Source organism: Prionailurus bengalensis, chromosome A1, assembly GCF_016509475.1.
Source record: "Prionailurus bengalensis isolate Pbe53 chromosome A1, Fcat_Pben_1.1_paternal_pri, whole genome shotgun sequence".
Lineage (NCBI taxonomy): Eukaryota > Metazoa > Chordata > Mammalia > Carnivora > Felidae > Prionailurus > Prionailurus bengalensis.
The window spans coordinates 207,594,794-207,715,332 of record NC_057343.1 but is presented as its reverse complement, the minus strand read 5'-3'; the positions used below and the strand labels follow the sequence as shown (position 1 = coordinate 207,715,332).

At 38.8% G+C, this 120,539-nt stretch overlaps 4 protein-coding genes and 1 non-coding gene across 12 annotated transcripts in view; 1 reads left to right on the top strand and 4 right to left on the bottom strand.

The window, feature by feature from the left end:
- Positions 1-2,753: 2,753 nt before the first annotated feature.
- On the bottom strand, positions 2,754-43,731 carry TTC33 (tetratricopeptide repeat domain 33). 3 transcript variants are annotated; one of them, XM_043599415.1, is made up of 6 exons: positions 43,492-43,731; positions 41,676-41,741; positions 38,537-38,758; positions 10,396-10,477; positions 8,812-8,943; positions 2,754-4,756 (listed from the first exon to the last, which is right to left on the bottom strand). In XM_043599415.1, exons 3-6 carry the CDS (start codon positions 38,755-38,757, stop codon positions 4,403-4,405), a joined length of 789 nt encoding a protein of 262 aa, XP_043455350.1. In that variant the 5' UTR covers position 38,758; positions 41,676-41,741; positions 43,492-43,731; the 3' UTR covers positions 2,754-4,402. The 3 variants fall into 3 exon arrangements, with proteins under 3 accessions (XP_043455350.1, XP_043455333.1, XP_043455341.1); XM_043599398.1 differs by having other exon boundaries at positions 41,672-41,741; positions 43,492-43,724; XM_043599406.1 differs by lacking the exon at positions 41,676-41,741 and having other exon boundaries at positions 43,492-43,725.
- Positions 43,732-46,893: 3,162 nt separating this feature from the next.
- Positions 46,894-83,727, bottom strand: PRKAA1 (protein kinase AMP-activated catalytic subunit alpha 1). Of its 6 annotated transcripts, none has more exons than XM_043599377.1 (11): positions 83,557-83,666; positions 82,006-82,137; positions 66,369-66,510; positions 64,666-64,759; positions 64,188-64,232; positions 60,624-60,768; positions 58,308-58,395; positions 56,491-56,715; positions 54,680-55,166; positions 54,441-54,567; positions 46,894-49,820 (listed from the first exon to the last, which is right to left on the bottom strand). In XM_043599377.1, exons 4-11 carry the CDS (start codon positions 64,723-64,725, stop codon positions 49,576-49,578), a joined length of 1,422 nt encoding a protein of 473 aa, XP_043455312.1. In that variant the 5' UTR covers positions 64,726-64,759; positions 66,369-66,510; positions 82,006-82,137; positions 83,557-83,666; the 3' UTR covers positions 46,894-49,575. The 6 variants fall into 6 exon arrangements, with proteins under 6 accessions (XP_043455312.1, XP_043455306.1, XP_043455295.1 ...); XM_043599371.1 differs by having other exon boundaries at positions 82,014-82,137; XM_043599360.1 differs by lacking the exon at positions 82,006-82,137 and having other exon boundaries at positions 83,557-83,710.
- Positions 83,728-106,633: 22,906 nt separating this feature from the next.
- Positions 106,634-109,375, bottom strand: RPL37 (ribosomal protein L37). Its single transcript, XM_043599351.1, has 4 exons — positions 109,162-109,375; positions 108,401-108,536; positions 108,074-108,158; positions 106,634-106,751 (listed from the first exon to the last, which is right to left on the bottom strand). Exons 1-4 carry the CDS (start codon positions 109,162-109,164, stop codon positions 106,682-106,684), a joined length of 294 nt encoding a protein of 97 aa, XP_043455286.1. The 5' UTR covers positions 109,165-109,375; the 3' UTR covers positions 106,634-106,681.
- On the bottom strand, positions 106,833-106,912 carry LOC122496824. The gene has a single exon (XR_006300957.1). It is a non-coding gene; the product is annotated as a small nucleolar RNA SNORD72 (small nucleolar RNA).
- A 4,255-nt stretch (positions 109,376-113,630) lies between the features above and the next one.
- CARD6 (caspase recruitment domain family member 6) overlaps positions 113,631-120,539 on the top strand; it is an 11,382-nt gene continuing 4,473 nt past the window's right edge. Inside the window, 2 exon segments of the mRNA XM_043599339.1 lie at positions 113,631-113,994; positions 115,090-115,647. Of these exon segments, the coding sequence (XP_043455274.1) occupies positions 113,712-113,994; positions 115,090-115,647 (841 nt within the window). The 5' untranslated portion in view covers positions 113,631-113,711.

Below are 120,539 nucleotides of genomic sequence, written 5' to 3'. Positions count from 1 at the left end.
TTTGGCTCAGATCATGATCTCACAGTTCCATGAGATTAAGCCCCGTGTCAGGCTCCTCGAAGATAGCACAGAACCTGCTTTGGATTCTCTCTCTCCCTCTCTCTGCCCCTCCTCTGATTGCTCTCCCTCTCTAAAAATAAATAAATAACCTTAAAAAAAAGACTAAACAAATTTATTTCTAAAAAAAATGAAATATAATTTTCATTAATTTTTGTTGGAGTTTGAGGAAATCATAAAATAATACCTTTTGTCCCCTCCTGTCTTCTGAGCCACTTGAGAGACCAAGTCAGGCAAATGGAGATTCAGTATGTCAGATTAATTGCAGAAAGATCTAGGTTAAAGGATGTAATTTAGGTTTGTGCCGAAAATGGCCACCTAATAGCTAACCCAGAATTAGACAGACCTGCTCACCAAGGCATGGGCAATCCTACACAACCACAGAGCAGAGAGCCTTCACTGCAAAGTTTACATGTCTGGCAAGAGAACACAACATAGGCTCCACAAACATGATAAATCCCAAAAAAGGGGTTTGCGTGTCCAGTTTTTTTTATCCCAAACGCTCTTTCCCAGGGAGACGGGAGGGATAAGGGAAGGGAGCAATTGCTTGCTTAATGGATGTCCAAAGAAGCAGTGTGAAAGGAGGCTACCTCTGCCCTCTGACTTCCCCACAAAGGGGAGATCAACATTTCTCCACCTTGGCACACACAGCAAGTTCACATACAACACTCACAAAGGCACAATTCATGGTACACCAGCCACAAGGCTATCCAGGGCTACCCCTTCCCTTCCATTCAAGGGGGCATATTCAATTGCAAATGACTAAAGTGACATATTTCAGGGGTGCCTGGGTGGCTCAGTCGGTTAAGCGTCCGACTTCGGCTCAGGTCATGATCTCGTGGTTCATGAGTTCAAGCCCCATGTCGGGCTCTGTGCCGACAGCTCAGAGTCTGGAGCCTGCTTCAAATTCTATGTCTCCCTCTCTCTCTGCCCCTTCCCTGTTCACACTCTCTCTCTTTCTCAAAAATAAATAAACATTAAAAAAATTTTTGGGGGGCGCCTGGGTGGCGCAGTCGGTTAAGCGTCCGACTTCGGCCAGGTCACGATCTCGCGGTCCAGGAGTTCGAGCCCCGCGTCGGGCTCGGGCTGATGGCTCAGAGCCTGGAGCCTGTTTCCGATTCTGTGTCTCCCTCTCTCTGACCCTCCCCCGTTCATGCTCTGTCTCTCTCTGTCCCAAAAATAAATAAACGCTGAAAAAAAAAATTTTTTTTTAAGTGACATTTCATTTTAATTTACTTTGATAATGAGTAAATCACAAATTTCTGTATTTTATTACTGGTATTAAAAAAAAAAAAAACCCTTACTTTCTCCATCCTAAAATGTCATCAGTTACAAAGTACACACCACAGGCTCGATAAAAATCTCTCAGAAAAAAACACATCTAATATACCCATTGATTTAAAGATAATTATGGAACTATGGTTCTTGTGTCAACTCATAACTCATTTAGATACACATATGTCATGAAATCAGAGCTCAGAATGGCTGGTCCAGAGTCAAATTAGAAAGGTGTGTGTGTGTATATATATATATATATATATATATATATATATATAGTGTGTGTGTGTGTTTTCAGGCTTTGTGAAAAAGCCTCTATACACACACATACAAACTTTTCTTACTGCTGGGAACGGTAGTGACAAGCTTTTGATGTCATTACATAAAACATAATTTCCAAACTGAAGAGGCTATCCTGGTCAGTTATAAGCATGAAAACTCTTAGCTTTCTCAGACAAAGCTTCTTTAGTTAAGTCTTCATTATAGTTTTACCAAGTAACATCAATTTAAAAGTCTTTATGCTAAGACTACTACCATAAAATTTTGCACCGAGGTCCCAATTACAGATCTGGGTTCTGTGATTTATACCTTGCATGATTTTTCAACATGTATGTAGTATTTATTAGCACATTTAGGATAAATACTCTATAATCTAAAATCCTGTCATCTACAGAATAATATATGGATTCTCAAATTATCAGGCATGACCTGGATGTGTGGTGTTCTGACTAATGAGTATCTACGCCATACAATTTTCAAACAAGAATAATATAAATTATGTTCAATACAGTGTTTAGTGTTATTTCAGAAGGTATATTAAACATCTTAAATTACATCACTGTAGCATCAACTATTTTTCTTTCAGACTCAAAAGTATTTGTTAGTGAAGTTAACAGGTTTAGCAAATGTCTGTAGATCACTATTCACATCTTTACAAAATGATATATGCATTTTTCTCCTCATGCATAGAAGATACTAGCTGAGAATCTTTTGGAGCATGGATAAATGAGCTGCCTTCCCTCTCCATAATACAGAAAAAACACTAGGTTCTGTTAACAGAATTTAGTGGCTACATGCCTTCCATCCTGGGTCTTGCCTCTTTTGGGGCTGAGGCATAGATTTTATGCCAAGAACAATCCCACCTGTTATGCCAAGAACTGATAACCATCTGTCCTATAATACCAAAAGTAGTGACTTCTCACTTTCTGATAAAGATTACAAAGTTCTCCTACCTTCCTAAAATCAGAAGAAACTGAGGTTAAATATCTCCATACTAATTCAAGTTCTTCATAGAAATAGCTAACATTTACTGAGTACTTCCTATGCAAGATACAAGGTGCCTTACATATTTTATTTTCACATAAGAAATAAATTAAATAAATCAAATTTTTCAAAAGCTAACAACACAGAGGCAAATCTTTAAAGTGCAGAAAAAAACTATTTATTCACAAATTACACGATAAACAAAAACCCACTACTCAAAACCACATACCAAATGGTGAATGCTCACTTCTGTATATACTCAAGTATCTACCCTGTGAGAATATCCTTTATTAAACAAAATAAAATGTAACTAATATTTGTGTTTTTCAATTACTCTAAAACTAACCTAACCACAGCTAACCTTCTGATGTAACTTTGAGGGAAAATATAACACTCTGAAAAAAAAAAAGAGGTAAGCATTCCGCTAAAGGAAACATTTTTTAAATCATCTCAGAAAAATGTAGACCATTACTTACATGCTCCAACAGGTTAAGGTAAGATTCTTTAAAACAGCTTACTTTCATCTCTGACAAGGAAAAAATTAATTTTACAGCAAAAATAGCTTCCTGAGTGTCAGAAGTAACAGGACCCAGTAGTTCTATATAATTGTACTATAATATATGTAGTATAAAAATAACTCATATTAGCAATGACAGTATTGATTTGTGAATGCGATCGTGGCCTTTCAACGAAATATTTCTTTAAATATATTCTTCTCTACTCATGGGATTGTACTGTTAAGTCATGTTTCAGTTCCTATGTATGTCATGCCCAAGATATATACATTCACTGACACTCATAAACATCCCTAATTTTTTAGAAAGACATAATTTAGCTATTTAAAATTGTAATTTAATTGAGTAGTTCCAAAAAAGTTATCTAGAAGAAGAATTCCAAACCGTCAGCTGGAACGTTAAAAGCAAAAGGTAAGTTTTTTTCAGAGTTTTTAAGCTTTTAAAAATAAGGAGAAGAAAATACTACTTTTGACTGGGCCAGTGCAGCAGTACAATTTGATATGACACATCTATAAAAGCATTTTTCAAAAATGCACATCTTAAACATGACTCCCTTGTGGTAAGGAATACTCTATCTACTTCTACAACTAAAACAATAAAACCATCATTGTGACATTGATCAGTATTTCACATATCTAATACTGAAGAAGGCAACTACCATTGTTGTAATAATTTTGAAGTCAAAATATAAGCACAAATCAGAATGAAGAGAAAGTCCAGAAAATGTTTAGAATGTACACATTTGCATGCATTTTCAGCCAAACTTTCAAAGATGCCAAAAATAACCAAATGACAACTTTGAATCAAAATAAATGTCAAAAAATATTTGACCTTTGGGAGACTTCCTCTAATGCAACCAGAAAAACAGAAGAGTGAATAGTAACAGGAGTATTAGGAGGGAAAGAAATCACCAACTTCCTTTACCGTGAAACAAAAGCCAACGAGTCTACATTTTAATAACACTGGCCATCAAGTTATTCACTATTAGAGAATTCACTTTTCAAGTTGTGTCTTTAAAACGCATTCACTTACATTTTTGGATTATTTTTTTAAGTTTATTAGTCAAACCCCACTGTACTCACAATTCTAATCTTAAGAAGTTTAAATCGTAACTTATCAAAGCACAGCCCAAACACTATACAATGATTCTACCATTTAGTTTTTATATGCCTCATCTGCAAAACTCATTTTACAAACAGGAGTTTTATTCTGTCTCTCCACAGTAGATGTCCCTAGGCCTCAAACTTTAAGAGCAATCAAAAAGCCAGATTCAAAGGGTTCCTGCTACTTTATCGGGCTTTGATAAAAACAGAGCCATCTGGTGGTGTAGCACCATCTTCCTTCTCAGTGACCGTCTCTACAGTCCCAGAGGCCGAAACAATAACCATTGTCTTATTTGCTGAAACTGTCTTCTGTTTCTCCGCAATTGCTGCACAAACAGCAACAATCTCATCACTTTCAAAGTCATAGTCGGGGATTGACTTTGGTGAGAAATGTGTCATTTCCGCTGACGCGTCACACTTCTTAATCTTCTGTGCTACCTTCTGCTGCTCCTGGAGGGTTCTTGCCCAAGAAAGGTCTTCTTTCCATATTTCAGGGTTCATTGGATAGATGTGAAGGGCTACCTGAAAACTTCGAATTGCCTAAGGGAGATAAAAAAAAAAAATCAGAGTTTTTCCTTTGCTTTATTTTAAAAAATGAGTGGATTTAATAGAATCCATAATATCTCCATCTATATCTTTTTTTACTATATATGTATATATATGATATAATATATAATATATATTAATATGTATATATATATGTATGTATGTATGTAAGATATATACATATGTATATCTGTTTAAAAAACATATTAGAATGCAAGGATAGACATTTAGGCTGTACCCTTAATACTGCATGATGATTATGATGAAAAAAAAAGTTAAAGAAGTGTGAAAGAAAGTGACTGACACATCACTGCTGAGGAGTAAAAGTCCACTGAAGTACAATTAAGGATATGGTTTAAGACAGAGCAAATGCATTGTTCAGCTTCTGCAGACTAGCAAATATAAGAATCTAGGGATTTCTTGACTAAACCACGATCAGGAAGGTACCAAGAATGCCTACCTCTGAAGCCAAGAGCTTAGCTCCGCATAATGTTAACATGTATTGACTGTCACAAGAGACAAAGGATATTAAAGAATGATAAAAGGGTCAATTGGCCCAGAATATATAACAATTATAAATATGTATGCATCCCAACATCAGAACACCTAAATATATAAAGTAAACACTGACAGAAGTGAAGGGAGAAATAGCAAATAAAGTAATAGCAGGAGACTGCAATACCCAAATCCCAGTAATGAATACAGACAGCATCCGGAAGGAAGATCAATACGGGAACAGAGAGCCTGAACAACACTATAGATCAAAGGGACTGAACAGACATATACAAAACATTCCACCCAACAGCACCAGAATACGCACTGTTCTCAAGGACAAACAACATTTTCTAGGAAAGATCACATGATAAGTGGATAGCATCACATGTTAGGTCACAAAACAAGTCTTCTTAACAAATTTAAGGTGACTAAGATCATACCAACTATGTCATCTTTTCTTCTTTTTGAGAGAGTGAGTGAGTACAGGAGAGTGAGTGGGGGAGGGGCAGAGAGACAGAGGGAGAGAAACTTAAGCAGGCTTCACGCTCAGCTTGGAGCCTGACTCGGGGCTTGATCTTACGACCCTGAGATCGTGACCTGAGCTGAAATCAAGAGTCAGACGCTTAACCAACTGAGCCACCCAGGAGCCCCGTTTTCTGATGACAACAGAATAAAACTAGAAATCAACAGAAGAAAAACTGGGAAATTCACAAACAAGTAGAAACTACACAACACAATCTTGAACAACCAATGGGTCAAAGAAATCAAAAGGGAGTAACATCTTGAGACCAATGAGAATGAAAATATAACACATTAACATTTATGGGATAGAGCAAAAGTAGAACTAAAAGGGAATTTTATAGAGATAATTGCCTGCATTAAAAAAGAAGAAAGATGGGACACTTTGGTGGTTCAATTGGATAAGCGTCTGACTTCAGCTCAGGTCATGGTCTCAAGGTTCGTGGGTTTAGGCCCTATATCAGGCTCTGTGCTGAGAGTTCAGAGTCTGGAGCTTGCTTCAGATTCTGTGTCTCCCTCTTTCTCTGCCCCTCCCCTGCTTTCTCTTTCTCTCTCTCAAAAATAAATAAATAAAAACATTAAAAAAATTTAAAAAAAGATCTCGATTGGTAAGTTAAATTTACACTTCAATTAGAAAATGAAGAACAAACTAAGTCATAATCATTTTCCAACAGCCAACTTTTGTTTTGTTTTGTTTTTAATTTTTTTAACATTTATTTATTATTGAGGGACAGAGAGAGACAGAGCATGAGCAGGGGAGGGGCAGAGAGAGAGGGAGACACAGAATCTGAAGCAGGTTCCAGGCTCTGAGCTGTCAGCACAGAGCCCGACATGGGGCTCGAACTCACAGACCAGGAGACCTGAGCCAAAGTTGGACGCTTAACCGACTGAGCCACCCAGGCGTGTTTTGTTTTTTAGTTTCAAGTTATTTAAATTCCAGTTAGTTAACATAGAGTGTAATATTAGTTTCAGGTGAAGAACTTAGTGACTGATAACTTCCAATACTCAACTCTATGTAAAAACCTAAATAATTACTATTGGGGCTATCCCCAACTATGGACTTTTAACTTACTACCTGATCTATTTATGTAAGTATTTTCTTGTGTTTTTGTCCAAATATATACATATATAGGAAGAATGGTTAGATGTTACAGTTTTTAGCATGTTTTCAATATATTTCTCATAGTGACCCTTCCTCTATGACATTTTAAGTATAGTCATTTTTTTCTTACCATTCCAGTCTTTCAAAAGAATCTCTTAAGTTGACATAAAAATTACACTCCGATTTTTCCAAGTAGAGCTCTAAAAAATTACATTAACTAAGGGAAAAAAAAATAACACTTTTAATCCCTCTAAGAATTTCACAATTTTAATCGGCAGAACCATATCAACAGGAAAAAAAAATAAGAGTTGAACAACTGGTTCCCTTATTCAAAACAATTTAAAATATTAAGCAATTTTACTTTTACCGACTGGTTGAAAGTATCTCTACTGTGTCACCTGCAAGAGTTTCTTTCTCCATTGGGCAGTCTTTGCTAAACATTACATCCTAGAGATTTTTTTCCACATTACCATAGACACTTAACAAGCAAAAGTGATAATGCTTTGTAAGTTTTTAAATAAAGGAGAAATGCGGGGAAAGTATTGTGTAATAAGCTTCATTTGTTTTCCTGTTAACCTATAGAAAACAAAATACCATGAATTTCTTTTCTCCAACTCTGGTATGATTTAAGTCTTCAGGTTAAAAAAAAAAAAAAACAGGAAAATGGACTTCGGTTAAACTGGTTTCCATCAGTGTGAACCTCATTTTGGATTATCATATTTAAGTTACTTGAAACCAATTATTCTCTCATCAAAATTCCATATCTATGATTTCTGAGAATTTGACACTTTTTGGTAAATAGAAATAATATTTACAAGAGTACCAGAAAAACCTAAGTTATCTATAACTTACTAAAGCCATTGTTAGTAAAGTTAAATTCAGGTTTTACCAGTAATTTCCTTAGCCTTTAAAGAAACCATTTTTAATTTTTTATTTGTTGTTTTACTTCTACCTGTAAAAGGCAAATAAAGCCTTGAAACAATCTTAGTTAATGACAAACAAAATCTGCCAGTACTAGATTAGATTTGCAAACACTCTTTAGGAAGTCAGCTGCCAGGTATATGTAGCCCTGCCAAAACAAAAACAAAAACAGGATAATTGTCTTAACCACCTCTCATCTATTTAGCCTGTGCTTCCTACAAGTTATGGTCCAGACAAGTTGAGAAATGCATTACGTACCAATTAATAACAAAACAACACAATAAGTCTTCCACTTTCATAAGCTTCTATCCTGCCCCGTTTTCCCCTCACTAAGCCTGACAACTTTTCCGTCTAAATATTTATCATCATTACTCTCCCATACTCTACTTTCTTCCTTCCCTTACATAATCTATTAGGGGTTTTGTCTCCATGTGCTACTGGCATCACTTTATAAGTGGAGACCTTAATGTTGCAAAATGTTGCTTATATGTATTTCAGTAAGGTTTACCAAATGCCATTTTTAAAAAATTTTCATGATGTCTAATACCTGAAAAAATATTCTGACTCTAATATAATTGATGTTTAAAATGGAAAAGATGGGGGTGCCTGGGTGGCTCAGTTGGTTAGATGTCCGACTTCAGCCCAGGTCACGATCTCGCGGTCCGTGAGTTCGAGGCCCGCATCGGGCTCTGGGCTGATGGCTCAGAGCCTGGAGCCTGCTTTGGATTCTGTGTCTCCCTCTCTCTCTTCCCCTCCCCTGTTCATGCTCTGTCTCTCTCAGTCTCAAAAATAAATAAACGTTAAAAAATAAAAAATAAATAAAAAAATAAAATAAAATGGAAAAGATGTTCAGTAATAACTTTTATCTGTGTTTATGGATTAATACCTTTAACAGGTAATTTGCTATTTACTCTCTGCATAGACATGATAAATAGCTATTTACTTTTTGGTTCAGCTAATCAAAAACACAACAAAACAAAATTTCATCATTATAATAATCTGACTTCATTACCAGGACTATCTCTCCTAATCCAAGCTGAGCACGTCCCAAAGTTTGCCAAGACTCCCATGAATGTGGGTTTCTCTGCACGGCCATTTCAGCTGCATGTACTGCAGGGAACATTTCATGAAGAGACATTAGGACCTATAACCAAAAAGAAGAAATAAAACCTGTCAGCAGTTTTCATAAACTAGCAAACTACTAATGAATAACCATATGCAAACAAATCTTTTCATTAAAAAAAAAAATATTTTTAGTCTGGTAAATATAGTACTTCAGTGGTTTTGACCCACTCCTCTGCCCATCAGGGTCAGGAACAAATATTCTTCTTCCTATTCCTAAAATAACTATGAAAATGTAAAACATCTCCTTTTCAGTCACTGAACCCTGTTGTCCATCTGGTCAAAATAAGGTGGTCATACTCTAGCCATGGTGGCTCAGAGCTATTTGAACTCTTAATTCCACTTCTGATTGTTCTATTTACGATGTGGTTTTCAGGAGATCCCAGGTCTCATTGTTAAATGAGACAAATTTAAATTTGTTCAACCACCACCCTATAAACATCTTCCTGCTACAAAAATCATTTAAACATTCCACAGGCCTCCCCACAACTGGGTTCTCCAAACCATGCAAAGCAGAAAAATAGGGAGTTCTAGAACCTTCCACTTCAATCTATGGGAAAAGGCTAGATTTTATCTATCATTTTGGGGACCATTCACATTTCATAAGATTTGTAACACAACTGTCATTATCAGGTTCCAAGTTAAACAATCTATTTCATACAGTTCACCACAAATACTGCCTTTAATATATATCTAGTCAAGACTGAAAATTAAAGACTTAACCAAATGAAGGTCCTCACAGCACTTCATCCAGTGGGCATAATTTATTTGGGGTTTTCTTGGCTGATCTAAAATCAAAGTTGATAAAGAATGTGCCCTACGTTTGAAATCATTACCTGAAAGATACCTGTAAGGTGTGTAGATCAAGGCTGAAGCACGACTACTCCCTGCCAAAAATATGTTTGATGCTCTATTAGAGACTTTTTACATCTTTTGGATAACTTAATCCAGTTGCTCAGAGATTTTCTTTACAGACTTTCCCACAAAATATTAGAAATGTATTTTTAAAATTCAAATGTTATTTTTAAAAATAAATTGAGTCTATTCTGACCTTTTGCTAAGGACTAGGCCATTTTTAGAGACATATCATCCGGAGTCCAATCCACCCTCATTCTGAAGAAATGAAGTTATTGGTCAGTCCACTATAATTAATTTTCAAGGAAAACAAACACATTTCATTTATTTAAGAAATCACCAGTGACTTCCTAAAAGATAGCCATCTGTTCATATCTTACCATAGGCTGAAATAAGTTAACTTCATTGTGAAAAGAAATGAATTTCTAATGTTGTGCAAGAGGCAGAGCAATAAACATGGTGACATGTTTTCTATAAAGGAAATATTGAAAAACATTTAAAAAGACATATTTGAGAAAGAAAATGGAAAGAAATGCTATTTTGGTTCATTTCTATTCACCAAACAAATATAAACATAGTACAATTTCATAATGGAAGTGAAATTCTTCATAATCATTACCTGTGATTTCATCTCGTACAGGGTAGCATCATCTGGGGTTAACTGCAGTGCTTCGTCCCATTTTTGAATCGCCTCTCGATACCTGTGGTTGTGAAGTTACATTAGTATCTTATCTTCACTAAATCCTTGAGAGTACATGACCAGATGTTAAAATCAGGTACTAAGGAATAACTGTATATCAAGAAATAGCTCTATTCAAGAACTGATGACAATAATAACAATGGTACAAAAGCAAGAAAATTAAGAGATAAAGGAAAGGGTGGCAAAAGAAAAAAAGACAAACATAAATTAAATAAAAGGTATCTTAGAAATCTTTTTCCAATTTTATTTTCTGGGCTGAGAAATCACCACCAAAATTTCCCTCTTTTTCATCAACCTCAACGTGCAAATGTTGTCATGCATGTTAGATGTATTGCAAAGGACGTTAATGAGGAATTTATAATCCAGTTGTAATCCTGGGCTTGGCTGAGCAATCTAGGCACAGAACAATTTAAGAAGTTGTCTGGTAATTGCGTAAGGATTCTTCAGATTTAAGCTTCCTTGTCCGTAAATTCCAGGAACTCGGGGACTAGTAACGCACGGCAAGCTTATAACAAAAGGGGTCAAATGAATGATAAACAGTACAGAGATGGTGGTTTCCACCACCACCTTTTCACCGACATTCTCCTAGTCAGGTTTCTCCTGTGAGCTCCAAAGCTGTGTGGTCAACTCACATCTCCACAAAGATGTGCCACAGACACCTCAGGCTCCCTCTGCCCAAAGCTGGTCTTAGCACGCCACCTGCCAAATCTGTGGAAGCACCGCAGCACTTCCTTTTGTAAATAAAATGAAGGCACTACTGAGTCCTTCGTGTTATCCAAAGCAGTCATTCTCACGGCATCCTTCACAAGTGATTAACTCTTGTATCCTTGAATACTGTAGGAGGAGAAAGTTCTATTTACCAGAATATTTTCCATTATGAGCTGAAACTTTCTATCTTGTACCTTTCCCCCAGTGCTACTAATTCTGCTTTCTAGTACTAAACAGAAAATATATAATCCACTAGTTTTAATTCTTGGCTACATACAGAATGATCTAGGGAGATTCTGGAGGGGAAGAAATACACAACACGACACACACACACACACACACACACACACACACACACCACACACACACACACACACACACACACACCACAGCTGGCCCCTGCCTCAATCAACTAAAACAGATATTCTCAGAATAGGACCCAGGCATCTATATTTTTTAAACCAGGTAATGCTAATAAACACCAAGGTTGTGAACCATGGAAAATATCTTTCATAGCGTAGTAAGCCCTATCCATGTGCTGCCTTCTCTTGAATCACTCATTATTACCTGTTTTCCAGACCCTTATTTCCTCTGTATGTGTTCTTCTCCACAATTTCCTACTGGATGTGTGAAGGTCCAAACCAAACATAACAACCAAAATATGGGCTAATATGCACTGATTATTATTTAAACAGAGGGCGGTGAAATAAAGAAATAAAGGCAAAATTTGATAGAAAATACAAAGGTGAAGAACATAAAAAAGTACGTTCTGTTTTCACCTTGCTATAGAGTTCCTTTACTAGTAGTACAAACGGACAACGTCACATCCAGGGGTCTTACGCCAGCCTGACAAATGACAAATGGGCTACCGACACCTTAAAATAAGTTTGCCACTGGGGCACCTGGGTGGCGCAGTCGGTTAAACGTCCGACTTCAGCCAGGTCACGATCTCGCGGTCCGTGAGTTCGAGCCCCGCGTCGGGCTCTGGGCTGATGGCTCAGAGCCTGGAGCCTGTTTCCGATTCTGTGTCTCCCTCTCTCTCTGCCCCTCCCCCGTTCATGCTCTTTCTCTCTCTGTCCCAAAAATAAATAAACGTTGAAAAAAAAATAAGTTTGCCACAGAGCCAACTCCATGGCCAGCAGCAGGGGTGAGGGTGGACATGATGGGAGTGTGCTTTACAAAGCCTGCCTTAGCTGCCATGATAGGTTGTAGCAGTGGCTACTGCTATTTTGTAGTAGCCGGCTATATATAACTATAAGCTGAAGATTCATCCCACAGGGAACCTGGGTCGCTCAGTCAGGTAAGTGTTCAACTCCTGATACTGGCTCAGGTCACCACCTTGTGGTGGTGAGATTGAGCGCCACGTTGGGCTCTGTGCTGAACATGGAGCCTGCTTGGGATTCTCTCTCTTCCTCTCTGCCCCTCCCCCACTCAGCTTTCTTTCTCTCACTCAAAATAAATAAATAAACTTTAAAAAATTAAAACAGAAAAAGATTCACCCCACAAAAGCTGGTAGTCTTTGTTTCCAAGCAAACCAAATGTGAACATGCAGAGGGGCTATCACAACTACTGCCTGGACCATGGTTAGTATCTTCTTCAGGGGCTCTTGCTGAGCACTGAAGAAATACCTGTTTGAAAACTGTTGAACTCTGGGTGAAAGACTACTGGAAGTTTAGGAACAGTGTGGCCATTATTCACCTCATTTTTATGATCTGCTGCCCCAATGGTCTATGTTTCTCTCTGCCTCTGCCTGCATCGCAATATTGTGTCACAAATCAAACCTCTGAGAGCTCCGTTAATTGAGAATTATTTCTTTATTAAGGATTTTCCCAAATTCAAGCATGTATCTAGAGCCAGGGTCCCCAAAGTTGAAACAGGCAGTGTCACTGGCTGCTGTTTGTCAATGCTCTTCCTTCATCTCACTCTGAGATCCCTCTGGAGTGCCCATACGTCTCTGCTTTCCACATATTCGGACACTTCTGCACGGTGTCAGGCTATGCCTGTAAGCGTGGCCGGCACAGGTGTTAAATGGCTGCCACATGACTTTCCTATAAACTCTGTGCTCAGCAGGTGATGGACACGGGTTGGTTAAACAGCAGTGTCCCACTGCTGCCTCCTAGTTACCCTGAATGGGAATCCGAGACTCACAGATATTTTTAGATAATTCATACGTTAATGTTAGCTTAGAAACTGCCCACTGAACTTCAAAGTAAGGCATTTAATGTATCTTTTCAGGTACCATTAAAATTTCTTATTTATGAATTCTCCTCTTACTAAAACACCATCAACTATCAGAATTAATTAACTAGCTGCTTCTGTAGGGTTACCACCTATCAGATCACACTGCTTGGATTCATGTGCTAACCTCTCAAGGATGCCGTTCTTATAGTCCTTCCTTTCCCAGCCCCCCAGATAAAGTAGCCTCCTTTAAGCAAAACATACTTTTAAAAAAGAATGATGGCAGAGAAGAGATGCATGGGCCTCACCTGGTACTCAAGCTAGGAAAGGAGAAGATGAAAAGGGATCTACAAAGAAAAAATGAGAAAGTCTGAACTTCACTGGTGGACTCTTAAGGGGATAAAAACAACAGCTTGTGGATAAGAGAGAAAGGGAAGGAGGAGGAAGGCATGATCCCAGAGGACCTCTTCCTTCTTTGATCCGCACACGCACATCTAGTATGGTGGCCCGGGACTCCAAACCTATGCTGGCAACTAAACATGTGGTTGGTTCACAAAAAGCATTTGATTTTTTTTTTTTTTAACACAAAATGTTCTTAAATCTGGCCTTCCTTATATTCTATACCTGAGTAAATGACGACAGTTTTGACATAATTGTTTTGATAGAAAAAATTGCTTCCCAAACACACGAATAGAGAAGAACCAGAAAGGAAACTGCACACGCGTGTGCACACACACACACACGCGCACACACACACAGAAATTAAAGACACTCATAATTTCACCAAAAGATGACAACCATAGTTAACATTTTTATTGTATATTCTTCCAAGTGTTTAACATATATCATACATATGAAACATTATTTTGTCTTTAAATTATCAAATGCTTCTCTCTATAGCATAATGCTTAGTAACTGATTACTACTATTTCAATGCAAAATTAATTCAAATAAATCCTCTACTGTTAGACATTACACTTAAAAAGCTGCTAAGAGTAAATCTTAAATGTTCTTACCACAAAAAAAAAAAAAAAAGGAATTATATGAGATAACAGATGTGTCAACTAATCTTTTACTGTGGTAATTATTTTGCAATATATATGTTCATGAAATAATCACATTCTCCACTTGAAACTTATACATCAATTATATCTCAATAAAACTGGAAAAAATTACCCTTTGGCCATTACAATGATCTTTTGGAAGGAAGTGGGCCAGGAATAATTATTGAAGAAAATTGTATTTTGGAGATCAAATATAATACACATGTTATGTTTGATGTAAAACTGACTGGAAATGAGATCACCTTAGAAGGAAGGTTAGTCTAACTTAAGATAGCATTCTCATTGATTTCCTTTAATTAACAAAAAAGCCAATGAGGGAAGAAATAAACACTATATTTCCTTGTCTGTACTACTCCCCTTCCAATTTTCTATTGATACGACCCGCCAGCTTTACAGGAAACATAACTTCAGTTCCCAGTTGGTTTGGTTCTTTTTTTTTAATTTTTTTTTTTTCAACGTTTATTTATTTTTGGGACAGAGAGAGACAGAGCACGAACGGGGGAGGGGCAGAGAGAGAAGGAGACACAGAATCGGAAACAGGCTCCAAGCCATCAGCCCAGAGCCTGACGCGGGGCTCCAACTCCGGGACCGCGAGATCGTGACCTGGCTGAAGTCGGACGCCCAACCGACTGCGCCAAAAACTAGCCATCTTTATGCTAATCAAAAATTCAAATGGCACTAATACTCTTTGATAAGATTATGTACACCTAAAATACAAATCATATTTAAGCTGTTCAATCCTCAAAAACTAGCTTACCTGTTTAACAACTAGAATGATACTTTTAAAATATTTACTTTAGGTCTTACAGAAAAGGGGGAAAATCCTTACAATGAAACACAAATAAGCAGCCCTCTCTGTCCTCCTCAATCTAGCCTTCAAAACGCATGCACATAAACGGATACACTTAGAAGCTCCACTTCAAATGAACAATGACTTTCAATTTGCACTGTGTAAACAATAAAAGAACATGTACATGAACACTATTCTCAAAACCTCTGTGAGGGACAAAGACAACTTTTTTCTCTCAAAAACTTACAAATAAAAATTACAAACCTCTAAACAAAGGCCAGTAAGGAAATGTTCTTTACAGTGGGAAAAATCAGCTCATGTGCACATGCCCCCTTAAAACCCATCTGTTACTTACTTGGTTAACAATATACTCCAAGAAAAAAGGGGAGGGCTTGGGAGGGGGGAAAATGCCTTTTTAAATGCACATCCTGTTTGACCCAGCAATTCCATTTCTATAAATCTTTCTTTCGAGCTGACCTGGATGTATGCACACTTCTATCTCTGAAAGGCCAGTCACTATATCATTCATAAAAATTAAAGATGAAAACATCCTTCTCAAAAAAGAGATGGCAAGATACATTTTAATACATCATGCAATGAAATACAAATACCCCATCATATCCAAATCTTTCTGGTTTGGTTTCTGGTTTTAGATAGAGTCTAGTTTTAGAGTCTGGTTTTAGAGTCTGGATGGTTAAGGGATAGTATATGGTCTTTTTTTTTCTTAAAGCCAGTTCTATACAAAATAATCTCTAAGATATAAGTAAAAAAGGCAAGGGAGAGAATGGTGTATATATTTAGAATATCAACATTTATGATGTTTTAAAAGATAAATACATACACATGCTTATAAATCTAAAGATTATCTTTGGCAAGATATCAAAGAACTGGTAACTGGTTTCCTGTGGGAAAGTGAATTAAGAGACCAGAGGACAGGAGTAAGGGCAAGATTTAGTCTTCATTGTATAGCCTTTGTTGCTATTGCATTTGCTTTTTTTTTAAATCATGTACATATGTTACTGTCTTTTTCTTTTCATTAAAAATTATACAAATACATTAAACAAACCATGGATTGGTTAAGTTCATACAGAGAGAGAGTAAATGAGAAAGAGAAAAGATACCAGGGCTCAAGTTTTCAAAATTCAGAGGTCAAGCAGAGAAGGAAGGGCTAGCAAAGATGACTGAGAAGTTGAGAAAGAAAGGAAGAAATTCAGGAGTGTGTGTGATTTCAAAGAAACCAAAGAGAAGCCTGTCACAGAGAGAGTGCTGGGTTGTACCTAAGAGAGATGCAGCAACATGTCAATCATTGGTGACACTGACCAAACAGCATTCCTGGAAGGGCAGGAGTGGACACCAGACCGCTGAGCAAAGTGGGAGTAAGAAGTAGGAACAACAAATGCTGGCAACTCATTGGGGAAGTCTGTGAATACCAAAAAGGGAAATGAAAAGATAACTAACTAGGAATATAAAATCCAGAGAAGGTTGACATAGATCTCTAACACATGTCCAGACTGGACTTATCATCATCTCCCACTCCAGACTTACTCTATGCTTGCAACTATGGCTTAGAGAACAGCACCACCGAGTCACTGAGACAGAATCCCGGAGTTAGCCTTGACTACTCTTGCCCTGCCCTAGGTTACATGAGTCGTCAATTCTCTAATTCATCCTTTAACTCACTGTCACTGCTCCTATTTAGTGTAAGTCCTCAGCCTTCCTTGCTGGGATTATCAAAAATTCAAGTAATGATTTTTAAAAATTTTTTCAATGTTTATTTATTTGTGAGACAGAGCAAGAGCAAGGGAAGGACAGAGAGAGGGAGACACAGAATCCAAAGTAGGCCCAAACTCACAAGCTGTGAGATCATGACCTGAGCCCAAGTCAGTCGGACGCTTAACTGACTGAGCCACCCAGGCGCCCCAAGTAATGACTTTCGTCGGCCTCCTTTCGGCTGGAACACTGTTCGGCCTGTTCTTCAGCTAATTCCAATGTGTCTTTCCTGACTCTTGCCCTGATGCCCTCTCCTCCCAAAAATCATCTCAAATACTCTTTAATGCTTCTATTTCCCCATTTAGTTAAATGCCCTTCTTTTAGATCATCCAAAGAACTCTCTAAATAGTCCTCTTTACTACATATCGAAACAGTTTCTGTGTATCACCCACAAAAGGTGTTTATTTAATATTTTCTTTGTGGCATCCACGCTTAACAAAATCACCAAATACATTTTCAGTGAGTAAAAAAAAAAATATATATATATATATATAAAATTAATATGCTAGACTAATTTGGGTGAGGAGAGTAGAATATAAAATAACAAATGTCAAATGATGTTGAATATAATTTTATCTTTGCCAAATCAGAAAGACTTTTAAAAAATTTTTTTAGAAAGACTTCCAGACTTTACACAGCTTTAAATTTTAATTTAAAATTTAAGGGGCGCCTGGGTGGCGCAGTCGGTTGAGCGTCCGACTTCAGCCAGGTCACGATCTCGCGGTCCGTGAGTTCGAGCCCCACGTCGGGCTCTGGGCTGATGGCTGAGCCTGGAGCCTGTTTCCGATTCTGTGTCTCCCTCTCTCTCTGCCCCTCCCCCATTCATGCTCTGTCTCTCTCTGTCCCAAAAATAAACAAACGTTGAAAAAAAATTTAAAAAAAAAAATAAAATTTAATTCCATTAGATTTTTGATAAAAAGAAAAGCTGCATACATTAAAATGTAATGTAACTCATTAGCTGTCTTCCAGATATAGTTGATTCTCATTCTTGTAGTTATGTTCTATAAAGCTGCTGTAAAGACTGAATTAGTGAATACTGAATCATGGCTCATAGGGGAATACAGGGTTAAGTTTCTGCAAGCCTCTGGTCATATTTGTATCAACTGACTAATATATAGCCTTGTTTTATGTGCTCCTGTTTAAAGACATCTTATTTAATAAATATTGCTGATTCATTAACATTGATCTCACAGCCCACAGCACTGTAACTCATGCCTGGACGAAGCTTACTGGACAAAGCTTAATGAATGAACACATGTAGTTTCTCTGTAAGGCACATCACAGCCTTCTTGTCTTTAGGAACACTAGACAGCACTTCTGAACTATACTTCGGAGGCGTTTTAAACAGCAAAATCACCAACAAAGGGCACAAAAATGTGGAAAATATAACACTAGACAGACCCCAAAAAGGGACACTTGTTTATACAGTGTGAGAGCTGAAACAAGAAGGCAGAGCACCTGCCGTGTTGGACTCAGCTGGGAATACACACAGGAGGCACTCAGATTCTTCTCAGCTCTGCCGATGTCCACTAACAACTGTGAAAGCACCGTGAGCACTGATTTGGGGGTTACCAATATATTTGTGAGTGGGTAAACTCATAAATGAGGAAGCCATGAATGAGGTTTCACTGTATTTAAGAAGAAATGTTATAGCATTTTTTCTATGTCAAATAAAATATAGCTACAAAGGAGTATCACTTTCACTAATATCATGACAGATTTCTAATTGATTTCTATCAATTTTACATCCTTATGTGGAAACATCAAAATAAATTTAAAAGCTATTTCCATACAGCTACATTTTTATCAAATCCCTAGTGAATATTAAGATTCCTCATTATTATAGATTATCATTAAATAATTTTATTTCCTCCTTAAAACCTATGTCATCAAGAACTTTAAAGTTTTCACCTTATTTTATATTGTGTTTCTAATAATATTTACAGTAATTGTGCCCCATGGGCACCTGGGTGAGTCAGTCCAGTTAAGCATGACTTTGGCTCAGGTCATGATCTCATGGTTTGTGAGTTCAAGGCTCCCATGGGGGGTGGGGGGGGCGGACCGAACAGACCCACTTTGGATACTCTGTCTCCCATTCTCTCTGGCCCTCCCCCACTCATCTCCCCCTCAAAAATAAATAAACATTTAAAAAATAATAATAATTGTACCCCAAAATGATAGAAATAACTTCTCTGGCTGAATTTATATTTTCATATTGGAAGTGGTTTTCTTTTGTTCAGGATATATTTGAAATTAAAAGTTTAGTTTGCTTCCTTGATTTTATAAACACTTTCATATAGACGTTATAATGATACAGAAAGTAGTTTTAGACAGGTTTAATTTGAGTGAAAGTTGTGTGATTTCCAATGTAGGTAAATCAGGTTCCAACTTTTAGACAATGATAAATTTTCTGAATTAAACAAAAAAAATTCCTCAAGTTATTTTGAGGTTTTTCTGTCTAGAATTTGGAGTAGCATTCTGAAGAAAGCAAGGACAAAATAATGTGTAGCTAATACAACGAACATTCTAATAAGGAACCTAATTTCCATAGCTCAGAAAGAAAGAAAAAAGAATCTGCAAGAGGCAATAAAAGAGAAAAAACATAATTATTGCATATCTTCTCAAGACATACATATTTAGTGAAAGGAGGGCTGGATTGGAAAGAAGTGCTGAGATAATGCTCAGAGTAGAGTTCCTGGGTGGTTTTATTAGGCAAGGGAAAGATATAAATATACTTTAAATTCCAAACTGCTCCGAGTTTTAGTCACTATCACTTATTAAAATTACGTGGACTCAGGATTAGGCTGAATCATAAAGCCCACTTTCAGTAATAATTTAAACTATTTACTTACATAAAAGAACAAACACATCTTAAAAGTTTTTAATTTTTTATTATAGACAAGAACAAACAATTCAGAGCAGATCAACTGCCTCTGGAAACAGTAGGAAGGAGCTCTGAAATTACATAAAGATGTATGCACACTGAATAAAGGTCATTTTCCAAAGCAAATTAAAACAATGATGTCAACTTCTACGTGGTACAGGATGTTCCCTAGTTGTTCCTGTATTGAAAGCAATTGCCCTGGTCTACTCGTTGCCATACTAGACAATGAGTTTTCTGAAACAAGTAAAAAGTCACAATTTTAACCTCCCAATTTCTACTTCAGATATAGAGATCATTTAAAATTATTCTCTCTGTCCCAAAAATAAATAAACGTTGAAAAAAAATTTTAAATTATTTTATCACCTAGGGGTGCCTGGGTGGCTCAGTCCATTAAACATCTGGCTCTCAAATTTGGCTCAAGTCAGGATCTTGCAGTTCGTGAGATGGGAGCCCCAGGTCAGGCTCTGCACTGTTGGTGTGGAGCCTGCTTGCGATTCTCTCTCTCTTCCTCTCACTCTGCCCCTCCCTCTCCCTCTCTCTCTCTCTCTCTCCCTCTCTCCCTCTCAAAACAATTAAATAAATTTAAAAAATAAAATAAAATTATTTACCCCCAGATTATTCACTCATTGAGCATACACACAAATGTCATAAAGTAATATTCACTAGAGGGGCACTTGGGTGGCTCAGTCAGTTAAACATCTGACTTCAGCTCAGGTCATGATCTCACAGTTTGAGAGTTCGAGCCCCACATCAGGCTCTGCGCTGACAGCTCAGAACCTGGAGCCTGCTTCGGATTCTGTGTGTGTGTGTGTGTGTGTGTGTGTGTGTGTGTCTCTGTCCCTCCCCCTCTTGTGCTCTCTCTCTCTCTCTCTCTCTCTCTCTCTAAAAAAAGTAAATAAATAAACAAATAAATTTCACTAGAAATTAATTCCAGTATCATGGAATAATTTGATCAAATTAAAACACGTAAATAAATGGGAAGGACTACAATAAGTGCCTTATTTTAATGATAAATATATGATAAAATCACGAAGTCTGCAAAAGGCAAAACAATAAATAGGACTCCCTTCCCCTAGCTAAACCAAATCACCCTGCCTTCCTGCGTCCTCAGACAGGCTCACTGTGACCCCCTGTTTACATTTACTTCTGTGTTTGTTTAAAAGCTCTATGCAGGGGTGCTTGGGTGGCTCAGTCGGTTAAGCATCCGACTTCGGCTCAGGTCACGATCTCACGGTTCGTGGGTTCGAGCCCCGCATCAGGCTCTGTGCTGACAGCTCAGAGCCTGGAGCCTGTTTCAGATTCTGTGTCTCCTTCTCTCTCTGCCCCTCCCCCACTCATGCTCTGTCTTCCTCTGTCTCAAAAATAAATAAACATTAAAAAAAATTAAAAAAAAAAATAAAAGCTCTATGCAGACCAAGGTAAATGCAGCTAACACAATAGGACCTAACATATATCAATAATTTCTAAAGGAATAAGGCAGACACAAGTGGTCTACAGTCTTTGTGGGGTAAAGGAGGACAATATGGCCTGAACCAGAAAATAGTTGCCACTGCCTAAGCCAAAGTTAAAAAATTTTTTTTTCAACGTTATTTATTTTTGGGACAGAGAGAGAGCATGAACGGGGGAGGGGCTGAGAGAGAGGGAGACACAGAATCGGAAACAGGCTCCAGGCTCTGAGCCATCAGCCCAGAGCCCGACGCGGGGCTCGAACTCACGGACCGTGAAATCGTGACCTGGCTGAAGTCGGACGCTTAACCGACTGCGCCACGCAGGCGCCCCACCAAAGTTTTAAATACCACAGCTAAAGACGTAGTCTTAAGACTCCTAGTGTATTTCAGTATATTTGGATAACCTAGCAATAAAAATAAAGAATGCTTTTGTCCTCAAAAAGATACACTATCTGAAAAAAGAGAATCCTAATCATTACTCCAGACTTTCTAGTCCATAAGATAAAAATCCTAAATAAAGAATTAATAAATTAAATCCAGCAACTTATTAAAAAGTATGAAGTCCACATGACCATGTAGAAAATACCTCAGAGAAGCATTAGAGAAACTTTCATATGTAACTGATAATGGAGGGAAAAAGGTATATGACACTCAACAATACTTAATACCCATTTTGACTATTTATAACTATGTCACCTAAAGAGAAAGTGTACTTCTTTATGGGTGATTTCAAGCCTAATCTCTAAATATTTCCAAATGTTATTACAGACACAACATGAAAAACTTTGGAAATTTGCTATGTTCTTCTGTCTCTGAAAAATTGATTCACTCCTTCATAATAATCCTCTTACTCATAATATTCTAAGAAATGTAGTAGTAGCAAATTCTGTAGGACTTGATACTAGTGAATATATTTCTTCCAGTATTAGCTTATCAGTCCAATCTGTTTTCTATGACGCCCCATCCCCACCTTTGCTCCCTGCTGGCTGCACATTCGCCCATTCCCTACCCACGTATCATGTTCCTGTTCATGTGGGCTGAGCAGTACACAAACATAAGCACATCTAGGATTTCATTCCTCCTCCTCTTCACTTATTCAAAGGCTCTCTCTCTCCAAGACCAAATTAAAATTCTGTTTATCATGAAGACCATGAGTACCACTTACATGATCACAGAGTAACACTTCTATTCCCATAGTATTTGTTTTACAAAGTACTTTCTGTACAATCACTTAACAAACAACTATTCTCACGAAAAGTTCATTCACTTCGTGCTCATACGATTGGCATTGCTTGTTCTCATTTTACTGATGAGGAAACAAAGGTAGAGAGCAGCTACAGGACAAATGGTATTAACCCTGGAAAAGCCATGATCTGAAGCTAGTTCAATTACAAGACTAATACTTTTCCAACTACCCCATTGTCTTCCATTGAATTTTTCTAATTCTTCCATGCATTTTTATCTTCTCTTCACTAATGAGTTCAGGGACCAAAAGGTAGATTCACTTGTATCTACAACACCCAGAACATGGCCAGGCACACAGAAGGTGCTAATATCCCAGATTCTATCTACCTCATTTGTCTTACCTTCTCCAAAAGAAGTCTTGAAAGACAGCAAAGAAAAGCATGAAAGACATGAAAAGAGGAGACAAGAGCTAGTATGATGAAAATACCTCAGAAAAAAAAATGGAAAGAAATACAAACAAATTTTACCTTACAACAAAAGCAGGAAATACTTTAATTCTTACTTTGTTCCATGTTACCACTCCAGATACAGAAATCACAAGAAATCCCAAGACAAGGGAAATGGGAATATGGGTGGAAAGAACCAAGAGATTAAAATTCTAGGTAGAGGGGCACCTGGGTGGCTCAGTCGATTAAGTGTCCAACTTTGGCTCAAGTCATGATCTTGCAGTTCATGAGCTCAAGCCCCACATCAGGCTCTGTGTTGACAGATCAGAGCCTAGAGCCTGCTTCATATTCTGTTACCCTCTCTCTCTGCCCCTCCTCTGCTCACGCTGTCTCTCTCTCTCTCAAAAATAAATAAACATTAGGTTTTTGTTTTTAATTCTAGGTAGAGGACTTTAAAGCCCCGGGCTGTGTGAGGTTTCAGGAGTCTTTGTGGCTTTTGAGGAAGCAGCTGGTCCAGAGACCAAGGTCAGCACAGCAAAGGTCCATGAGTATTTTAGGTTTTGTGGACCATATAGTCTCCTTCACAGCTGCTCAATTCTGCTGTAGCACAAAAATCAGCCACAGAACGTCATCATACACATCATCATCTTACACAAATGTGCATGTCTGCATCCAATAAAACTTTATAAAAACAGGCTGTGGTTTGCCAACCCCTGCACTACTTGGTCCAACCACTGTTTCTGTCACATTTATCAAATATCCTTTTTACTTTCAGCCCTATTTTCTGCCTAACTCAACCAGGAACATTCATCACCCCAAGGTAGGCATTTATATCAATTTATGGAGGCATTTTTGGTTGTCACTGGAGGCCTAGTGACAAGGGTTCAGGGATGTTAACATCTGGCAAGGCAGAGGGCCACCCTGACCGACAAACACCAAACGCCTGTCATGCCCAAAATGCCAACAGCACTACTGCTGAGAAACAGGGTGGCTTACACCACCCCCGCCCTCCAACCCCAAAGCTGCTTACATTATCACAAAGTACAAAGTAAACTAAGAAGTTCGAAGTGATCATTGACCATCACTAGTTCTGTTTCCTCTTTTCATTAGGCAGCATGTTGACACAGACACACATATAAACATATACATGTGCAAAAACAGGCACACAGATTTGAGGGGGGAAATGTCCACTGCACCCCCCCAAACCATGCTGCTTTTATTTTGAAGCCATTGGCATTGGCGGCAGCAGAGGCACAGCTAAGTGAAAAGTGCTTTCTGCCCACAAAACATGCAAAAGTTTAAAGGAACACGTGAGCTGTTTTCCACTGGCTAGAGAGAAGCAGCAACCGGTGGGCACTTACTTCACTATCATAAGCTTACTGAATTCCCTCTCCGCCCTCATTTTTCATTTCTCTCTTTGACAGACGTCCCCTGGCCTACAAATAAAGGGTGGCACCGCCCAGGTCCTCCATTTGGAGATCGCAGGAAGCCTGGCACGTAATAACACCGATGGTCTCTTATGGCTCCTACAGCATATCTCTTAATTCAACTTCAGTTTGGAACGCACCGAACAGACACAGCCCAGCTGCGGCTGTCGGATAGGAAGCATTAAAAGATAAAAACTTGGTTTAAAGTCACTATGGTTAATAAATGACCAGAGTCTGACTTGGCCAGTTTAAAGACAACCTTGACAGTGTGCTGGGGAACCAGCCAAGGCAGGAAGCAACTAGAATGGCTGCAAGGCCTGCGTAGGGGCAGGGTGAGACAATACCCTATGCTGAGTGAGGTAAGGAACAGCTGGTGAGCAAGCCAAATAAATTAGCACACTCATTTATCAGACAGAAATGTCAAAGTGTTTAACTACTTTGCTCCCAATTAGATTTCCAATTTATGACAGCTTCAGGTTTAATGAGCTCTATAGTCATCAGCTTATTCATTTAATAAACATTTATTAAACATCTACTCTGGCCCAGGTAGTATTCTGGGTACTGAGGCTGTAGCACTCAACAAGATATAAAATGACCCTACCATTTTTCTAGATGTTACATTCTAGAATGTTCACAGGCAGGAAGAAGGCAGGGAAAAACAACAAGCCTAACTTAAAATATGGTAAGTGTGATTAAAAAAAAAAAAAAAAAAAAAAACAAGCGGGGTGGGGGGAGGGATGTGAAAGGGAGGTCACTGGATGGCTACTCTGAACATGTGGTCAGAAAAAGTCTCTCTAGGAAGGCATCTGAGCTGCGATCTGACTAACCAAAAGTGGTCAGCTAATTGAAGATCTGGAGAAAGTTCACTCCAGACAAAGGAAGAGCCCAAGCCAAGAGAGGGCCAAACACCCCAAGTTTTGAGGAAATGAAAGGAAACCGGCATGGCTATGGAGGAGGAGGAAGGGCAATGGGAGGTGTAGACCCAAAGCCCCGGCTCTAACTGTACGTGTGATGAGGAATCTGCAGAGTTTTTGTGCAACAAACATACAGACTTGCTTTACATCTTGAAAAAATCAGTGAGGCCCAGAGAGAGTGGTCTGTAGGGGTGTAAGAAGGAGCACAGGGAGAGCAGTTAGGAGACTACTTGAATGATGCAGGTAAGAGATGACAGGGGATTAGATTAGGAGGACAGCCACGAAAACAGAGGAGAGGATAAAAAAGATTTAAAATATGTTTAAAAAATAAAGTCACTCTAACTTGGACTGGATATGAAGAGTAAAAAAAAAAGAAAGGAAATCCAGGATGATGTCTTAGCTTGAGTTCCCAGGGAAATAGAGCCCGGGGGCCTAAGCTTCTACTTTGTGGGGGTAGGATCCCAGGGAAGCAAGAGTGAGGGGAAAAAGAAGTGAGGCCGGAAGGAGGGAGAATAAATACAAGGCATCTGCTAGGCTGGCAACAGCTTAAAAAACAAACAGATGACTGCTAATCTTGTAGAACTTCTTCAGAAGCCTGTATAAAACCTGTGTGCCTTGGAAACTGTCCAGTGAGGGGAAGAAGGGAAAAGAATTTATCTGCAGGCTCCCTCCCATACCCTGTTTCCCATCCGTCAAATTCTACCCCACAGAGTCGTAACCTGGTCCCGTCTGAGCATCTACAGGTCCAAGCTGGCCAGTGTCAAGGTGTGATGGATGGTCTTTGATTGTCAGTTAGCACCATGAACGGGGGCTGTTGGTCTGTAACAACAGCAGCCGCCGCCCAGGCTTTATGGCCGTAAGAACAGCATGAAGGGCAGGGAGCTGGAGGTGACTGGGGTTGATTAGCTCTGTAATGGCACATGCACAGCAGAGTTGACCCCTGGCTTCTGGGCATAAGTAACTGGGTAAACAGTGATGCCTTTTACTGACATGGGGAAGACTAAAAAAGACCAGATATTTGTGTGTGTGTGTGTGTGTGTGTGTGTGTGTGTGTGTGTGTGTGTGTAGCGGGGGGCGGGGGGAGGGGGGTCAGGGAATCAAGACCTCTGCTTAGGACATGTTAAGTTTCAGATACTAATTAGATATCCAAGTGGGTATAAAGTAAGCACTGGAGATTTAAGAGTCTGGAATTCAGGTGGGAAGACAGCACTGCAGACGTATTTGGCAGTCATCAGTATAGAGATGGCATACTGAAAGCAGGAGACTATATAAGTTTAAGAAGGGAAAAAATGGACATAGAAAAGAGAAGTACTTTCTAAATACTGTGGCCCACCAATATTTAGAAAATGAAGACAAGAAAACAGGAAGCAAAGAAGATTAAGAAGTGGGCAGTGAAACAAAAGAAAAACCATCAGTGTGATGTTCTGTAGATGAGAGAGCAGTGTATTTAGGAAGACAGTGGTGAACTATGCTGAACGATGAGAGGCACGGTAATAAATGAGAACAGAGACATGATGACTGGATTTGACAACATGAAGGTCATATAACCTTTACAAGAGTGGCTTCAGGGGACCAGTGGGAACAGAAACCTGACTGGAATGGACCCAGAGGATGATTCATCAAGAAACGGAGTTTGTGGCTCAGTGGGTTGAGCGACCGACTTCAGCTCAGGTCATGATCTCACAGCTTGTGAGTTCGAGCCCCGCATCGGGCTCTGTGCTGACAGCTCGGAGACTGGAGCCTGCTTCCGATTCTGTGTCTCCCTCTCTCTCTGCCCCTAACCCACTCTCATTCTGTCTCTGTCTCTCTCAAAAATAAACATAAAAAAAAGAATGGAGTTTATGGTGAAAGGGGAGCAAAGAAATGGTAGGAGTCAAGGAAAGCTTTTTAAATGGTTGTTATCAGGGTATGTTTGTATACCAGTGAGAAGAAACCAAAGAGAGGAACAGATGACATTAAAATGAAGATCAGTCATTAGATTCATGCGGATGCCAGTAAAATGCTTATCATAAGGCCAGATCGCCCTCATGTTCGTTTTGGTAGGTATACTTTTCTAGACAAGAGACAAAATTCATGGTAAATTCTAATGATATATCTGCTTCACACACGTACACACTAATTCCCACAGAGAAAAATCGAACTTAGCTACATAATCAAATATCACCATCTAGTGGCTGAAACCTTAAAAGCCAACATTTCAAAGTTGGGACTCAACCTGCGACTCTTGAAAAGGTGCATATCCCAGTTAGTAACAATTCTAGAAAATGACATCTGAACAAAATAACTCATAAAAAGTCTTAATATTACATGAAATGTGCCAATCACATATAAAATCCTAAAATACAATATCTGAAATACATTTATTGAATGTTTCCTAGATGCTAGGTGCCATGTTAATCTCCTTTACATTAACTTGCCTTTTAATCCCCCAAATAGTCTATGAGAGAAGGCTCACCATTTTACATATGAGGAAATTAATACTTAAAAAGTTAATAATCTGCCAAAGGTTATATAGATAGAAATGATAAAGCTAGGATCTGAAGGGAGGTAAAATGACTTCAAACTCCACACTCTTAAACCACTATACTCACAATACTGTCTCTGTTAAGCGTCAAAATTACTTACTGGTTAGATAGAAGAATACACCAGATTTTGGTTACAAAGAATCATAAACACTGTAAGGTAGAACTTCAGATCTTAAAACCCACTCTATTGCAAACTGAAGTCTTCCAAGAGTAGTTACAGTTAGTTACTAATGAAGTAAACTGACAGCAGGAGGTTCTGTAATGCTAAAGAACTGTGCTGCCTTTGAAGGAAGGGTGACATTAACATACTTGGATTGTGCTACATTTCACTGTTCAACAACCCTTTAAGTGCTAAATAAATGAGAAAATATCAAGAGTAAAAAAGACGAAGGAAGGACGGACCAGAGAAAGGGAATCACAAGGAAGCAAAAGTTTGTATCCTAGGAAGTAGAAATAGCTTCCTCTTGTCATTCAACCTCTAGGGGTTCCTCCAGAGGCACTCCTACTTCTCCACCACTCTAATGATTAGTACTCATGCCAAGTTCAAGCTCTTCCACATTTTGATGTACTTAATCCATGTCATCATTTTACAAAAAATCCAACCTAAAAACGGCGACTTGATTTTTTACAACCTTTAAGATGGTAACTTGAGGAGGAGGGATTCCAACCCAAGAACTGGGAATATACACAACTGTGAAATTCCCCTCCCCACTTCCAGATTAAGACTGGGGACTTCTGCCACTGCTTCCAGAGCACAGGAGGTAACTAAGAAGGCCAACAGGGTGATAAAATGGTGATAAAATGATCGAGACCCCCAAATACACAATATCCAGAGTCAGAGTCTGCTTGAAATTGAAATCATTGTATCAATTAACTTGCAAAATAACAGCAACTACAGAACAAAAATGTATCCTGAACATAGAGATAAATGAAACAAATAAAGAATTATTTCACATTTATCAAGCACTCAAGGCTGATTTTTTTAATCAAATTTACTGGAGTATAATTTAGATGACAAAACATGTACCCATTCTAAGCATACTCTTCGAGTTTTTACTAATGTGTATACTTATGTAAATACCACAACCATCATAACAAAGAACACAAAAGTTCCCTATGCCCTTTCACAGTCAACCCACCCCAATTTCTGGTTCCAGACAACCACTGATATTCTGTCACTATAGATTATATTTGTCTTTAGAAATGTACATAGATGGAATCAGAGAGTATGCCCTCCCCCTGACTTCTTTCTCTGAACATACTGATTTTTTGGATGCATTAATCGTTCCTTTTCATCACTCAATAGGATTGTCACAATAGATTAGATGTGTCTTTAAAGAGATGTACACAGATGAAATTAGATAGTGTGCACTCTTTCCGATTTCATTCTCTGAGCATAGTAGTTCTGGATGCATCAATCATTCCTTTTCATTACTCCATAGGATACTACTGGATGGATACACAAAAAGTTGTTTATGCATTTACCTGTTGATGGACATTTTGACTGTTTCCATTTCATGAACACTAGGAATAAAACTACTAGGAACATTGTTAGATAAGCCTTTGAGTGAATATATGTTTTCCTTTCTCCTGAATAAATATCTAGGAAGGAGCAGACTGCTGGATTGTATGGAAAAGTGTATGTTTAACTTCACAAAACAGCCAGACTGTTTTCCAAAGTAGTGAAACTATTTCACATTTTCATACGCAATATATGAAACTTTGAGTTGCTCCACATCCTTGCTTGATATTGCCAGTCTTTTCAATTTTACCATTCCAGTGGTTATGTACTAGTATGCTGTGATTTGAATGTGAAGTTTTCTGGTGACTAATCATGCTGAGCAGCTTTTCATGTGCTTACTGGCTATTCATCTATCTTCTTTTGTAGAGCTTCAGGTCAAATTTTGTATCCACTCTTTAACTGGATAGTGTCCTACCAGTGAGTTGTGAGAGTGCCTTACATAGCCTAGGAAAACGTCTTATGTCAGATATATGTATTATAAATATTTTCTTGCAGTCTGTGGCCTGACTTTCCATTTCCTTAATTATGCCTTTTGATAACCAGAAGCTTTAACTTTGATCAATTCACTGCATAAATGCGAGTCATTTCTGTATTTTATATTCTTTATGATCTGCAGATGTCCATTCTTACACTAAAACTATACAGGTACAGCATTCAAGAATGTGGTGATGACAGTTCGTGAGAGTGAGTCCTGTGCTATTAGCACAGAGCCGGCTTGGGATTCTCTCTCTCTCTGCCCCTCCCCCACTCTCTCTCTCTCAAAATAAATAAGCTTTAAAAAAAGTGAATCTTCTAAAAACAAAAATAAAATAAAAAACATGGTGACAAAATAAAGTAGCGTAAGTTCTCTAAGTCTTTTTTATTATGTAAAATTGTTTTGGCCAGTCTAGATTCTTCACGTTTCCACATAAATCTTAGCATAAGCTTGTCAATTACTACAAAATCAAGATTGCTAGGGTTTTGATGGGAACTGCATCGAGTTTACAGCTCAATTTGGGGAGAACTAACATCTTTTTTTTTTTTTTTTTAATGCTTATTTCTTTTTGAGAGAGACAGAGACAGAATGAGAGTGGGTTAGGGGCAGAGAGAGAGGGAGACACAGAATCCAAAGCAGGCTCCAGGCTCTGAGCTGTCAGCACAGAGCCCAACACGGGGCTCGAACTCACAAGCCGTGAGATCATGACCTGAGCCGAAGTCGGATGCTCAACCGGCAGAGCCACCCAGGCGCCCCGGGGAGAACTAACATCTTAACAGAACGTCATCTTCTGATTCATGAACTGGGTATATATATATATGTGTGTGTATATGTGTATGTATAAATATATACATATATGTGTATATATGTGTATAAATATGTACATCTCTATGTGTGTGTGTAAATAGATGCATGTATGTGTGTATAAATATATACATGTGTGTATATGTGTATGGAATAAATATACATATACAATACAAATATGTATAGATATACATGTATATATTTATCTCAGTTCCTTGAATTTTTCTTACCGATGTTCCATAGTTTACCATGTACAGTTCTTATACATATTTTGTTGAATTTTTTTCTAATAATTTTGTTTGGGGATGGTACTGTAAATGGTACTTTTTAAAAATTTCACTTTCCAATGTTTCATTTTATCTCCACCCTTGGCTTATGACCTTCTTCCTATTATTTTTCGTGGTTGCTCTAGAGTTTAGGTTCAAATAACACTATACTACTTCACATATACTATAAGAGCCTAGTAGCAATATAATTCCTTTTACCTCTGCCTGCTCAATTACTACTGTTGTCATGTATTTACTTCTGCACGTAATAAATCTCTAATATGTTGCCAGTTTATTTATTTTTTTAAATTTTATTTTTGTAAATTTACATCCAAATTAGTTAGCATATAGGGCAACACTGATTTCAGGAGTAGATTCCTTAGTGCCCCTTACCCATTTAGCCCATCCCCCCTCCCACTACCCCTCCCGTGACCCTCAGTTTGTTCTCCATATTTATGAGTCTCTTCTGTTTTGTCCCCCTCCCTGTTTTTATATTCTTTTTGTTTCTCTTCCCTTATGTTCATCTGTTTTGTCTCTTAAAGTCCTCATATGGGTGGAGTCATATGATATTTGTCTTTCTCTGACTAATTTTGCTTAGCATAATACCCTCCAGTTCCATCCACGTAGTTGCAAATGGCAAGATTTCATTCTTTTTTTTGATTGCCGAGTAATACTCCATTGTGTATATATATATATATATATATATATATATATATATATATATACCACATCTTCTTTATCCATTCATCCATTGATGGACATTTGGGATCTTTCCATACTTTGGCTATTGTTGATAGTGCTGCTATAAACATGGGGGTGCATGTGTCCCTTCGAAAGAGCACAGCTGTATCCCTTAGATAAACTCCTAGTAATGCAATCACTGGGTCGTAGGGTAGTTCTAATTTTAGTTTTTTGAGGAACATGTTGCTAGTTTTTTAAAATCAATTATCCTTTAAAAGAATTCTAAAACTTAAAAAGTCTTCGTACTTACCCATGTTTATTTATCATTTCTAGCACCCATTATTCTTCTGTTTAAAAAATTTTTTTAATGTTTATTTATTTTTGAGAGAGACAGAGACAGAATGTGAGCACGAGAGGGGCAGAGAGAAAGGGAGACAGAATCTGGAGCAGGCTCCAGCTCTGAGCAAGCTGTCAACACAGAGTCTGACACAGGGCTTGAACTCACAAACCTCAAGATCATGACCTGAGCTGAAGTTGGACGCTTAACCAACTGAGCCACCCAGGTGCCCCCTTATTGTTCTGTTTAGATAAAAATTTCATTTCATACCATTTTCTTCCCCCTGAAGAGTTTCTTTTAATATTTTTTGAAGCGTAGGCTTACTGGCAATGAGTTACTTCAGCTTTTGTTTGATAAAGTTACTTTGCCTTATTTTAATTTTTTTAAGTTTATTTATTTTGAGAGAGAGGGAGAGAGTGCAAGGGAGGGGCCAAGAGAGAGGGAGAGAGAATCCCTGTTGTCAGGCTCCATGCTGTCAGTGCAGAGCCCTGCGCGGAGCTCAATCTCACAAACCGTGAGATCATGACCTGAGCTGAAATCACGAGCTGGACGCTTAACTGACTGAGCTGCCCAGGCGCATTTGCCTTTATTTTTGAAAGATATTTTTTGTGGCATATGTAATTCTAAGCCGATAATTTTATTTTCTTTCAGAACCTTAAAAATGTCATCCTATTACCTTAACTAGACCTTCACCTCCACTGCTACACTTTGAAATCCACAGCCACATCTGCAGCAAGGATGTTTCCCATGGGCTGTTCCCCGCATTGACTGAGAATAGCAGGTGACAGTAAGATGGGCCCATTCGCTGGAGGCCATGGGACTTCCCTTATGGATGACCTGGACTTGGAAGAGTACCCAAGGTCTTGCCTAAGATGCTTCCACTCCAATATCCTTCTTTTTCTCTTTCACTCCGGGTCAGACACCGTGGTCTGATGGCTCTCCCAAATAACCCAGCTCCCTTCCCATTTTCTTTCATTCACAGGTTTCCACTAATAAAATCTTTGCATACTTAATCTGCTCTTGGCATCTGCTTGTCAAAGGACTCAACTAGCACAGCTGTTAATACCATTAAGTGTATTTTTACTTTGGATACTGTATCTTTCACCTCTAGATGTGCCATTTGTTTATCTTTCATTTCACTCCTGATGAGGTTCATGTTTCCTTTTAAGTATTTGAACAGTTATATTACCACTGTAAAGTCTTCATCTGCTATTTCCATCATCTATCTCATTTCTGAATCTGTTTCTGTCAGTTGGTTTTTCTCCTGTTTACAAGTCAATTTTCTCCTCCTCAGCATGTCTAGTAATTTTTCACCAAATGCTAGCTATTTGTAAATGTTATGCAGCTGACTGGAAATTTTTGACTACTCTGGCAGGCATTTAAATAACTTCTATAGGAGTTGAAACCTTTCAAAACCTGTTTTTGAGCTCTGCTAGGGAAGGTCTATCATACCCCTCCCTCCAGGGATAGTATAGTTGTTCTAGTATGGCGTTCTAGTATAGTTGTTCTAGTATGGCGTATCTCCTTTGGGGACTTTAGTGAATGTCACCGGTGACCACCAAAGACTCTCCACTCTGTGGATGAAGCTTGAATGTCTCTCTGCTCTGTATGAACTCTGGAATGATTCAGCTTACAACTCCCCGGTCAGTTTGCTGGACTTGTGGAATTTCCCCCATAGCTGAATGGCTTAACGTTCAACAAATACAGGGGACCTCGTACAGATTTCTAGAGCACTTCCTCTGAGGAGCCCCCTCTCCTCTGGTACTCTGCTCCACAACTTCTAGCTGCCTCAGCCTCTCTAAAACCCCATCTCCAGCTCCAGACACTAGGATCCATCTGGTTTCCTAGAGGATGATATAATAGGGAGAAGTGTGGGTTATGAGGAAAGAAATGAGACTCAGAAAAGAGCAATGATCCTCAAGTACCATATTCTCATGCAAGAGGAGGGTAGGAAACTTCTAATCCCAAAGGCCCTTTGGGGCTGGGATATGAAATAAAAAATAAAATACTGTGTTCTAATTTGGAGTTTAAAAATGTACATTCCTATAGCCTGGGTGGCTTAGTCCTTAAGCATCTAACTTGATTTCAGTTCAGATCATGATCTCAAAGTTTGTGAAATTGAGCCCCACATCAGGCTCTACGCTGACAGGGATTGGATTCTCTCTCCCTCCTCTCTCTGCCCCTCTCCCTGCTCATGCACATGCTCCCTCTCTCAAAATAAATAAATATTTTTTTACAAATGTATATTCCTATAGATACAATTAAACAAATGGTAGTTAACCCACAAAACACCTATTTGGCCACAATATAGCAAATAAAATGTAGTTTTATAAATATTTAACATATATTGACTGGGGGTCTGGTAGGTGCCACAAATTGTTCTAAGTGCTGAAGATATTATAGAAAAGTCACACAAAGCCCCTACTGTCCTGGAACTCACATTCCTACAGAAGAGAAACAGATAACATATGAGCAAATAGCTAACTAAGTGTATAAGGTAACTTCAAAAAGGGAGAAATGCTAACAAAAAAGGTTCGTGTAATTAAAGACCAAGGGGACCTGGGGTACTACTTCCAACTGGATGCCCAGAGAGGGGCTCACAGAGATGAAAACATGTGCGCAGAGATCAGAAGGACAAGAAGACAGACGTCAGAAAACAGAAGACAAGAGCTTTTCAGACAGAGGTGTCAGGAGACAAAGCTGTATCAGAACTGTGTTCAAAAACCCAAGGAAGGCTGGTGTGACTAAAATGTAGTAAAAATGAGAATGCTTAAAGATTAAGTTGATTCAAAGACAGGGACTGGGGGGGTTGTGGTTATTGTTGTTTAATTTAGCTTCACTGTCCCTCCTTATTTTTTTTTATTCCTCATATTACTTAAATGAAGTTTAACATTATCTTATGTATGCTTTTTATCTCAGATATTTTTAAAGTATTATTTTTATTTAGTTTTGGCATAGAGTAGCCAAACCATTCAATTCCACTAGATTCTTTTTATTCTGTTTAGTTCTCTCCTAAGCTGTGTATGTATACTCCAAAACAAATGCTAACCAGCAAAAAACTTAATCATCTCACCGTGTTCTCCATTCAAAATAAAGCATCCAACCCAGCTGATTTTGGTGAAATGACTCAATGTTTTGACATGCAGGCAGAAAACAAGAGTTATTTTGTTTATCTACACAGTGGATAGCTCTCCTCTACCACAGGAAATTCACAGGGACTCCCATGGCAATAACTGAATAGCTTTTCCCTTCTGCACTAGTGTGGTCTAGAGAAAAAGGCAAAAACAAAGTTAATGAACTTTTAACAGGCATTTACAGGAATTTCTAAAGATGTTTTATGGATGTTCTGCAAATGATTTCATAAATGTGGAAAATTTATAGTTGGTTTCTTCTGACTAAGACAGAATGGTCAATCTTGCAAAGTTCTACAAAAGAAAAAGTTTTTATGGCTAAAATACCACAAATGAGAATTCACAAAGTAACACTAGACTGTTAAGCTGTTAATTGTCCTTGACTGTTATTTATTTTCTATCTCATTTCCAATTTGAGGTGCTAACATACTATAGTTTAGGCACCTTTTGATATCTTATATTAAAATATAGTAATAAAAGACTACTCCAAGAATCTAAAATAAAAACAGACCTAGACACTAAAATGCTGCTTCCTCAACTCTGACTCATTCATGACAAAAATGATTAACAAGGGGGTGCCTGGGTGGCTCAGTCGGTTAAGCATCCGACTTCGGCTCAGGTCACGATCTCGCAGTACGTGAGTTCGAGCCCCACAGCGGACTCTGTGCTGGCAGCTAGGAGCCTGGAACCTACTTCAGATTCTGTGTCTCCCTCTCTCTCTGCCCCTCCCCTGCTCATGTTCTGTCTCTCTCACTCTCAAAAATGAATAGATGTTAAAAAATATTTTTTTTTCAACGTTTTTATTTATTTTGGGGACAGAGAGAGACAGAGCATGAACGGGGGAGGGGCAGAGAGAGAGGGAGACACAGAATCGGAAACAGGCTCCAGGCTCTGAGCCATCAGCCCAGAGCCCGACGCGGGGCTCGAGCTCACGGACCGCGAGATCGTGACCTGGCTGAAGTCGGACGCCTAACCGACTGCGCCACACAGGCGCCCCCCAAAAAATATTTTTAAAAAAATGATTAACAAGGAATCTTATAACCACCCTGACAAAATTTAATTAAGAAAGAAGAAAAAAAGAGCAAAGAAAAGAAATTTGCTTTTTGCTCAGTACTACTTCTTTTAATTTCTCAAATTCTTCTTTATCACATGGAAGATACCAAAGGCACACAGACCTGACTTTAGATCTCTGGATGATCTGAAGAATATGCCGTCCTAAACAAAGACCTATTCAGATACTACTGCTGACCATACATCTTCTCAAAATCATATCCATAGTGCAAATAAAACAACAGTCCTCATGCTGATTAATTCTCTTAATACGATGTATTTCCTTCACTAAGGATAAATGTTTCAAAATTTTATAAAAATACGACTTTCAGCAGATATTAAACACAGCAAACTGACTGACACAGGCATGATGTCTTTCAAACAGCCGCATTGCTAACAACCTGCTATTATTTATCTCCCAATATGATGCAATAGAAAGCACAAACATAACTCTTAAGTATTCTTGCCAAAAAGGTTACTCAGAATCTAAATCAAACCTCCACACCTCAGTTTACAAGAAACATGTGAGAAAGAGAAACAAGTTAAATGACATCCATAAAGGAATAATCAAATAGAAAATTGGTCTAGACTTCAAAAAGTCATTATCATGGGGGATACAGTAGAGGACCTACATAAACACTAAAGAGATATAATCACCAAATGAAACGTATGAACTCTGATTGGATCCTGGTTTTTAAAAAATATTGTAAAAGACGTTTCAGTGAAAATTAGAAAAAACTAAATATGGGCTGCATATTAGTTTATAGGAATGTTAACATTCATAGAGTTAACAGTTATTGTGTTTAATAAAAGAATTTCCTTATTCTTTCTTGAAGTAGTCTCCATTCCCAATGTGGGGCTTGAACTCATGACCAAGATCAAGATAAAGAGCAACATGCTCCACCAAGGGAGCCAGCCAGGAGCCCCAAGCATATCTTTATTCTTATAAGAAGCATGCTAAATTAGGAGAGAGGTGTCATTATGTTTACAACTTATTTTCAAATAGATCACCAAAAAAACTGGAAATATACAACTATGTATGTCAGTGTGTGCATATTTACGTACAGAAAGATAACTAAAGCAATTATTGGAAATTTTGAGTCTAGATAAGAGGAAATACAGGGGGGGGGTTGAGCTTCTTTCGACTCTAATACAGAACTGAAATTTCAAAAAATAAAAATGTTGTGGGGCACCTGGGTGGCACAGTTGGTTAAGCGTCCAACTCTTGATCTCAATTCAAGTCATGATCTCACAGTTTGTGAGTTCAAGTCCTGCATCAGGTTCTGTGCTGATGGCGAGGAACCTGCTTGGGATTCTGTCTCTCCTCTCTGTCCCTCCCCTGCCTGTGCATGCACACATGCTCTCTCTCATTCTAACTAACTAACTAAATAACTAACTAAATAAATAAATAAATAAATTCTAACTAACTAACTAAATAAATAAACTTAAAAAAACACTAATAAATAAATAAATAAACTAATAAATAAATAAAATTCTAACTAACTAACTAAATAAATAAACTTAAAAAAAAAAAAAAAGTCCTTTCCTGCCTCTAGGTTATAAAGCTACCCTTCTATATTTTCTTTCGTTAACTGTGTAAGTTTTACATTTCACATTGAGATTTTCTATCTCTCTGGAGTCCATCTTTGTATGTGGTATTAGATACATTTTTTATATATATTTTGTTTTCTTATGTATTTTATTTTCCTACAAATAGAATTGTGTTTTCCCATATATAAACTTCTAGCGTTTTCTACACAATCTACTAACCAATGGGTCCTCTCCCCACTGATTTGTGAAAGAATGATTTTTGGTCCCACTGAAAGACCTAAGCAGAGGCAGGGGAAAAGGAATAAGAGAATAGGAAAAAGAGGAAAGGGAAAAAAGGGAAAAAGAGGAAAGGGAAAAAAGGAAAAAAGAAAAGGGTAAAGGGTAAACAGAAGAGTGTAAGAGCTTAGCTGAGGATAGGGCTGAGGATAAATGAAACTACTGTCAAATTCCTGTGCACCAACCATATTTACTGAAGTATATAAAAGCCAATGGCAAAGGATAACTGAACATCTATTTAAAAAAACAAAAAAGTACATGTCCTCAAAACCCTTCAAGAAACATCTAATATATCTGGTATATAATAACACAAAGAGAAAGATTCCAGAAATTAAACTATCTCCTATCAAGCAATAATTTGCATTACATTTCATTTAGCATATACCCTTATTTAGACAGAACAAAAATGATGGCAAAAGCAGACATTACAAGTATCTTGAAGACTCTTCTACAAACTTTCAGATTCCATGGGAATGCTGAAATACGTCTTTAAAACTTATTTATTTGATGAATTTAGCACCTAGATCAGATTTTTAAAACATAAATTTATAGAATTCATAACTCTTCATCTCATTACTGGCAGTCAGAAATGTAAACTGTTCTCCGTAAGAAAACTCCAAAAACATACCTTTTATTTTCAACCAAACTGGCTCCTTCATCCTTCAGCTGCTTACTTTTCTCAACACAGCCCTCGAGGAGACTTTCTTTCCTGCGTTTAACCGCATGAAGCCAGTTCCCTTCTTCATTCTCAACTACATCCTTCTCATCAGCAGCTTCAGCTTCAAATTGCTGTGAAGTGACCTTTGAGACCTTCTCCCCAATTCTTCTCTTCCATCCAAAGGAAGCCATTCTGGAAAATTACAAACAAACAAACAACTTTAAAATTCAAATTTGGCCTTTAGAGAAGTATTACAAATGATAGGTGAAGACAGATAAGAGAATCAGACTGTCACCAGTTTTTTTGTTGTTGTTTTGGTTTGTTTTTGTTTTTTGTTTTTTGTTTTTTTTTAATTTTTTTTTTCAACGTTTATTTATTTTTGGGACAGAGAGAGACAGAGCATGAACAAGGGAGGGGCAGGGAGAGAGGGAGACACAGAATCGGAAACAGGCTCCAGGCTCTGAGCCATCAGCCCAGAGCCTGACGCGGGGCTTGAACTCACGGACTGCGAGATCGTGACCTGGCTGAAGTTGGACGCTTAACCGACTGCGCCACCCAGGCGCCCCATGGTTTGTTTTGTTTTGAGAGAGCACACATGCAGGGGACGGGGAAAGGGAGAAAGAGAATTCCAAGCAGGCAGGATTCGATCTCATACCTTGATCTCACAACTGACTGTGAGATCCTGACCTGAGCTGAAATCAAAAGTCAAACACTTGGGGAGCCTGGGTGGCTCAGTCAGCTATGCGTCCAACTTGGGCTCAGGTCAGGATTTCACCATTCATGAGTTCGAACCCGTCATTGGGCTCTCTGCTATTAGTTCAGAGCCCACTCTGGATCCTCTATCGCCCTCTCTCTCTGCCCCTCTCCTGCTCACACTCGCTCTCTCTCAAAAAGAAAAATAAAACATTAAAAGAAAAAAAAGAGTCAGATGCTTAACTGTCACCACTTTTTAAACTCTTAATTAAATAATGGATCAAGGCAATAATCAACAAAGGGTGCTAACATCACAAAGGAACACAACTGGTCAGTAAGTATCTCCTGTTGGAAGTGGCATACTACCCATGAAGTATCCTTGCCAAAAATTAATCCTGAATCAGATCAAGTCTAACAAATTCTACCAGTTTATAGAAAATACGGAATGCAGATGAGTGTGTTAAATAACATGCCAGAGATGCAGACAGCAAATAACAAAAACTAAAAAATAAAACTGGTTTCTTCAGGAAATAAACTTCCAGGAAAGCAGAGAGAGAGAGAGAGAGACAGAGAGACAGAGAGACAGAGAGACAGAGAGACAGAGAGAGAGAGAGACAGAGAAAGATGGAGGTAAAAAGAGACTTCAAAGATTTAATAACCAAATATAATGCATGGGTTTTGTTTAGCTCTGGATTCAAGCAAGCCAATTGGGAGGAAACATTTAGGAAATAATAGGGAAAATCGGAACACTGATTTGATACTTGATGGTATTAAAAAATTACTGCTATTTTTTAAGGTCTGATAATAGTACTGTAATTATGTTTATAACAAAAAGATAAGCATTCTTGCTATAAACATAATTACAGTACTATTATCTTTTAGGAATGTATACTAAAATATTTCACATGGAATCCTATGATATCTAGAAATTGTTTCAAAGTGATCACCAGAGGGGGCAGGGTACAACACAGGAGAAATACAGATGAAAACATTGCTCTGAGTTGGTAATAGATACAGTTAGGTGATATGCACATAGGATTCCTTGCACTTTCCTCTCTCATACACGTTTGAAATTTTTCACAGTAAAAAGTTTTAAGAGTCAAACTTGGTATATAACTTAATTCACAGAACTATTGGGTAAATCTAAAAAAATAACAAATGTTAGGGGCACCTGGATGGCTCAGTCAGTTGAGCACCTGACTTTAGCTCAGGTCATGATCTCAGTTCGTGGGTTCGAGCCCCACTCTGGGCCCTGTGCTGATAGCTCAGAACCTAGAGCCTGCTTCAGATTGTGTCTCCCTCTCTCTCTGCCTCTTCCCCTCTGGCCCTCTGGCCCTCTCTCTCTCAAAAATAAATAAAACATTAAAAAAAATTTTTAAATAACAAATGTTAAACTGTTTTGTATATCAGCAATGATACACAAATGTAAAGGATAAGAAAGGACAATTGATGGAACAAAATTAAAGAAAACCATAAAAGCATTCAACAAGTATTTATTTACAGAAGGAATTTATGATGAGATCCAAGAACTCTTACTAATTATATGGATGAGCTTAAAGATACTGAGAAACTCCTGGAAAGGCATATAAATTTCTGTTATGTCTGTGTGTTTTCTGGAGAAGAGTGTCTAAACTTTCATTCCATTCTCAAGGGACTCCATAACTCCAAAGAGATTATGATCAACTGAGTAATCAACCAGGGGGATAAAGAAAAGCAATGAAGCAGATGTTTTTATAAAATTATCAAATAATGGGCATTCGAGGAGTAAAGGAAGAAGAGAAACGAAATAATGAATAAGTTCTACCAGGTGTCAAGGTCTTCATCACTGAGGCACATGGCTGAAATGAAATATAAGTAATCAATAGAAGGGAGGGGACAAAAAAGTAAAGGTGACTATGAGGTTATTCACATGGAAAGGCCTAAGATAATGGCAGAACTTGTAGGGATGAGAAGATTATAGGTCATGTGCCTAAGTTTCTAATGAATACAAGGAAGTCTCAATAAATTATTGCGATCAAGAAATGCACAAGCAGATATGGGTGAACCACATATTCTCCCCTGGAGCAGGGATTATTTAAAAAACAAAAAACAAAAAACAACCCAGAGTAGTAATGTATTATAAGCTATACTAGGAAATCAGGATAATGCCAGACTCTCTACCCAGACCCGTTATAATAGAGAAGAATGAGTTTCCTATGTTTGAAGATGACTATAAGTAACTTAGGGGAAGAACCAAGAAATGGCTGAAAATGAAGTGTGGTTACTATGGAAAAGAAGGCCAGAGGCACAAAATGAAAACAATGTCAGAAAATAAATCATTAGGAAGGTCTCATAAGACATCAGGATATCAAGAAGAACTCTTGTATTTATGACTGTCCCTAAAAGTGACAAGAATGAGGATGACTACATTACCTGCCTTCAAGTTTCCAAATGAACTCTGTTCCTAAAGCAGCAATGTGAGGAACCAGGTACTGTGGGAACGCTGTTAACAGAGGAAAGTCTGGTGTATTCATTAACGTCAAATTACATTAGAAATCATCAGTCAGGTCTATATATTATTGGAAGCAGGGTTTAAGGTGGCGAGGAAAGGAAAAAGGAACAGAGAGACCCAAATATATTTTTTTAAAAATTAATGGGTAATCAGACTCCCATTACCATCCCCTATCTCCAACCTGAACCATTGTTCTAAATGTCAAAGACAGGTATAGGCTAAGTCCCCAGATGGTGGTTCTCAAGCATGTGTGAAAAGCCATGCACAGCACTGCCTCAGGTGTGTCTGCCATTTTCCTCCACAAATGCTTTAAGCTCTTCTAGAGACCAGAGGCTGTGGAGATCAGGAGAGAATGAGGTTACAGGGTATAAAAGGCCTGATGACTGCTAGTAACTGACAAGTTTAGCCTTGAAGAGAGTGAAAAAAATACATTCCTCTCGGACAAGAGTTCATACTGAGTGAAAAGTACAGACAAGTTCAGGGGTAGAGGGAAAAGACAATGAAGGATTTCATACCCCAAGCTTCAAATTTCCCAGAGAAATAGATGGCTAGTCATTGGCTCCAAGTAAAGGGAAAAGAAACAGATCTGAGTACTTGAGAAGAAAAGTTCTGAGTCACTAGAGAGAATGGGAAGATAGGAAAATCAACAATAAGGGATGAATAAAGATACCAAACAGTATCAAGGGCCACTGAGGTTAAAATCCACTGAATCTGTTACCAAGGGCCATTAGCACAGTTTTGTATTTTCTTCAACTGTCTGGAGACAAGGGTATAGTCAATCCACTCCAGGATAAGTGCTATTGGAGAGTAAACAAAAAAGGATACTATGACTTCAGTGGAGACTCTTGAGGCTTCCTGGAGGGGAGGCTGACAGGTTTTCAAAAATAAAAGTCGGGTTAGTCCTAGGACACATGCAAAACAGTTTCTATCCTGAAAAACTTAATACTCAGGTATTAAGGTATCTTAATTAGTACTAGTTTGCTGTTCCTCTAAGGATATCTGAACATGAAATTAAAGCTTCTTATAAATAAGGTTTTCCTGAATCTATAGTTAGATGCACAAGGCGCCAACATCTTAGCCTTCACGTTTTTTCACCCGGATAAGAAACCATATGGGTAAACCATAATCACAGAGGTTTCACGTTAAACTCATGAAACATAAATTCATTTCACATAGAATCATAGTTAATGAATGCCATGAAACTCTAAACAACAATGTTGTGTTCTAAATTCTTTTGCTGGTTCAATGATCTCTACAGTAGGCATTCAGTTACTGTTGTCGGCTGGACAGTTTATCCAACCACAAACCGAGAATGCCTGTCTTCACTGCATAGGAGGAGGCAGCACCTAAGGCGAGAAACCACTAGATGAACACCATTAGGAAATCAAAGCAGGATCCTTCGGGTATCGGGATGTATTCAGAGGCGAGAGATTCAAGAAGCAATTTACCCGAAAATGTCACCGCGCGAGAGAAACTTGTATTACTAAGTTCCTCTCGTTTCCAAAACAATAAAGATATGCGAAGCTCATAAAGGCTGCCCTGGACGTCCCCCGCGAGTCCACCAGGCCGCCAGCAGCTGCAGACACGCTCAACCAGAGGTGGGAAGCAAGCTCGGTTCCGCTCCTCCCACCGTTAAGGGAAGGTCAAAGCCGCACCCGCCGCCGTGGAAACGCGGAAGCCGCTCCTGCCTTGGTGTAAGGGAGGGCCCGACCCCTAGAAATGCTCGTCCCTAAAGACCAACCTTAGCGTCCCGGCCCTGCCGCACCTCCGTCGCGTCTCAACTCCGACTTCTGAAGGTCCTTTCTCCCCTAACCACAAGACCCACCAGCCTCGTTTTCCTCCTCTTCCTGGGCTTCCACCACGGTCAGCGTACCCTCAGTTACCTAATGACCACTCCCCTGGTCCCGTGTTTACATTGTGCTTGCCCTTTGCCGACCGGAAGCGGAAACTAACATGCCCGACCTCCTACCTGCCTGCCTTTGATGCCAGGTCTCTCAAGAAACTGGCCTGGCCGACCCGAGGCGTCGGAACCGCTCAGGGAAGCGGGTAGGGAAGAGGCGACTCTCAAAGCCCTTAAGGTCGGCCAGTCCCTTTCCCGGGACCACAAATCCCAGAAGTCGCTGCGGTAGCCTCCACCCCCATTATCCTCTGGGATCTGTAGTCCGGGCCACCCGGACCCGGAGCGCCCTCTAGCAGCAGTCGGGGGCGTCAGGCGCGCGGACGACGGCAGTGCCGGAGCGCGGGAAACTGCGGCTGCGCAGGTTGAGGTGCGCGCAGTCAAAATCAGGCCCCGTGAGACTGCGGGACTCGTTCAGTCGCGAGGTAAAACAAACGGGGGTAGGGGAGAAGGACTTGGACGGGAATTCATAGCATTAAAATGGGATCCTGCCTTAAAGGAGTTTACAGTCCAGCTGAGAGGCCAGCCTAGACGCAAAGGACTAAGGGAAAACTCCATTGAAAAAGGGTTCAGGGGAACAGATGAAGCAGATCAAGGAGGCCCTTGGTTCAACTGTACGCTTCACGTCGGAAAACATAAGTAAATTGGGACCAGAAGAATTAAAACCTAAACGTAGGTGTAGTTTATGTCTTGAAAGTAATTAAGTGGGGAAACGTAACCCAGGAGACTGTTTAGGAAATTGAAAAGATGGTTAATTTATCGACGTGGCTATCTTGTGCAAGGGAAGACCAATTTTGTAGACCATGCCTTTTCAACCTCAGCGTTGTTTGTCAAACTGCATAATCTTTGTTGGAGAAATGGAGTCTCCTGTGCCCCGAAGGGTGTTTAGCAGCATCTCTGGAATCTACCCACTCGATGCCGTTAGCATCCACTACCACCACCATTTTACCTCCAGTTGTGACCAATCAAAAACGTCTCCAGTCATTGCCCAATGTTCCTGGAAGAAAAATTGTTCACCCGCCCCTGCCGCATTGAGAACTGCTCTTGGACAACAACGATTCTCCAAGGTGATCCTCAGACCCCTGAGGGTTGCCAAGGCTTCTTCAAACTATTTTTATGCTCATAGGAAGACCTCGCTGGCCTTTTTCACCATGTTAACTTTGCACTGATAATGGAAAAGCAGTGATGGGTAAAACTGCTGACAGCTCAGCTGGTATCAAGCCAATGATACCAAACTGTGCTAGTTGTCCTTGCAGTTTCACCACCACACTCATACTACCAAAAACACAAAACAAAACCACTCAAGAATGTCCTTTAGGAAGCGGTAAAAATCATTAAAATGACCCTGGAGTAGTTTTTAATCTGTATCACAAAACGGGAAGTACTCATTAAGTACTTTTGCCGTGTATTGAAGTATGATGTCACCAGTGAAAGCAATTGTGAGATCGCATTATAAACTGAGGTATACACTTTTGTCGTGTGGAATGCAACTCTTATTTAGAAAACAGCCAGCAGTCCAGCTGGTTATTCAGGATTGGGTATGTGACAGGCCTTATGAAAATGAACAAAAGGAGCCTGTTACTTCAGGAAAACAATGGACAGTGTTGCCAATTATACTGTCATATCATAGAAGTATTATCATTTGGAGTATACAACTACTGACATTAATTATAAAAGATACAAAGGTAGTAGAATGTTTCTTAAGAAGGGTAGAGGTTTACATGACTGTTCACTGCAAACCTAAATCAGTGACAATTCATCAAGTCAAATATTTATGATTTGCACACTTTTCTGTAATACTTCTTTAAGCCTTTATAACACGTGTCTCTCGGACAAGACATTCAGCAGGATTTATGCCTTTATAGTCACATTCTTAGTGCTTGGTTCATAGTAGCTATATGAGGGGATATAATTTGTAGAGTGACTAATTAAGCGGTGCTTAAAGCTGTACTCCTTTCTAGGGGTCTTTCCTAAATCTCCCAAATAACTTTACTCTGATAAAGGCTACCTCCAACACTGAGTTTTCACACTTGACCCACCACTTCCCTACTTACTTTGTCCTATGAACTTGATGTACTTATTAATTTATTTAATACATTTCTCAGGCTATTTATTGACAATATGATCTTCCAAGTTGCTAGAAATCCTCTAAATTTATCATACTTAGCATTTATTGGCATTCACAATAAGTAGAACAGTCTATTTGCCTACAATAGAACATTTCAATAAATATTGATTTTTCAAACAAGAGCATTTATTGTACAGTTTTATACAGTCAGGGTAAATAAATATCTAGAGCAATTTATAAGTTCCCTAAAGAACAATCTTATGTGCTATTCATAGCATTCTTTAGTACTGTTTTCTTTTGTTACAATTATCAAACTATTTTAACGATTTGGAATGCCAACAATCTGGCACAAGGCCTAACAGTGCCATACGGGATATAAGATTTCATTACAGTTCAATTCTAACAGTAGTGGAATTCTAACCAAATCTAATGTTAGCAACCAAGGAAAACTGGTAACCACTTTGGCTTTTATTGTATATATCTTAATATTTTGTTCAGGTGGTTAACTTTTACATGAAATCAAAACTCAGTAATTTAGTTGACACAAAAATCACACGTCTGAGTGTTAACATTTGTTTAAGCACTATGTTTTATATTTAGGCACACTGTCAAAAAGGTGCACACATGGTCAGCTAGGAGTAAGTGCTTTTTATTTAATTTTTCCGGAAGTTAAAAATTTAAGCACACTGTAACAGGAAAAATTATGTTTTTATCATCCACTTTCTAAATCAAAGTATTTTAAATTATATACCTAAATATACCCCGGTTGAAACATATGCAAACACATCTCAGAAATACTGTACCACAAAGATTGATTTCTACCCCATTACCAATTTATAGTTATGTTGTATGTGGAATTTCATTCATCTTGTCAGGAGAATTCACAATGAAAATAAGACTTCTGCTGTGTATGGAGGAGATGGACAAGAATTAAGAGGAAAAGATTTAAACAGCACACCATTTGTTTTTCATTCCAAGGATGCCAGTCCAAGCATAGATGCATGGAGTCCTACATCTAGCCACAGTCCACCAAGCATTCATTCAGTGTGAATGGTAAAACTACAAGGTCAAAAAGCAGGGATTGGAGGGGGGATGGGGAAGGTGAAAGCACAGGACTTTTTATATAAAATCATTTAAAACTCTGAAAAACTACAAAAGCATCTCAAGAGAAAATATAATCAAAGTAAAAGCAATGGAATTTATTTCAGTGAAATTATTTTAAATTAGATATATTAAGCTCCCATATCCCCCAACCTGGTAGAAAATTTCCTCTTAGTGAGAAATCATTTATTTTAATGGCAAAATTTTTACATATCAGTAAAATCTGTTATATTTAAAACTATGTATACAGTACATTTCTGGCAAAAACCTTATACATCTTTCAGTTGTCAAGACAAAGTAAAAATATGGTTGCATAAATCACAAAAAATATAAATTGCTGAAAAGATAATAAAAAAAGATTAAAAATCATTTGCATTGACTCCCTTACATCTTCAGTTAGTAAGAATTTGCAAACTACAATAAATTTTTGAAAATTCTGATGCAACCTCGACACATTCAACCAAAAGTTGTCATTTCAAATATCCCAGCTTAAAAAAGAATCTGCTGCAATAATCTGTGCGTTTATCATACTATTTGTACAAGTGCAATATTTAAATATCTTCAAAATAAAACTCAGTAACTAAAAGGAATCACAATAACTTAACAAGCAGCAAAGTTTACAAAATTAACAATTTTTAGAAGGTCCTATTTAATTGGTTCCTCCTTTCAATCCCCCCCCCACCGCCCCACCACCTCCCCACAACAGCTTATAGAGACATTCTGACAATGTCTTAGTTCTATGTACAAATCTGTAACTTTTCAAAAATACAGTCTTCTGTTCTTAACATCAGGAACATAATGCTGCATTTAGAGACCCTACATTAAATCAATATCCCAAAAATGCAGGGCCACATACAAGTTATACAGTTTTGAACTTAGTATTTAAGTTGCACTCCTATTATTTTATACAGCTTTCAGATTCTAAGTTGAATAGATAAGTCCTGGACATAAGCAAGATTTTTCTTTTGAATTCACTGCATGTTTCTAGGGGTACTGGAACCAAATCTACAACTATAGTTAACTGTGCAAGCTATCAAGACACTTGAGTATATTACTGTCTGGTTACAAAGGTGTTCACTGTATTTGCCAAAAATAGTCCTATAATACAAAAGTATTAAATGAGAAATAAGATAGCTCTTCTGCAATGGAAAAATGATTGATACCAAAGAAAATCAATACCTTGAAGTTAAAATAGTATAAGGCAATTATGGGTGATATAGTACTTTTTATTTTTTATTAGCATACACAGGACACCAATTTTAACTGAAGTGCCTTTAAATCTTCATTTACAACTATTATGGAATGCTACTAGGAAAAAGGAAGGATCAAGGAAAAGAAAGTATAGAGATCTTACAAAGATTAATTAAGCATCTTTAGGCAGTTCCCATAATGCTTTTTAAAAAATGATTAAAATCTAAAACAAATGTGACCATTTAGAAGCACTAACTGATTCGTTCCATTATTTTATTGAAGTAATAATGTCATACCTGGCAATGTCTAAATTTTCACTGAATCCTGGTTTGAAATAGCCAGCTATAAAAGAAATTTGAAAGACAACTGGGGAAACCTAAATATGCATGATTAGATGACTTTAGGGAATTACTAATCTGATAATAGTATTATGTGTTTTTAGGAAAATGTTATTTTTTTTAGGAGATGCTTGAAATGTTGAGGGTGATAAGTATGTCAGCAACATCCAAATGGTTCAAGGAGAAAAAAACATATATATCTATATACACGTACATATATACACTATGTCTATATACATACATAGATATAAAGCAAATGTGGCAAAATGTTAACCAGTGTTGAATCTAAGTGGTAGATACACATGTGATCACCCTATAGCCTTTCTATTTTTGTTTTTAAAAATGGTCACGATAAAATTTGGGAGAAAAGGTCTTATCTGAGCATTTAAATGGTAGGAAATATTCTGTGTGCTAAATCAATTTAAAAGATACATAATTGAATGACTAGAAATTTTTGTATACATTCAATACTGACGGACATGAGCAGCGGAATTTGTGAGATTGACAAAAACATGATTTATTTATAGCATATGCAACTCAGCTCTTGTGACAAAAAGAGAAATTTATGTACAGAATATAGTGAGACAAATTTTAAGATTTAACTTAGTGCCTAGAGTATCTGAATATATAAGTTCTGTGTGTTTTTGGATTTATCAAGCTAAAGAAAAAATTTTAGTTATGTCTAATTTAATCTTTGATATGCTTACCGTATACTAAAGAATATTAAGGGAAGAGATATGGAAGAGTTGTCCAGCCTGTCACTACTAGAAAATACCTGCTATGTAAGAAGTTCAGGATCCCCCCAAAACAAATCACCTATAAAGGTCGCTGGGGATTCTAGGCAAATATTTATTGAATAAATTTATGAAGCAATTATAGAACATATCAACTTGTAATAATACATGAAGGCCTTTATGGTAAATTAATATTCTACAAAGCCCTGTATACATTAAATATAAAACAGCCAAAAATCAAGTGAGCCTGAGAGACCTATAATTCATTGTGAAAATTACATTATGCTATATGCCTACTGAACAATGAACAAAATTATCTTAATTCATTTTTGCACATTAGGCTTTTAACTATTAATCATGTTCCAATTCCTGTGCAAATTGCATTCCAAAAGGCCAATCCTCAGTTATAATTATAACTTGATTATAAATGGAAGCATTTGGCTATGATTTTTTATGCATGCTTATTGCTATCAAAGAAATAAGCAAAGTTTTAGGTTTACTGTGCAAGAATTTTAATTAGATTCGCACACATTTCAAAAAATTCTATCGTGTGACTTCCAGGTCTTGGAGTTAAGTCAACAGGAGAAGAGTCAAGTGAGGTCACAGATGAGGTAAGTGAAGCTTCTGAGGATTTTCCTTGAGCATCAGCATCTGAATCATTCCTTTGGCAAGATCGATAGTTGCTAACTGATCCTGATCTCTGTGGAGTAGCAGTCCCTGATTTGGCTTCAGTAATTTCATCTGGGTAAAAAAAAAATTCAATTTATTATAATCCATTACACCCCATAATTTTTATTCTTTTAAGTTTTGTTTATTTTGAGAGAGAGAGAGAGAGCGCGTGCAAGCATGAGGGAGGGGAGGAAGGGCAGAGAGAGAGGGAGAGAGAATCCCAAGCAGGCCCCATGCTGCCAGTGCAGACACAGCCCAACACAGGGCTCAATCTCACAAACCGTGAGATCATGACCTGAGCAGAAATCAAGAGTTGGATGCTTAACCGACTGATCCACCCAGGTGCGCTTCCAGCCCCCAACAAAAGTTGAATAGTATTTAATTTGCTTCTTTGAGTGAGACCACTGACCACCTATCAAGAGCAAGTTTATTTTGAAAACTTTCTAAAATAGAAGTGATGAATCTGTGTTAAACCATTTGTCTTCTTTACATACAGTACATATTCTCCTCATGCCTAATCAACATTGGGTATAGCACATAGCTACTCATCAGTATGTAGCTACTCATCAGACTTACACTCCAAAATTAATAGCCCAATAAACTAATAACATGGGGCTCAATAAACATCCTTCCCTAACAATAAAAATTCATTTCTCTATATTAAAATCATAGCAGGGGCGCCTGGGTGGCGCAGTCGGTTAAGCATCCGACTTCAGCCAGGTCACGATCTCGCGGTCCGTGAGTTCGAGCCCTGCGTCAGGCTCTGGGCTGATGGCTCAGAGCCTGGAGCCTGTTTCCGATTCTGTGTCTCCCTCTCTCTCTGACCCTCCCCCGTTCATGCTCTGTCTCTCTCTGTCCCAAAAATAAATAAACATTGAAAAAAAAATTTATATTAAAATCATAGAATAAATGCACTTAAAATTTGGGAGAAATCTTGGAAATCACCTCATCCAATGCTTCATTCTATTGATAAAGAAAATATAACCTTCAAAAAGTGTAGTGACTTGCCATAGGTAATAAAGAGGTAAATCTAGAACCTCCTTTGCCTGTCATCTCACTGCTTTTCACTCTCCCACTTTCTCTTTGTATATAAGATCTCATGAAATGATTCCAATGAACAAATTAAGGAAAAACTAGAGTTGAAAATACAGTACACAAAAACAGTAAATGTTCATTCAACTGGCAAACCCAGGGGCTAATAAACCTAAGGTTATAAATTTGAGGCCAGTACATTACCGCTGAAACCTGTGCCTTTCTGACACTAAGTAGGTACTATTCTTTTGTTTATGAAAAAGACAAAAAATTTATAGGTAAATCTAATAATTCCATAGGATCTTAGATAAACAAAAGTGGTAACAGATCTTAATGGATATGGCCAATGAAGAACTGCTAAAAACTTGTACTTAATTAAAGGCTCTGTTTATGAGAAAACATTTATATATACAGTTATACTCTTGAAATGCTAGGATAGAGTATTTACTTGATATTATGAGTCAAGTGTGCTCTGTCAGGCTTTTTAATAGATAGTGTTAAATTCGTTTTGAGAGCGTATGCATATGGGAAATCTGAATTATAAAAATTTCAAACCATGTTATAGTATCGTATCATTTACTAGAAGTCTATTATAGTTTACTCATACAAACATTGGCATAAAGATATTTTTCCCATTTAAAAATAAAAATAAAGTAATCCCTATCAAAATAGCACACTACTGTTCACTGAACTAGAACAAACAATCCTAAAATTTGTATGGAACCACAAAAGACCCCACGTAGCCAATTAGTCCTGAAAAAGAAAACCAAAGCTGGAAACATCACAATTCTGGACTTCAAGCTATATTACAAAGCTATAATCTTCAAGACAGTGTGGTATTGGCACAAGATCATTGGAACAGAATAGAGAACCCAGAAATGGACCCACAAACATATAGCCAACTAATCTTTGACAAAGCAGGAAAGAATATCCAATGGAAAAAAGACAGTCTCTTCAGCAAATGGTGTTGGGAAAACTGGACAGCAACATGCAGAAGAATGAGCCTGAACCACTTTCTTACACCATACACAAAAATAAACTCAAAATGGATGAAAGACCTAAACATAAGACAGGAAGCTATCAAAATACTGGAGAAAACAGGCAACAACCTCTTTGACCTGAGCCACAACAACTTCTTACTTAACCTGTCTCCCAAAGCAAGGGAAACAAAAGCAAAAATGAACTACCGAGACCTCATCGAGATAAAAAGCTTCTGCATTGCAAAGGAAATAATCAACAAAACTAAAAGGCAGCTGATGGAATGGGAGAAGACATTTGCAAATGACATATCAGATAAAGGGTTAGTATCCAAAATCTATAAGGAACTTATCAAACTCAACGCCAAAAAAACAAATAATCCAGTGAAGAAATGGGCAAAAGACATGAATAGACACTTTTCCAAAGAAGACATCCAGATGGCTAGCAGACACATAAAAAGATGCTCAACATCACTCATCATCAGAAAAATACAAATCAAAAACAACAATAAGATACCATCTCACACCTGTCAGAATGGTTAAAATTAACAACTCAGGAAGCAACAGATGTTGACGAGGATGCAGAGAAAAGGGAACCCTTTTGCACTGCTGGTGGGAATGCAAACTGATGCAGCCACTCAGGAAAACAGTATGCAAGTGCCTCAAAAAACAGAACTACCCTATGACCCAGCAATTGCACTACTAGGTACTTATGCAAGGGATACAAGAGTGCTGATTCGAAGGGGCACATGCACCCCAAAGTTTATAGCACCACTCTTGGCTATAGCCAAAGTATGGAAAGTGCCCAATGTCCACTGACTGATGAATAGATAAAGAAGATGTGGGGTGTGAGTGTATATGTACACACACACACACACACACACACACACACACACACACACACACTGGAATATTACTTGGCATTCAAAAAGGATGAAATCTTGCCATTTGCAACAATGTGGATGGAACTAGAATGTATTATGCTAAGCGAAGTAAGTCAGAGAAAGACAAATATATGATTGTGTTCATATGTGGAATTTAAGACAAAACAGAAGAACATAAGGGAAGGGAAGCAAAAATAATATAAAAACAGAAAAAGAGACCAACCATAAGAGACTCTTAAATGCAGAAAACAAACAGAGGGTTGGTGGTGGGGTGTTAGGTGGGGGGGAGGGCTAAAAACGGGTGAGAGGCATTAAGGAAGACATTTCGGATGAGCACTGGGTGCTCATGTTATATGTAAGTGATAAATCACTAAATCCTATTCCTGGAATAATTATTACACTGTATGTTAACTAACTTGGATTTAAATTTAATAAACAAACAAACAACAATAACAAAAATGTCTGCTTTCTGCAATTAATAATTTACCTCAACTTAATCAATATAAATAGTTAAGATATTCTGGCAAACTATACATAATGGTAATCAGAGATATATTTTCTAAGTATAGGTTTTCACTTTCAAACTATTGAAACAGTAAACCAATACTTATCATAATTTAATGTTTCTTTAAAAATATTCAAGGAGGTACTTTTAAGATTTTATACTGAAGTAAATCATTATTTTGATGACCAATTAAAATACACCTAACTTAAAAAGTCTGAATATTTCAATTTGATCATCAGGCTGTCTCTGATTATTTATGACTGTAGGTAAATACAAATGCACAGCAATCTAAAATTGAGGTTAACAATGTCACTTTTTTTTTTTTTTAACGTTTTTATTTATTTTTGGGACAGAGAGAGACAGAGCATGAACGGGGGAGGGGCAGAGAGAGAGGGAGACACAGAATTGGAAACAGGCTCCAGGCTCCGAGCCATCAGCCCAGAGCCTGATGCGGGGCTCGAACTCACGGACCGTGAGATCGTGACCTGGCTGAAGTCAGACGCTTAACCGACTGCGCCACCCAGGCGCCCCAACAATGTCACTTTTAACGAATTATGATCATTATCTTGAACATTATCTTTAGTCCCAGGAATCCCTATATCATGCTTTCATACAAAAGTGGTCTATTATTTAAGAACACTTTATTAAGAGATAAAATTGGAATCATGTAACTCACAAAACTAATACAGGATGCATACCTCTGATATGTCTCTAGTGTCAGGCTGGGAGCAAAAGGCTGGATGAGAGGAGAAAACTATCCATTAGGTCCCTTACCTATCCAAAACATTTCTCTCTCAGTCCCCTGTAAGAAACCTTACTTGACAAATGATTTCTTGTCCTATGAGCTACTAATCAAATCTATTCACACTGCCTTATCAATCAACTCTAAAAGGTAATAACTGTACTCTAATTCTTAAATGAAAAAAAAAATTTATTAAATATCAGATATAAAAAAATTTAATAAAAAGTTAACATTTATTTCTAAATAAAACATTTTATCTTACCAAAATGAACCACACCAAAAAACAGAAATGTGGCAGAAACTATCATTTTAGGATCGGACTGCATCTGGCTTTAAGGTAATCATAAAAGGACAATACACTGTAAGATTACAGCAAACCTAAGATTCACAAATGCTGACATCACAGAGGCACCAAATCTCACATTTAATGTTCTTTTGCTATTGAATTACTAGGAACAGTTCAAAAAGCTTCAAAAGAATCAAAGACTAAAAAGCCAAGTTAGTTAACAAGGTCTAGTTTGTCAACTAAGTTGTTTTGTGGAAGGTACATACCATCAATACTACGGAAATCCAGTAAGTACGTTCTACTATCCACTTGGTATAACTGTAGACTCATTTTGGAGTATGTACTTGTTACAGGATTCTTCCTTCGAACACGCAAATAATATGGGTTTACAACCTAGTGTGTGTTATGGACAAAAAGAAAGTCAAAAGCAGTTCTTCTATAAAACATTTTATAGACTACAGGTTTAGCAAATGTGCTTAAAGTCAGAATGCCCTTTCTTTTTTACCTTCCATTCGTAATCCAGTTGTTTAATTGCTCTACAAACTTCTGCCATGATATCATTCGGTCGACTTTGACTTCTAATTCCCAAATGCCATTTTGCTTTCCTTACACCTTGGTGTTTTGATTTCTGTGGGTTTAATTCATCGAGGGTGTGGCGTGCCCTTGGCGTTTCAGCAACCAAGAATGGTACTCTTTCAGGATGGGGCCGAGTCAAATGATGATCATCGAGAAAAGAATCAGGTGGGCTTGTTGCCAAGTAAAAATCTTTGGCCTCATTCATTATCCTCCTGTTATCTATTATGAGGTGATAGGCAACTGCCAACGGGTCCTGGTGATTTCTATTATAAAGGCAGCTGAGAACCTCCTCTTCTGAGCATTCAAATTTTTCACACACTTCTTTTAAGGCTTCATCATCAATCATGGTTGAACTATATGATGGATCCTCAGGAAAGAGATATTTTGGAAGATCTTGTTTAAACCATTCATGCTCCCTGAGACAAAGTTAGGAGGTGAGACTGTAAGTAACAGTTTGGGGGATTTAGGATATGAATTCATTTCTATTTATACACATAGGGTATTTTCATTTTTTTTAAACTGAGGCTTTCTTCTGGCTCACATTTCACTGTATATATTGGGGGAAATGCTCCAACCTCCCTCAGATTTTAAGAGGGAAAAAGCAGTGCTGCACTAACTGGAAAAGAAATGTCTTCACTTTTATTTAAAGTTTTGGCACAAATGACAATGACAAACAAATGACCAAGACCAGCTTATTTCCAGTTCAGAGAAAAGAATATATTCTGTGGCTTCATTATTATAATATTCTTGATACAATGTTAGGTGAAAAAAACAACAAAAACAGACAACTATCATTCACTGAATGCTTACTCTGTGGTAGATTTTAGGCTAAATACTTCATATACATTATCTCACCTTATAAAACAACTCTATGAAGATAACAACTCTTCAAATATAAAAGAATATGTTTGACCTAAACTATGTCAAAAACTGCTAAAACTAAAAACATCATGAAAGGAAAACACTCAAAAGAACAACGATTATCTTCTGGGTGATGGAATTAAAGATCATTTTCTGGTGGGGTTTTTTTTGTTTTGGTTTTGGTTTTTTTTTGTTTTGTTTTTGGTGTTTTCTAAGTCTTCTAATTGTCACATATTGCATTTAAATTGGAAAAAAAAACATGTAAAACACAAATGAAAGCACCTTTCACTTAGATATTTTAAATTTTAAAGAATGATTTATCCTTTTCCATTGGTGGTAAAAGCATGCCCTTCCATATGAAACTTACAAATCAGTAATTCCACATGTGATTCAATGTATAGTACCCAAAAAACAAAAGCATGTCATTGATTAAATTAAAAATTCCTCATTACTTGAGATGAACAAAAGGAAAAAAGGGAGTAATTTATGAGATAGAACTCAAATGGCAACACACAAATTTACTCCTACTAAAAAGCATTAATCCTAATGAGAATGCATAAAAGTCAAATATGAAGCATACAACAGAAAATCTTAAAGAGCCACTACAAAATTTAACATCCCATCAGGGTCTATTTTTATTTTCTTTCAAAAGAAAGACGTGTAAGTGAAAAGTAAAAGCCCTCCCTCCTACTAATCTTCCTTCCCTAAGGTAACCAGTTTACTGTGTATTTTTAAATACAAAAACAAATGTGCCTATACACTGTATTTTTTAACATACAAATGACATGACATTATACATACTGTCCTGCAACTCTTTCTTTCACTTAATTTAAATCATTGAAGCTATTAGATCTGATAATCTCCAAGTTGCATTATTACCTGATATCTTTGATTGTGGCCCTCTTCATGGGATCCACCTGTAGCATATGTTTCAAAAGGCTAATCACAGATGGATTTAAATACTGAGGGGTATAAAAGATCCCATCACATATCTTCTTAAAAAGAGTTGGCACATGATCATCATCAAACGGAAGGGTTCCACATAATAAAGCATAGAGAATAACCCCACTGCTCCATATGTCTACCTCTGGACCTGCATACAATCTGTAACAGGAAATACCAATTGGATTAAATAATCATTAGTAACTTGAGAGTTAATTAATCAAAAGTTTTAAATATGGATACTTTATAAAGAATTATTAGAGTATGGTTTCTATAGTCATTGCTTTACACTATACAGAAAGATTCTATATAATTCTATCATCATTATCTTTGAAAACAAAAGTTAAGAATTTTTAGGTTAGACTATAGCTAAAAAATTCTGTTCTTACTCCTTTACTTTGTTCCTCATGATATCAATTAAGAATGTTCTTTAGTGATGAACCCTAAACCCACTCTCCCCCCAAAACCCAAGGCTTCCTACCAAGGTAAAAGGGGCCTGAGGCTGTGAAAGAAAGCCAAGCTGACTGGTTCACAAAGAAGATCCTAAACTGGTATTTACAATACACTGTAGCCAACTGACTTAACTACTGCAGACTGTTAGCACAAAGTCTGGCTTTGGGGAAAGGATGTCTGTAAACTGATCAAATAAACTGTTGAACTAATCCATAAATAGTGCTTTGAATACAAGTTCCCACTCATCCAGGGCTCACAGAAAGACCTTTCCAAACTGGAAAATTAGACTTCAGAAATGGCCCATGCATATATGCATATTTACATTTCTTTCTTTTATTTTTTTTTAATTAACATTGCCCCCATAATTGTTTTTTCCCAAAAGAATTTAGATGGCACAAATGAAATAATTTAAAAACATTCTTTGAACATTAAGCTGATCAAAAAAAATAATGATGAAGCTTGATAAATCTAAAATTAGATACTTCTGCCTTAATCATAGCCATGACTTTACCCAAATATAATTTCTCTGAGCAGGCCAGGCAAGCAAGGTTATGAAAACAGAGAGAAAATACTATACTATTTCTGCATTCTGAATTAGGATATGACACATTCAAACAGAGAAACATGGTTTGAGTGAAACGTTATTAAAAGGTAATTATAAAGACTAGTAACAAACCTAGCCATCTGTTTTCAATTTCAGTAGTACAGTGAAAAACAATTACTCTTTAAAAATTAAATTTTCCTGTCATCTAATCTATTCAAAAAGCTGCACTGTATAAAGATCCTCATGTTCTCAATGCTGGTGGTCAATAAATTGAGAGATTAGAATTCTTATAATACTGCAGTCTCCAGAAAATAAATGAAGTCTAAAGATTTTATCATACTTCAGTCCAATCCCCCAATCACCTTATCATAAAACAAAAAGCTACTACAAAATGTCTTCTATCTGAAAAATTAAAGAGGTACACATTATACTTTTAACCCTTCATCTAAGTAAACCATTTCTAAATAGTAGGTATTCCTGTATTATGCAAGTTTTTAATGTCTGACCTACCTTTAAAACTTGCTAGTTTTAAACCTTCAATTTCTTCCACCAGGGGGAAAAAAGAATTCTCTTCTATAAATGGAATCCTTAATTCTTATGTTTTATCCCTAAAATATAACACTTTCTGGATAAGAAAAGAATAAGCCCTAAATGTCTTTCCTTTCACTACAATTTAATATGACACCACAGACAGACAAAATCTAGGAAAAAAAAGATAATTACAAATGTATTAGTGTGGGAGGGTGTCAAATACTACCTTCCTGAAATTACTTCTGGTGCAGCGTAGTTGGGTGAGCCACAGCTTGTTCTTAAAAATTCACCATCTGACATCATGTTTGAAAGACCTGAAAATGTACAAAAAATCAACTATTCAAGATTTCCCAAGGAAATAAAAACAAAACTCCATTAAACAATAAAATTGGGTTTGCACTAAAGTGATAAATCATCACTATATTCTTTGCTTAAACAAATTCCTAGTCTTTACTGTTCCCAAATATTTTGTCATTATGCCCTAAAATTTGTAATCTATTTCAGCATTTAAGGTTAGTGCATTATTTGGGGGCAGCTTAGTGGCTCAGTCACTTAAGTATCCAACTCTTGATTTTGGCTCAGGTCATAATCTCACAGTGAGATCCAGCCCCGAGCTGGGCTCTGTGCTGGCAGCTAGGAGCCTGCTTGGGATTCTCTGTCTCCCTCTCTCTGCCCCTCCTCTGGCTTGTTCTTTCTCGCTCTCTCCCTCCCTCTCCCTCTTCCTCTCCCTCTCTCTTTCCCCCCAACGTGTCCTCAAAAATAAACAAACATTAAGAAAATTAAGTTAGTGCACTCCTGGAAGTTAATGAGTATATATTAAGCTATCTGTTGTTCTGTTTATTAGAATAAACTCAGCATGTTTAAATTTATTAATAAATTACTAGAAAAAATGTAGATGAGTAGAAAAATTAAAATTCAAAGATTCTATGACCCTGTTCTGCTTCTTTAAAAAACAAAACAGTAACTCTGAATATCAAAGCTCCCTCCCGCATAGTTTTACTCCAGAAAGAAACCTCTGCCTTCTCAAAAATGTACTAGATAAAAATAATCATGAAAGGAGTGCCTGGCTGGCTCAGTTGCCAGCATGCAGCTCTTGATCTCAGGGTTGTGAGTTTGAGCCCCATGTTGGGTATAGAGATTACTTAAAAATAAAATCTTAAAATAATGACAATTAAGGAATAAGGAAGTCAAATAATTTAGTCAGTTACAACAACAACAATAGCAAATCAGTAGCTCAGAGTTGACTGGCACTGCTTAGTGAATCTCTATAGATTAAAATACATATATTCAAATCTGAGAAAAATACTTATGAAATCACCTCTGATTAGAACTTAAGCTAAACAAAATTGAGTTGCAGAGATTAATTTTTCTTAAATTTAATAAAATAATATCAATGGCAATTTATATAGAACATAAAAGGAAAATAAATTCATTTTTGACAATGTTCTTCCCAAGGTGAAATTATGCTTTTCTATCATGTAAAATATTTTACTAGTTTTTTAAAAAATAATTCTGTTCATGGGGCACCTGGGTGGCTCAGTCGGTTAGACATCTGACTCTTGATTTCAGTCCAGGTCATGATCTTACAGTGGCATGATCAAGAGCGCCGGGGGCGCCTGGGTGGCGCAGTCGGTTAAGCGTCCGACTTCAGCCAGGTCACGATCTCGCGGTCTGTGAGTTCGAGTCCCGCGTCAGGCTCTGGGCTGATGGCTCGGAGCCTGGAGCCTGTTTCCGATTCTGTGTCTCCCTCTCTCTCTGCCCCTCCCCCATTCATGCTCTGTCTCTCTCTGTCCCAAAAATAAATAAACGTTGAAAAAAAAAAAAAAGAGCGCCGGGCTCCAAGCTGAGCATGCAGCCTGCTTAAGATTCTCGCTCTCCCTCTGCCTCTCCCCAACTTGAGTGCGTGCACTCTCTCTCTCCAAATAAAGAAATAAACTTCTTAAAAATAAATGAATGAATGATTTTGTTCATACAGTTTACCTTCTGGCTTTCAGAGTTTGTATAACTCCATTCAGTCTCTTTCCTCTGGCTCCATACTTGATCAAAAGAACATACTGGAGGGGAACCTAGGTGGTTTAATCAGTTAAGCATGACTCTGGATTTGGGTTCAGGTCATGAGTTCAAGCCTCAGGGCAGGCTCTGCACTGGCATCTCAGAGCCTGCTTATAATTCATTTTCATTCTCTCCCTCTCTCTCTCTGCCCCCCACCCCCCACTTATGCTCTCTCTCAAAATAAACTTTAAGAAAAAAAAAGAACTGGAAATAAAGTTGCTAACTTCTCCTTCACAAATAATAGTCTCTATTCAAATGATGTCTCTAATGCTGCCAACTTATTTACCTATTGTCCTAAAACTAAATTTTAAAGACAAAGTTAAGAAGAGAATTTGTCACTTCTTCTCCTTTCTGTATGCTCATAGGCAAAATGGTGATGATACACTATTTTGGGATACTTAGTCCATTGCATAGAAGTAAAACTTATCTGAAGAATGCTTTGATGTTCATTAAACATAATGAATATTCGAAACTATAAAAATCTCCTTACCAAAATCAGCTATCTTTGCATTCATGTGTGCATCAAGCAGGACATTTTCAGGTTTCAAATCTCTATGGACCACCATATGCCTGTGACAGTAATCCACACCAGAAAGGATCTGTTGAAACAGACGCCGACTTTCTTTTTCATCCAGCTACGAAAAGTAGAGAGGCATTTTAAAGGTGTGCTTTTCAGAAGAAATTTTTCTATCTACAACTCTCCAACCTATAAAACCATCAAAACGCATGAAACCTTCCAAATGAAACTCATCCTGAGATACTTTTGCAATGGGGAGATGGGTACAATCAGCACAAAGCCAAAATGCTAAGAGGATCTTGGAACTCAACTTTCTGTTACCACTCTTGTGACTACATTGCTTTCCCCTGTATTTCATGAGCTATTTCAAATAGTTTCAACTTCTCCTTGAAACTAGATATGTTTTCTCCTATACACTGGAAACATTTAATCCTTCATTCCTTTAACAAATATTTATTGAACATCTTTAGTGTGCCAAGTAGTTCTAGGCACTCAAGATACAGCAATGAATAAAACAAAGGCTCTTAATCTAGTTGATGAAAATAGACAATAAAGAAATAAAGAGACCATCAAGGAGTATTTTAAGAAAAATAAAGCAGAATAAGGGCACAGAATTATATTGGGGTGGGTGATACTATTTTAGACTATATGAGGAAGTAACATTCAAGACTGTTAATGAATTAGCAAGCAATCAAGTTATATGTCCTGAAATAAAGACTTTTTAGTTTTAACAAAAGAAAAACCTTAATTCATTTGTTTTATAAAATATAAAAACATGTATCTTTAGTCTGTTTTCTGAAAAAATTATCTTATGCAGGAACTAACATTTTAAAAAATATTCTTTAAGAACTTCCATTTATCCATTTATCCATATTGTCTTGTTTTAGGATTTTTTTCCCCAAAGCTATAACCATTATTTGGATGAGCCTGTACCCATGAAGTCATATTTAATAAATAGCCTATTAATTCTCTATAATATGCAATTTTCTAACAGAGGTCACAAATTAGCATTCTAAAGCCAGGCTTCTACACTTTAAATGGCATGGACAATCTGGGAGAAAAGGTGAACTAGTAATTTCTTTTGAAAGCAAAATTAAAACTAATGAAGTACAATGAAGTACAATGAAGTACACCCTTCCTCTAGAGAAAATAACCTGCTAATAATCTAACACATTTATTTCTAGAAGAAATGTAGGTTCACTTTTTTTAACACAACTTTATTTATATTAAATATACTAAATAAAAAAAAGAATGTGTTCTAAATGTGAAATAAAACTTAGTTGATTAAACAAAATATAACAGGTAAATTAACTAAACAGACTACAAAAATGAAAATTATACCATATTAACAATAAATACAGTACAAAAGATGAAAAAGGAGAAGTCTCCAAAGGAAAGTTAGAAAAGTTAAAGCATATTTGCAGTTAAACATGGTAGACTGAATCTTTTGTCTCCACACCTTGAAACATCACTAAAAGGACATTAGCATAAAAAGACGAAAAGAGCAAGAAAAGTGACAACAGTAAAATCAGAAGGAGTCACCAAGCTATAGAGTGGATGAACGATGAAGACTTGACCAAACAGAGAAAGCAGAAACCTTAAGCCTGCAGGGTGGAAACCAATAATAAACTAGCCTGCACACAGAACTCTGGAAAAGCTTAGAAATTAGAAAATTCGTGAAGGGAGAAATGAGAGGTGGACCGAAAGCAGGACAATTGGTTGAAGTTTTAAATTCACCCCTACGGGGGAATAAGACCCATGATTTGCTCTTGAGTAAGACCAAACCAGCTCTGTTCTCAAGGACACCAAGGCAGGGATGAGGCGCCCGAAGGAAAACACAGGGATTAAGTGAAAGTCAACATACTAACTACTGAGACTTGCAGGCCTCTTCCCAATTCAGCTCTCAGAGAACTGCAAGCTAAGCTAATACCCTCAAGGAAATTGAAACATTGCTTCCAGAGCAACCCTCTGATCTAAGGAAAACTATTTGAAATTACTGGTATTTGGTGCACCCTAACAAAATGGACAGATCCCTACCTATTCCACCTATGGGAAGGCTCACCAATCATTAAGTTCCTCCTACATGAGCTTGGCATTTAGTACCTCACTCAAATATAAGTGGACAACCAAGAATCACCAGATATCTGAGGAAGGACCTTTACAAAAGACAGAGACTGATAAAATGAACAGGAAAAAAAAAAAAAAAAAAAGGAACAGGGAGCACAAAAGGTACAGTAACAATGCAGGGAACAGAGGAAAACTTAAATAATAAATAAATAAATAAATAAATAAGTAACAACTGTTGACTCTTAGCTACAGAGAACAAACTGATGGTTACCAGAGGTGGGCGGAATGGGTGAAAGTGTGATGGGGATTAAGAGTACACTTATGTTGAGCACTGACTAAGTAAGGTACAGAATTGTTGAATCACTGTATTTTACACCTGAAACAAATATAACACTGCATGTTAACTACATTGGAATTAAAATTAAAACCTTAAAAAAAACCAACTAATTATTATCCTTAGACAGATAAGGTTATTATATCTGTGGAGCAGAACTGGCTATTTAAAAAAGAAAATTTCAGAGGCGCCTAGATGGCTCAGTCAGTTAAGCGTCCAAGTCTTGATTTCAGCTCAGGTCAAGATCTCACTCATCAGGCTCCATGAAACCTGCTTAGGATTCTCTCTTTCCCTCTCTCTCTCTGCCCCTCCCACATGTGCATACCTGCACACTTGCTCTCTCTCTCTAAATAAATAAATAAACTTTAAAAAAAATATAAAGAAAAAAGAAAATTTCAGAAAACAAGATCTTTGAAATAAAAAATATGACAGCTGAAATTTAAAATTTTTTAAATATTTATTTTTGAGAGAGAGGCAGAGACACAGCGTGAGTGGGGGAGGGGCAGAGAGAGACACAATCAGAAGCAGGCTCCAGGCTCTGAGCTATCAGCACAGAGTCCGATGTGGGGCTCAAACTAACCAGCTACAAGACCATGACCTGAGCCAAAGTCGGACACAACTGACTGAGCCACTCAGGCACCCCAACAGCTGAAATTTTAATATACCACAGAAGAAAAATGACCAAGAAATGACAAATGGAAAAGATAAGAAAACAAGATACCAATCCAACTTGTGCCTGTTTCCATTTTTCCAGGCATAGCATAGCATGGGGGGAGGGGGTACAGTGAATAGAGAAGTGGAATACCTGAAAATTGAAATGAACCATGTTAAAAAATGGTAAAATCAAAATTAACTTGGTTAATGAGTTTGATTTTGATGAAAGTAAATAGATATGCTACATAGAACAAATGAGTGAATGATATAAAGAACTTTAGATTGAGAGGGGAAAAAATGGCTTCTCACTGCTAGACACAGCTCTTCTAGAAAGAGGTTTTAGCCATACCACATAACCTGGGTATGAGAAAAACATGGGCAGGAGGGGCGGTGTTTACTTTTTATGTCTGTAACTTAAGAAACTGTTCAAAATATCTTCTAAAGTTCCTTCCAACTCTAAATTCTTTAAGTCTAATTCCTACCTCCTTCATGGAGCCTGTTCTTACTACTCCAGGTACATCAGATTTCTGAAACCAAAAAATGAATGCAATTTAAATGTGGCTAGGGTTGACTAGCAAGGCCTAGATCTTTAATATGTTTTGTAAGGATTAAATATATACTTCAAGATATATATTACAAGTATTTGTATACCCCAAAAGCATGAGTTGGAGGATCATGAGTTCTGGGGTCTCAATCCAATTCTGTCATTAATAAATCATGTGACCTTGAGTAAATCTATAAATCGTGAGTCTCAGCTTCCACTTCCATGTAAGTAGACTAAGGAAATAGTCTTTAAGGTCTTTTCTAACTCTAAATCGTCTATGATTCTAGACAAATATATGACTAAGGAAACTGGTTATTAAGTAGACCTCTTAACAAAATTGCTCTCTGACATCTTGAAGCTAGTAAGGAATAAGGGGAGTTACAAAATATATACAGGATTAAATCAGAACTGCTTACCCTTCCATTTTTACAGATATAATCAAATAGCTCTCCTCCTGAGACATATTCCATCACCATGAAAATATCAGATGGTGTACTGATGACCTGGTACCTGGTGAGAGAAAACATTTATCTACCAATATTAAAACATGTATATTCATCATTCAGTAAATATTTACTAAGTGCCTATAATATAGCAGGCACTGTGCTAGAATCCAGGAAAGCTGCAGGGAACAAAACAAATTCTCTGCCTTCATGGAGTTCATGTTCCAGGAGCCAGGAAACAGACACTAAATAAATAAGCAATATCTCAGGTGGTAGAACTTGCTATGAAGAGAAATAAAACAAACTACGAGGAACCTCTTACACAGGGCATTTAAGGAAGGACTACTGTCCAATAAAGTAACATTTGAGCAGAACCTGATGGAAGGGAGCAAACCATACCACGATCTAGGAAGAAGGTGAGCCAGCAAGTGCAAAGGCCCCGAGGTACAAGTCTGTCTGGCATGTTTGAGGAATGGTAAGACGGCTAGAGCAGAGTGAGCTGGCAGAAAGAAATAGGATGTGGACTCAAAAAGCTAACTGGAGACCAGAGGACAGAACCTTACAAACCACGATGAGGCCTGACTTCTACTCTAAGGGAGATGCAAAGCTATTAAAGGTTTTAAGCAAAGTAGTCATGTGATCTGATCTCTTAAAAAGGAAACTTTAATTTATGGCAACAACATGAAGAACTGATGGGATGGTAAACGTGGAAACAATAGTCTACTGCAGGAGTCTGTGACAGAGATGACAGTGGCTCAAACTAGGCTGATGGTAATGAAGGAATTGAGGAACACTTGGATTCTAGATAGATTTTGAAGAAAGAAATGGAATGGATGACAGGAAGTTCAGGATGGTTCCTAAGTCTCTGCCCTAAGGAACTGGATATTCACAGAGGGTGACAGCTGTGGGAAGAGCAGGCTTGGGGGAGGGTAACAGAAAGTTCAGCTCTAGCATCCCCATGGGGATGTGAAGTACGCAGTGAGTGAGGGATCTGGAGTTAGGGGAAGAGGTAACAAAGCAGGAGATGTGTATGGAGAAGTCATCAGCATATGGACAGCACTTAAAACTACAGCACCTCAGCAAATGAGAAGAGAGGAGAGTGAAACAAATTTTGAGTCAGCTCATTCAGTACAAAAGCTAAGCAGTTGTCACTGACAGCCCGCATGAGAAAACTGAGCAATAAGTAAGTTATATGGAGACCCTACAATTGGCCACTGTAAAACAACCATAATATCACTGCCCTTCTGAAATACTGGAGTCCTAAAATTTTATCGGTCATTATTTGTTTTCTCAGATATAAGCAGTACAGGGGAACACCCTTTCTACTGGCTAAGTGACATCATGTGGAAATTTGGATGTCAAGAGTTTTTACTAGCAAATCATTGTTGGTTCTACAGCAACAGGGACACAGAAAGTTACCTATCAGAAAGGCATGTCCAGAAGACAAGAAAGAATGAGAAAGGTAACAGCTGATAAGCACAAGGGCAAAACATGAACACAGGCTTAGGTGACCAAGAACAGGGTTAGATATAGATAAATACACGAACAGGCAAAAATCTTTAAATCTTGAGGAAGATTCAAGAAATGTCAGTCATCCTTCTCACTTGTCAGAGTAAGTTGGTTAACAAAAATTATTTTAAAATGATATGACTACATTTAATACAATCAGTTCTTACAGTTTAATTATATGAGGATGCCTGAAAAGCTTGAGGTTCTGAATTTCTCTGCGGATTTTTCCTACCACATCAAGGCTTCGAATCTTCTGTCGATTGAGTATCTTCACAGCAACTTTGTGCCCAGTCAATTCATGTTTGCCAACTGTAGGAGAAATAATTTTAACCAGTTAGTGCCAGGCTTGATTAATAACATATTTACATGTATTCTAAGAGTTTGCACTCTCAGAAAATACTGAGCAAATTTAAGTTCCTTTCAATTCTACCTGATTTGCCTCTAAATGTTGTTTACATGTTCAAGAGTGATTAAGTGAGAGAATACATAAGAAACTGGTAACAGTGGTTTCTTCCAGAAAGGAAAACTGGAAAGCTAACACAGAGAGAAAGAAGAGACTTCCTTTTTGCTATATACTTTTTTGCACTTTTAAATTCTGATTTTTTAATTCTTAAGCTATCATACATACAACCTGAACTTTAAAAAAAAAACTGAACTTTTTGCTTTTGGTGAGCAGTTCTATGAAGTTGAACATATAGTAACTGGTAAAGCCACCATTAGAATCAAATACAGAATAGTTCCACCATCCCCCAAAATGCCCTCATGCCACAGACACACTCCCCCTCTCCATAACCCCTTGAACCATTCAAATTTCAGTTCATGAGCATGCCATTTCTATTTTTAAGAATAAAATTTTAAAAAATTTTTAATGTTTTCATTTTTGAGAGAGAGAGAAAGTGTGCACAGGGGCGGGGCAGAGAGAGAGAGAGGGAGACACAGAATTTGAAGCAGGCTCCAGGCTCAGAGCTGTCCGCACAGAGCCCAACACAGGGCTCAAATTCATGAACCATGAGATCATGACCTGAGCCAAAGTCGGACGCTTAACCAACTGAGCTACCCAAGTGCCCCAAGAATAAAAAATTTCAGTGATTTTCTTTCAATTCTGAATGCTATGCCCAGATAATCAATGGTAATAATAGGATTTAGTCTCCAAAATTTTAGCTTTTATTTACCCTTTCCCTAGAACCTACTGGAGAATATATATTCTATCAAAATTAGGAAGAAAATGAAGAAAGATAATATCCACTAAAGAAGGGATCAAATATAGGAGAAAAACTAAGAGATCTCCAATATGGTAATGGAGCGAAGTCCTAGGTAACAGATGTGTAGAAGGCCTAGAGGCAACAAATCCAGACAGAAATGTGACAGAGGAGCCAAGACCGGGGGGGGGGGGGGGGGGGGGGGGGGCAGATAAATTATTTTATAGGTTTGAAAGTTTAGAATGCTGTATTGAGAGAGATTTTACAAAAGCATTTGAAGATACGAGAAATTTAGCCTCAGGTTTAAAGAAAACTAAGAAAATGGACAAACCAAGGTTAACTTAATAACTCCAGGAAAAATTAAAAGTAATGTAAGAAAATATAGTCACAGGGCACCTGGGTGGCTCAGTTGAGCATCCGACTCTTGATATCAGCTCAGGTCATGATCTTGGGGTCATAAGATCAAGCCCCACAATGGACTCCACACCAAGCATGAAAACTGCTTGGGATTCTCTGTCTCCCTCTCTCTCTCTACCAGCCCCCTCTCAAAATAAATGAACATTTAAAAAATATATATAGTCACAGTAGTGCCTTGGCATATAGTTTTTACACAGTCACAATTATGAAATGCTAAATGTAGGGTTTTTTAACTATGATATAATTATTAGAATGAGGGTATAGAGGAAAAGGTGTAAGAGAACTGAAATCCATATCTACTCTAACAGAAACTCAACAACAACAATAAAAATCTGACAACAAGAATTAAGAAATAGTTTGTACACATGCATGGATCAATTTGAAATATGGAGGTTTAAAAAAAAAACAACAACCTAGAGATAAATACAAGAAAAAACAGCTAAGAGTTGAGAGTGTGGGTAAGGAATTGTTTTATAAATACACCTCTTAGCACTATTTGACTTTTTGAAATATACATGTATCAATTTTTTTTAAATAAGTGGTTTAGGGTTTTAGCTTTTTAGGAAGAAAATGCTGTCTTCTAAAGTAGAACATAGTTTGTAAGACCAAGACCAATAGCTGAGAGCTTTCCCTGGTGATCTTGGTAATTACCAACTGAAAGGCAAAGGTAACGATAAATAAGAAATTCCTTCTTAGTTATTTATGTATGTTATGTGCTGAATTGTGTCTCCCCCCAAAATTCATGTTGGAACCCTCCCTCTCAGAATGTGACAGTACGTGGAAATAGGGCCTGTAAAAAAGTGACTGTTGAAATAGATCAGGTAGGTCTGAATACCCCCTGACTGGTGTATCTTTATAAGAGTAAATCTGTACACACAGAGAGAGAGAGAGAGAGAGAGAGAGAGAGAGAGAGAGAGAGCAGGGGTTCACATGGGAAACCCTGGGAGGACAGAGGGAAGAGGCAGCCATCTGCAAGCTAAGGAGAAAGCCTCAGAAGGCATCAACCCTTCTGAAACCTTGATCTCCGATGTTTAGCCTCCAGACTGTAAGAAAATAAACTGCTGTTCAAGCCATTCTGGCTGAGGTATTTTGTTATGGCAGCCCTTAGCAGATAATTATGATACTTTTTATCATTTCCAAGTTGAAAACTCAATACTGATCATTTAAACTTCTTGTGTTTAGGGGTGCCTGGGTGGCAGTCGGTCAAACATCTGACTGTCGATTTCAGCTCAGGTTGTGATCTCAAGATCGTGGGATCGAGCCCCACCTTGGGTTCTGCACTGACAGCATGGAGCCTGCTTGGGATTCTCTCTCTCTCCCTCTCTCTCTCTGCCTCTCCCCTGCTCATGCATGCACACATGAGCATGTGTTCTCTCTCTCAAAATAAATAAGTTTTTTAAAAAAAGATTTAAACTTCTTGTGTTTAAAACATTATTTTAAACAAGAACTTTTTCTCATTATTCCAATCTAAATAGGCTTTCCTGCTTGATCTGGGATTTGGGATGGAGTTGAGCCTGCCCACCTTTTAGAAACCCTCAAGGATTATGAACCACTGCATGTTTTTAAGCAGGGGAGCAACAAGATAATTAAATTAGCTTTCTAAAGACAAAATTCACTGCTTGCTCCTCACTTAATAGGTGCTCTTGGTGACTTAACAATAAAATTTTAGAACTAAAGAGAACCTTACAGATCATCTAGTCCAATGGTTTTCAATAATTCAACATTTTCCCTCCACCAGGCCAACCAAGACAATGAGTGATGGGCTTCTCTGCCCCCCACGCTCCCTTCAGTTGAGAAGGTCAGGGGATGGGGTAGTTTCTAATTACTTTGAATTTTTTTAAGCATTTGCTATTTTCCTTAAATGTTTTAATTAATAATATTAAATCCAAGGTAAGTTATACAGATATTTCATTAAGACTCCAAGAAAACTGTTTAAGTCACAGTAAGTCTCAATCCTTCTCAAAAATACAATTTATCACCTAAATTCACCTCCTACTTTGTCCAGATTCTTTAACCCGCACAATACCTCTGGAATGTACATCTTCCCAGCAAGTGAACAAATATACAACTGCAACACAGTCTACCCTAACCCAAAGCATTATCACAGAATCAAAAATGCCAGTTTCAAACTACTACAATGTAAATGGAATCTCTAAATTTTCTTATAACCACCATTTGTATAGCTTGACTAATCTCAAAACCACCCACGGCTAATAAAATATAGAACTTTCCTGAAAGATGGTAGAATAGGAATACACTGGACATACTTCCATCAAAAACTAAATACACATGAAATCAGTAACAAAGAAAAACCTATAATCACAGCTGAAATGGGACAGAAAATTGGAAGCACATTCTAATTTCGGATAAGGCTTTCTCCAATCTCCTATACCAATCAGATGTGATTAAGTGCAGTCAAATTGACTGTTAAACCCTAATTCAGGAAGTATCTTAGTTTGTTGAGACCTAGTTTATTGATACCTGAAGTAGTAATCTCATCTGTCTGAACTACCCCCAAAATCTCCAAGCAATGGCTTAGTAGAAACTCTCTCCCATTAGCTGCATAGCTGAAACAGGACTGGGAAATAGCCACAATACTGGATACTACTGGCAGACTCTGAATCAGAAGGAATGTTAAAGCAGAATCCATTTGGGACTGAACTCCCAATTCATCACAAATCAACCAGTCTCCTCTCATAGGATACCCTGCTCAACTTAATCTCAACCCAGATTAACTATGCAACAACAGTCTTTTTTTTTTTTTTTTTTTTTAAAGAGAGCATGCACAAAGTAGAGGGGCTGAGGAAGACAGGGAGAGAATCTTAAGCAGACTTCACACTCGGTATGGAACCTGACGCAAGGCTTGATCCCATGTCAGGGATCCCATGACCCTGGGATCGTGACCTGAGCCAAAATCAAGAGTAGGTCACTCAACCAACTGAGCCACCCAGGCACCCAAGAAACAATGGGTCTTATCAAAACTCCAGATGTGCATTCTATCATTAAAGAAGGAAGTGCAATACAGACTCAAAGTATTCTTTCAAATTCATTTCATGTACTGAACATCTGCTACATACCAGTTAACACTGCCACAGAAAACAGAACTGACCAAAAGCAACCTGGGTCCCTGGGACCTTCCTGGCCACTGAAGATGACCAAAATAACTGTAAGGTAGGAAAAACCAAAAAGTTTTTTAAAGTACAAAAGAATAAAGCAAGAAGAACAGACATTAATTAAAACATGAACATTTAAAACATGAACCCAAGAATACATGAATGTTGTAGAAAAAAATTAACTATCACAAGGTAATAAGAAATACAGAAGTTAGAGCATCTGGCTGGCTCAGTCAGTAGAGCATGTGCCTCTTGATCTCAGGGTTGTAAGTTCGAACCCACATTGGGTGTAGAAATTACTCAAACATTTATGTTTAAATTATTTTAAATAATTTTAATCTTTTAAGGAGTGCCTGGGTGGCTCAGTCAGTTAAGCGTCCTACTCTCCATCTCAGATCAGGTCTTGATCTCAGGGTTTTGAGTTCAAGCCCTGAACTGGGCTCTGCACTGGGCATTAGGCCCATTTAAAAAAAATAAAAATAAAGGGGCACCTGGGTGGCTCAGTCAATTAAGCATCTTCAGCTCAGGTCATGATCTCACAGTTTGTAGGTTGGAACTCCACCTTGGGCTCTGTGCTGACAGCTCAGAGCCTGGAGCCTGCTTCAGACTGTGTCTCCCTCTCTCTCTGTTCCTCCACCGAGACATTCTGTCTCTCTATCTCTCAAAAATAAATATTTTTAAAAATTTTTAATAAATAAAATAAAATCTTTTAAACAAAAAAGGAAATATAAAAGGAAGAGCAGAGCAAGATGAATTTTACAACAATTAGAAAGCAGTAAATTGTAAAAATATGAGAAAATTTTATTGTAAACATACCAAAAATTAGGAAGAAATCAAAATTAGCACTCAAAGGATGGATGCTGATAGACAAAGAACAGGAAATCAAGTGAAATTCAACTCATGAGTAATAGCGAGTAGAGAATAAATACTATTCCACCTATGAATAATAGAAGTCCCTCCCCAGTAAAAGAAGAGTAAGTAAACAGAACGAAATCAATAACCAAACAAAGTACGACTAAAGACGTTGTTCTAATACCTGAGCATTTCATCAAATTAGAGATTACTTAGAAGAAATAGAGGCATATCTTCATTTCTGAAACAACAGAAATCACAGAAGTATGACTGTACAAATAGTATTCAAACAAAAATTGAACAGTAACAGGGAGGAGAAAGGTGTCGTAACAGCCACTGTAGAGATCAAATTCAACCTCTCTGACTCTCTCTCTCTCACACACACACACAACTAAGTAAATAAGCAGGGTACATGATCAGTTTGTTTTTTTAAGGGAAAATTAGTGCACTAATTCCTTTTTCATGGCTGGCAAACCAATAGAAACATTTTAGGGGAAGAAAAGCTGATATACTAGACCGCATTAAGAGTGATTTTGGGGCACCTGGGTGGCTCAGTTGGTTAAGTGTCCGAGTTTGGCTCAGGTCATGATCTCACGGTTTGTGGGTTTGAGCCCTGCGTCAGGCTCTGTGCTGATAACTCAGAACCTGGAGCCTGCTTGGGATTCTGGGTCTCCCTCTCTCTGTGCCCCTCCCCCACTCATGCTCTATCTCAAGAATGAATAAACATTTAAAAAAATGTTTTTAAGAGAAAGAGTGATATATATTTTTTATATAGTTCCTCAGAATTTAACTTAGAATTAAGTACATTTTAACATGTACATAATTATTTTTATTATAGTGTTTTATTTAAGAAAAGACTAAATGACCAATTTTAGAGAACAGTTTAATACATTTTTATTCTAACTCTCTCTCAGAGGAAGACTATAGAAAATGTTCTTATAATCATGAAAAGAGCAAACAAAAACATATGTATTCTACATTGTCTACCTATACCAAAAATATTTCTATGAAAATGATAATGTGCCTGGAAATGCAAGCTGGTGCAGCCACTCTGGAAAACAGTATGGAGGTTCCTCAAAAATTAAAAATAGAACTACCCTACGACCCAGCAATTGCACTACTAGGCATTTATCCAAGGGATACAGGTATGCTGTTTTGAAGGGGCACGTGCACCCCGATGATTATAGCAGCACTACCAACAATAGCCAAAGTATGGAAAGAGCCCAAATGGCCATCGATGGATGAATGGATAAAGAAGATGTGGTATCTATACACAATGGAGGATTACTCGGCAATCAAAAAAATAAAATCTTGCCATTTGCAACTACGTGGATGGAACTGGAGGGTATGATGCTAAGTGAAATTAGTCAGAGAAAGACAAAAATCATATGACTTCACTCATATGAGGACTTTAAGAGACAAAACAGATGGACACAAGGGAAGGGAAACAAAAATAATATAAAAACAGGGAGGGGGACAAAACATAAGAGACTCTTAAATATGGAGAACAAACTGAGGGTTACTGGAGGGGTTGTGAGAGGCGGGGGTGGGCTAAATGGGTAAGGGGCATTAAGGAATCTACTCCTGAAATCACTGTTTCACTATATGCTAACTAATTTGGATGTACATTTTAAAAAATAAAAAAGAAAATTAAAAAAAAAAGAAAATGATAATGTACCAAAATTAAAAGTTATTCTATAGTGTTTTTTTTTCATATTTTACTTACTGTTTTATATTCTTTACAATTCAAAAATCCCAAAGGGAAGAAAAAAAAGAAAAAACGATGGGTGTTAGATTCACATTTTTCAGTAACAGGTTGAATGCCCCATTTTCCTTTCACATAAGAAGGCAGTCTGTGTACAAAGCATAGACTTTGTAGTCACACAGACCTGGGTTCTGTGTATGAAGGTATTTACTAAATGTTTGACCTGGGAAAGTTAAGTAACTTCAACCTTCTATTCAGTTGTCTGTAAAAATAAGAATACCACATACACAAGAGTGACTATAAGGAATACATGAGGTAGGGTTTATAAAGCACTTTCCACAGTGTCCAGCACAGTAAATGCTTGATGAATAAATGGTGGCTATTACCATTTAGGGCTATTTATTTTCAATCGCTCCCAGACCTGCCCCCTCTCCCTATCTAATCAGCTCTAAATGTTCTGGTTTAATCCACACACGGCCAATTATCTCAGCTCTTTGATTTGTGCCCCTTATCCACTTAGAGTCAGTAGCATCCCTTTAAGCACATAATAAGTGCTAAATAATTAATAGCTATGATTTCTATCCATCTAGCTCCCATCCTCATAAGCTTCAATTCCACCAACCTGCTCCATCCTTCCCCCTTCCATCAACCATCAATCCTGAGATTTCTAGCTTCCAAAGTTCGACCCTTTCCTGACTTTGGTTAATTTTCAACATATTAGTGCTAGACATATACACTTGGCACCAAGTCCTTGACGGTGATTTCACCTAATACCTAAAAACTATAGGAACGCTTATTCAGTCATAGAAGAGCGCAGAGTAATTTGACTCAGCTTAAATCACATTTTTGTAAACAAATACTATTTTTAAATATAAATCTAATTGATTTGCAACACATAACAATTTAATTAAGATACACAACTTAGTAATTAATAGGCATGATGACACAGCCACTTTGTGTCCAAACCTACTGACCCTCTAACTCTAACCAACTCTGGAAGACTGATACTATTAGCAACACTTGACAGGTAACTGAGGCACAGGAAGATGAAATAACTTGCCCAAAGGCCTATAGCTGGTGGTTAGTAAAATCAAAACATGAACCCAGATCTAGCTCAAAAACTTGTGCTTTCCCCAAAACAGTAAGTGAAATGTGATAACTTTTTAATTTTTTTATAAAGCTATTTTTAAATTTTTTTAAATGTTTATGTATTGTTGAGAGACAGACAGACAGAAAGACAGACTATGAGCTGGGGAGGAACAGAGAGGGAGGGAGACACAGAATATGAAGCAGGCTCCAAGCTCTGAGCTGTGAGCACAGAGCCCGACGTGGGGCTCGAATCCAGGAACCATCAGATCATGACCTGAGCCCAAGTCGGACACTTAACCAACGGAGCCATCCAGGTACCCCATGATAACTTTTTTAAAAAGATAATCCTTTTTTTAAATTTATTGTTTTATTTATTTTTGAGAGAGAGCAAGCAAGCATGAGCAGGGGAGGGGCAGAGAGAGAGAGGGAGGAAGACACAGAATCCTAAGCAGGCTCCAGGCTCTGAGCTGTCAGCACAGAACCCGACGCAGGCTGGAATTCACAGACTGCAAGATCATGACCTGAGCTGAAATCGGACACTTAACCAACTGACCCACCCAAGCACCCCTAAAAAGATAATCCTAAAAGGGCATTACATAGTATAATAATACAGATACAGATATCCTTTTAATAAAGGATAAGTCTAAGAAGTTGAACATTCAGAGGAATCCTTAATTTATAGGCTCACAGTTTTGAAAAGAATAATAGACTGAATTCTCACATGCCAATAAGAGTTATTCTAAAACTTTGTTCATTAAGAAATAGTTGAGTACCACTCAACATGTCTCTGGAGGCAAGGGAAACAAAAGTAAAAATGAACTACTGGGACCTCATTAAAATAAAAAGCTTCTGCACAGCGAAGGAAACAATCAGCAAAACTAAAAGGCAACCAACGGAATGGGAGAAGATATTTGCAAACGACATATCAGATGAAGGGTTAGTATCCAAAATCTATAAAGAACTTCTCAAACTCAACACCCAAAAAACAAATAATCCAGTGAAGAAATGGGCAAAAGACATGAATAGACACTTCTATACAGAAGACATCCAGATGGCCAACCAACACAAGAAAAAATGCTCAACATCACTCATCATCAGGGAAACACAAATCAAAAAACCACAATGAGATACCACCTCACACCAGTCAGAATGGCTAACGTTAGCAATTCAGGCAACAACAGATGTTGGCAAGGATGCAGAGAAAGAGGATCTCTTTTGCACTGCTGGTGGGAATGAAAACTGGTGCAACTACTCTGGAAAACAGTATGGAGGTTCCTCAAAAAATTAAAAACAGAACTACCCTACAACCCAGCAATTGCACTACTAGGTATTTATCCAAGGGATACAGATATGCTGTTTTGAAGGGGCACATGCACCCCCATGTTTATAGCAGCACTATCAACAAGAGCCAAAGTATGGAAAGAGCCCAAATGTCCATCGATGGATGAATGGATAAAGAAGATGTGGTATATTTGTACAATGGAGTATTACTCAGCAATCAGAAAGAATGAAATCTTGCCATTTGCACCTACGTAGATGGAACTGGAGGGTATTATGCTAAGGGAAATTAGTCAGTCAGAGAAAGACAAAAATCGTATGACTTCACTCATCTGAGAACTTTAAGAGACAAAACAGATGAACGTAAGGGAAGGGAAGCAAAAATAATATAAAAACAGGGAAGGGGACAAAAACATAAGAGACTCATAAATACAGAGAACAAACTAAGGGTTGTGGGAGGGGGGATGGGCTAAATGGGTAAGGGGCATTAAGGAATCTACTCCTGAAATCATTGTTGCACTATATGATAACTCACTTGGAGGTAAATTTAAAAAATAAATTAAAAATTAAAAAAAGAAGAAATAGTTGAGTACCTGCACCTACTATGTGTCTGGCACCGCTCCTGTGATCTTTTTCCTGTACTAGAAAATTAATTCAGTCTACCAAAAACCTGCCTCATCAATTTCAACATTTTAAGACAGGATACCAAGAACACACTTTATTCATTCTAGCAAACCAATTGAAAGTTTCTCAAAACTGAGGCACCTGGGTGGCTCAGTCAGTTAAGCGTCCGACTCTTGATTTTGGCTCAGGTCATGATCTCAGTTTGTAACATCAAGCCCCACGTTGGGCTCTGTGCTGACAGCATGGAGCCTGCTTGAGACTCTTTCTGCCCCTCCCCTGCTCACAAGAGCACACGAATACGTGTATGCTCACTCACGCACGCACTCTCTCTCTCTCAAAATAAATAAATATTGTTTTCAAAAAGTTTTAAAAAGTCTCTCAAACATTAAAGTATTATAAGGGAGAAACCAAGATCATAAAACCAAAAGCATATAAAATGGCAAGTGTAGTGGGTTGAATAATGCCCCTACAGCCCAGAATGTGATCTTATGTGGAAATAGGGTATTTGCAAATGTAATCAGGTGTGGATCTCAAAATGAATCATCCTAGCTTTAGAGTGGGTTCTGTATTTAATGAATGTTGTCCTAAATAAGAAGAGAGAACACAGACACACCTACAGGAGGCCACTGGAAGACAAAGGCAGAGACTACAGTTTTGCTACCACAAGCCAAGAAACACCAGGAGCCACCAAAAGCTGGAAAAGGCAAGGAAAAGATTCTCACCAAGAGCCTTCAGAAGGAGTATAACCCTACAAACCCCTTAATTTCGGACTTTAGGCCTCCAGAACTATGAAAGAATAAATTTCTGTTGTTCTAAACCACTCAGTTTGTGGTACTCTGTTACTGCAGCCCTAGGAAACGAATAGTTTTTTCTCATATTTGAAATTCACCATTAAAATTAACAAGTTAACAGAAGTAATCTTTTCTGAAAACAGGTTTTCTAATCTGTACTACACATGCCCAGAATTCTTAAATGGGATACACTGTACAAAATGAATGGGAACCAAGCAAATGTTCACCTTGTATGAGCGTCATTTACTCCCCTGTGCCTTCACACAGTGACATCTGTGGGAGTTAGCAGGATAGGACCTCTTACTCCTAGGCTATTTGTTCCAGCTCCATGGTTTTCTGCATTTTGAAGTTGTGTCCTCCCCTTCACAGCCTATCAGGAGTCAACTCTTACAGCCCCCTCTCCAATGTTCTAATTTGGGAATTTGAATTTTCTATAGGCTAGAAAAATCATAAAACTAAAATTATCACAACGAATTTTATGAAGTATGCCCTACAATATACTAGGACAGAAGACACATTTGGGAGAGGATGTATGTTCTCCCTTTTGGGAAAGCACTATGAATATTAACACAATAATGGCTCTGAAGCACCTGGTAGAGAAACCAGTTAAACATTTTTAATCTGTCTTCTTTGGATACAGGCTTTTCCCTCTGAGGTTTTCAAATAATGTCCCAACACTGATGACTCAAATATTTTCTCTTTTAGAGTAGGCAATAGTCCTTCTGAATATTGTCTTTCTTCCTCTTTCTTCCCAGCAAAAGCTTGGTAATTTAAAGCTATGATACGGTAATCTATTCTTTTCCTTAATTATGGGAACAAATATTTGCCTTGAACCCAATTACCAACAAACTTCAATATTAGAACTTCAGTAGCATAAAACTTTTGAAAATATAGTATATAACAGCTTAGGAAAAAAACACATTATCACATTTGAGCCTCACAACAAACCTATGATACAGGTAATTAGGAGGCTCTGAGCGATTATGTAATTCGATGAAGTAAAGCTATTATATGATCAAGTTGGGATAGGTCTTCTGACTCCGAGTCTTAAGACCTACGTATTCTACCATCTATCTCTGCAGAACTGGGGAAAAGGTTTGGTACGGTATCAAACTCTGAACTGCTTTCTCAAAACTAAGCAAAAGATTCTCCATTGACTAAACTCAGTTGCAGCCAAATTAACTGCTGCTCCACAGTCAGTCTACAGTAACAAGCGGACCCTACTGTTGGCAAAATAGGCATCAAGTCAACCACACCCCCCTCCCAAAGCTCAAAATTTGCTCTTGAGACTGTCACTGCTTTCCAGTAGTGCTAAGATACCGTTTTTGAACAAAATGGAAACGGGTATTTCTGCCATGGAAGGCTTGTAGGCCACTCACAGCACAGGCTCCCAGAATTCACATCTCCCTCACACGAACATCAGATTCGTCAACGATTAGCTACCAACTCTAAAATTCTAAGAGTCAGAACATCTCGTATCTTAAAGCAGAAGGGAAATAACTTAATCCTAGAGAGGAGTGAGTTTTAAAAGGTGGAAATGTGAAAGGTAGGTTTTCTTAACAAAACACTTCAAGCATCCCAAACGGCAAACCAGATGTCCGCCATGTGCCACCCACCACCAGTCTGCCAACACAACACTGCAAAAATGTAAATGCAGGGGAAGCTCTGAACGCCTCTTCCTAGATCCCTTGCTCTTCTCCCCCTTCCCAGAGGTAACCACTACCTTGAATGTTTGTCTGCTCCACATACAAGAACACACAAACAATATTTTAACAATGTTTTCCCTATGTTTATTTCTACAAATTTTATACATTCTTTTCAAAACGTAATACCTGCACTAGACAATTAAACAGTACAAAAGGATATACAGTGAAATGTCCCCCTGCTACCTAATGTAGCTGTTTTATGTGTATCTAATATAATGTAACTGACCAACTAATGTAACTTTTACGTGTATCTTTAAAGGAACACTCCACACATATGCAAGTAGTTACACTTAAATACCTTTTGGCTCCTGTTTTTTTATACACAAATGGTAGGTATACTATACACATTTGTTTGACTAGCCGTATTTCTCCCCCTAAAAATACACCTTAGAAATTGTTCCCTAAATTATATAAAGTCTCCTGCTTTTGTTTTTAACGTCTGCAGGATGTATCACTGCACAGCTGACCATAATTTAACTACTATCCTATTAGAAAAGTTACTTTCAACCTCTTGTATCTATAAACAATGTGTCAATGAATAACTCATTATTTCACACAGGAGTGTATCTATAAGATAAATTCCTAGAAGTTGAATTGGTGGGTTCACTTTAATAAATACTGTACCAATTTACTCGCATTAGGAATGTCTGAGTGTTTTTGCATGACTTTAAAATTTATATGGGAAGCCTGAATGGCTCAGTCGGTAGAGCGTCCAACTTAGGCTCAGGTCATGATCTCACAGTTCGTGGGTTCAAGCCCCAAGTCAGGCTCTGTGCTGACAGCTAGGAGCCTGGAGCCTGCTTCGGATTCTGTGTCTCCCTCTCTCTCTGCCCCTCCTCTGCTCATGCTCTCTCTCTCTCAAAAATAAACAAATACCCCCCAACAAAGAATTTAAAAAAATTATATAAACAGCATGACTGTACATGTTCTTCTACTTCTTTGTTTTTTGTGGCCTACTCTTATAAACTTGAGATCTACCGATGCTGATACACACACACACACACACACACATATATATGTTTTTTGTCCATAAAGATTTTTTTTTAGTAAGCTCCATACCAATGTAGGGCCTTAAACTCATGACCCCAAGATTAAGAGTTACAGCAGACACACCCTCCTTAAATTTTTAAATAACTTCTACTGTGATTCATTCACAAAGGGAACAGTGGCCTATTTACCTGAAATTGCAGTTTTATGTAGAAAAATACCAACTTAATTAATAGATTATTTGTATAAACAACTCATTTGCTAGAGACCACCTACACCACTAAAAAGACCATCTTCTCTTCTCTTGGAAAACTTAACAGAAAGTGCCATTTTAATTTACTACAACAATAACATGACTGTGCTCATCTGTGCTTTTATAATGGTTGTACCTGGGGAAAAGTGAGTGGACTCTGTGCGGGAATGGAGACTAACACCTTGACAACCAGGAAAAAGAAAGAAAAAAAAAAGAGAACTTGGAAATAAAGAAGATAATTCAAGCATAATCCCAAACCAACCCGAGTTGTCTGTTTAAACCTTTCCCTCAAAACGTTGCCATTAAGTTACCAAAGGACTTTTTTAGACTGTAATAATAAACAAAATAATCATTGCAAATTCACAGTCCCTCTAAGCATGAGATATCATATCAGGAATTTTTCTGCATATCAGTGTCACATCTTCTATTAGATTCCTTTTCTATGTTAAATTTACCAAAGTGTATAACTAATTTTAAAAGCTGCATATACTCTGAATTATCTCCATTGAAATATATGGCTAATTGTAGCATTCATAAAAATTCTCGTCAAATTAAGGCTAGTGAAAGTTGCCAACATCGCCACTGTCATAGGTTATTTCTGCCGGCTCCCTGAGCATATAGGCCCCCTTTTCTTTCTTCTAACAATTAATACCCATTTCTGTGTAAAGTATTTATTCTGTCTCCCAATAAGTACTTCAGAAGAAGATAAGATGCCCCCACCACACACACACACACACACACACACACACACACACACACACACACACATCTAACAGTGGGCCACGGTCCTCCCAAGAGTAATGCTATCTCCCTTGCTGGTACCTACTTAGGAACATAAGCACCTGGCATCCCCGACCCCAGGGACTGTATGAGCCAATGAGATTCATGAGAGGTAGGCTGAGGTTTCCTTGCTTTGGAGAGAGAACCACAGAAAGAGAGTGGCTCAGTCAGTTAAGCATGTGACTTCAGCTCAGATCATCGTGATCTTATGGTTCGTGAGTTCGAGTCCTGCAACGGGTGAGCTTGAGCCCTGCTTCAGGTGCCCCGCTTTGGGTAAAAAAAAAAAATCACAAGGCCCACTTCGGATGAGTCCTGCTTCCCTCTCTCTCTCTCTTTCTATCTCTCTCTCTCTCTCTCTCCTCCCTTCTCTGCCCATCACTCATTTATGCCCGCTCTCTCTTAAAAAAAAAAAAAGAAAAGAAAAAAGCACTGGCTGAAGATTTTGACTAATATCAACTAATATATTTATGAACAAATTTAACCCTATCTATGAGACATGTGATTCTTTGACTAATATTGGCCTTTCTACATTTGGCCAATAGTAGTCAATTTGGAGAGGCCGACTTTGACAGTATTTGGTACTTCAAGACAGGCACATGTGAGAGAGTGAAGGATAAAGAACAGCACTCACTGGAGGGATTCATGGTACAGCCACATCACAGATCAAATCAGAACATGAACATTTTCCTCTTGCTTTCCTATCTGCCATGCCAAAAGCCATCTAGCAAATAAGAAAATGAGAACTGACGTTGCACAGTTCTACACTAGAATGATGAGCATCCTAATCCAAGCAGAGTCCTGGGAGGAGTGAGGTTATCAAGACTATTTGGGGGCATTAATGACCATGTCTTACAAATACTTGAAAAGGAAAAGCAGTTTGCGATTGCTAACAAGTAAAGAAACAGCATAGCCCAAAATAAATAACTTCAAGGGCACAGAGACATCTTACTGGCCTAATACAGACCCACCCTGATGGCTGTTGTTACCCTATTCTGGCATTTGCTTCTTACTTTCTTACATTGTTGGCCTTGCTGATTCTCATAAGAAGACTTAGGCAGTTGCTTCCCTGTGGGCTATACAGCAATTTTCCAGTTCTATGACTCAGAAAGAGCAAGAGAAGGAAGGGTTCTCCTCTTCCATCCCTAGATAAAATCAGAAAATGTTTATTTTAGCTCCGGTAAAGCAAGGCTCAGTTAGTTAATTCACTGCACAGACTTTCACAACTTTTTTGTTCTTTCAAGTCAAATATTTACCAAGAGCTCAGTATATGCAAGTCACAGGTTATTATCTATCCAAAGCCAATGCATGAATTATATTTATCAGTTCCATGCTTTCTTCCTCTACCTCCCTAATAACAAAGTCAAATATTTTAAAGAAAAAAAACCTTATGTCTCACAAGGTTTGCAATTAAACTTTTTGTGCCACGGGCACCTGGGTGGTTCCATCAGTTAAGGGACTCACTCTTGATTCCACCTCAGGTCAGGATGTCAGGTTTGCATGGAGCACGTGGCTCTGTACTGACAGCGTGGAGCCGGCTTGGGATTCTTTCTCTCCCCGTCTCTCTCTCTCTGCCCCTCAAAATAAATAAATACACTTAAAAAGAAAAAAAAAAAACACTTTTTGTGCCAGAATTGGTGGGCTGGAGATCAAGTTTGTTATTTCCAGAATATTGTGTTGAAACACAAGGATAAGAGATTCCACTTTCCTTAAAAAAGTTCAAATGACGTGCACTAAGTTGTTAAAAATATCCTGTGCAAATAAATGGAAACGAACTACATTAATGAGCTAATAAATACTATCTGCAGGCAACGTCTGCACTACCTACCAGGTTTGGCACATAGAGACTGCAAAACTGATAAATCAGAAACACTAAAGGCACGGAGTCTGCGTTCAAAACACAAACCATGCATCGCAAATACAGGACCAGTTTACATTCATTAACTGCTTCGAAAAAAATTAGTCATCCTTCCGGACGAGATGGCCCTCTTTTTTGAATTCCGTAAGCTAAGCCCAAAGCAAGCTTAGTTGGGAGGGGGCGGGGGCGGAGGAAGGAGGGGAACGACACATTTCACACTTGAGAATCGGCCGGGGCAGGTAAGTCGAGAACCTCCTAAAGAGGACGGAAATACGGACAATACTGAGGACTCCCGGGGAAGCGATGGGCCGGCCCTGAGCCCGGGGAGCACAGCCCCGGCGAACGGGAGGCCCTCTCGCCCGGGCTCGGCGCCGAGACCCCGGCGCCTGCACCCAGCGCCAGCCTGCCCCACCTGCGAAAGTTCGCACCTCCGCATCCCCGCCCCTCGCACGGGCGAGCCCCTCCGGCCGCGGCGCCGTCGCCATGGCGACCGGTCCCCTCCCCACCCCCACCCCCACCCCGCCGGGGAGGGTCGCGCCGCAGTCCCGCGGCGGGGCCGCGGGCTCCGCTCCCGCTGGAGCCCGGACGGGGGCTGCCGAGCCCGGCAGAGGAGGAACGCCGGGGCCGGGGGAGGATGAAGGGGTGAGGAAGGCGGAAGTCGCCCGGACCGCGGGCCGGGGCCCGCCCTTGCCGCGGGGGTCCTCACCCTTCACTTTGCCGAAGGTGCCGACCCCCAGCGTGTCCCCCAGGATGTAGTGGCCGATCTTCACCCGCCCGTCGTGTTTCTGCTTCTCGGCTGTCGCCATCTTTCTCCAGGAACTGAGTCTGCGCATGGCGCCGCGGGAGGGGGCGGAGGGGGCGGGCAGGGCCGCGCCGGGGGCGGGCGGGGCGGGGGGTGGGGACGCGGGAGGGCAGCCGCGCCGCGGGGCCGCCGCCCAGCGCCGCCCGCCGGGTCCCCGCCGCCGGCCGTCGGGCGCAGACGCTCCCCCTGGCGGGGCGGGCGCGGGTCGCTGCCAGGGCCGCCGGGACCCCCTGCCTCGCGCGGCTTCCTTTGGGCCTGGGGCGCCCGCCCACCTGCGCGCGGGCGAGGGCTTCGCGAGCTGCAGGGGCGGGCGGCAGCCCCTCGGCCCCGCGGCGGAGTTTGTGCCGGCAGCGGTCTCCCCCGGTCGTTCCTCCTGGGCAGGGGGACCGATCTCCTCGTGATTCCGAGGGGAGAGTTGGGCACTGAGGAAGCCCGCCCTGGTGAAGCAGTTGCGTGGCTCGTTACTAGCGCAGCGTGAATTGAAACATGGCAGGGGACACCGCCCTGCCACTGCTTTCTAACCTTTTCGTTTTTCCTGTTCGGATGGAATCTAAGAGCCGCTGGGAGTTGTCAGTTGCATCTTTGATGGAGTTTCCCCTTTCTCCACCCACCTCCCCTTGCTCTTTGTTGTTGTTGTTGTTGTTGTTACTTTAAGCCAGTAAGTTGTCACTGGGCACCTCGACAGCTCAAGTAGCGTTGTTGGTCTTTCCTCCTTCTGGATGCTTTTTCTGAAATTTCCTTCCCAAAAGCAAGCTCTGTTGGAAGGGATTAGGTTGCGAATATTGTGAACGTGTGTTTGCTCAGGAATGGGATGTTACAGACATAGGAATTAGTATTTTTCGGGTGTCGGTAAAATGTAGACTCTGAACTGAAAAAAAGCTTACAGTTGCATCAACCAGATCAGTCGACAAGTATGTATTGTACCTGCAACGAGTAAAATTTACTCTATTATCTATACAGACGTGATCGTGCCATATCACAGAGGAAGTAGAGAAAGTATGCTTATTCATATTAAAATTGTTAAGCCAGTTCACTACTCAGTTGTATTCTGCTGACACGGGCAAAATCAAATGTCTAAAAAAACAAGATATCTCAATTTTGCAGAGTCATAGCATTTGGGCCAGTGTCAGTGGGCAAAGAGTTGAGCTCTTCAAGAAAATAATATAAAAAAGTGAGACTAAAAATGTTACCCTTTTTCTTCCTAACCAAAGCTACCCGGTTCCTCTGATTTTTATATGCTATTTATGAAATCAAAGTAACATGCATTAAGCACGGCTTTGTTCCAACCGAGGCACCGCAGCAGAAGCAAAAGCTTGAGCTTTTGATCAAATAAACACAGAATAGTTAACAACTAGCCTTGGATGAATTTTTTATGGACAGTACATATTCTGACGGACCAGAAACTTAAGAAGAAGTCTTTGACTATGACATATTTGTGGGGTGGGCAGTGGTCACAGTAGTAATTTTTGCTGTCTGGTTTCTTCACCTTTACTTGTTTGCCTTGTGAGTTTCTGCAGCTCAGACATTTTGGATCTTTACAAAGCAGAAATAGCTTGCTGGATTCTCTCAGGGAAAACACACACACACACACACACACACACACACACACACACACCAAAAATCTTTAATCCCCTACCCTGAAATATCATCTTAAATTACTTTAAATTTGCATCATGTCTAGAATTCAGCCTAGCAAAATTCTGTTATTTCTTTTAACCTAAAAGAAAAAAATCACAAAGTACCTCAGCCCTTTGTGGTTAAGCCACAGAGAATCTTACAAGGGAGCAAACTGAAGCTGAATTTTGCAAACCAATTGTCAATCTCCACAAAACTATGAAAACCCAATTAAAAAAGTAATACAAACTTTTTTTAACAGAAAAATCAGTTTGTTTCTGCTATAATGTTTTAGATTATAATTTTATTTAATAAATATTCATTAAATGCCACTGTTTACTCAAAAGCATTGTTGGGGAAATAAAACCTAGCATCTTAGATCAAAGAATCGAATAGGAACTTAGAGGTCGCCTTATTTGGTCTCCCATAGTCTCTGTTTAAGCAGCTTTTATTGCTGGGTTGTTGTTGTTGTTGTTGTTGTTTTTCCTTATGTTGAGTTAAACACTGAATTCAGTTAAGTTTCTAAGAAAGTAAATAATAAGTCTCCTTTAATCCTTTGCTTTTTCTCTTCATTCCTTTTAAAAAGTTTTTTGTCACCTTTTCTTCCACCCTCTCTTCCTTTGATTCTCCCATTGATCCATCCACAAACCCTCCTCCTTTCTTTCTTCAAGCACTGCCACACGGTGGATAAATACAAAATGAAAATTCGTGGCCCCTACCCTTGAGCTCATAGGTTAGGGTGACAGTTCTCTATATTTCTCCCACCCAAGACAGATAATATTCACATGCTCAATCAACATTGTCACAGTGTAGAAGTGAAGATAAGGCAAACTGTGGCTCACCCCCAGTTTCCAAACCCATCAGTTGTAACTCTGCCCCTATTCTCAGCAGAGTATATTGGAATATAAGTGGACAGGAGTGACTTTACAGGAGCAACCTTGATTCCGCACTAGTTTAAGAGGGAGGGAAAAGTAAATTGTTTTCCGATTTCAGTGCTTCAGCTTTTATTAGTACAAACAAGTTGCATACATCTTGGCACTGATGAAGACACACCACAATGACCCAACACCACGGTGGAGAACCTCTGGTATAAGGAAGCTAAGTAATTGTCAACTGTTTCCTTTTTGGCGCTTTGGAGAGTCTAAGGGAGCTGTGCATTCTCTTGGTCTTTTCTTAAGGCCATCACAGTGTTAGTAAACCATACACTGTCAGGTGGATATTACACTTCTTCAATCTCTTTCTCTAAATACGGTGGCCAGGGGGGGCCTGGGTGGCTCAGTCAGTTAAGCATCTGACTTTGGCTTAGGTCATGATCTCACGGTTCGTGGGTTCAAGCCCCACATCAGGCTCTGTGCTGCCGGCGCAAAGCCTGGATCCTGCTTCAGAGTCTTTGTCTCCCTCTCTCTTGCCCCTCCCCTGCTCACGCTCTCTCTTTCTCTCAAAATAAACAAATAAGGAAACAAACATTAAAATTAAGTAAAATTAAAAATTAAAAAGTGAATATGATAGCCAGAAATAAAAATTCTAAGACCGCACTTCTATTAATGCAGCCTAATATGTCCTTAGTTTACTTGTAGTTACACTGTAACTAATATTCAATAACAACTAGGTATTAGTTTGCTAAACTCTGAGGACTCAAAAAACAAAGAACACTGTACTGCCTTCAACAAGTCAATGTGATAGGTGCTGTAATAAAAACACATATATATTTCTTCTTTAAAAAGTTTTTTTTGGGTTATTTTGAGATAGAGCGTGCAAGTGCACACGCAAACGGGGGAGGAGCAGAGGGAGAGAGGGAGAAAGAGAATCTTAAGCAGGCTCCACCCTCAACGCAGAGCCTGACGCAGGGCTCTGTCTCTTGGCTGTGAGATCATGACCTGAGCTGAAATCAAGAGTCAGTCGTTTAACCAACTGAGCCACCCAGGCACCCCAAAGATTTTATTTTTAAGTAATCTCTACACCCAACATAGAGCTTAAACTCACAACCCCAAGGTCAAGACTCGCATGCTCCACCAACTGAGCCAGCCAGGTGCCCCTGTATATGGTCCTTTCAAAAGAGTTTCATGAAGGGAAGGCATACATAACCTTTATCTTTGGAGGTTCACAAAGGCTTCAGCCTGAATATAGTTAGGGGAATAGTAAGGGATATTGCACTACACTCAAAGAAGGGTGGCATCATGTGGGGGAACATGGGGATCCCAGGTAGGGGGAAAAGCATAAGTAAAATCACAGATGGAAAGAAGACTTAGGCTTTTGGAGAAGAACAAAGTAGTTACAGGGGATGAAATCTACATGTACAGAAGGACTTACTAGAAGAAACAAAAGAGAAACAGGAGTAAATCCTGAAAGACCTCATTTGCACTTCTCAATTTGGACATTATAATGAGGCACAGAAGATATGAAGTAGATGCATTTTAGAATTACTTTCTTTACCAAAGAAATTGATGGCTATCTGTACCTTTGGTAGGAGGGTGACCAAGAAGTCAGGTGTAAGGGGCACCCTTTTCCCTCTGTACCCTTCTTAACTTTTTGTTTTTGAACCTTATGCATACATTACAGAGTTGAAAACTTTAACTGTTAGAAAAAAATTGTAAAGTCTGAATTCAGTGTGGAGGATGGATTGGAAAAGATCAAGACCAAAGTGGTGATAGAACAGTAGAATTATCTGTTTTCTAGGGAAAATCTTGGTACTGTTTGCAAGGACTCATTTGGCCCATCTCTATGTACAGGTGGTTGGTTGATCCTTGTTGGATTACTTACTATTAATGAGAAAACATCAGCCCTGCCCACCTCCAAGTTGATTCTCTTGAGTACCAGGCGTGTGGATCTACTCATGATCAGCAGCATAAAGTGCATTCATTCACCAAAAAATGTAACTCCAAACTTTGTTGCCCTATTCTTATCAGTTAAGGGAAATAATATCCTTGGGAATATTAGGGAGAGAGAAAGAGATAATTGGACTTTCCTGTTTTTGGTCACTATTAGACTTGTTTTTACTCAATTTGCTAATACAAGGAGCTGATAAACACTTGGATATCGTGAATGGGCTAATAATTTGGCTCTCCATTCAGACTACTCGTTTGGTTCGCCTCAAAACGATATTCTTTAAAAATATATTTGACATGGGGGCACCTAGCTGGCTCAGTCAGAAAAGTGTGCCACTCTTGATCTTGGAATTGTGAGCTCCAGCCCCATGATGGATGTAGAGATTGCTTAAAAAAATAATAAAATCTTAAAAAATTTTTTTGTTGTTGAACATTCACCTAAGTGGAAGGGTACAAAATAGAAGATTGCTGGAACAATGTCCCAGGGAGCAAAGACACTGCCGTTCCCAGACCCTCACTTCTTAGCAGTCAACAGACCGACCAAGCACACATTCTGTAGGGTGGGGGTCTTCTCCCACCCCAAGTAATTTATCAAAGTAGTTCTTTTTCACCATCCCTTTCCAAGAAGCGCTCAGATAGACAAAAGTTTGAGTGATGTCGTGGCACCCCAGAGATGTGCAGTATCCCTTACAGACTGAGTCCTGTGCAGCTGCCCAGCTTAGATCCCTCTAATCTTGTGCTACCATCCCGTCCTCAGTGCAGATGTAGTGTAAGAATGTGAGGGATGCGATAAGAAGCAGACATACAAGGCCTCTTCACTCCTGCTTGTCCAGATTTACAGCCTGCCTCTAACAAAGATAGTTACTAAAGGTGTGCACTTTAGCGTTCTAACCTCATACCTGGGCTTGTCATATTTGTCATATGTCATAACACATATTTCCCCTGTGTGCCTTATTCTTCGGTTATTTATTCTTTACTTTCAGGGAAATATTACTCTTTAGGCTCCCCAGATGCTTTTTTAGATTTTTTTTAAGCTATAAAATGTGGTTGATAGAATCTTATTTTTTTTAATTTATTTATTTAAATTCAGGTTAGGTGACATACAGTGTAGTCTTGGCTTCAGGAGTAGAATCCAGTGATTCACCACTTACATATAAGACCCAGGGCTCATCCCAACAAGTGCCCTCCTTAATGCCCATCATCCATTTAGCCCCTCCCCCCCATCTCCCCTCCAGCAGCCCTCAGTTTGTTCTCTGTATTTAAGAGTCTCTTATGGTTTGCCTCCCTCTGCTTTTATCTTATTTTTCCTTCCCTTCCCCTATGTTCATCTGGTATGTTTCTTAAATTCCACATGAGTGAAATCATGTGATACTTGTCTTTCTCTGATTTATTTTGCCTTGCATAATACACTCTAGTTCCATCCACATTGTTGCAAATAGCAAGATTTCATTCTTTTTGATTGCCAAGTAATATTCCGTTGCATATATATATACCACATCTTCTTTATCCATTCATCCATCGATGGACATTTGAGTTCTTTCCATAGTTTGGCTATTGTTGATAGCACTGCTATAAACATTGGGGTACATGTGCCCCTTTGAATCAGCACTCCTGTATCCTTTGGATAAATTCCAAATAGTACAATTGCTGGGTCATAGGGTAGTTCTATTTTTAATTTTTTGAAGAACCTCCATACTATTTTCCAGAGTGGCTGCACCAGTTTGCATTCCCACAAACAGTTCAAGAGTGTTCCCTTTTCTCTGCATCCTTACCAACATCTGTTGTTTCCTGAGTTGTTAATTTTAACCATTCTGACAGGTGTGAGATGGTATCTCATTGTCGTTTCTGATTTGTATTTCCCTGATGATGAGTGATGTGGAGCATCTTTTCATGTGTCTGTTAGCCATCTGGATGTCTTCTTTGGAAAAGTATTCACGTCTTCTGCCCATTTCTTCACTAGATAATTTTTATCCAATATGTCATTTGCAAATATCTTCTCCCATTCTGTTGGTTGCCTTTTAGTTTTGTTGATTGTTTCCTTTGGTGTGCAGAAGTTTTTACCTTGATGAGGTCCCAGTAGTTCATTTTTGCTTTTATTTTCCTTGCCTCCAGAGACATGAGTAGTTTTTAAACAAAAAATTTTTTAAGTTTATTTAAGTAATCTCTACACCCAATGTGGGCTCAAACTCACTACCCTGAAATGAAGAGCTCTACACTCCTCTGACTGAGCCAGTCACGCGCCTCTAGTAGATTTTATTTATTTATTTACTTATATATTTATTTGCGAGAGAGAGTGTACACGCACAGGGACAGGGAGGGGGCAGAGGGAGAGAAATCTTAAGTAGGCCCATGGCCAGCATGGAGCCCAATGTGGGGTTTGATCCTATGGCTCTGGGATCATGACCTGAGCCCAGATCAAGAGTCAGATGCTGAACTGACTGAGCCACTCAGGTGCCCTGGTAGACTTTATTTTTTAGAACAGCTTTAACATTACAGAAAATATGTAAAGATAGTACAGAGTTTTCATAAACTCCACAGCGAGTTTCTACTATTACCAACACCTTACATTTGTAACAATTAATGAACCAATGCTGATATGTTATCATTAACTTAAGTCCACAATTTCCTTAATTTCTACCTAATGCTCTTTTTCTGTTCCAAAATCCAGAATACAACATTACATTTAATTATCATGTCCCCTTAGGCTCCTCTTGGCCGTGACAAGTATTTCTGGTTTTCTCAGGTATTCCTGGTTTTGATGACCTTGACATTATTGAGGTGTATTAGTCAGACATTTTGTATAATGCCTCTTGTGGAATTTGGTGTTTTCCTTATGGCTAGACTGGTGTTATGGGTTTGGGAGGAAGAACAAAGACAATGGTCCATTTTAATCACACTATATCAAGTGTTCATACTATCCACATGATTTGTTCATCATTGTTGATGTTGACTTTAATTACCTGCCAAAGGTTGTGTTTGTCAGGTTTCTCTACTGTAGAGTTACTCTCTTTTCCCTCCTTTCCATACTGTACTCCTTTCTGTATTCTTTGGAAGGAAATCACTAACCACATCCCACATTTAAGGGTTGGAGAGTTATGCTTCCACTCCTTCACGGTATGCTATCTACATAAATTATTTGGAATTCTCCACAGGAGATTTCCCTCTTGTCCTCCATTCATTCATTCATTCATTCATTCACTCATTTATTCAATAATTTATTTATAGCAGTGTAGACTCATGAATATTTGTTTTATAACTGGGTTATAATCCAATACTCCTTCATTTTATTGCTCAAATTGTTCCAGCTTTGGTCAGTGGGTGCTTTTTCAGTTGGCTCCTGTGTCCTTTTGACATACCTCCATCAATGTAGCCTTTATTGCTTTTTTTGTTTACTACTTTCTTACTTTCTGGCACTACAAGATGCTGCAGGCTCATCTTGTATATTTCCTGCCCCAGTACTAGGATCAGCCATTTCTCCAAGGTGTCCTGATTACCTTTTTTGGAAAGTAGTATTAGAACACAAGATTTGGTGTGTGGTGTGTCATTGCTTCTAGAACCTCTCAGCTGACAGAGCAAGGAAATATATATGTATATACTAACCAATAAATATACCCATATCTCTAAATAAGTCTATATGTAGAACTGCCCCTCTCCATAATAAGCTAACCATGATTTTATACAACCAACTCTAATTCGTTACTGCCTAGGTTATCCTATCTTCTTCCCTTTGCTTACCTATAAATTCCCGCTCCAACAGTGAGAACCTAGCTTCCATTACTTAACATCCATTTACTTAATTGCTCAGCTGGAGTAGCGTATATATTTATGGAAGTATCAGAATTGTTAACCTTAACCCTGTGAATAACAACTGTATCAACTTGAATCCAGTGCTTGTGTGCAGTTCCTTTTGTCTTTAGTCGTATACACTCCCTTCATTTCCAAGTCCTAGTCTGGACTCCACCATTTTGTTAGGTAAGCACCTTTTCCCTCCACCCCCTTCAGTGAGGTCATTTCATACACGCATAATACCAGGAGATTGTGTTGTCACAATTTGCATTCCTTCCTGGGACACTCTGGCCTTTGTTTTAATCTCCTATGCACCATGTTGGGGAGGGAGAAATTCCCTCCTTTGGGTTATGGAGATGGCCAAACACACAACACCCAACACAAGACAGATGTGTCAACAGCAGTCTATTGGTCACATGTATGCACAGCCTAGCGGAGGGGGGCACCACATACCATTTGGGCCACACAGAGGTTGCACTCAGGAACAGAATGAACAACCAGTGGCTTCAGAAGGCAGTCCTTATAGTATCACGAGGGTGGGGTGCCTCCTGGTTCCTATGAAGAATGTGATTAGTTGTTTGAATAATTCTACAAGCTGACAGGGAACCGAACCCACTAGTCAGGGATTAGCACTAACTATGCCTGGCCTCTTGGGTAACGAGGGTTGTTTGGCTACAGAAACTTCTCTGTGGGAGCAGAATGGAGAGGGGAACTTAGAGCTGGGCCATTTGAGGCCCTCTCAATATTACCGGATGTCAAGGCAACATATAATATTGAGACTTAATATTTGGCCTTATACCACAACCTTGCAAGTGACTTTTTAAAATTTGCATACATTAAGGTTCACTTCCAGCTATAGAGTTCTGTGGGTTTGGGTTCAATGCCATGTATCCCAATATTAAGGTATCAGAATATTTTCACCATACTTGAGGTGCGTGGATGGTTCAATCTGTTAAGTGTCTGACTTTGGCTCAGGTCATGATCCTGCAGTTCATGGAGTTGAACCTTGTGTCGGGCTCTGTGCTGACAGTTCAGAGCCTGGAGCCTGCTTCAGATTCTGTCTCCCTCTTTCTCTGCCCCTCCCCTACTCATGCTCCGTCTCTCTCTCTATCAAAAATAAACAAAACAAAACAAGAAAAAGGATATTTCCACCACCCTAAAAATCCCTTGTGCTTCCTGTGTTCAACTCTGTCCACTTTTTCCTGTTTCTATCATTTCGCCCTTTTCAGAATGTCATCTAATTGGAATCATATAACATGGAGTCTTTCCAGACTTGGCTTCTTTCACTTAGCAATAACCATATGAGTTTTATTTCTATCTTTTCTGTCACCCTTAAATGCTTTTGAAGTAAGGAAAATATAAAATGGTTAAAATCTAAGATAGGTCTCCATTCTAAAATATTTTCTTCAGATATTTAAAATATTTTATACTTTTTAAAAGAATCTTACAATGGTACAGCTTTGCTAAAAGTTATGATGAATGTATCAAGAGGAGATTAGCTAGGTAGATAGATAGATGCACGCTGTTATTTAGCTTTGGTGGTTTCCTCAGTAACTAGTAAATTATGGAGGAAAGAAAGGAGTTCAAGACCTGATTTTTTTCCTGTTTTAGTAAGGAATATCATTCCTTATGTATGTAATCAGTACATGGTATTACTAATTTAATTCTCATATTCTTTATATATATTATTTTTCTTATAAAAAGTAAAGCACAGATTCAAGTACATTACAAAATGTGTGGAGGGGCGCCTGGGTGGCTTAGTAGACTTAGCATCCAACTCTTGATTTCGGCTTGAGTCATGATCTCACAGTCCTGAGATCGAGCCCAACGTTGGGCTCTGTGCTGGGTGTGGAGCCTGCTTAAGATTCTCTCTTCCTTGGGACACCTGGGGGACTTAGTCGGTTGGGCATCCTACATTGGCTCAAGTCATGATCTCACAGTTTGTGAGTCTGAGCCCCCACATCGGGCTCTGTGCTGACAGCTCAGAGCCTGGAGCCTGCTTCAGATTCTGTGGGTGTGTGTCTCTCTCTCTGCCCCTCTCCCACTCACCCTTTGTCTCTCTGTCTCTCAAAAATAAATATTAAAAAATTTTTTTAAATAATTGTCATGAAATGTATGACATGCAGAAAGAATTAATGCTTTGTCATGTTTTTTACTTGCTTAGTTTTCTATGTACTTATCAATTCAGCCCCATTCCAATTGCCTAAAATCTCTTAAGACATTAAAACATGTGTGATATATATTAGTTTGATCTTCTTGAACACAACTCTCCTAGACAGAGCTTTCTTACCTTATTTGCCTTCTACACATGTGTCAGAGTTATCACCCAAGAACCCCCCTTCACCATCTTCCTAGAGAGTCCCTTTACCTTTGTCCTGTGTTGGACTTAAATTGTTTCATGTATACAAAACAATGGTTTCCTTTTTTTTTTTTTTCCGCCTGTTTTTGTTTCTGTTTTCCCTGGTTTGTGTGAAATCTATTCCACCAGTATCTTTAAGAAAAAGGCACAGGGAAGTAAATTTTTCTGAGAGCTTATGTCTTTGAAAATGCTTTATTCTACCCTCACACTTGGTAGTTTGATTGGATATAGGGTTTTAACTTCGAGAGTTTCCTTGAGAATTTTGAAGATATTGCTCCATTGTCTTCTGACCTTCCTTCTTTTTATTTTTAAACACGTTTATTCAAGTATGATTGGCATTTAATACAATTCACCTTTTTGTAGGTGTAGAATTCAATGAGTTTTGAAAAAAATATATATACAGTAACCACCACCACTGTTAAAATATGGAATACCTCCACCACCCCCTAAAATTCCTTCGTGCCCTTTTGATTTCTGGCCACATAATTTTGCCTTTCCCAGAATGCCATACAAAGAAAATCATACAATATATAGACTTTTGCATCCAGCTTCTTTCACTTAGCATAACCCTTTTGAGATTTATCCAGGTTGTGTCATGTGTCAGTAGCTTATTGCTACTTATTACTTAATAGTATCCCATTATGTGCATATACCAAAGTGTATTTACCTATTCTCCATTCGTGCTGTGCTGTTTGCATTGTTTCAGTTCGGACAGCAGGAATAGCCTGCTATACACATTAGCATACAATACTCAAGAGTCAGATTGCTGGGGTTGCACGGTAGGTATATGTGTAACTTTATAAGAAGCAGCCAGATTGTTTTCCAAAATGGCTATACCATTTTTCAATTCCACCAGCAATGTACAAGCATTTATTAGCACTTGGTATTAGCATTTTTTATTTATTTGCTTTTCATTTTAGCCACTCTAGTAGATATGTGGTGCTATGTCATTGTGGTTTTAATGTGCATTTCCCTGACGACTAATGATGTTGAGCATCTTTTCGTGTGTTTATTTGTCATGCTTAATTATTCTTTGGTGAACTGTCTGTTTGATTCTTTTGCCCATTTTAAAAAATGGGAAATTAATTTTTTTAATTACTTCTTCTAAATACAAGTCATTTGTCATATATGTTTTGCATATATTTTCTTCAAGCTCGTGTCTGGTCTTTTTATTTATTTTTTAATTACTTCTTTTGGAGAACAGGAATGTTTAGTTTTGATGAAGTCCAATTTACCAGTTTTTTGTTTTGTAGGTTGTGCTCTTTATGTCATATCTAAGGAATTTTTGCCTAACCCAAGTTCACAAAGATCTTCTCCTGTTTTTTTTTTCATAGTATTGGGTAGTTTTAGGTTTTACGTATGATCCATCTTGATTTCATAGTATAAGGTATGGCTTGAGATTCTTTTTATTTAAAAAATTTTTTTGGCATATGGACGTCCAATTGTTCCATGACCATTTGCTGAAAAGACTATTCTTTCTTCGTTGAATTACCTTGGCACCTCTTTTAAAAATCAATTTACCATATATGTGTGGGCCTATTTGTGGACTCTGATATGTTCTACTTATTTATGTCTGTTCTTATACAAGTACTACACTACTTTGACTACTGTAGCTTTATAGTGAGTCCTTGTGTGTGTGTGTTTAGCAATTGCGTTATTATTCCATTGTAAGAATGTACTCTATTTAACTCAACCTCTACTCAGGGGACTTAGGTTTTTAAAGTATATATTATAAATAATGCAATAATAAATGCCGGTGGGCATAGAACTTTGTGCCCTTGTGATAGTGCTTGGGTAGTATACATGTTTAGAACTGGCAATGTTGGATCAGTGTTTCCTCACACTTTTCTCTAGTAATTGCATCTGCTTTCAGGTCCAGACCCACTTGGGTTGGCCTTAGAGTGGAATGAATTAGACTGTCTTGGCTGTGTTCCAAGGCCCTGCATCTGATCTTAAACCATGTCTTTCAGCCTACTAGCTCTTTGTTAAAACAAGGATTTCCTGCTTTCTTCTTTGGTCAGTTCATGGAAGCTATGGAAAGGTGCTTTCTCAAGAACAGAAAGATAAGAATGCTCTTTCAGAGTTAAAGAAAGTGTTTGTTGAGACTTCCAAAGCATTCTACCCTTTTGACAGTTATATTTTTGATAAGTTGGCAAACCAATTTTCAAACAATTTTTAATTATCTGGGAGTGGGTTAATCAGTTTGCTGATTAACCATGAAGGCAGGTGAAGTGCATGGTGTGGTGGAGAAATTGAGTAAATGGTGAATGTATGACCTTGAGATTGAACCTGAACTCATGTAGTAGATATCTCGGGATCATGCCTTGTCTGCTCCCTCTGCCTTTCAACTGAATCTTCGCCAAGTAGCTGATCCTTAATCAGAAATAATTCCCAAATGGTTAACCTACCCCTACCTAGATAATAAGAGTTGATGGTCATTTTGTTTTAAACATGACTTAGGCTTATCCATGACCATTTTCCTGCCTTCCCCTCTTGGTTCACTGATATATCCCCAATGCCTAGATCAGTGCCTGGCACAAAGACAGTTTTCAGTTTACTTTTGTAGACAGAAGGTTAAAAACAAGTTTGTTGGATATATGGTCATCTTGGTTACTTGCTTAATATGAGTTTCACCTGAGAGATAAGCCATGCTCATTGTTCTGATCAAATCAAATTTCTGAGCCTACAGTGCTATAGAGTCTAATATGGCATAGATCATTGATTGTAGTCGATTCACCTAGATACATGTTGTCTTTATAGGGTTCTTTCTGACTTTCTGCTATTATCAAAGTGATATCCCTTATCCAGGAATGATACCTATATAGTAATAATAATGACCACTAACATTTATCAAACTTTTACCAGGCACTGGGCTGATAACTTATATGTACGATCTCATTTTGTTCTCATAGGAACACTTTGCAACAACAACATTATTAGATAGGCACATTTTATTTATTTATTTATTTATTTACTTACTTACTTACTTACTTATTTTTACCAATTTACAGGTAAAACCTGGGCTTAATTGACCTAAAAGGTAGTAACTTTTGTATGTTTTGATTTTACCTATAGATTTACATGGTGAATGCAGCACCATTTTTTTTTTAATTTATTTTGAGAGAAAGAGAGAGAGTGGGGGAGGGGCAGAGAGAAAGGGAGAGAGAATCCCAAGCAGGCTCTCGCTGTCAGCATGGAGCCCAATGTGGGGTTCAAACTCACAAACTGTGAGATCATGACCTGAGCCAAAATGAAGAGTCGGATGCTTAACTGCTAAGCCACCAGGTGCCCTCAACACTATTTCTGATTCAGACGGCTTCAATGATCACTCAACCTCAAAATGTTAAACTTGATGTCAAGGTTCATGCTATCCGATAGGGTAACCCCTAGCCACACATAGCAATTGAACGTTTGAAATGTGACATCTGAACTGAGATGTGTTGGAACTATAGAATACAGACTGTATTTTGAAGACTTGGTATGAAAAAAGAACGAAAAATGTCTCCAGTTTTATACTAATTACATGGTAAATGATGTTAGACATACTGTTAAAAAATATTAAAATCTCTCTCCCTCTCTCTGCCCCTTCCTTGCTTGCTCGCTGTCTCAAAATAAACGTAAAAAATATATATATAATTAGCTTCACTTTTTTTACATTAAAAAAAAGTTTATTTATGTATTCTGAGAGAGAGAGAGAGTGTGGGTGGGGGAGAGACAGAGAAAGAATTCGAAGCAGGCTCCATTGCTGAGCATGGACGCAGGGCTTGAATCCAAGAACTGTGAGATCATGACCTGAGCCTAAATCAAGGGTCAGGTGCTTAACCAATTGAGCCACCAGGCACCTCTTTTTACATTTTTTTAAAGTAATCTCACACCCAACATAAGGCTCAAACTCATGATTATGAGATCAGGAGTCACATGCTCTATCGACTGAGCCAGGCAGGCACCCTGTTTTCTTACATTTTTAAATGTGGCTGCTAGAAAATTTAAAACTACATACGTGGTTTGCATTTGTGGCTCACATTATATTTCTAAATTAGACAATGACTGTCTAGCATATTTTACAGACATTTATATTGGCCAAGTCAGCACAAATTTTACTTAGATTAAATCTGACAAAGAACTCTAAGCTGTATTAAAATGATTCTTGGGGTGGGGAGGCACCTGGGTGGCTCAGTCGGTTAAGTGCCCAACTCTTGAATTTGCCTCAGGTCATGATCCCAGGGTCATGGGATCGAGCCTGGCATCGGGGTCCACTGTGGAGCCTGTATCTTAAGATTCTCTCTCTCTCTCTCTCTCTCTCTCTCTCTCCCCCTCTGCCCCTACCCCCACTCCACCACTTGTGCGCATTAAAATAAAAAAAATAAATAAAATTATTCTTGGGGTGCCTGGCTGGCTCAGTTGGCAGAGTATGTGACTCTTGATCTCGGGGTTGTGAAGTTTGAGCCCCATATTGGGTGTGGAGATTACTTAAAATCTTTAAAAATAAAATGATTCTTGGTAAACTTGGGAAAGAGGCCTACGATTTTTCCAGAGCCAGGCTACTGCAATGGCCACAGGTGCCTAAATGACCAGAAGCTTCCCTCAGAGCCCCTTCAGGCAGTTTCACAGCAGAAGGCTATTGGGCAGCACACCTCCCCGTAAATGGCTTCTCCATCAACATCCCACTGGGCTTCCCAGCCAAGTCCCAGCAACAAGACACTCCAATACCCAATGAGCTATGCTCTACTTTCTCTGACATCTGAATCTCAATTCCAGGGGTGAGGCCTTTTCCTTTGGTGCCTTATCTCTGCTTCTAGGGGTAGTGCCTGCTCCTTTATTTCTGCTCTTCCTATATTCTGTAGAGTTCTCTTTCATTTTTGTATTCAACTCTTCATTACCTCCATCCCTTATATTATAGGATTCCTGTTCAGATTATTGTGTGGTTTCTGTCTCATTGAACCCTGATATACCAACTATTTTTGCTGGATGTTTGTATTTTACACTCTACATGTTATCTCTGGCATTTATGTGGTAAACTACCATGTTTTGATACAGTAAGTGGCTTCCTTATTTTGCAAATACTAAATGCCTGTCTGTGCTTGCATCTACACAGATTTTAGCATAGTCTAAACTCAAGACATTGAAAAAACCCAGAAGGGAGAATGTCCGTGATGCTGTCTTTAAATCTACCTATAATTGGTCTATTTAGACTTTAAAAGTTCTCTTTAATGAATATGAAATTTATTCAAAAATTTTAAACCATTCAAAATTTAACTGTTGAGGATTTTACTCTATAATATATTCTGTCACAGGACTTTTTAAGAGGGAGTAGATCAGAAAAGAGCAGATTTGCTCTGATCAAGATTACTGGAAAATGGTTTCTTCTTACCTTTTAAACAAGTTAACCCAATGCTAAAATTATGTATGTGCATGGTATCTTGGATCTATACTTTATCACATATGATTAGCACAGTGGTTCCACCTCCAGGCCATGGATGAGTAAGGGTTCTACTAATGAAGCTAAATTTGCTAAAAGCTCACATTGTGCAATGTCTTCATTAAAGGAATGCATTCCAACAACACTCACTGCTGTCAAATTTTTATTAACAAAGAAAATATGTGCCTTTAAAAGTAATCTATGCCCTTTACTCCTCTCCATAATAAAGGAGTCCTTTCACACCGTCTCAAGTTTCCTGAAACTGTAAAAGCACCGCGCAATGCTGTGCTACCTCACAGGGGATGTTCCCAGAGGTGTCTCTCCCAGGAGCCGTCCCTAATTGGACAGTACTTCTCTCTGAGGCTTTCCGCTTCCTGTGTCCTCGCCTGGGGAACTCTTCTCTGAGGGCTGCTCCTCTGGGACACAGGAGGCATCAACAGTTTCTGCCCTGACTATGCCTTACCCATTCTGAGGTGGCTGGATCATATGCCACCCCTCCATTCCTCCCATTTACCCAAGATAATGATGTTCCTGAAATAATACCATTTGCCGCCTGGCACAGTATCATTTGCTTCCTCTTCAGCCACCTCTACTAACTCTATCCTAACTTGGGGAAGCTGGACTTTTCTCTGATACCATTTTACCAGTTGTTGTTTTTTTCAAGACCTTTCCTCTCCAGGACTTACTTTCTCTATAGAACACGTGGGAGTTCAAATCATTTTAAACATTTTTAAGGGCAAACCAAATACTTTTTTACATTGCCAGATGTTTATGGTGCAGAGCTATATAAATGTAACACTTTACCAGAATAGGACTTTTCTTGCTTTAGGAAACTACCAAAATTAGACACACATTCTCACCACCTCCCCCAAGAAAATATATCCAAAAACCTGGTCACAGCTTTTAGAATCCTTGGATCGATGATATAAAAGGGTTACAAGGGAGAGACTGGCAAAGAAAAACCTTTGAAGAGTTTTAAGTATTTAATCCAACCTTGGAAACAAGGGTTGCTATACCTTCTAGTCCTAAATATGGTGAAGGGAATTTCAAAGGGACCACTCAGAGCTTTGAAATGTGTTTCCTGCAACTGTTTTGGTGGCGTGCCAGGAGAGGCCTGCTGCCGTATCTCCCTGCACTTCAGAATTTGGTCAGGTCAGGGGTGTGGGAATGTTTCCTGTGGACCAAATGAGGGCCACTCAGGAAAGAGACAGCATGGAATAGTTTTGGATCCTGCCAATACATCCCTGAGAGGTAGAGAAAATCCTAGGAGAAAGAAGCTGGATACTATGGGCTAGGAAGAAGTCACAAAAGACTATTCTGAATGGAGATGAGAACTACAGGAGAGGGAAATCAGTAGGAAATCTCCAAGGTAATCCAAGAGCCCAAAGAGTAAAAGTCAGCTTAATCCTCTGCTGGGTCCAGGGAGGAATAAAATTGCTGTTTACAAGTCCCAGAGTTATACAGAAAGCTGAAACCAGAGCAACCATTCCCCCTTTTCCACTGCTGGCATCCAGCCCAAAGGAAGTCAGGCTGGAAGAACTGAGTTAAGGTTAAGTCATCTTTGAGTTTTGGCTTATTACAAAGGACTGGACATTTTACTTATTGAAGTAAAACTGTTTTTACAACTAATCATGGCTGGAAGATATTTTTTATTATCTGTGAGTGCTCTAAAAATACATGGGTCAGACCAAGTCTTCATCCTGGGGCACTGGAGCATATTCCCACTGTATAAAGAAAGGACACAAAAAGTTAGGTTTTTATCTCAATCCACTTACCATGCTTATTCTACAAACCACTTGAATAAGGAACCATTTTTTCAATGGAATTTTCCTTGACAAACATCCCTCTCTTAGTGTACAAGGACACTTTTGCTTCAGATTCCATTCTTGATTCCTAAGTTTACTGATAGTCTCTACCCTGTGCTTTTCTTATGATTCAAACTACTTTTGTTTTGAGGAAAAAAAAAAAACTAAATATAATCCATATGTACTGTGAAAAAGAAAGCTTTCTCTGAAATAAAACAATTCTATAATGCATTACTTTTTAACATTTTTAAAAAGAAGTTTAATTAATTAAGTCGTATCTGCACCCACGATGGGGCTTGAACTCACAACCCAAAAATAGTTATGTGCCCTACCAACTGAGCCAGCCAGGCACCCTGTTACTTTGCTTTTCTTACATGAATATACAGTATTACAAAATTTCAGCTAATTATAGCCTAAGCTAAATTTTGCAACCAATCCAGAACTCAAAAAAGGCAGCGTATAATCTCTGCCTGAATGACTGTTCTGGTCTTTGCGGGGGTGGCTCCTTTTCATTTAGCTTAGCCACCTTTTTAAAAAAAAAAAAAAAAGAGAGAGAGAGAGAGAGAGAAGAGAGCACTAGTCAGGAAGGGGCAGAGAGAGAGGGAGACACAGAATCTGAAGCAGGCTCCAGGCTCTGAGCTGTCAGCACAGAGCCCAAAGCAGGGCTCAAACCCACGAGCCGTGAGATCACGACCTGAGCTGGTCCGATACTTAACCGACTGAGCCACCCAGGCACCCCTCTTAACCACCTTTCTAAGAAGGGTTCTCTACCCCCACCCCCATTCTCTTTCACATCTTTGTCTTCACAGCACTTATCACTACCTGAAATTGCCTACTTGCTAATGGTCAACCTCCAACACACACACACACACACACACACACACACACACACACACACACACACACAAGCCTAGTCCACACGATTGAAATCTGTCAGAGCAGGGTCCTTTTGTCATTTTCTACATATCTCCTGGACCTGGAACTACTTCTGGCACACAGAGGTCACTAAACAGGTATTTGATATATGAGAAGGGGCACTATGTCATCAACAGAAATGAAGAAAACCACAGAATTTCCAGTATCTTTCCAAAAGCGTCTTTTTAAAACTAAACTCTCCATTCCTCATTGCCCATCTTTGCTGAATCCTTAGAAAACTGGCTTTATTCTCAATACTCTACTGAAATAAACTTTATGGAAAGTAAACACTAACCCAAATTTTGCCAAATCTGGAAATCTTTATTTTTAAAGTCTTCATTCTCAAAAACAAACACCCCCCCCCCACCACCACCACTTCATTCTACTTGACCTCAGCCAGGTGATTGAATGCCCTGTCAAATAAAATAATCCCCTTTCTTTCTGACTCAACCCTGTCCTAGTTCATGGGTTCATTATTCTGCAAACACTGGAGTTGATTGTCAAATTCAACCACGTTTTTGTTCCCACTGCACCTCTAACATGGAAGGCGCATAGTAGGAACATTACTACACAGATTGTATGGTGAACAAATGAATGAACTACTCTCTCTAGTATATGGACATTTCCCCACATCTTTCTTTGAGCCTCTCTAAACCGTCTTTTTTTTTTTTTTTTGAGTTTGTATCTTTTCAGTTTCAACCATTACTGTCTGAACGAGGGCTACTGAAGTTCCTCAGTCAAGAAATTGCATCCATCATTTCTAAATGGCCACTAGGTCTCACCATCACCTCCCATCTCTGTGGAAATTATCTTCACCATTCTAACCTTTAAAATAGGCCCCACCTCCCCCTTTTTTTTAGTTTATTTTGAGACAGTGAGTGGGGAGAGGCAGAGAGGGAGAAGTCCCAAGCAGGCTCTGCACAGCCCCCATGAGGGGCTCAAACCCACAAACAGCAAGATCATGACCTGAGCTGAAATTACGAGTGGGAATCCCCACTGACTGAGCTGCCTAGGCGGCCTAAAATATGTTCCCTTTCACAACCTCTAAGTTCACTACTTCTACTATAGAGCTCCAGTCTAGCCACCTTTTTAAAAAATTTTTTTATTTATTATTGAGAGACAGAGTATGAGCATGGGAGGGGCAGAGAGGGAGACACAGAATCTGAAGCAGGCTCCAGGTTCTGAGCTGTCAGCACAGTGCCCGTTGCGGGGCTTGAACTCACAAAACTGTGAGATCATGACCTGAGCTGAAGTCGGATGCTTACCCAACTGAGCCACCCAGGCGCCCCTCCAGCCTAGCCTTCTAACTAGAACTGCCACCAGGTTTATTCAATTCCTTCTGAACACTTCTTCATGGTGTCCCACAGGCATTGCAACAAAACCCGAGTTTAGTGTTTCCCCCTCTTGCCTCCATTCTACTCTACTTCCTCAGTGAAATGAACAAATCACCTCTTTGCCATGGCCAGAAAACTGTCATCAAAGATTCCTATCTCCCTGGTAATATTTTTGCATATATGATCTCATGGAATGTTCACACAGCCTGTTACAGAAGGAAATGGGAGGGGGGCTGGAAGCTCCCTTTGATTTAGATATTCTCGTTAGAGACCTCCCTAATACAGCCAGTCCTGCCACTACCTTAGCCCACTCCTCATTTTCACACCATTTCAGAACCTGCTTCCTGATTTTCCAGCTTCAAGACTCATGACATCCACATCACCACCTTCCACATTTATCTTGATAATGAAAACTAACCTTAGTGCCACTGGGGGGTCCAAAACCTTCAATGACTTCTCATTACATTAGCACTTTAATTACTACTTGAAACTTTTCTTCATCTGCTCACAGCTTACTTACACCTCTAGATTCTTCCCTCTCTTGACAAACCACACGATCTGTGATTAAAGGACCAAGTAAATAATACATGACACAAGGCACTCAGTATTTCTGGTTCTCATTTCAGCCACACGTTGGTGATACTCATCTGGTCCTGAGTAGCCTCTGCCCAAGAAACACAAATTCCTCAGCAGTTCAGTAAGGTGATTAGGTGGCTCAGGTGTCCCTTTTACTGTCTCAATAGAATTAAGTGGGGCATCTTTTGTCAGACTGGGACCTACTGCCCAAACCTCAACCAATCCTCAGGATATTATCCAATTCATCAGACATGAACTTCTGCAAACTGACTCAACTGAATACACCTGTTTGCACTCTTCAGAATGTGCCAACCCAGCCCCATCTCTTTCCCATTGCTTCTCCCTGGGCTTTAAAATCACTTCTAATTCATCAGAGCGGTTTCATCTGGTCCATGTGCCTTCCATGGTCTGTGGGGAGAATTACCACGGAGCCAGAGTAGTTTTCAAAACTTACTCTGTGCTAAGGGTCACACGCATTGGCAAATGAAGTAAGCTCACCTTATACTCCAACACACAGGCCTTTGTTAATGCATCCCTGCCCACCAGTCCCCACACCCCCTTCCCCTTTGCACCAATGCTTTTCCTGACCTAGTATTCAGTTAATTCCACAGGTCTTCAGGTCAGTGCTCATTTGCCTCAAAGCCTAGTTATTCTATACTGGCCATTACCTATCTTAATGGGTCCCTCCATCATTCAGGAACCAACTAGCAGTAACACTGGAAGATTTCAGAAAGACTTTGCAATCAAGTCAGATTATTTCAGTTCAGTTCTCTCAAGCCAAAGTATAGCTAAGCCTTGAACGATGGAGGGTTAGCATGCAAACGTACCATGCAGTCAAAAATCCACGTGTAAATTCAATTCCCCCCAAACTTAACAATGGACTGGAAACTTTACTAGTTAACAGTCAACATGCATGTTATATATGTATCATACACCATATTCTTAGTCAAGCTAGATATAATGTGAAGAAATCATCAGGAAGATGTCTGTAGTGCTATACTGCATTTATTGAGACAGTTCAAACCTGGTTGTTCAAGGACCACCTGTATGTTTTAGATCAAAAGCAATTTCATAAACTTGAACCTAATTATTCAGGTGTCTACTGTAAAAGCACCTTTGCTTAACTATTTGACTGTGCTCACAAACACATGAAAGTTACCATTAGCCTTCTAGTTTACCAGTGAGCAGAGGCACTGAGGTTAGGAAAATCACACTAACAAATGGCAGCCAAGCTCCAGGAACCATACTCTTAATAGATCCCTAAAGTACAGAACTCTTGTCATTTCAGATCTTGTGTCAGGAAGCCCAATATCGGTTTCTATCAGCAGGGGCTCCTGTACAACTGACTGTAAGCTGTGATCTGAAGTATGAGTTAGGAGCTAAAGAGAAAATCAGGAGGGCAAGACTTAGCTAGTATCCTGGCAAAGCATTATAGGGTGCAGTAAAGTAAGGTTAGCGAGGCACTGAAGATCATGAACATCCTCCACAGGTCAAGTTGCAATCAATGAAAGCTGTAAGTTAGACAGTACTTGACCACTCTATTTTATGGTGACTGTTCGAACACTCGTGCTCCACTTAATCTTCTCTGCTGTCACTCCAACTAAGTTGGCCTTGTCACATTTCAAATAACGGACAATAAACCACCAGAGCTGGGAAAGCATGGTAAAAAATTTCAGAGCACTTTAACACAGAAAGATCAATGATCATTTGAGGGTTACAAAAATTCTACTGGGGACCTTATTTATCATTGCCTTTTGTCCACAAATCCACATTTACATATTTCGTTTTCCTTTACTTTCTATTCAATCCACTGCGTTTGTGTATGGCCCTACAGACTTTCTCTTAACCCACCCCACTCAAGTGTTTTGGACTCCCACCTAGCAAGTAGCTTCAGGTATTCACTTAGCTGGCCACCTTAAATAACACATAAGCCTGTATACTAGACACCAACCAAGCGTTTTGGAGACTCGATGAGCTAACATCACCTTTCCAAAACTCATTCAACACCCGTCCTTCATGTTCTCACTGGTACTCCAAATCCTATCACATAGGATTAATGACCACTCTCCAATCATTAGACTATAGCAGATAAAGGCTACTAAAAGCAGTTATGCTTTCTCATTTACTCTAACATTTTAAATATCCATGTATGTCACATGAACTCTGCTGTGCTAACTCATACTTTCTTTCCATTATCTTCCAGTGTTGTCTGCTTGAAGACAACCCAGGTCAAAACTAGTGCCCCAGAACAGTAACTTAACAAGTAACTCTAATATTAAGTTGTCCTATCCCCAATCCTACAGTAATTCACTGATACAAGGCAATTAAAAATACCTTAGCACACCACATATTTTTTAAAACCAGAACATTTATTGTGTGACTAATCGTTGAAATCCTTAAGATGAACTGGATGCTGCAACAGCTGCCCTCTTGGGTTTAGGCGTTGTTCCTTCACGGAATCCATGCCTGCGTAATGTTAAAAACAAAACCATTACTTCAGCAACTCCAATATTTACATTTCAACTTTTACTAATACAGATTTAAATGAGCTTATCTCAGTTGAATGCTGAAATCAGTATCAAATTCATATGTTCAGACATTTATTTTTACAACATCATGGATAAGCTGCAACATTTTATTTATTACTTCTGCATCAAATCACCCATTTTAAGCATATACTTAACTGCAATTGGAAAAAAGGTCAACAATTTATTTGGTTGTACTGATCACTGGGCCAGTACTTCTTTCCAGATTAAGAGCCCTAAGGTTATTTGTGAAAACGTGTCCCTAGGCTATTGGGCAGTATCCTTTAACCAAGGCAAAAAAGGAGCAGGTTTAATGGTGGATATTTTCTAAACTGCTTAACTATGCTTTACATTTTTAACTTTTAATATGCATACACACTAAGGCAATTAAAAATACCTTAGCACACCACGTATTTTTTAAAACCAGAACATTTATTGTGTGACTAATGGTTGAAATCCTTAAGATGAACTGGATGCTGCAACAGCTGTAGTTACCCCCCTTTTAAAGACTTCTGATCAGTTCATGCTCTTAAACTGACATTAAACTAGCAGACCACTCAATACTAAGCCCCCACTACTGTATAATGCTTTTAAGGGCAAAGAAAGGTCATCTCAGCACATGAACACAAACACATGTAAGCGTGTGGTGTTTACAAAGCCTCAAAATTCCTTGTTATTTTTAAAAATTAGAAAATCTGGAATTGAGGGGGCAAAGGCCAGGGATTCCCCAACAAAGAATGATCTTAGTTGAGACCTAAGACACCTTAAAAGATGCCGTTAAAATGCAGTTTCTCTGAAAGTCCAGGTTGGAGCTGAAATTCTGCATTCTAACTCTAAAGCCTGGCTTTGACAAGACAGAAAGGTATCTTTCATTCTATACTAATGCAATAACTATGACAGTTTTCTATAGCAGATTTGCTCAAAGCCACAGAAGTGAAGGCCTGACCCCAGGCCTCATTCACCACTACTGTCCTGACAAATTTTGGTGAGAAAGATGTAGATTATCCCTGGTATTATTACATTTGAGGGAGTCTAGCTCAAATCACTCTACACGTTTATAGCTTATACTATTGCTCACTGAAAGATTAACAAAATGCAGATTAACTGATCTGAAGTTTACAGTGGCAGCAAAAAAACAAACAAAACAAAACCTTCCAATGAGTCATTCCCACCAACCAGGGTAGTATCCCTAGTTTACAGTAGATAAAGAGGTTCTTGTTTAAGCTCACAGAACCAATTACGATAGAAACACAAAAACCGTACCTGAATCTGCGGTATACAATTTTTAGGTGCCTCATTCGACCGGTCCCAGTGGTATTTCTTCTTTTAGCCTTGGCACTCCAGTTATCTAAAACATAAATTCAGGTCAGGTTCTAACTGGTTTTTCCTACACACGTTGTACGCACTGTCGGTCAATATACTTTAAAAAGTGCCTTGTTTTTTAAATCCACTTCGTCCACATACAGATGCACTTTTATGTTAAGTACCAAGTACTGCCCAAAGCCATGCCCACTTAGGTACAACTCAAACAGACTATTAACATCCCTTCCAACAGCTAATACAGTTGTGTTGAAACATCAATCAACTTACACTTTCTCTTTCGCTTGGCAGGATAGCCACATTTGCCACAGGTCGACTTCTGAAGGTGGTAGGCCTTCGAGCCACAGCGGCGGCACAACGTGTGCGTCTTATTGCGACGCTTTCCAAACGATGACGTCCCCTTCGTCTGCAAAGGGGATGAACGATTCGGAGATCTAATAATTTCTATATGAATTCCGATGTTTTCAGGATAAGAAAATTAACTCTTTAAGATTTTTAAAGACAATCTACGGCTGAAACTGCAGCGGAAGCTTCTAACTTTTTAAATGTTAAATTAACTACCAGCATTTCACGTTACCTAAAGCATTCTACAAGGGTTGCTGTATTTTGAAATCAGCTACGTTTTTTTTTTTTTAAAGAAAAAACAAGTCGCAAGACGAAATAAGGTGGTGGTTTTCCTACGTATTCCGACCCCCAAAATCTAAGAGCTCCTGCCAGGTCTCCCCTTCAATGAATTCCTTTGCTTACAGAGCCAAACACTCCCAAAACATGCTGCTTTTTCCAGTTCTCATCCGAGGACAGGGCTGTGGGAGTTCCCCCAAAATCAAAGGGAGCAAGGGACCGAGAGTGGCGCCTGCTCCACGGATGCAGACTGAGTACCCCAGTTACAGTTAGGAGCCATTCTACTGGCCCCGTTGCTGCCCACCCGCTCCCCTTATCAGGAGCCTTGCCGGCCCCCTAAGGATGGCAAGGAGGACAACGCAGAGGATGAGGATGGAAGGCGATTCCATCAACCCTTGGAAGAAACTCACCATCTTGTTTCCGCAACCGAGACCAAAGAGGCCGGAAAAGAAGGCACTTCCGCTATATGGTGGCTCAGAAGCTTCCGCCCAGGAAAGTACTTCCGGCGGGACCGGTGCACCGTTCTCAAACGCCCGTAGCGCAGTGTGGGTGGGTCTAGAGGAGGATCCAGAGCCAGGCGGGGCCAATAAGGGTTTCAGGGCCGGGTGGCGGGAGGGCTCACAGCTTCCTGGTGTCCGAATGGGCGTGACTTCGCTGGACCCGCCTTGGCCGAGAGCAACGTTCACGCCAGACTTGCGTTCTTTGTGCGCCTGCTCCTGCTCTTCCACCTTCTCGGGTTCTCAGAGTTGTGGCCACACCGCAGATTTCAGTGGGGAACCTAGGGATGCCCGTGCTGACCCTGCGCTACCGGCGTGAGGTGTTGGGTTCGGGATAGGACTGGAATCCCCAGCTGGGAGAAACTAGCGCTTCTGGCTAGACGCTCTTGGCTGAGCCGGTTCTTCCCTAGAGGTCGTCAGCGGTATGGAGAACACGGACCGGCCTCGGAAGAGCTGGGTTCCGAATCTAAAAACAAAGGCGAATCATGTTTTTTTCTAGCTGTAGTAATTTAGTGGCAAGTATTTTGATCTAAAATTATATTGTGTCAAGGGAACCTGTAGATGTAGTTTCCTGCACCCTGATGTGAGGAAATCTGATTTGGCCCCTTTAGGTAGGGCCTGGCAGTCTGTACTTAAGCACTTTTATTATTTAAAAAACATTTTTTAAGAGAGCACGTGAGGGTGGGGGAGAGGGGCAGAGGCAGGGAGAGAGAGAATCCCCAGCAGGCTCAGCTCAGGGCCCAACCTGGAGCGTGGTCCTACTGCTCTGGGATCATGACCTTAACCGAAATCAGGATTTTGTTGCTCAACAGACAGAGCCATTCAGGCACCACTAATTTGTTTCGTTTTAAGCCTCTTAAGTTTGTAGGAACTTATTAGAACCGTAGTAAGAAACAGCACCTAATGCAGAAAGTTCCTGGAATTGCAGTTTAGTCTGGGCACTTAAATGTTGGCCTCCTCTTTATCCCTTGGCTGCTGACCCCTCATCCCCGATCTGCCACTATCTCGAGGACAGAGACTGCCCTGTGAACATTTTTATTCCCAGCCCCTAGAAGAGAGTCTAGTACTTCTACAGCGACTGTTAACCTGTTCAAATTAAATGTCTGATTTCTAGAGTTCATTTTGTTCTGCTAGCAGTTATTCCATTACCTTTGCTAATATCTCACAAGTGACAGCCACTGAGGTGGCTCTAATGCCGTGGAGACCTACGTAAGCAAACAAATCTAAGCCCGTAAATGCCTCCACGTTGGGAAAGCAAAACATTAAGGAGAGGGTGCCTGGCAGTCAGAGCACGCGACTCTTGGTCTCAGGGTCTTGAGTGGGGCGTAGAGAGGACTTAAAAAAACAACGAACCAAACAAAAAACAAACACAAAACCACTAAGGACAACCAGTTAAAACTAACTAGGCTTAAAGTTACACCCAATCAAGTCCTTGCCTTTCTTTGCTTCTGCACTTTCTGTTTTCCCAGGCTCTTGAAGTCTGAGACTCCTAACCACTTCTGGTTTGACACTGCCCTATTAGAATTCACTTTTGCTCAAACAAACTCTTCAAAATTTAAATATGCCTCAGTTTATCTTTTAACAGCCCCTTATGATTACATTGGCCCCACCAGATAACTTCCTTAGCTCAAGATCAGCTGATTAGCAACCTTAATTACATCTGCAACCTTAATTGTCCTTTGCCATGTAACCTAACATATTTATAGGTTGTGTTAATAAGGACATAGACACTGGGGTGGGGGGGGGGGGGATGGCACTCTGCCTAGCACAGGTGTCCAAATAAATGAGATTAGAAAAGGTAGGGCATGGGGCGCCTGGGTGGCGCAGTCGGTTAAGCGTCCGACTTCAGCCAGGTCACGATCTCACGGTCCGTGAGTTCGAGCCCCGCATCAGGCTCTGGGCTGATGGCTCAGAGCCTGGAGCCTGTTTCCGATTCTGTGTCTCCGTCTCTCTCTGCCCCTCCCCCGTTCATGCTCTGTCTCTCTCTGTCCCAAAAATAAAATAAAAAATGTTGAAAAAAAAAATTTAAAAAAAAAAGAAAAGGTAGGGCAGGTGGCAACCACTGAGGAACCAAAGCAGTATGACTGGCACTGTGTGAGATTCTTTTTTTACTCTCCCAGTTGTAGACAGGGAAAGTGAAATATTTTTGCTCTTTGATGTAAAGTAGTTGTTTTTGGTGTGCTTGATTCCACGCTATTTTGGTCCTAGTCAGGTTAACCCTTAGCTCTGCAAAGCCAATTCAGAACCTCCAGGTTCCTGTCCAAATGCCATGTTTAGGTCAGGAGTAAATGAACTTCTGAAACATGATATATGCTGCTACCTAGGTATTTGCTCTATGACATGTTGCCTTTCAGCAGAGAATGATGGAGACTACGTAAACACTGCATCCATGATTCTGGTACAATCCAAGGCTCTTGACCACCAGAACTTGGCACTAGCCCTCCTTTCCCCCCCCACCTATAGTAAATGAAATTACTGCTGACTTTTCTTTCTATTTTTTAAAAAAAAATGTTTATTTTTGAGAGAGAGAGATTGTGACCAGGGGAGGAGCAGAGAGAAAGGGAGACACAGAATCCCAAGCCCAAGCAGGCTCTGTACTGTCAGCACAGAGCCCAACATGGGGCTCAAAGTCATGAACCGTGAGATCATGACCTGAACCGAAATCAAGAGCTGTCGACGCTCAACTGACTGAGCTACCCAGGTACACATTCAACTTTTAAAAAGAGTGTCTTGCTGCGTATAATCTTTTGGGACTTAAAGTTTTCCCTTAATATATGGTTATCTTCTGGGTCACTGAAGGTCATTCTTTTTGAATGGTGTATACTGTTAATGCAACACTAGAGTTTATTTATCCAGTATCCTGTTGATAGTTATTTAAATTGTTTTGTTTTCAGGTTCTTGTGAACTACATACCTATAAATAAAAACCACCCAGGTAGTTTTTTTAGAAAAATCAAAATGAAGTCTGCTAATAAAAACAAAAACTATGAAATATTAAAATAAACAGGAGTGTTTAAAGTAGAAAGTATGAATCCCCCTGTCATCATATCCTCAGAGTTAACCAGTGTTACCATTGGGCTATCTCTCTCCTGACTGTGTTCTTTTAAATCTATATCTACATATGCATATAATATATGTATGCTATGCACATTTTAATTTTTTAAACAAAAATGGGATCTTAACTTGCTATCTTTCATAATGATATATCATGGGTATTACTAGCTGTCAATATGTATAACTCACTTCATCGTTTTTACTTATTTATGTATTATTTTTTGTTAAGTAAACTCTGTCCCCACTGTGGGGATCAGGATCATGACCCTGGGATCAAGAGTCGCATGCTCTACTAAGCCTGACAGATGCCCTGCTTTCGTCCTTGTAAGCTGTTCTTTTCTGTTTCACCGTTGATGTATCAACATTTATTCCACAAATGCCCACTTTATTTAAATCTTGGTTATTTAAAATTTTTCTGCTATCATAAATAATGCTGTCACGAAGATTCTTACACATGTATCTTTGGGCATTTGTCTGATTATTTCCTTAAGAAATTTTCGAGAAGTGAAACTGCTGAGTTGAAAGGTATAAATTTGTATTATTTTTTACTTTTAAAGTGTTTATATATTTTGAGAGAGAGTGTGTGTGTGTGTGTGTGTGTGTAAGCAGGGGAGGTGCAGAGAGAGGGAGAGAGAGAATCCCAAGCAGGCTCCATGCCCAGCACAGAACCTGATGACATGAGGCTCAGGAACTGAGATCATGATCTCGGCTGAGATCAAAAGTCAGACACTTAACCGACTGAGCCACCCAGGCACCCCTTAATTTGTATTTTTATCTTTCAGCATTTATTTATTTATTGCTGCATATTGCAGGATTTCTCTCTAGAAAGAATTAATCAATTCATTCTTATCACGAATAGAGCTCCGAGCAGGGAATACCTAGTCCAAACTAAATTTCAGGAGAGACTTCTCAGAGGAATTGACACTGGGGCTGAGTCAAAATGAGACTGAGTCAAGTGTGCAAAAGAGCAGATAAATAATCTATAGGGAGGCAGGCCTGGCTGGGTTTAGGGCTGGCTCCACCCCCCACCCCCCACTTGTTTGTACTTGCCCTCTCCAATGCTAGGTATCTTTGACCTGTTTAATCTTTGCTGAATAGAATTACTCTTTGCCATTTTTTTTCCACGTTTATTTATTTTTGGGACAGAGAGAGAGCGAGCATGAATGGGGGAGGGGCAGAGAGAGAGGGAGACACAGAATCCGAAACAGGCTCCAGGCGCCAAGCCATCAGCCCAGAGCCTGACGCGGGGCTGGAACTCACGGACCGCGAGATCGTGACCTGGCTGAAGTCGGGACGCTTAACCGACTGCGCCACCCAGGTGCCCCATCTTTGCCATTTTTTTAAACCTGTATTTGTTTACTATTGGAACGGTTTCAAAATCCATTTCCTGGTCTAGAGGACACAGGAACAATGGCTGCCAGGAGTGTTCCTTCAGAGATCATAGAAAAAGAACGAAAAAAGTTACTTGAAATCCTCCAACACGATCCTGATTCTGTCTTAGATTCGTTAACCTCTCGGGGGCTGATTTCTGAGGAAGAGTATGAGACTCTGGAGAATGTTACAGATCCCCTGAAGAAAAGTCGAAAGCTGTTAATTTTGGTACAGAAAAGGGGAGAGGTGAGCTGTCAGCATTTTCTCAAGTGTTTACTTAGTACTTTTCCAGAGTCAGCTACTGTTGGTGGCTTACAAAACGGTAAGTTGGATTTCTGTACTTTTTTGGGGGGTAAGAGTAAGAGTGACAAGGCAGATTCCCTGAAAAAAGAACATTATTGTCTTTTGTTTTCATTTGTCTTTCTCCTGGAGATAATTTTCACTAGCATATGAAAAAGGGGAAAAGTGTCCAGGATTTTAAAAGCAGGGAACAATGTATTTTATTGGTTTAGGGGATTGATAAGTTTTTGTTCAAACTGTATCCAAAACTTGCGGTTTTTTAGTGCTAGTATAAACTGCTTATTATTCAATAAGTAAATTCATGGATGTTTTACAACCCCAAGACCAAATGCTGCATCTTTCACTTAGTATAGCCATTTTGGAAATATCAGAAACATGATTTTGTAGCACACCTATATGGTGGATCAGTAACTTCATTTTTTTTCTGTGATAAGAATACCTACAGAAGCCTACTCTTCTGAAACAATTCAAATGCTAATTCTTCAATGTTTAAAGATAATTAGTGGCAGATGAGGGAGTAATTCTTCCAGAATGGATTTTTTAGTGACTCTGTACATTACTACCAGAGACAGATGTAGCTCCTTTTTCTAAAAATCTAAAAAATATTGAAGATTATTTCAAGAGGTATTAGAGAGGTAGAGGTTCAGCCAAAAAGGTTCATGTTAACAGTCTGTAATGTAGGACAAGACCCATGTGCTTAGAGAAATAGATATTATTATTTCTAGAACTTACTATTCCAAATTAGAGCTATTTGCTTCCCAATTAGAAGTTATCAGGTTCAGATTTCATCAGCAACGGCCCTAGGAAATCTGACTTGGTTTTGGGTCACAGTAAATCCACAAGTCAGCACTATTCATAGGATTCAAATTTTCTGTTTCATTCATGTACTCTTTGAGTTTGCTATGAAGAGCCAAACTTTTGAGCAAGGTAGGAATGTGATCTGATTTTTTTCCAGTGAGAGAAAGAATGACAATTGACTTGTTATTTGTCTGGGAGATGCTAGGTATTCTTATCCTCCAGTTTTGAAATAAAGAAGAGAGATGATGCTTCGAGGTCTTTTTGTTAATTTGAAAAAAACAAAATACCCCCCCCCCTCCAACTTTCTTTTGCTTTTCAGAATTTTTAAAACATAAGAATATAGAACCTCTTCAAGCTATCGGGATAAGCAAGAATTCAGAAGATGTTTTTTCCTCTGGAGAGAAACAGCCCGAGAATCCTGAAATCACAGTGTCCTTCAAAGAGAAAGAACACCTGGATATGGGAATTTCTGAGTGCTTCAGGGACACGAAAACTACTTATAAGGAAGCTGCTTGGTCCTCAAGGGAAAATGAGGAGGAATACAACACACCAAAAGGCATATTGCCACCTTTAGTTGAGAACGTTAAATATGAAATTCCAGCAACCATTGAGTATTTACAGGATGGACAGAGATACGAGGAGCCAGATGATTCTTTGTACTTAGGAAAAGAGGAATATTTTGAATCTGTTGGACACTCTGAAGATGGAGAAACCTCTGTGGAAGAAGAGGATTATAATGACTCAGAGCACGGTGTTTATGATGGCGAAGAGGGCGCTGCATATTCAGAGACCACACAGTTCTCTGATGAAAAACAGAGTTATGAGGATTCCGAAACTGGCATGTCATTTGCAGCGGAGGAGGAGAAAAGGATGGAAGGTATGGCCATACTATGTGGTAGTTGGGCCACAACTTATTTTTAGGTTTCCACGACACAATGGGGAGAAGGGGTAAGGAAAGGCACCAGAAAAGCAGCTACTCAGAAACTCCTTATGCCTCTCTAATTTGGAATTTCCTTATGGGTGGGGTTGACAGAGAGGAAGACCTAGGCCCTACAAAATGATGGACAATATAAGCAAAACTAAATACTGACTGTCAGCTTACAGGTTTCTGCAGTCACCTCCATGGTACATATAAGTTGCTAACCACTAACTTTGCTCAAATTAAGCCTCAAATTAAGCCTCTTAAGTCATTTCAGTGCCTTTGTGACCAGTCAGAGGGATATGGAGATTATGGGCCTAACTACTGAAGTGAAAATCAGAGAGGAGCTTATAATAATTGGATAAGATCCCAAAATATTGGTACTTGGCTTGATCCAGTCATAAATTATCATCTTGATAAGGGAAATTATATTGGTATCTTGAATTGGAATATTTCTGAATGAAAATTCAAAATGTTAGAAATGCTTCATTTGGAGAGATATTGTCTATGAAAATAAATATCACCAACTTCTGAGCAGAGAAGGGAAAGAAACATAGCTATTGTCTCACACTCAGTCCAAATCGTGGGGATCCATCATCCAGTTCTAGGTAGGAGAGGAGTAATGTCCTCCTCATCACACCTTGTATTAGTTTGCTACTGCTGCTGTAACAAAGTGCCACAAAGGAGGTAGCTTAAACAATAAACAACAGAAATGTGGCATCTCAGTTTGGAGGCCAGAAGTCTGAAATCAAGGTTGGTTACTTCTGAAGGCTGTAAAGAAGAATCTGTTCCTAGTTTCTGGCAGTTTGTTGGACATCTTTGGCATTCTTTGGCTTGTAAAAATATCCCTCTCGTCTGCATTCATAGTTGTCTCCCTGGGTGCATTTCTCTAGGTCCCTAGGTCTCTAGGTTCTCTAGGGGTGCATTTCCCCTTTTTATAAAGACATTAGTCATATTGGATCAGGGCTCACCCTAATACTTCATCTTTACTAATTATATCTGCAATGACCCTATTTCCAAATAATATCACGGAGGCATTGGGGGTTAGGAATTCAACATAGGAATTTGAGGGATACATAATTTAACCTACAACACAATTCTTTTTTTTTTTTTCTTTTCAAATTTTTATTTGAATTGTAGTAAGTTAACATACAATGTAATATTGGTTTCAGGAGTAGAATTCAGTGATTCACCAGTTACATTCAGCACTCACTGCTCGTCACAACAAGTGCCCTACTAATAATATCCATCGCCCACCTAGCCCATCCCCTGCCCACTTCCCTCCATCAACACTCAATTTGTTCTCTATTGTTAAGAGTCTCTTGTGGTTTGTTTCCCTCCTTCTTTTTTATTTTTTATTTTCTCCCCTCCCATATGTTCATCTGTTTTGTTTCTTAAATTCCACATATGAGTGAAATTATATGGTATTTGTCTTTCTCTGAATGACTTATTTCATTCAGCATAATACACTCTAGCTCCATCCGTGTCATTAAAAATTACAGTATTTCATTTTTTTAAATTAAAATATTTTAGTGTTTATTTCTTTTTGAGAGAGAGAGAGAGAGAGACAGAGCATGAGTGGGGGGGGGCGGGCAAAGAGAGAGAGAGGGAGACACAGAATCCAAAGCAGGCTCCAGGCTTTGAGCTGTCAGCACAGAGCACCACGTGGGGCTTAAACTCATGAACCACGAGATCATGACCTGAGTTGAAGTCAGACACTTAACCTACTGAGCCACCCATATACCCCAAGAGTTCATTCTTTTTAATGGCTGAGTAATATTCCATTTACAACACAATTCTTGTTCCACCCTCATACCTTCCCAATCCATAGTCATTTTTAGGCCTCATTTTTTTTTAAGTTTATTTATTTATTTTGAGAGAGAGAGAGAGAGCATGAGCATGAGCATGGGATGGGCAGAGAGAGGGGGAGAGAGAGAATCCCAAGGAGGCTCTGCACTGCTGGCATGGAACCTGACACAGGGCTCTATCTCACAAACTGAGATCAAGACCTGAGCCAAAATCATAAGTCAGATGCTTAAATGACTGAGCCACCCAGGCGCCCTAGGGCTCATTCTTAATTTTTAAAATTTATTTACATATTTCACTTATCGTATAGGGTTGACTTAATTATTCACTGCATAGTATCATCATTATACTGTGAAAAGCCCCATGTCTTTTTATTCCCTTTTTTCTTTATTCCCCATTCCCCTTATTCTATAGGTAACATTCTAATATTATGATGTGTTTCTTGCATGTTACTGTTTACTTTGTATGATCTTCTTTTCTATGTCAGTTATTTAGTGTAATAATAGAGCTTATCAAAATTCAGTTGCTTAAAACAATAAGTGTGTGTTATTATTCATGTGTCTGTAGTTGGCTGGGCAGTTCCTCTGGTCTTTCCTGAGTTTTCTCATGTGTCTGTGGTCAGCTGGCTATAGACTAGTCTGTCGTCTTCTGTCAGTCTAGTCTGGACTTATTCTCGGACTAGATGGGGCATATTCTTACGGAGAGGACACAGGAGTATGAGAGAAGGCAAGAGGGAGAGAGAGAAAGAGACAGAAGAGAAGGCTTAGATTTAGTACTATCATGCCATCTGAATTAGTTTCCTAGGGCTGAAGAAAGCACTACACAAGGGTAGCTTAGGACAATGGGAGATTTATTGTCTCATAGTTATGGAGGCCAGAGATCTGAAACCAAGGTGTTAGCAGGGTCAAGGGCTCTCTGCAGGCATTAGGGAAAGATCTGTTCCAGTACTCTCTAGTTTCTGGTAGCCTCAGTTATTTCCTGGCTTTAAATGCCCATCTTCTCTCTGTGTGTCTCAATCACTTTCCCTCTGTGCATGTCTCTGTTTTCAAATTTCCCTTTTTTGTAAGGACACCAGTCATACTTCATGGGAGCTCACCCTAATGACCTCATTTTAATTTGACCTCTTTAAAGATTTTGTTTACAAATAAGGCCACATTCTGAGGTACTGGGGACTTCAACACAATTTTTTTTTGGGGGGGGGGAGCACAATTCAACCCATAACACCATCACTTTTGCCACATTCTGTTGGCCAGAGTATGTCACACAAAGACAGTTGTGACATACTCAAGAGTTGGGGAAAACAGATTCAAGAGTTGGGGAAAAACAGATACCACTTCTTACAAAGTAATATTGCAGAAATCCAAAATATATCCAGAAAGCCATTAATTGGGGCTATTTTTTGCAATTAATCTAGGACCTTTAGTAAAACATGTCAAGGAAAGTTTCAGTAATAATGTAGTTCTGACTTGCAATGTAATTCTAGTAGCTAACCAATCCAGTCTAGTTGGCTGGAGGCATGAGGCTAACTCTGTCTTTTTCCTCTGTAATATTTGTTTGTCTATGCAGCTAGGAACTCAAAAAAAAAATCCAAATGTATCTGATTCAAAGGAGAAACATCATTATGTTTTTTGTTATGTTAAATTTCATGACAAAAAAAATCACAGTGTCAAATCTAAGTCTCAGGAAGGCTTATGGTGTTGCTTTGTGTGCTCTGCACTGTATAAGGTCAACTTGTGTATAGACTATAGCAATCAGCTCCCTTCCCTTCCAGCTTACAGTTGAGTTCATCCAGTGGCAGGAACCCATATATTTACCATTTCCTGTGCCCTTTCTTCCTGAAGATCTAAGATTTAATGTGATGTTGTTTCCGTTTAGCCTGAAGAATTTTTATTTATTATTATTTTTTTTAAATTTCTTTTAGTGTAGGCCCATTAGTGGGAAATTCTCTTATTTTTTGCTTATTGAGAAATGTCTTTATTTTGCCTTCATTCCAGAAGGATATTTTTGCTAGATATTGAATTATAGATTGACAGGTTTTCTGCCTTCAGCACTTTATGGATGCCATTCCTGTCTTTTGGCTTCCATTGTTTCTGATGCTAAGTCTACAGTTATTTTATCATTGTTCCCTGTAAGTGTTATTTTTTTTACGTAAAAAAAATTTTTTTTAGCAGTTGACTCTTATATAGTTAGATATGATTTTCTTTGTTTTTATCCCCCTTAGGATTTGCAGAATCTGTAAAAAATTTTTTAACCAAATTTGGAAAATCTTCAGCCATTATTTATCTAAATATATATTTCTGTCCCACTTGTTCCCTCCTCTCTTTCTGACACTTCAAGTACATATATGTTAAAGTTTTTATTACTCTTCCATGGGTTCTAAGGCTTTATACATTGGACTCAAATTCAAGAATCTCCTTTCAGTAGGTGGCAGCTAAAATCATTTCTTTTTGCCTTAGCTGGGGTATTTTCATAAATTTTAAGTTTACAAACATATATTGGGTTCTAGATATTATTGCTTCTTAACTTTTTTTCTTTTTATCCATTTCTGTGCTTGTTGATTGTATCATTGTTGCTCTATATAAGATTCGTTTACTCTGTTGCTTCTGGGTATGGTATCCAGATGAGCTCTGTAGTAGTCAGGAAAGACTAACAAGTCCTTACCTTGTCAGTACTTGGCCTGGGCTGTGTGGGTACCAGTTTTTGTGCTGAAGAAACAGAGGATTGTTGTCCAAAGGCAAAATAGGTGATAGGCAAGAGCAGGACCTAAAAGCTTTCCTGAAACCTAGCCTCTCACTGCCTCCCCTGGGAACCCTTTTTACTAGCCCCAACTCCTCCCTTACCTTCTTAGCCCAACACATATTCCACTTGAAGCAACTTTTAGACTGTCCAAGGATTTCTTAGTTATCTTTGTTAATCCTTGAAATCCATACCTTTCTCTCACTTCTGTTGTTTCTTACCAGGCTAATTTTATAGGGGATCCAAGAAGCTTATGCTCGTTTGCCAGGAGTAAATACTACCAGGAGTAGAAAAAAGTGCTCTCTGAC

What these genes read in the sequence shown, in the direction of transcription:
- RPL37 (XM_043599351.1), bottom strand. An exon ending in TGCCAAGCGAAAGAGAAAGT is followed by an intron (nt 108,159 to 108,400) that starts GTAAGTTGATTG and finishes TTTATGTTTTAG; the next exon opens with ATAACTGGAGTGCCAAGGCT. An exon ending in ATTGTATACCGCAGATTCAG is followed by an intron (nt 106,752 to 108,073) that starts GTACGGTTTTTG and finishes AACATTACGCAG; the next exon opens with GCATGGATTCCGTGAAGGAA.
- TTC33 (XM_043599415.1), bottom strand. Translation starts at nt 38,757, where the DNA reads ATGGCTTCCTTTGGATGGAAGAGAAGAATTGGGGAGAAGGTCTCAAAG. An exon ending in AGTTTGGTTGAAAATAAAAG is followed by an intron (nt 10,478 to 38,536) that starts GTATGTTTTTGG and finishes TCACAACCACAG; the next exon opens with GTATCGAGAGGCGATTCAAA. An exon ending in GATTAGGAGAGATAGTCCTG is followed by an intron (nt 4,757 to 8,811) that starts GTAATGAAGTCA and finishes TATCTCCCTTAG; the next exon opens with GCAATTCGAAGTTTTCAGGT.
- PRKAA1 (XM_043599360.1), bottom strand. Translation starts at nt 83,683, where the DNA reads ATGCGCAGACTCAGTTCCTGGAGAAAGATGGCGACAGCCGAGAAGCAG. An exon ending in ATATCTGTAAAAATGGAAGG is followed by an intron (nt 64,233 to 64,665) that starts GTAAGCAGTTCT and finishes TTTTGGTTTCAG; the next exon opens with AAATCTGATGTACCTGGAGT. An exon ending in GCCACAATCAAAGATATCAG is followed by an intron (nt 55,167 to 56,490) that starts GTAATAATGCAA and finishes ACTTTGTCTCAG; the next exon opens with GGAGCATGAATGGTTTAAAC.